We start from the raw sequence: 144,179 nt of genomic DNA, 5'->3' as shown, positions 1-144,179 counted from the left end.
ACGACACCTCCCATAAATATCCCGATCTTCATTGTTAGGTCAGCATTCTTATCCACTAATACTTCAATTTCTTCTTCATAATCTTCACGTGTAGCCTTGAGTTCTTCCTCCAGTTCCTTGATTCTTGTCCTTGCCTTCTTCAGGTCTATCATGTCGGCGCACATCTGGTTCTCCTGTCGTCGAATGTGCTGGTTTAACTCCTGGATAAAAGCTGCAATTGATCTATCCCTTCTAGTGCTGATCATCTCCTAGTGCTCATCTCGGCGCCCACAAATCTGGTAGATAGTATCCTTGAGATCATTGCGGTAGACTTCTCCAATGCGTCCCATGGCGATGTGAGCTGCCATGCTCTTTCCTAGACTCCAAGTTGGTGCATCAAAAGAAAACTCTATGGGCTCAGTGACTGTCATGAACGTCCTTCCTGGAATTTGAACTTGAATCATCCAGCGCTCTTCTTCAGGTAAAGTGGCGTTGTAGGTTCCGGTGAAGCTTGGTACTCCTATGTTCAGGTATCTAGTGACTTCCTTCAAGTGGCGTCCAAAGGGTGTATCTTCATCCGGTTGCGTGAACTTGTTCCTTGCATCTGCCATCCTAAAGAGTAGAAAAGAGGAGAGGTCAGAAGAGAAGAGAGTGAATAGTGTTCTAGGTCTTTAGCTTAGTGGTCGTGTCCTACAGTCAGCGTGTGCTCTGATACCATCTCTGTAGCGACCAGACCTCAAACAGTCTGATCTCTGTGCTTAGGTGTCATCCCTGGATCAGTAATGCTGACACCACACAGTACTTGGAGGATTTATAACAGAGTAGCACTCACACACTTATTACATCGTGTCTCCATAGAGAACTTATTATGATAAATATGGCTTAAGGCCATCTAATAACGATAACAGCGGAAGGCTTAGAAGATAAGTGAGTCCATCAACTCCAACAGCATCACTGAGTATAGAACCACGACCTAAAACTCCTTAATCATCGTCTGAAAAGTCTGCAACATTAACGTTGCAGCCCGAAACGGGTCAGCACATGGAATATGCTGGCAAAGTAACACATAGAGAATAATGGAATGAAACAGATAAACTATATGCATATTTGGCTGATGGAAAGTTCTATGGTTACAATTTTGTGTAAAGCCAATTTTTCCCTACTTCAAAGGAATAAATTTTATTTAACTATCATGGTGGTTGTTAAACATTGAGAATGGTTGACAGCATTCTCAATCCCAATTAAGTATGATCATTAAACAGACCCAACAAAATTAATTTAGAGTAACATGTTGAGATTCACATGATAATCCAAGTACTAGATACTCAAGATGTCCATAACCGGGGACACGGCTAACCTTGATTAGTTTATACACTCTGCAGAGGTTTGCGCACTTTTCCCCACAAGACTCGATCGCCTCCGTTTGGTTTCTCGCACTACATGGTGTTTGAGAAGACGGATGACCGAGACATAGTCTTTCAGAAGCGCTAGCACCTTACAATGGATAGACCGTTACACCTACTTTCCCCTACATCTGCTAGTCTACCCTGTAAGAGTTCACACGACTTAATCAACTATGCTAGAGCCCATAATAGCTTGTGGCTGCACACGGAAGTTTCTAGTATGAAAAATCTCATGATCCCTTTGGGCCTGGGTGGCGGTCCATAAAGAAAAACAGGCAATCCTGGAATACCCAGGTACCTCAATCCACCCAGATGTGTGTTTAAGTTGCCACCTTAGATAAACTGTTAATTAACAAACTCACATCTTTCATGGATATCACTCACCCAATCCACGTCTACTAGCATAGCATGGCATAATAGGCAAACGTAGAAGTAACTCCCAAAGGTTTGATAATATAACAGGTAATAGGTACTACCTCAACTACTTCCCATCCCACAATTTTATTAGATCCTAATCATGCAATGTTTGAGGATTGGTCTAATGCAATAAAACTGGGTAGTAGGAGGTATGATCAAAGTGTTACTTGTCTTGCCGATGATTCGTGAAACCTAGAGATTCGAAGTAACACGCGACGCACTCCGGGTGTTCTATCACAGACAAACAAATAAGCATACAATAAGTATTCATCTAATGCACGGGTAAAACTCAAATAAGAGATCTAACCAGAAGGTTCAACTTAAGAACTCCGGTTTGCAAAAAGAATCAAATCAAACAAAACAACGAAAGTCAAACGGCAAAAGAAACAAGCTTCGTGTACTATTCTGGATCTAGGGCAATTTTTACGGTGGCAAAAACTTGTTTAAGTTGGTTAAACAGATAGAGGGTTTCGAGACGAAACTCCAGGCGCTTGAATCGCTGATTTCGATAACCGAGCGAAAAGTTATACTAAAACGAAAATCGGATCAGGAATCGCGATCAGAAAAATCGCGGATTTAATCCGAGAAAAAGAAAAACGACAAACGTTCGCTAGAACGAACGAACGGACGAACGCTCGCTAAATAAATAAATCGGAAAAACCGATCTATTTAAAAAAACCGAAACAAAAAAAACATAAAACCGCGACTTTTTTTAACCGCGACCTTTTTAAAAAAAACCGGCAGTGAAAACGAGGTTGACCTGGGTCCAGCGGCGGCGGCTCTGATTTCAGGCGCGGTGGGCTGGGGCGGCTCGGGGCGGCGGTATTTAAAGGCTGCCCCCCGGGCGGAGTCCCGCTCGGGTACGGCCCAAAGTCGGTTCGCGTTTTTTAATTATTCCGCGCAGAAAAACAAATAAAAGAAATACTAAACGGACTCCAAAAATCCCGAAATAAATTTTCCCGGGCTTCTAAAATCAAGCTGCACAAGGTGAACATTTATTTGGGGCCTAAATGCAATTTTGGAAAACGCACATTTTGCCTAAATTCAAATAAAATACCGAAAAACTCCGAAATAAAATCTTATTTGATTTTATTATTAAATCCTCAATATTTCTTTATTTTAGGAAACTCATTTTATTCCCTCTCTCATATTTTTGTAATAGAAATAATTGATGATAAAATAATTAAAATCAAATGATCCTATTCGCAAAATTCAAGAAAACTCAAATATGAAAATAATGAAATCCCCAACTCTCTCCGTGGGTCCTTGAGTTGCGTGGAATTTCTAGGATCAAAACCAAAAGCAAATAAATTATGATATGCAATGATGATCTAATGTATAACATTCCAAATTGAAAATTTGGGTTGTTACAGGGTTGTGGCCAGTCGGTCCTTTTCTACCCGACACAAAAAACGGCCTACTATCGCATAAGTTAACATCATGCTTTCAAATGGATGGTTCACTGAGATCTTCTTTCTAATGGTTTGCTTAAATTTTAAGTTGCTTTCATTAGAATTTATTTCATAAAGTTTACTTTCCTTCTATGTTGCTTATTCATAGTCATGTAGGGAACCAGACACCCTCTCATGGTATGCCATGGCCTAATGTTCGTTTGGCATACACCCCATAGGCTGAAGCTGTAGTTTGAGCATATTCAACCCCACTGTTACACACTTTTGACCCGTCTTGGTGGCACCGATCAGAAAACTCGGTGGCACCAATCTGTGTAAAAATATGAACGCTAGGAATCTCGGTGGGACCAATGGGGACAACTCGGTGGGACCGATGTGTTAGGGATTAGGGAAAACCTTATCTCGATGGCGCTGATCGCATCATCTCGGTGGGACCAAAGTGAAGCAATAAGTCAACAGAGAATCAGTTAAGCCATCCCGATGAGACCAATTGCAACATCTCAGTGGGACCGAATTAATTGCACCAAGTCACAGAGAGTTGGCAAGGCTATCTCGGTGGGACCAAAGTGAAGCAATAAGGCAACAGAGAATCAATCAAGCCATCTTGGTGAGACCGATTGCAAGATCTCGGTGGGACCGAATTGATTGTAACAAGTCACAGAGAGCTAGCAAGGCCATCATGGTGGGACCGAGATCCATATCAGTGGAACCGAATTGTTAGGGTTTTGGCAGCGGCTAAGTCCAGATGAACTCGGTGGCTCCGGGTAGGAAATATCGGTGTGGCCGAGCTGGGTATTTTGGGTTTGGACATATTTGGGTAGAGAAAGTGGTTGAGGGTTTTGGAGCAATATCACTAAGCACTTGAGCAAATAGATCATTAAGCAACATCTCATCCCCTTTTAATAGTATTGGCTTTCCTATGAACTCAATGTGATCTTGGAGCACTTAAACAAAAATGTAGAGTCTTGAGATTTTTCCAATCCTTGTCCTTAGTAGAGGGGGTTTCACATCCTCTTGTCCTTGCCACTCCACTGTTGAACTTATCTGAAATATACCAGATAAAACTATTAGTCCAACAAGGGATATGTTGACATTAATTACCAAAATCACCTAGGGAGCACTTGTGCTTTCAATCTCCCCCCTTTTTGGTAATTGATGACAACATGCATCAAAGCTTCAAGTAAATAATGTGAAGATTTGTAAGTAAAGCTTTGGAGGAACATGGAACTTGCATGATCTCCCCCTACATGTATGCAATCAAGTAATGATAGAATTGAAAGACATGTGAATGCACAACATGACAGAGTAAGTAATGAGTTAGATGTACCTTGGCCATATGCATCAGAGCAAAAAAGGTGATGTGAGATGTACCTTCATGTTTATGATTCCATCTTGCAAACAATATGTGCAAAAGCAAGATATCATCATGCACGTGAGTGAGATGCATATACTTACCTTGTGGTTCTTGAAGTGACTCTTGAGGAAGCAAACTTGAGAAAACAAGGTTAAATAACACAAGAGAACTTCAAACAAGAAAGAGATTTCAAGTCCCACAAGAATACCAAGACTGGGATGACATGTAATAGGTGAGTACCACAAAGTGAGTACTTCATGCGAATATAAACATGTCCCCAAAGAATTAAGGATTTGCAATAAATTCCAAGGATAGTTCCCCCCTAAGCATGAACTTCCTCTCCCCCTGAATCTAGTACTGGATAATGGAAGAAGGTAGGGTGAGAAACAATCAAAGCAAGCTGTAGTCAAGCTAGTGCAAAACGAGATTACAACAATGTAGGCTCAGAGGAAAATAATAACTGGCATGTCTCTCCCCTCTTAAATACATGCAAATTCTCTCCTCTTATGAAATTGCATCTCTCTTCCCTTCTTAGAAGAGTTTTGTAAGGATAAGCTTTGATGTTCTCTTTCTCTCTCTCTCCCCCTTTGACATCAATTTACAAGAAGGGTAGTGTTCATGGATCTGAGTCAAGTGAGTGTGGTCCTGGAGAGACACAAATAAGCAGAATGAAGCTTAAGATGCAGGTAGAGGGAAAGAATCACTGAGTGGAGCTGATAGAATAAACACTTTAAGATGACAGAAATGTTTGCTCAATAGTGAAATTGGTGGCACCAATTCATATCGGTTGGTCACTCCAAGATGAGGCAGTCATAGATAGAGCATATTAGAGAGACCAAGTTAGTCCATTTCAGTTAAACTGATGAACTGTGTACAAGTGGAACCTGTCCTTCGGTCTGGCCGATAGGCTTGGATCGGTGGAACCAAGTTTAATGCAGAGGAAAGATTTTGTCAACTTGTCTCACTTGCGATAGAAATTTCACAAAGATTTTCACAGAATTTGATAGAGTTTGCAATGAATTTGCTTAAAGATGCAATACATAAAAGAAATAAAATAAAAGGATCTAAATGAAGTTTTTTTAAGGAAAACACAATAGCAAGAAGAGATACAGAGGAAATGCAACAAATGACAAAAGAACATTAGAGAACTTCATCTAGAGATGGTCGGCGACATAGTCACCTATGTTAGAGTATATTGACTTATGAGTCAAGTGAGATAACTTGATCATAGGTCATACGCATCGTTAAGCTCAAAATGGGGTTGCCATTTTCATTTAAGCGTCTTGATGTATTCTCATCTTGTTGAGTTGCTTTAACTCATGACTTGGAGCAAAGCTTCTCTAAGATGGAAAATACATACCTTGGGTTTGTTGTTGAACTTGATCATGTGATTGAACTTGTGGTGGATGCTCAATGTTGATGTGGTCCATCAAGAGTTGGGAGCATCCTTTTCAATTTTGAAGCTCATCTTCCTACATGGGTTAGTCTTGCAAGGAATAACTCTTATGTATCCAAATTGACAATAGTGAAATTCATTATATAGATGTTGTCAAAGGATATGTTGAGTGTAGACTTGTTCCTTGATCTCAACAACCAAAACATAGATACTTTTTTTGAAAGTTAACACAAATTTATTAATTGGAAATAACGGTTACATCGTCTATAAGAAAAGGTACAATATCGCCCATAGGCTCCTCAAACCACTCATTCTTCATGGAAACTTTAGCTAACCTAGCTAATTCGTGAGCAACCCTATTCGCTTCCCTATTACAGTGTTCAAAACTACTAAGGGGAAAGTCACAAGCCAAAAAATAGCAGTCATAGAAAACTGTCACCGTCGTTCCTGCAAATTGTCCTTCATTCTTCATTGTGTGGTTGCATCCTGCGTTTTGTGCCAGATATAAGACAAACCTTAGAGCAATAGCTTATGCGGTCAAAACATCCACACACCAATAATTCTTCTAGTTTCCACTGACTATGCAATTTCCTTTATCATCTCTAAGGACAACTCCTGCAATACCCCTGTGCTGGTCATGATCGAAAGATGCATCAACATTTAGCTTAGCAAAACCCATAGGAGGTTTACTCCATCCCCCTCATTTAGTAGTCGCATTAGGAGAGTGAGCTTTAATAGAATTAGCTGTGATAGCCCGGACCCCCATGGATGTGTGGTACGCATCTTGAATCTTTCCCTCATGGACCAACATACGTCTATCCCACCATAGATACCATGCGGTTATAGCGATCATCTCATGTACATTCTGAACTCCCAGAATAGATAGGTCTTGGTCTAGCATAAGGAGTAAGAATTCAAGTACCGCCTCACCCGCACAATCAATAGCACAAGCTCTCTTAATCATGTCAGTCATCCCCAACTTCTCCCACACCTCCTTCACTTTTTGACAAAGAAATAGGACGTGCTTTGTATCTTCTAGATCCTTCGAACATGGTGGGTAGACTGGCAATGTTTTCAGGTGTCTATTTGCAAGCGTAACCCGACATGGGAGAGTTCCATGCAACATGCGCCAAATAAAGACCATTACCTTTGTCAGACACGAACGTTTCCAAATCTTAGACCATATAGGGTTAAAATTGGATCTACCCATACCATTTGTATATTGCAATTTTCTTCCATGTTAATGATTCCATTCTGCCAAATAAGCAGATCACCAGTGAACAAACCGTTTTTATATAGCTCCAAGCAATGAAATCTGACATATTATGCATAGAGAGAGGAATAGCGAGAACTCAATGAGCATCAATTGGCCACAAAGTTTGCCTCACCAAATCTTCATCCCAGAAATTCGTGACTGGATCAATAAGGTCAGAAACCTTGGACAGAAGGTGACCTCCTATAGGAGTAATAATTTTCTGATTTGCACGATTTGGGATCCAAGCATCTTTCCAAATATCGATATTCTCTCCATTACCAACTCTCCAGATATAACCGTTTTCATTGAATTTACTCCTGCCATAATGCTTTGCCACATAAAAGAAGAGCCTTTTTTAAAATTGCATTCATCAAATCACCATCAGGGAAGTATTTAGCTTTCAACACACGCGCACATAGAGAATCCGGATTATCGAGGAGATGCCATGCTTGTTTAGCTAGTAATGCTAGGTTGAAACAATGAATATCCGAGAATCCCATGCCTCCTTGATTTTTAGGAACACACATGTTCCACCAAGCCATCCAATGCATGCTCTTCTGATTATCCTCGTCTCCCCACCAAAATTGCGACATCGCGTCAATGATTCCCTTGCATTTTTAAGGAATTTTAAAGATAGACATGGCATAGGTGGGGATAGCTTGGACAAAAGATTTGAGCAGAATTTCCTTCACTCCAACGGATAATAATTTTTCTTTCCATCCACTAATTTTTTGTATAATACGATCAACCAGGAATTGAAAACACTCGCTTTTTTCCATGCCCACATTAGCAGGCAGAACCAAATATTTGTCACCGAGAGCTTCAATCATAATATCAATGAGCGAACAAATTCGTGCCTTGTCTTCCACTTTTGTATTGGGGCTAAAAAAGATGCTATATTTTTGTACACTCACCATCTGGCCTGAAGCAACACAATAAGAGTCCAGGACTAATTTCAAAGCTTTTGCGTTCATAGTGTTGGCTCGCATAAGAATCAAAGAATCATCAGCAAAGAGGAGATTCAAGATTGACGGGGCATCTCTGCAAACCTTTACTCCAGACATGTTTCCATTCTCCTCCGCATCAGCCAAGAGGGCAGTCAGGCCCTCCGTACATAACAAGAATAAATAGGGGGACAGAGGGTTCCCTGCCTCAAACCTCTCGTCGGCTTAAAACTCTCAGTTTCCTCTGTATTGAAACGAACCCGATACTCCACCGTGGATACACATTGCACAATTAAGTTCACCCAATTTTCTTGAAATCCCAGTTTCAACAAAATCTCCTTCAAAAAAGGCCACTCCACTCAGTCGTATGCTTTGTGCATGTCCAGTTTGATAGCACACATGCCTTCCCTCCCCACCCTTTTATTTTATATTTTATGAAAGCACTCATAAGCCGCTAAAATATTATCTGTACTCATTCTTCCTGGCACAAACGCACTCTGAGTAGGGTTGATAATATCTGATAGGATTATCTTCAGGCGAGCAGCAATCATTTTTGAAATAACTTTATACACCACATTGCATAAGCTGATTGGTCTAAATTGAGTTACCTTTTATGGGGAATAAACCTTTGGAATCGTTACAATTACAGTATCATTCCACCCAGGCGATATAGAACAGGTATTCACCGCCTGAAGGACCTCTTTGGTTAAGTCATCCCCTAACATAGTCCAAAATCTCTTGTAAAAAACTGCGTGAAGACCATCTAGACCTGATGCTTTTAAATCACCAAATCAAAAAGGGCCTTTCGAACCTCCTCGGCAGTGTAGGGGTCAAGAAGGGAGTTGTTCATATCATCTGTGACCTTTCTTTGAAAAGGCGAAAGAATATCCGGATTCGGTTGTGCAACTTCTGAGGTAAACAGATTCGAAAAATACCACATTATGTGATCCTTCAACTCCATATCTTGCACCCAAATCCCATGATTTCTCTTCTTTCTAGCCGTTGCCGCATTATGGAAGAAAGAGGTATTACGGTCCCCGTGTAGTAGCCAGTTTGCACAGCCACATTGTAGGCAATGAATCTCCTCTTGTTCGAGAAGATTTTCAATAAGGATAAGGTGTTGGGGAACGTAGTAATTTCAAAAAAATTCCTACGCACACGCAAGATCATGGTGATGCATAGCAATGAGAGGGGAGAGTGTAATCTACGTACCCTCGTAGACCGACAGCGAAAGCGCTATGATAACGCGGTTGATGTAGTCGTATGTCTTCACGGCCCGATTGATCAAGCACCGAAACTACGGCACCTCCGAGTTCTAGCACACGTTCAGCTCGATGACGATCCCCGGACTCCGATCCAGCAAAGTGTTGGGGAAGAGTTCTGTCAGCACGATGGTGTGGTGACGATCTTGATGTTCTACTGTCGCAAGGCTTCGCCTAAGCACCACTACAATATTATCGAGGACTATGGTGGAAGGGGGCACCGCACACGGCTAAGAGAACAATCTTGGAGATCAACTTGTGTCTAGGGGTGCCCCCTGCCCCCGTATATAAAGGAGCAAGGGGGGGGGGGGTGCAGCCGGCCCTAGGAGGAGGTGCGCCGGAGGAGTCCTACTCCTACCGGGAGTAGGACTCCCCCCTTTCCCTAGTTGGATTAGGACTTGGGGGAAAGGAGGAGAGGGAAGAAAGGAAAGGGGGGCGCCGCCCCCCTCCTTGTCCAATTCGGACTTGGGGGGGGGGGCTAGGCCTCCTATCCTCTTCCTCCACTAGGCCCATTAAGCCCATTAGGTTACCGGGGGGTTCCGGTAACCTCCCGGTACTCCGGTAAAATGCCGATTTCACCCGGAACACTTCCGATGTCCAAACATAGGCTTCCAATTTATCAATATTTATGTCTCGAACATTTCAAGACTCCTCGTCATGTCCGTGATCACATCCGGGACTCCGAACAAACTTCGGTACATCAAAATATATAAACTCATAATGAAACTGTCATCGTAATGTTAAGTGTGCGGACCCTACGGGTTCGAGAACAATGTAGACATGACCGAGACATTAGCGGAACCTAGATGCTCATATTGGCTCCCACATATTCTACGAAGATCTTTTATCGGTCAGACTGCATAACAACATACTTTGTTGCCTTTGTCATCGGTATGTTACTTGCCCGAGATTCAATTGTCGGTATCTCAATACCTAGTTCAATCTCGTTACCGGCAAGTCTCTTTACTCGTTTCGTAATACATCATCTCGCAACTAACTCATTAGTTGCAATGCTTGCAAGGCTTATGTGATGTGCATTACCGAGAGGGCCCAGAGATACCTCTCCGACAATCGGAGTGACAAATCCTAATCTCGAAATAGGCCAACCCAACATGTACCTTTGGAGACACCTGTAGAGCACCTTTATAATCACCCAGTTACGTTGTGACGTTTGGTAGCAGACAAAGTGTTCCTCCAGCAAACAGGAGTTGCATAATCTCATAGTCATAGGAACATGTATAAGTCATGAAGAAAGCAATAGCAGCATACTAAACGATCGGGTGCTAAGCTAATGGAATGGGTCATGTCAATCACATCATTCTCCTAATGATGTGATCCCGTTAATCAAATGACAACACATGTCTATGGTTAGGAAACATAACCATCTTTGATTAACGAGCTAGTCAAGTAGAGGCACACTAGTGACGTTTTAGTTTGTCTGTGTATTCACACAAGTATTATGTTTCCGGATAATACAATTCTAGCATGAATAATAAACATTTATCATGATATAAGGAAATAAAATAATAACTTTATTATTGCCTCTAGGGCATATTTCCTTCAGTCTCCCACTTGCACTAGAGTCAATAATCTAGATTACACAGTAATGATTCTAACACCCATGGAGCTTTGGTGCTGATCATGTTTTTCTCGTGGAAGAGGCTTAGTCAATGGGTTTGCAACATTCAGATCCGTATGTATCTTGCAAATCTCTATGTCTCCCACCTGGACAAGATCCCGGATGGAATTGAAGCGTCTCTTGATGTGCTTGGTTCTCTTGTGAAATCTGGATTCCTTTGCCAAGGCAATTGCACCAGTATTGTCACAAAAGATTTTCATTGGTCCCGATGCACTAGGTATGACACCTAGATCGGATATGAACTCCTTCATCCAGACTCCTTCGTTTGCTGCTTCTGAAGCAGCTATGTACTCTGCTTCACATGTAGATCCCGCCACAACGCTTTGTTTAGAACTGCACCAACTGACAGCTCCACCGTTTAATGTAAACATGTATCCGGTTTGCGATTTAGAATCATCCGGATCAGTGTCAAAGCTTGCATCAACATAACCATTTACGATGAGATCTTTGTCACCTCCATATAGGAGAAACATATCCTTAGTCCTTTTCAGGTATTTCAGGATGTTTTTGACCGCTGTCCAGTGATCCACTCCTGGATTACTTTGGTACCTCCCTGCTAGACTTATAGCAAGACACACATCAGGTCTGGTACACAGCATTGTATACATGATAGAGCCTATGGCTGAAGCATAGGGAACATCTTTCATTTTCTCTCTATCTTCTGCATTGGTCGGGCATTGAGTCTTACTCAATTTCACACCTTGTAATACAGGCAAGAATCCTTTATTTGCTTGATCCATTTTGAACTTCAAAATTTTGTCAAGGTATGTGCTTTGTGAAAGTCCAATTAAGCGTCTTGATCTATCCCTATAGATCTTAATGCCCAATATGTAAGCAGCTTCACCGAGGTCTTTCATTGAAAAACTCTTATTCAAGTATCCCTTTATGCTATCCAGAAATTCTATATCATTTCCGATTTTAATATGTCATCTACATATAATATCAGAAATGCTATAGAGCTCCCACTCACTTTCTTGTAAATACAGGCTTCTCCAAAAGTCTGTACAAAACCAAATGCTTTGATCACACTATCAAAGCGTTTATTCCAACTCCGAGAGGCTTGCACCAGTCCATAAATGGATCGCTGGAGCTTGCACACTTTGCTAGCTCCCTTTGGATCAACAAAACCTTCCGGCTGCATCATATACAACTCCTCTTCCAGAAATCCATTTAGGAATGCAGTTTTGACATCCATCTGCCAAATTTCATAATCATAAAATGCGGCAATTGCTAACATGATTCGGACAGACTTAAGCATCGCTACGGGTGAGAAGGTCTCATCGTAGTCAATCCCTTGAACTTGTCGAAAACCTTTTGCGACAAGTCGAGCTTTGTAGACAGTAACATTACCATCAGCGTCAGTCTTTTTCTTGAAGATTCATTTATTTTCAATTGCTTGCCGATCATTGGGCAAGTCAACCAAAGTCCACACTTTGTTCTCATACATGGATCCCATCTCAGATTTCATGGCTTCATGCCATTTTGCAGAATCTGGGCTCACCATCGCTTCTTCATAGTTCATAGGTTCATCATGATCTAGTAGCATGACTTCTAGAATAGGATTACCGTACTACTCTGGTGCGGATCTTACTCTGGTTGATCTACGAGGTTCAGTAGTATCTTGTTCTGAAGTTTCATGATCATCATCATTAGCTTCCTCACTAATTGGTGTAGGTGTCACAGAAACTGGTTTCTGTGATGTACTACTTTCCAATAATTGAGAAGGTACAGTTACCTCATCAAGTTCTACTTTCCTCCCACTCACTTCTTTCGAGAGAAACTCCTTCTCTAGAAAGTTTCCGAATTTAGCAACAAAAGTCTTGCCTTCGGATCTGTGATAGAAGGTGTATCCAATAGTTTCCTTTGGATATCCTATGAAGACACATTTCTCCGATTTGGGTTCGAGCTTATCAGGTTGAAGCTTTTTCACATAAGCATCGCAGCCCCAAACTTTCAGAAACGACAACTTTGGTTTCTTGCCAAACCACAGTTCATAAGGCGTTGTCTCAACGGATTTTGATGGTGCCCTATTTAACGTGAATGCGGCCGTCTCTAAAGCATAACCCCAAAACGATAGCGGTAAATCAGCAAGAGACATCATAGATCGCACCATATCTAGTAAAGTACGATTACGACGTTCGGACACACCATTACACTGTGGTGTTCCGAGTGGCGTGAGTTGCGAAACTCTTCCGCATTGTTTCAAATGTACACCAAACTCGTAACTCAAATACTCTCCTCCATGATCAGATCGTAGGAATTTTATTTTCTTGTTACGATGATTTTCAACTTCACTCTGAAATTCTTTGAACTTTTCAACTGTTTCAGACTTATGTTTCATTAAGTAGATATACCCATATCTGCTTAATTCATCTGTGAAGGTGAGAAAATAACGATATCCGCCACGAGCCTCAACATTCATCGGACCACATACATCTGTATGTATGATTTCCAACAAATCTGTTGCTCTCTCCATAGTACCAGAGAACAGTGTTTTTGTCATCTTGACCATAATGCACGGTTCGCAAGTACCAAGTGATTCATAATCAAGTGGTTCCAAAAGTCCATCAGTATGGAGTTTCTTCATGCGCTTTACATCGATATGACCTAAACGGCAGTGCCACAAATAAGTTGCACTATCATTATTGTCAGGACCCTGATTCCAAGTCACATCGATCTAGCCGGTAACACCTCATATCACTTTGCAGCCTCACGCACGGTATTCCCACGGGTGTCGCCTTACCATGGCCCGGGACCATTTGCGCCTTTTAGCTCATGTATATGATAGTGTCGCTAGCATCCATATGACAGAGAACCCGGGCCGACATGGCTAGTTGTGAACCCAAAGTGGCACCAACCTATGGGGACAGGCATACATGAATCACATCGAGCATGTCGGTCAGCAGCGTGTGAATCCGGGCTGTAGCACTGGGCTAACAGGACTCCGGGAACCCGGGCTGTAGCAGGCTAGGCAGGACTCCGGATGTCACTGCGTGACATTTCCCCGAAGGGACAGACACAGGAACGAAGTGAAACACATGCCGGCCAGTCAAGTGTCCTGAGCAGTAGTGCTGGGCTAGCAGGACTCCGGTGAACCGGGCTGTAGCGGACTACTATGGCTCATGGAAGCACTAGACTACATTTCCCCATAAGAGAGGCTACCAAGGATAAACAACTAGATTGTCGGATCCCACACATACCAAGCATTTCAATCATACACACAATATGCTCGATATGTGTAAATACAACATGGCATCACAACATAACTCTACAACTCAAGTATTTATTCATTAGGCTCCGAGGAGCGAGATATTACAAACATGGGTCTCATGACCCAACAATCATAGCATACAAGTCAAAGCACATGCGGAAGCTTAACATGTCTGAGTACAGACATCTACAAATGAAAAGGCTGAGAAGCCTGACTATCTACCAGATCCTGCCGAGGGCACAAGATCGTAGCTGAGGTATCAAGCTAAACGTCGAAGTCCACGCGGAACTACTAGCGAGACTGAGTCTCTCTGCAAAACATAAATTAAGCAAACGTGAGTACAAATGTACCAGCAAGACTTACATCAGAACTAACTACATATGCATCGGTATCAACAAAGGGGGGTGGTGGAGTTTAACTGCAGCAAGCCAGCTTTGACTCAGTGGCTAACCTGAACTACGACTGCAAGCAACTCTTTTGAGGTGGCGCACACGAGTCCACATATTCACCATTCAATACACCACTATGGATCCGCTCCCGTCTCCCTACGAGAAGGCCATCCATAGCACTCACACTTATCTTGCGAGTTTTAGAGTATCCACTTTCACTTGTCTATGAACTGTTATAGGCAACCCAGAAGTCCATTACCGCGTACACGGCTATTCGAATAGATGATGTTAACCCTGCAGGGGTGTACTTCTTCACACACGCTCTCACCACTTACCGCCGTTTACACGACATGTACTCGCAACCTTCAAGCGGAAGCCCAACGAGGGTGTCGGCCACGGCCTACCTAAACACTCAAGTCTCTAGTCCAGGTTTATCGCCTATCCAGGTTCCATCCGCAGGGAGTCCGGCCGAGGTTTCCACATACGGCCCCGAACGATGTGAACAGGGTTCCCGAGACACCAAACGGGCGCCCGGTACACCGTGCCACGGTGTATCTACCGCATCATAGCCCACCCCTAGGGTCAGCGCTACGCACGGCCGCCAACACATATCCTATAAACACCAGAAACTAGTTGCAACTCCTGGACAGAGGACAAGGGTGATCAAGAAGCCGAGAGGGTCCATTGGTTTTGGGCCCAATGCGTGGTAGTAACTGTTTCATGGATCACAAACACAGAACTCAGATCCTAAGGACGGCTTCAATGAGACAACCCACCATGTACTCCTACATGGCCTCTCACCGCTACCTTTACCAAATCGTGTTCACACACTTAGCTCTCAACAGTAGGACATGTTTACACACCTCCGATTCATCCCCGATGAATCAGACCTGACTCAACTCTGAGCAGTAGCAGGCATGACAAACAAGCATGAATGAGTAGGCACATTAGGGCTCATAGAACTCCTACTCATGCTAGTGGGTTTCATCTATTTACTGTGGCAATGACAGGTCATGCAGAGGATAAAGGGGTTCAATTACCGCAACAAGTAACAGATGAATCGTTGTTGTCCTAATGCATTAAAAGAGATCAGGAGCGAGAGAGTGGGCTTGTATCGGAATGAACATGGGGGTTGTGCTTGCCTGGCATTTCTAAAGATATCATTGGGTCTTCACCAGTGTCAACGATCACAGCGTCGGTACAACGTCTATCGAGAGGGGACAACCACCGGCAACAGAGAATGAACACAATCAATGCGATGCAAAAATATGATGCATGATCATGACATGGCAATATGCCGTTGATTGGGCTAATGCAACTAGCAACAAGTTAAATGGAGTTGGTTTGAATACTAGGTTCAAAATCAAATTCAAACTATGAATTCAAATAGTGCATTATCATGTTTTGTACTAAACAGTGAGGTTAAGTTGTTCAAACATGCATGAAAATCCCATAATCAGATTCCTTGGATTTTTCTGATAATTTTTCATATATAATTTATTGCATTTGGAGTTATAGATTATTTCCTATGATTTTTAGAAGTTTTAGCTATTTTCTGAAATAAATAAATCATTTCTGATTTATTTAAAATCCCAGAAAAGCTTTACTGCGTCAGCATTGCGCAAGGGTGATGTCAGCGGGTCAACTGGTCGGCCAGGTCAAACCTGACCAGTGGGACCCACTGGTCAGTGACCCAGTCAACTAACCAAGTTAGTTAGCCCTAACTAACTGGGTTGGGCCCACTGGTCAGCGACTAACCTAACTAACCTAAATAGGATTAGCCCTAACTAACTTAGTTAGCCGGGCGGGGCCCGCATGTCAGTGGCTCATCTAATTAGCTAATTTAGTTAACACTAACTAAACCTAACACTAATTAAGCAGGCGCCGGGGCCCACACGTCAGGGGAGGTCAAACCCCTGGTCAACCGGGGCTAAACCACCGGCGTTTAGCCGCCTGCGATGACCAGACGCGGCGGAGGGCCGCGGGAATGGGCTCTGGGGCCCCATTCGCAGCGTGGTTGGGCTCGTTCGAGAGCCCAAACCAGCGCGCGTCGGATGGTGGCGCCAGCCAGGCCTGGGGCGGCCGGAGGCGACGGCGGGGAGCTCGGCCGCGGAGGCCGGAGCTCGGGCGTGCTCGGGTTCGGCGCTGGGATACACAACAGGGGCATGGAGAGGGGCTACGGCCTCCTGGGAGTGTGGCAAACGCGGTGACGCGCTCGGTTTCGAGCCCGCGTGGCTGTGGCCATGACGATGGCGTCGCCGGCGGAGCCGAGTGCTTGGGCTCAATGGAAATAGCGGCTAGGGGCGCAACCAAGGCGTAGAGGAGGGGGGGTTAGGGGCAGGGGCTTACGTTGAGTCTTCCGGTGCAGACGGCGGGGCCGGGGAGGTGTCGGAGCAAGCGGGGTGGCGAGGCGAATCTCCGGCGACCCGAGGAGGATGAAGGGGTCGGGGATGGTGCTTCGAGGCGTCCGGCGTCATGTGGCTCGGCGGAAAGGACCGGGGCGTCACGGCGGAGCTCGGGGATGCATCGAAGAGGCTCGGAGGTGGCTCTGGCCGTGGGGGAGCTCGTCGGCGGCGACGGCTGCGTTCAGTCGCGCGCGTGAGAGAGAGAGACAGAGGAGGGGATGAGGGCGAGGGAGAGTGCGAGAGAGGTCGGGGGATGCATGGCGTCGCGAGGGAGGGCTAGAGCGACGAGGAGGCAGGCAGGAAGGCAGGAGGTGGCCGGCGCGCGGCGAGCACGCGCCCCTGCCTTCTGGCATGAGGTAGGGGGTGACTGGCGCTAGCCAGTCGGCTGGGCCGACACAGTGTCGGGCCAACAGTGGCCCAGGTAAGCTCTCTCTCTTCTCTGTTTTCTAAATTGTTTCTGTTTTCTATTTTTCTGCAATTGTTTTGGGTTTAGTTTTAACACCAAACCATTTTATGAAATCCTGAAAATAATTATGTGGCTAGAACTAAAATATCCAAAACCACATAAAATGTTCCAGAATTATTGGACATATATTAATTATATAAAGAATATATATCCAATGCAAATAGTTATTGAATTAATTCAAAGGCCCAAAATAAATGTTTCTGAGATACCAAAAACATTGGTTTGAATTTTACCTCTTGCCAATATTTTCAGAGACTAAGAGGAACATTTTCTTGGACTTCTTTGAAGACATTTTAATGTTGATTATTTTGAACTGGTTTCTGAGGGTTTCAACAAACCTCAATTCAACTTTCAGAAATTTTAGACATGATGCATGAGTGCAGATGCAACAATTTCACTCAGGTACTCTAGGGCTGTGACAACTCACCCCTACTAAACAAGAATCTCGTCCCGAGATTCAAGCGTAGGGTAAGGTGAAGGGGGAAACACAAGCTAACAAAATCTTCACGATCCAGATGTCTTCTCGAGGATGTTGATTTATTGCATCATCTTGATCTCGACGTCTTGCTTTGAGAACTACATCCAACATGACAACGAGTAGAAAGGGAGAATTTAAGAAGAAACGATCTTCTTGAGGTTCGAGCAACATATTAATGATCACAAGATCAACTCATGGAATGAGACATGGAAACATCTCTGGAGCTGAGAGGCAAAACATGCATCAGAGATGATGGAAGAGAAACATATGACAAAGGTTCAAATTGGTAGGCGATAATTCCATGCTGGAGTAGGATGGTGCATGGTTTTCAAGGTAGTGAGGAGATAATTGCCATGATACCATAACGAGACATCTTAAGGAAGGTGACTCGCAGAAATATTCCCTTAAGTGGCAAAAAGAATTACTTTTGATTCAGAGATCATTGAAACTCTTCATACCGGCTTAAGGAAATTTACAATTGATCATTTGAGATAGCTCGAAGAGATGGCATACTTGGACTAGGATGGATGATGTGGACTACCTTGTTGAAGACAACGCAATGGATGATTTTTGCTTATCACCGGAAATGGATGGGACCCATGGTAGACTGACACAATGACGGGTGCAAGCTGGGAACAAAATGCAAATACTGGGAATGATTCTAGTGACTGGGAAAAAACTCCACAGACGAGAGTGATTCCCCTGTTTGAATGGTTATAGCATAACCGAGGAAACTAAGAACGGATCCCAGTTAATGCCGATGATAAATCCTAGTGCTTAAGCATGCTCTAAAGAACTTGAGCATTTCCGTATCAATCAAGGTTTTACCAATATCCGTGTCAAGGATCCTGGCAACACAACATGCTACCATGATGAATTATGGTGGAAGATGCAGATGCAAAGAAAGATAACACGTTCTCAGATTTCACCTTAGCGAGGCGAAGGAATCAAAATCTGGATGATCGACCGAGAGACATTTAGCACTCCGCTTCTAATGTTCCCCTTGATGTACTGGTTACCATGGTCATGCTTTAAAGCATCAACATAGCCATCAAGTAGTGGTTGGACTTCGGAATACAAAGGATCCATAAGGAACAACTTCTGGAGAAAATCCTACGAAATCCTTATAGAGAGGTGGCCAACTTCTTCAATCAAGATACTACAATAATAGATCTTCCGACTAGGTGTGTTGGCCACGACATCCACTTTATCGGTTATCGAGAGACCGATATTATAGTTCTTGGAAAATGCTCCAACCATCATATCTGCCTGAGATTCAGATCTGGTTGGTGTCAGGATATTCCAGACTCATCGAGTCTAGAAAGGAAAATGAAGGTTTGCAACACAATTTGACGAGATGACGTTGCGAGATTCTCGGGGAATGAACTGCGATAGCAGGCTCCAAAACATGAGCTGGTTCTGCTACAAACCTGTGAACACACTACCTGAGACAAGCGTGACCACGTGGTAGTCTTATAATAAAACACTACTGAGTTCAGGTGGGGAACCATCATGAAGGATAACAAAGTCCTTGCATAAGTCATCATTAGCTCTTAAGAAGGAACTTCTTCTCCTTGAACAAATCAATCAGTGGCTTGGTGTGCTAGGAACACATACAGAATGGAGGCGGCCAACCTATCATACCATAGAGTACTTCGCACATAGGCATGACTAACTTGGGATGATTCCAGAGGAAGCAAAAACAAGCTTTCTCGAATTTATAGCGGCAACTTGCACCAAATGCACATAAATCAGAGAAAGTCACTTCTTTCATCCAAACATATGCTTCATGAATGAAACACGAAGAAATGCTTACACAAGTTTCCAACACTAGGTTGAGGTTCAACATGAGTCATGGGGTAAGACAGAATGCTGCTAATGGGCTCAACAGCAACTCATCCGAATTTCCATATCACTGGACTTCCAGCATCATGTGAACACGGTGATAGTATTGGTCAGACCAGAAGATGTAATGATGTATGCTCGAGGGATCAACCACGAGTAAGACAACATTACGAACATCGTTGGTTCTGATTTGACTTGACGATAGCCCATACTCAAGTCAAGGTTTTGACAAGGCAATAGATCCAACAACTGATCACGAGGACCAATCGATGGAGATATCATCTTTCTTCAACACGCACACACACAAAAAGATATCCCTTAACATCAACGAAGTCAGACAAGCTTTATCTTCCAACTCTCCAAGTTGTTGTTTAGCTCAACCAACTAGCTCAGGGATATCCAACACAGATTCTTGGAGAAGGGGTGATTTATAAGAAAACCCATTTAATCACGAACTCAACATACCGGTCAGGTGACAACCAGGTAATACTTCCGAGAAGATCTTCGGAAATCACGAACCACCGATATGTTATTAAGCTCGAGAAAAATATTGCTTGTCAGGGCAAGATGATATGATCAAATAAGCAAGGATAGACATAGTCCCAACTCTTGATCGAAGAGTGCACCAGGGAAATGGACTAGGTAGCACAATCAATCTTAGAATGATGATTTAATATCCAACACGCTAAGAATGAGAATATTGTCCATTTACTACAAAGCAACGAGTTGCTCGGAGTATTGATTTCACACATCACAATTCACTTGTCGGCATTCCGGTTACAACAACACGGAACCGAGGAATGAATAATGATGGCGAGAAGTATCACTGTATCAAAAATTCATAAGATATGGTGCAATTCCTATGATATTCTTGGCACGAATAGGGTAGAACTCCAAGGTAGAACAAAGCAAAAGCTGCATTGGCATTTTGATCTGCGGGATACAACTACTTTGACCCAATCATAGATATGGATGAGGTACTGGAGTTTGTTTCTCCTAGTCATTCTGGAATAGAATGGCTTGACGGACCACAAGAATAATAGGCATCGATGAACACAAATGCACACATACTCTTGGCTATCATCTAATAGAAGATGGTCGGAATACAACTGAAGAGGAACAACTCGAGGAACATATAATTTTCTGAGTTGTGGATGCATAGATTAGTATGTCGAGCAAAGCTCAACATTTCTTCCGGACAACCCATGCAGATAGGTAGGACTGGCAGATTCACAATGCATAATGGAGAACTCATTAAGAGCACTCTGGTTGTGATCTTTTGATACAAAGGACTTCTGCCATAAGTGGTTCATAGTATTTGGAAGAAGGAAATACCACAGACCTCGAGGACTATCGCAAAGGTTACTAATATCCTAAAGGAACTAGCAACACTATCAACATGAGGTAAGTAGGGTGAATCTCAGGTTCAAGAACCCATGAATAGAATACCTACCACTACATGGCATCACGGGATGCTTTTGAGAATAATGGCCAGAATCACACACTTGGGATACAAAACATGGCTAGATCACTAGGTGACTCCCTAAAACACCTAGGGTCATAGTAATAGCTCCAACATATATGTCGAGGCAACAAAGTACCTCGACTCACCGATTAGTGTGATTAATCTGGCCCAAATGGACATCAGAAATGGAAAGAAAGGATTTGCAAATGCATCAGACTACTTAGAAACCCGGGATGACTCGGACAGCATAACGGCTGTAAATGCTCAAAACAATTTGGGACATCCTGCAAAATGGTGGCATAACCACTCAACATTACAATATCAAGGTTCTGAGGCCAGCTATGAGCATACGGAGGTAAAAGGAACTGAACTAAGACTTGAATCCAACAATCCTATAAGTCTACGGATTAGTAACACGTCATCCTGATAGATAGATGAGAAGGCCTAGTTCTTAATTCCCGTAGAAAAGAAGAGGATGACTTAGATCAGAGGGCATGAGGTATAAGGAGCAAAAAGAGCCTTACGTTCCCTTCCACAATCAATTCCCTTACATAACTAAAGCATTTCTAGACTCGACTTCGACCAGTTTGGCTTGGTAATCCTACAGGCAGTCAGGCTCTGATACCAACGCTGTCAGGACCCCGATTCCAAGTCACATCGATCTAGCCGGTAACACCTCATATCACTTTGCAGCCTCACGCACGGTATTCCCACGGGTGTCGCCTTACCATGGCCCGGGACCGTTCGCGCCTTTGATCTCACGTATATGATAGTGTCGCTAGCATCCATATGACAGAGAACCCGGGCCAACATGGCTAGTCGTGAACCCAAAGCGGCACCAACCTATGGGGACAGGCATACATGAATCACATCGAGCATGTCGGTGAGCAGCGTGTGAATCCGGGCTGTAGCACTGGGCTAACAGGACTTCGGGAACCCGGGCCGTAGCAGGCTAGGCAGGACTCCGGATGTCACCGCTTGACATTTCCCCGAAGGGACAGACACAGGAACGAAGTAAAACACATGCCGGCCAGTCAAGTGTCATGAGCAGTAGTACTGGGCTAGCAGGACTCCGGTGAACCGGGCTGTAGCGGACTACTATGGCTCATGGAAGTACAAGACTACATTTCCCCATAAGAGAGGCTACCAGAGATAAACAACTAGATTGTCGGATCCCACACATACCAAGCATTTCAATCATACACACAATATGCTCGATATGTGTAAATACAACATGGCATCACAACATAACTCTACAACTCAAGTATTTATTCATTAGGCTCCGAGGAGCGAGATATTACAAACATGGGTCTCATGACCCAACAATCATAGCATACAAATCAAAGCACATGCGGAAGCTTAACATGTCTGAGTACAGACATCTACAAATGAAAGAGGCTAAGAAGCCTGACTATCTACCAGATCCTGCGAGGGCACAAGATCGTAGCTGAGGTATCAAGCTAACGTCGAAGTCCACGCGGAACTACTAGCGAGACTGAGGTCTCTCTGCAAAACATAAATTAAGCAAATGTGAGTACAAAGGTACTCAGCAAGACTTACATCAGAACTAAACTACATATGCATCGGTATCAACAAGGGGGGTGGTGGAGTTTAACTGCAGCAAGCCAGCTTTGACTCAGTGGCTAACCTGAACTACGACTGCAAGCAACTCTTTTGAGGTGGCGCACACGAGTCCACATATTCACCATTCAATACACCACTATGGATCCGCTCCCGTCTCCCTACGAGAAGGCCATCCATAGCACTCACACTTATCTTGCGAGTTTTAGAGTATCCACTTTCACTTGTCTATGAACTGTTATAGGCAACCCAGAAGTCCATTACCGCGGACACGGCTATTTGAATAGATGATGTTAACCCTGCAGGGGTGTACTTCTTCACACACGCTCTCACCACTTACCGCCGTTTACACGACATGTACTCGGCAACCTTCAAGCGGAAGCCCAACGAGGGTGTCGGCCACGGCCTACCTAAACACTCAAGTCTCTAGTCCAGGTTTATCGCCTATCCAGGTTCCATTCGCAGGGAGTCCGGTCGAGGTTTCCACATACGGCCCCGAACGATGTGAACAGGGTTCCCGAGACACCAAACGGGTGCCCGGTACACCGTGCCACGGTGTATCTACCGCATCATAGCCCACCCCTAGGGTCAGCGCTACGCACGGCCGCCAACACATATCCTATAAACACCAGAAACTAGTTGCAACTCCTGGACATAGGACAAGGGTGATCAAGAAGCCGAGAGGGTCCATTGGTTTCGGGCCCAATGCGTGGTAGTAACTGTTTCATGGATCACAAACACAGAACTCAGATCCTAAGGACGGCTTCAATGAGACAACCCACCATGTACTCCTACATGGCCTCTCACCGCTACCTTTACCAAATCGTGTTCACACACTTAGCTCTCAACAGTAGGACATGTTTACACACCTCCGATTCATCCCCGATGAATCAGACCTGACTCAACTCTAAGCAGTAGTAGGCATGACAAACAAGCATGAATGAGTAGGCACATCAGGGCTCAAACAACTCCTACTCATGCTAGTGGGTTTCATCTATTTACTGTGGCAATGACAGGTCATGCAGAGGATAAAGGGGTTCAACTACCGCAACAAGTAACAGATGAATCGTTGTTGTCCTAATGCAGTAAAAGAGAGCAGGAGCGAGAGAGTGGGCTTGTATCAGAATGAACAAGGGGGTTGTGCTTTCCTGGCATTTCTGAAGATATCATTGGGTCTTCATCAGTGTCAATGATCACAGCGTCGGTATAACGTCTATCGAGAGGGGACAACCACCGGCAACAGAGAATGGACACAATCAATGCGATGCAAGAATATGATGCATGATCATGACATGGCAATATGCCGTTGATTGGGCTAATGCAACTAGCAACAAGTTAAATGGAGTTGGTTTGAATACTAGGTTCGAAATCAAATTCAAACTATGAATTCAAATAGTGCATTATCATGTTTTGGACTAAACAGTGAGGTTAAGTTGTTCAAACATGCATGAAAATGCTATAATCAGATTCCTTGGATTTTTCTGATAATTTTTCATATATAATTTATTGCATTTGGAGTTATAGATTATTTTCTATGATTTTTAGAAGTTTTAGCTATTTTCTGAAATAAATAAATCATTTCTGATTTATTTAAAATCCCAGAAAAGCTTTACTGCATCAGCATTGTGCAAGGGTGATGTCAGCGGGTCAACTGGTCGGCCAGGTCAAACCTGACCAGTGGGACCCACTAGTCAGTGACCCAGTCAACTAACCAAGTTAGTTAGCCCTAACTAACTGGGTTGGGCCCACTGGTCAGTGACTAACCTAACTAACCTAAATAGGATTATCCCTAACTAACTTAGTTAGCCGGGCTGGGCCCGCATGTCAGTGGCTCATCTAATTAGCTAAGTTAGTTAACACTAACTAAACCTAACACTAATTAAGCAGGCGCCTGGGCCCACACGTCAGGGGAGGTCAAACCCCTGGTCAACCGAGGCTAAACCACTGGCGTTTAGCCGCCGGCGATGACCAGACGCAGTGGAGGGCCGCGGGAATGGGCTCTGGGGCCCCGTTCGCAGCATGGTTGGGCTCGTTCGAGAGCCCAAACCAGCGCGCGTCGGATGGTGGCGCCAGCCGGGCCTGGGGCAGCCGGAGGCGATGGCGGCGAGCTCGGCCGCGGCAGCCGGAGCTCGGGCGTGCTCGGGTTTGGCGCTGGGATACCCAACAGGGGCGTGGAGAGGGGCTACAGCCTCCTGGGAGTGTGGCAAATGCGGTGACGCGCTCGGTTTCGAGCCCGCGTGGCTGTGGCCATGACGACGGCGTCGCCGGCGGAGCCGAGTGCTCGGGCTCGATGGAAATGGCGGCTAGGGGGCGCAACCGAGGCGTAGAGGAGAGGGGTTATGGGCAGGGGCTTACGTTGAGTCTTCCGGTGCAGACGGCGGGGACGGGGAGGTGCCGGAGCGAGCGGGGCGGCGAGGCGAATCTCCAGCGACCCGAGGAGGATGAAGGGGTCGGGGATGGTGCTTCGAGGTGTCCGGCGTCATGTGGCTCGGCGGAAAGGACCGGGGCGTCACGGCGGAGCTCGGGGACGCGTCGGAGAGGCTCGGAGGTGGCTCTGGCCGTGGGGGAGCTCGTCAGCGGCGAAGGCTGCGTTCGGTCGCGCGCGTGAGAGAGAGACAGAGGAGGGGATGAGGGCAAGGGAGAGTGCGAGAAAGGTCGGGGGATGCGTGGTGTCGCGAGGGAGGGCCAGAGCGACGAGGAGGCAGGCAGGGAGGCAGGAGGTGGCCGGCGCGCGGCGAGCACGCGCCCCTGCCTTCTGGCGTGAGGTAGGGGGTGACTGGCGCTGGCTAGTCGGCTGGGCTGGCATAGTGTCGGGCCAGCAGTGGCCCAGGTAAGCTCTCTTTCTTCTCTGTTTTCTAAATTGTTTCTGTTTTCTATTTTTCTGCAATTGTTTTGGGTTTAGTTTTAACACCAAACCATTTTATAAAATCCTGAAAATAAATATGTGACTAGAACTAAAATATCCTAAACCACATAAAATGTTCCAGAATTATTGGACATATATTAATTATATAAAGAATATATATCCAATGCAAATAGTTATTGAATTAATTCAAAGGCCCAAAATAAATGTTTCTGAGATACCAAAAACATTGGTTTGAATTTTACTTCTTGCCAATATTTTCGGAGACTAAGAGGAACATTTTCTTGGATTTCTTTGAAGACATTTTAATGTTGATTAATTTTGAACTGGTTTCTGAGGGTTTCAACAAACTTCAACTCAACTTTCAGAAATTTTAGACATGATGCATGAGTGCAGATGCAACTATTTCACTCAGGTACTCTAGGGCTGTGACAACTATCAACTCTGCATCTTTTGGCTTCAACATTATGAATATGTGTGTCACTACTATCGAGATTTAATAAGAATAGACCACTCTTCAAGGGTGCATGACCATAAAAGATATTACTCATATAAATAGAACAACCATTATTCTCTGATTTAAATGAATAACCGTCTCGCATCAAACAAGATCCAGATATAATGTTCATGCTCAACGCTGGCACCAAATAACAATTATTTAGGTCTAATACTAATCCCAAAGGTAGATGTAGAGGTAGCGTGCCGACCGCGATCACATCGACTTTGGAACCATTTGCCACGCGCATCGTCACCTCGTCCTTAGCCAATCTTCGCTTAATCCGTAGTCCCTGTTTCGAGTTGCAAATATTAGCAACAGAACCAGTATCAAATACCCAGGTGCTACTGCGAGCATTAGTAAGGTATACATCAATAACATGTATATTGTATATACCTTTGTTCACCTTGCCATCCTTCTTATCCGCCAAATACTTGGGCAGTTCCGCTTCCAGTGACCAGTCTGCTTGGAGTAGAAGCACTTAGTTTCAGGCTTAGGTCCGGATTTGGGTTTCTTCTCCCGAGTAGCAACTTCTTTGCTATTCTTTTTGAAGTTCGCCTTCTTCTTCCCTTTGCCCTTTTTCTTGAAACTAGTGGTCTTGTTGACCATCAACACTTGATGCTCCTTCTTGATTTCTACCTCCGCAGCTTTCAGCATTGCGAAGAGCTCGGGAATAGTCTTGTTCATCCCTTGCATATTATAGTTCATCACGAAGCTCTTGTAGCTAGGTGGAAGTGATTGGAGAATTCTGTCAATGACGCAATCATCTGGAAGATTAACTCCCAAGTGAATCAAGTGATTATTATACCCAGACATTTTGAGTATATGCTCACTGACAGAACTGTTCTCCTCCATCTTGCAGCTATAGAACTTATTGGAGACTTCATATCTCTCAATCCGGGCATTTGCTTGAAATATCAACTTCAACTCCTGGAACATCTCATATGCTCCATGACATTCAAAACGTCGTTGAAGTCCCGATTCTAAGCCGTAAAGCATGGCACACTAAACTATCGAGTAGTCATCAGCTTTGCTCTGCCACACGTTCATAACATCTGATGTTGCTCAAGCAGCTGGCCTGGCACCCATCAGTGCTTCCAGGACGTAATTCTTCTGTGCAGTAATGAGGATAATCCTCAAGTTACGGACCCAGTCCGTGTAATTGCTACCATCATCTTTCAACTTTGCTTTCTCAAGGAACGCATTAAAATTCAACGGAACAACAACACGGGCCATCTATCTACAATCAAACATAAACAAGCAAGATACTATCAGGTACTAAGTTCATGATAAATTTAAGTTCAATTAATCATATTACTAAAGAACTCCCACTTAGATAGACATCCCTCTAATCCTCTAAGTGATCACGTGATCCAAATCAACTAAACCATGTCCGATCATCATGTGAGATGGAGTAGTTTCATTGGTGAACATCATTATGTTGATCATATCTACTATATGATTCATGCTCGACCTTTCGGTCTCTGTGTTCTGAGGCCATATCTGTATATGCTTGGCTCGTCAAGTATAACCTGAGTATTCCGCGTGTGCAACTTTTTTGCACCCGTTGTATTTGAACGTAGAGCCTATCACACCCGATCATCACGTGGTGTCTCAGCACGAAGAACTTTCGCAACGGTGCATACTCAGGGAGAACACTTCTTGATAATTAGCGAGAGATCATCTTAAAATGCTACCGTCAATCAAAGCAAGATAAGATGCATAAAAGATAAACATCACATGCAATCAATATAAGTGATATGATATGGCCATCATCATCTTGTGCTTGTGATCTCCATCTTCGAAGCACCGTCATGATCACCATTGTCACCGGCGTGACACCTTGATCATCATCATAGCATCGTTGTCGTCTCGCCAATCTTATGCTTCCACGACTATCGCTACCGCTTAGTGATAAAGTAAAGCATTACAGCACAATTGCATTGCATACAATAAAGCGACAACCATATGGCTCCTGCCAGTTGCCGATAACTTGGTTACAAAACATGATCATCTCATACAATAAAATTTAGCATCATGTCTTGACCATATCACATCACAACATACCCTGCAAAAACAAGTTAGACGTCCTCTTCTTTGTTGTTGCAAGTTTTACGTGGCTGCTACGGGCTTAAGCAAGAACCAATCTTACCTACGCATCAAAACCACAACGATAGTTTGTCAAGTTGGTGCTGTTTTGACCTTCGCAAGGACCGGGCGTAGCCATACTCGGTTCAACTAAAGTTGGAGAAACTGACACCCGCCAGCCACCTATGTGCAAAGCACGTCTGTAGAACCAGTCTCGCGTAAGCGTACGCGTAATGTCGGTCCAGGCCGCTTCATCCAACAATACCGCCGAACCAAAGTATGACATGCTGGTAAGCAGTATGACTTATATCGCCCACAACTCGCTTGTGTTCTACTCGTGCATATAACATCAACACATAAAACCTGGCTCGGATGCCACTGTTGGGGAACGTAGTAATTTCAAAAAAATTCCTACGCACACGCAAGATCATGGTGATGAATAGCAACAACAGGGGAGAGTGTAATCTACGTACCCTCGTAGACCGACAGCAGAAGCGTTATGATAACGCGGTTGATGTAGTCGTACGTCTTCACGACCCGATCGATCAAGCACCGAAACTACGGCCCCTCCGAGTTCTAGCACACGTTCAGCTCGATGACGATCCCCGGACTCCGATCTAGCAAAGTGTCGGGGAAGAGTTCTATTAGCACGACGGCGTGGTGACGATCTTGATGTTCTACTGTCGCAAGGCTTCGCCTAAGCACCACTACAATATTATCGAGGACTATGGTGGAAGGGGGCACCGCACACGGCTAAGAGAACGATCTTGGAGGTCAACTTGTGTCTAGGGGTGCCCCTGCCCCCGTATATAAAGGAGCAAGGGGGGTGCGGCCGGACCTAGGAGGAGGCGCGCCGGAGGAGCCCTACTCCTACCGGGAGTAGGACTCCCCCCTTTCCCTAGTTGGATTAGGACTTGGGGGAAAGGAGGAGAGGGAAGAAAGGAAAGGGGGGGGGGGTGCCGCCCCCCTCCTTGTCCAATTCGGACTTGGGGGGGGGGGAGGGGCGCGCGGCAGCCCCTAGGCCTCCTCTCCTCTTCCTCCACTAGGCCCATTAAGGCCCATTAGGTTACCGGGGGGTTCCGGTAACCTCTCGGTACTCCGGTAAAATGCCGATTTCACCCGGAACACTTCCGATGTCCAAACATAGGCTTCCGATATATCAATCTTTATGTCTCGAACATTTCGAGACTCCTCTTCATGTCCGTGATCACATCCGGGACTCCAAACAAACTTCGGTACATCAAAATATATAAACTCATAATGAAACTGTCATCGTAACGTTAAGCGTGCGGACCCTACGGGTTCGAGAACAATGTAGACATGACCGAGACATGTCTCCGGTCAATAACCAATAGCGGAACTTGGATGCTCATATTGGCTCCCACGTATTCTACGAAGATCTTTTATCGGTCAGACCGCATAACAACATACTTTGTTCCCTTTGTCATCGGTATGTTACTTGCCCGAGATTCGATTGTCGGTATCTCAATACCTAGTTCAACCTCGTTACCGACAAGTCTCTTTACTTGTTTCGTAATACATCATCTCGCAACTAACTCATTAGTTGCAATGCTTGCAAGGCTTATGTGATGTGCATTACCGAGAGGGCCCAGAGATACCTCTCCGACAATCGGAGTGACAAATCCTAATCCCGAAATACGCCAACCCAACATGTACCTTTGGAGACACCTGTAGAGCTCCTTTATAATCACCCAGTTACGTTGTGACATTAGGTAGCACACAAAGTGTTCCTCCGGCAAACGGGAGTTGCATAATCTCATAGTCATAGGAACATGTATAAGTCATGAAGAAAGCAATAGCAACATACTAAACGATCGGGTGCTAAGCTAATGGAATGGGTCATATCAATCACATCATTCTCCTAATGATGTGATCCCGTTAATCAAATGACAACACATGTCTATGGCTAGGAAACATAACCATCTTTGATTAACGAGCTAGTCAAGTAGAGGCACACTAGTGACGTTTTAGTTTGTCTATGTATTCACACAAGTATTATGTTTCCGGATAATACAATTCTAGCATGAATAATAAACATTTATCATGATATAAGGAAATAAAATAATAACTTTATTATTGCCTCTAGGGCATATTTCCTTCATAAGGATCTCCTTTTGTCGCATTTGTGACTCCACACTCATAGGTCCCCTTCGAACTTTTTCTAGTTCTTTTTCTAGTTTGTTTATCCTTTTTTCGGTCCCTTCAGAATATCTAGGTCCCAAATATGCAATTCTACACGAATATCCAGTGTACGATCAGCGAGAGATGGGCCAATACCCCTCAGCTTCGCTTTATCCCACGTTGTACGTACAATCTCCACGACTGTCTCTTCTTGTAGCCATCTAGCTTCAAACTGTTTTATTTGGTCCCTTGGGCGATTAAACATATTATCACCAAAATAATCTGTATCCAGGATGAGAGGACGATGGTCAGAGTGTACATGTTCTAGATTGCAAACCGCACGATCAAGTCTCTCCCGTATGTCACCTCTCCTCCAAGTGAATATATCTCCAATATATCCCATATCACCCAGACCGCACTCTCCCAGAAACTTGTGAAATTCTCACATCATTGAATTTGGTCTTGCATCCCCTCCTTTTTTCTCGACAGAATTTCATTAAAATCGCCCATGACAACACATGGATGAGATGCACGCTTGTGTAATTCGCAAAGATCAGCCCAAGATAAATGTTTATCATTTCAGCAAGGATAGCCATAAAACCCCGTAAGGCGCCAATTGATACGTCCATTTTGCATCATGTTTTCTTACTGCCATTTACAATGTTTTTATCCATTTGCTTTTTGGAGTAATTCTAATGCATTTTCTCTCATAATATGCAAGGTATACACAAAGAGGGAGAATTCCGGCAGCTGGAAATCTGGACCTAGAAAAGCTACGTCAGGCCACCTATTCTGCACAACTCCAAACAAGCTGAAATTTCACGGAGATTTTTTATGGATTATTTAAGAATTATTAGAGTAAATAACTACCAGAGAGGCCCCACCAGGTGGGCACGACCCACCTGGGTGCGCTAGGGAGCCCAGGCGCGCCCTGGTGGGTTGTGCCCTCCTCGGCCCACCTCCGGTGCCCATCTTTTGGTATATAAGTCATTTTGACCTAGAAAAAAAAATAAGGGGAGGACTTTCGGGACGAAGCGCCGCCTGATACGTCTCCAACGTATCTACAATTTTTGATTGTTCCATGCTATTATATTATCTGTTTTGGATGTTTAATGGGCTTTACTATGCACTTTTTTATTATTTTTGGGACTGACGTATTGACCGAAGGCCCAGTGCAAATTGCTATTGTTTTTTGCCTATTTTAGTGTTTCATAGAAAAGGAATATCAAACGGAATCGAAAATGGAACGAAACCTTCGCGAGGATCTTTCTTGGAACAAACGTCACCCGGGAGACTTGGAGTACAAGTCTGGAAGTCCGTGAAGCTTCCACGAGGCAGGGGGCGCGCCCCCACCCTCGTGGGCCCCATGGAGCTCCACCGACCTACTTCTTTCGCCTATATATACTCTTATACCCTGAAAACATCCAGGGGAGCCATGAAACCACTTTTCCACCGCCGCAACCTTCTGTACCCATGAGATCCCATCTTGGGGCCTTTTCCGGCGATCTACCGGAGGGGGATTCGATCATGGAGAGCTTCTACATCAACACCATAGCGTCTCCGATGATGTGTGAGTAGTTTACCACAGACCTTCGGGTCCATATTTATTAGCTAGATGGCTTCTTCTCTCTCTTTGGTTCTCAATACAAAGTTCCCCTCGATGTTCTTGGAGATCTATTCGATGTAATACTTTTTGCGATGTGTTTGCCGAGATGCAATGAATTGTGGGTTTATGATCAAGATTATCTATGAACAATATTTGATTCTTCTCTGAATTCTTATATGCATGATTTGATATCTTTGCAAGTCTCTTTGAATTATCAGTTTGGTTTGGCCTACTAGATTGATCTTTCTTGCAATGGGAGAAGTGCTTAGCTTTGGGTTCAATCTTGCGGTGCTCGATCCCAATGACAGAAAGGGAACCGACACGTATTGTATTGTTGCCATCGAGGATAAAAAGATGGGGTTTATATCATATTGCTTGAGTTTATCCCTCTACATCATGTCATCTTGCTTAATGCGTTACTCTGTTCTTATGAACTTAATACTCTAGATGCATGCTGGATAGCAGTCGATGTGTGGATTAATAGTAGTAGATGCAGAATCATTTTGGTCTACTTGACACGAACGTGATGCCTATGTTCATGATCATTCCTAGATATTCTCATAACTATGCGCTTTTCTATCAATTGCTCGGCAGTAATTTGTTCACCCACCGTAATATATGCTTGATAAGTCCATTTTGCATCATGCTTTTATATCGATATTTATTGCATTATGGGCTATTATTACACATTATGTCACAATACTTATGCCTATTCTCTCTTATTTTACAAGGTTTACATGAAGAGGGAGAATGCTGACAGCTGGAATTCTGGGCTGGAAAAGGAGCAAATATTAGAGACCTATTCTGCACAGCTCCAAAAGTCCTGAAACTCCACGGGAGTCATTTTCAGAATATATAAAAAATATTGGGCGAAGGAAGCACCAGAGGGGAGCCACCCAACATCCACAAGGGTGGGGGCGCGCCCTACCCCCCCCCCCCCCCCCGGGTGCGCCTGCTGCCTCATGGGCCCCTTGGCAGGCCTCCGGTGCCCATCTTCTGCTATATGAAGTCTTTCACCCAAGAAAAAAATCATAAGCAAGCTCACGAGACGAAACTCCGCCGCCACGAGGCGGAACCTTGGCGGAACCAATCTAGGGCTCTGGTGGAGCTGTTCTGTCGGAGAAACATCCCTTCGGGAGGGGAAAAATCATCACCATCGATCCTCTCATCGGGAGGGGGTCAATCTCCATCAACATCTTCACCAGCACCATCTCATCTCAAACCCTAGTTCATCTCTTGTATCCAATCTTTGTCCCAAAGCCTCAGATTGGTACTTGCGGGTTGCTAGTAGTGTTGATTACTCCTTGTAGTTGATGCTAGTTGGTTTTATGGGTGGAAGATCATATGTTCATATCCTTTATGCATATTAATACCCCTCTGATTATGAACATGAATATGATTTGTGAGTAGTTACGTTTGTTCCCGAGGACATGGGAGAAGTCTTGCTATAAGTAGTCATGTGAATTTGGTATTCGTTCGATATTTTGATGAGATGTATGTTATCTCTCCTCTAGTGGTGTCATGTGAACGTAGACTACATGACACTTCACCATTGTTTGGGCCTAGGGGGAGGCATTGGGAAGTAATAAGTAGATGATGGGTTGCTAGAGTGACATAAGCTTAAACCCTAGTTTATGAGTTGCTTCATAAGGGGCTGATTTGGATCCATATGTTTCATGCTATGGTTAGTATTACCTTAATACTTATTTGTAGTTGCGGATGCTTGCAAGAGGGGTTAATCATAAGTGGGATGCTTGTCCAAGGAAGGGCAGTACCCAAGCACCAGTCCACCAACATATCAAATTAGCAAAGTACCGAATGCGAATCATATGAGCGTGATGAAAACTAGCTTGACGATAATTCCCATGTGTCCTCAGGAGCGCTTTCCTTTACATAAGAGTTTGTCCAGGCTTGTCCTTTGCTACAAAAAGGGTTGGGCCATCTTTCTTCACCTTATTTACTTTTATTACTTGATACCCGTTACAAATTACCTTATCACAAGACTATATGTTACCGATAATTTCAGTGCTTGCAGAGAATGCCTTACTGAAAACTGCTTATCATTTCCTTCTGCTGCTCATGGGGTTCGACACTCTTACTTATCGAAAGGACTACGATAGATCCCCTACACTTGTGGGTCATCAAGACTCTTTTCTGGCGCCATTGCCGGGGAGTGAAGCGCCTTTGGTAGGTGGAATTTGGTAAGGAAAAATTTATATAGTGTGCTGAAATTTACTGTCACTTGTTACTATGGAACATAATCCTTTGAGGGGCTTGTTTGGGGCATCTTCACCCCGACCAGTAGAGCAAAGAGTTGCTCCTCAGCCTACTAAACCTACTGAAATGTTTACTTTGAAATTCCTTCGGGTATGATAGAGAAACTGCTAGCTAATACTTTCACAGGTGATGGAACATTACATCCCGGTTTGCACCTAATCTATGTGGATGAAGTTTGTGGATTATTTAAGCTTGCAGGTATGCCCGAGGATGTTATCAAGAAGAAGGTATTCCCTTTATATTTGAAGGGAAAGGCATTGACATGGTTTAAGCTATTGATATGGGATCATGGAACTACAACCTATTGAAAGTGGAATTTCATCAGAAGTTTTATCCTATGCATCTTGTTCATCGTGATCGTAATTATATATATAATTTTTGGCCTCTCGAAGGAGAAAGCATTGCTCAAGCTTGGCGGAGGCTTATGTCAATGTTATATTCATTCCCCAATCATGATCTCTCAAGAGAAATTATTATTCAAAAAATTTATGCTCGGCTTTCTCTCAAAAATCGCTCCATGCTCGATAGTTCTTGTACTGGTTCTTCTATGATGAAGACTATTGAATTCAAATGGGATTTATTGGAGAGAATTAAACGCAACTCTGAATATTGGGATCTCAATGAAGGTAAGGAGTCAGGTATAACCCCAAAGTTTGATTGTGTTAAATCTTTTATGGATACCGATGCCTTTCGTGAATTTAGCACTAAATATGGACTTGACTCTGAGATAGTAGCTTCTTTCTATGAATCCTTTGCTACTTATGTTGATCTCCCTAAGGAGAAGTTGTTTAAATATAATCCTCCTATTGAAGTAAAAGTAGTTGCACCTGTTAAAGTTGAATAAAAGACTACCACTTATAATGTTGATCCTATTGTTCCTACTACTTATATTGAAAAACCACCTTTCCCTGTTAGAATAAAGGATCATGCTAAAGCTTCAACTGTGGTTCGTAAGAGTAATACTAGAACACCTACACCCTCTGAGCAAATTAAAGTTGAACCTAGTATTGCTATGGTTAAAGATCTCTTGGCCGATAATATTGATGGGCATGTTATTTACTTATGTGATGAAGCTGCTAGAATTGCTAGACCCGATATTAAAAATAAACATAGACATGTTGTAGGGATGCCTGTTATTTCTGTTAAAATAGGAGATCATTGCTATCATGGCTTATGTTTTTTTGAAAGAACAATCATGGCTTATGTGATATGGGTGCTAGTGCAAGTGCAATACCTCATTCCTTATACAAATAAATTATGCATGATATTGCACCTGCCGAGATAGAGAAAATTGATGTTACAATTAAGCTTGCCAATAGAGACACTACTTCACCAGTTGGGATTGTTAGAGATGTTGAAGTCTTGTGTGGGAAAGTTAAATATCATGCTGATTTTCTTGTTCTTGGTTCCCCACAAGATAACTTTTGTCCCACTATATTTGGTAGACCCTTCTTGAATACTGTTAATGCTAAGATAGACTGCAAAAAGGATGTAGTTACTATTGGTTTGGGGGATATGTCTCATGAGTTTAATTTTGCTAAATTTCGTAGACAACCCCATGATAAAGAATTGCCTAGTAAAGATGAAATTATTGGTCTTGCTTCTATTGCCGTGCCTCCTAATGATCCTTTGAAACAATATTTGCTCGACCATGAAAATGATATGTTTATGAATGAAAGAAGGGAAATAGATGAAGTATTCTTTAAACAGGGACCTATTTTGAAACACAACTTGCCTGTTGAAATTCTAGGGGATCCTCCTCCACCCAAGGGTGATCCCATGTTTGAGCTTAAACCTTTGCGTGATACTCTTAAATATGCTTATCTTAATGAGAAAGAGATATATCCTGTTATTATTAGTGCTAACCTTTCAGAGCATGAAGAAAAGAAATTATTGAAAACTCTGAAGAAGCATCGTGCTGCTATTGGATATACTCTTGATGATCTTAAGGGCATTAGTCCCACTCTATGCCAGCACAAAATAAAATTGGAGAAAGACGCGAAACCGGTTGTTGATCACCAACGACGGTTAAATCCTAAGATGAAAGAAGTGGTAAGAAAAGAAATACTAAAGCTTCTGGAGGCAGGTATAATTTATCCCGTTGCTGATAGTCAGTGGGTAAGTCCTGTCCATTGTGTCCCTAAGAAGGGAGGTATAACTGTTGTTCCTAATGATAAAGATGAATTGATCCCACAAAGAATTGTTACAGGTTATAGAATGGTAATTGATTTCCGCAAATTAAATAAAGCTACTAAAAGGATCATTACCCTTTACCTTTTATTGATCAAATGCTAGAAAGATTATCCAAACATACACATTTTTGCTTTCTAGATGGTTATTCTGGTTTCTCTCAAATACCTGTGTCAAAAGAGGATCAAGAAAAGACAACTTTTACTTGCCCTTTCGGTACCTTTGCTTATAGACGTATGCCTTTTGGTTTATGCAATGCACCTACTACCTTTCAAAGATGTATGACTGCTATATTCTCTGACTTTTGTGAAAAGATTGTTGAGGTTTTCATGGATGATTTCTCCATATATGGAACTTCTTTTGATGATTGCTTAAACAACCTTGATCGAGTTTTGCAGAGATGTGAAGAAACTAATCTTGTCTTGAATTTGAGAAGTTCCACTTTATGGTTAATGAAGGTATTGTCTTGGGGCATAAAATTTCTGAAAGAGGCATTCAAGTTGATAAAGCTAAAGTTGATGCTATTGAAAAGATGCCATGTCCTAAGTACATTAAAGGTATAAGAAGTTTCCTTGGTCATGCCGGTTTTTATAGGAGGTTCATTAAGGACTTCTCTAAAATTTCTAGGCCTGTGACTAATCTCTTACAAAAAGATGTTCCTTTTGTCTTTGATGATGATTGTGTAGAAGCATTTGAAATACTTAAGAAAGCTTTGATTTCTGCACCTATTGTTCAGCCTCCTGATTGGAATTTACCCTTTGAAATTATGTGTGATGCTAGTGATTATGCTGTAGGTGCTGTTCTAGGACAAAGAGTTGATAAGAAATTAAATGTTATCCAATATGCTAGTAAAACTCTAGACAGTGCCCAAAGAAATTATGCTACTACTGAAAAGGAATTTTTAGCAGTTGTATTTGCTTGTGATAAGTTGAGACCTTATATTGTCGATTCTAAAGTAACTGTTCACACTGATCATGCTGCTATTAAATATCTTATGGAAAAGAAAGATGCTAAACCTAGACTTATTAGATGGGTTCTCTTGCTACAAGAATTTTATTTGCATATTATTGATAGAAAGGGAGCTGAGAACCCCGTTGGAGACAACTTGTCTAGGTTAGAGAATGTTCTTGATGACCCACTACGTATTGATGATAGCTTTCCTGATGAACAACTAGCTGTCATAAATGCTTCTCATACTGCTCCATGGTATGCTGATTATGCTAATTACATAGTTGCTAAATTTATACCACCTAGTTTCACATACCGACAAAAGAAAAAGTTCTTCTATGATTTAAGACATTACTTTTGGGATGACCCACACCTTTATAAAGGAGTAGATGGTGTTATTAGACGTTGTGCACCTGAGCATGAACAGGAACGGATCCTACACAAGTGTCAGTCTGAGGCTTATGGAGGACACCATGCTGGAGATAGAACTGCACATAAGGTATTGCAATCCGGTTTTTATTGGCCTACTCTCTTCAAGGATGCCCGTAAGTTTGTCTTGTCTTGTGATGAATGTCAAAGAATTGATAATATTAGTAGACGTCGAGAAATGCCTATGAATTATTCACTTGTTATTGAACCATTTGATGTTTGGGGCTTTGATTATATGGGACTGTTTCCTTCCTCTAATGGGTATACACATATTTTAGTTGCTGTTGATTACATTACTATGTGGGTAGAAGCTATTCCAACTAGTAGTGCTGATCATAACACCTCTATTAAGATTCTTAAAGAAGTTATTTTTCCGAGGTTTGGAGTCCCTAGATATTTAATGACTGATGGTGGTTCACATTTTATTCATGGTGCTTTTCGTAAGATGCTTTCTAAGTATGATGTTAATCATAGAATTGCATCTCCGTATCACCCGCAGTCTAGTGGTCAAGTAGAATTAAGTAATATAGAGCTCAAATTAATTTTGCAAAAGACTATTAATAGATCTAGAAAGAATTGGTCCAAGAAACTTGATGATGCATTATGGGCATATAGGACTGCATACAAAAATCCTATGGGTATGTCTCCGTATAAAATGTTTGATGGAAAAGCATGTCACTTACCTCTTGAACTAGAACATAAGGCATATTGGGCCATTAAAGAGCTCAATTATGATTTCAAACTTTCTGGTGAGAAGAGGCTTTTTGACATTAGCTCACTTGATGAATGGAGAACCCAGGCCTATGAGAATGCCAAACTGTTTAAAGAAAAAGTTAAAAGATGGCATGACAAAAGGATACAAAAACGTGAGTTTAATGTAGGTGATTATATATTGTTATACAACTCTCGTTTAAGTTTTTTTGCAGGCAAACTCCTCTCTAAATGGGAAGTGCCTTACGTTATCGAGAAGGTCTATCGTTCCGGTGCCATAAAAATCAACAACTTCGAAGGCACAAATCCGAGGGTGGTGAACGGTCAAAGAATCAAACATTATATCTCAGGTAATCCCATAAATGTTGAAACTAATGTTATTGAAACCGTAACCCCTGAGGAATACGTAAGGGACACTTTCCAGAACATTTCAGACTCCGAAAAAGAAGAGGTATGTGGTACGGTAAGTAAACCGACTCCAAAGCAGTTCTAGTGGCAATTTTTCTCTGTTTTGGAATATTTAAGAAAATAGGAAAATAAGAAGTAGTCCGGGAAGGACATGAGGCGTCCACGAGGGTGGAGGACGCGCCCTACCCCCCTGGGCGCACCCCTGCCTCGTGGGCACCTCGTGTGCTCTCCGTACTCTGATTTCTTGCACGATACTTCTTTTAGTCGGGTAAAAATCATTATATAATCTCCCGAAGGTTTTGATCACCGTACCCCGCAAATATCTCCTGTTTTTGTTTCGAGCTGTTTTCTGCCAGGGTTGCCAAGGCCAGGCATCATGTCGTCTCCCTCTTCCAACAATGAGGGCAATGATGCTTGGCTAATGAAGATAGAGCTAAAGAGAGAAGAGCCTGGAGAGATCAATAAGGATGATGGGATCAAGAAGGCCATGGGGATCAAGTTCCGGCAGTAGAAGACGAAGACATCCTTCAACCTCATCACAATCTCCTTACCCCAACGGAGATTGAAGCTTTCAAGATGATTGAGTTAGCTCGCATTCAAAACAAGTATCTCACAAGTGAAAATATTTTGTTGAAGGAGCATATCATCGCACTCAAGGGCATTATCCGCAAATTGGAGGATCTCCTACGCTTGATGTGCGACTATCCATCATCACCAACATCTTCTTCACCAACAAAGAAGAACTGGGTATCGGGTATGGGCACTCCCCTTGGCATCTGCCAAGCTTGGGGGAGTGCCTCGGTATCGTATCACCATCACACTTTTATCTTTACCGTTTTTCTTAGTTCGATCCTTTTGGTAATATCTTGATCTAGTAGAATAAAGTTTTAGTATGATCTAGTTTTGAGTTTTGCTTTATGATCCTTCTATGTAATCGAGTCCATGAGCTATATATAATAAAGATGAGTTATGAGTCAAGGGCCTGATTATTTTGCCATGATCTGGAGGGAATAAAAATAAAAGAGAAGAGAAAGAATAAAAAGAAATAAAGAGATCATATGGATCTTATGGAGAGTAATGACTTCACATATAAAGAGTATGATGAATAAAAGTTGTTGAGAGTTGACAAACATAGTTTTGGTCATTGTTGCAATTAATAGGAAGTAATAAAGAAAGAGAGGTTTTCACATATAAATATACTATCTTGGACATCTTTTATGATTGTGAGCACTCATTAAAATATGATATGCTAAAAGGTTGAGGTTGGACAAGGAAGACAATGTAATGGGTTATGCTTTCTTACATCCAAAAAAATTATATTGTCATGGATCATCCAACATGTTGAGCTTGCCTTTCCCTCTCATGCTAGCCAAATTCTTTGCACCAAGTAGAGATACTACTTGTGCTTCCAAATATCCTTAAACCTAGTTTTGCCATGAGAGTCCACCATATCTACCTATGGATTGAGTAAGATCCTTCTAGTAAGTTTTCATTGTTGCAAGCAATAAAAATTGCTCTCTAAATATGTATGATTTATTAGTGTGGAGAAAATAAGCTTTATACGATCTTGTGATGTGGAAGAAATAAAAGAGACGGACTGCATAATAAAGGTTGATATCACAAGTGGCAATATAAAGTGACGTTCTTTTACATCAAGATTTCATGCATCCAACCATAAAAGCACATGACAACCTCTGCTTACCTCTCCGAAGGGCCTATCTTTTATTCTTGTCTTATACTTCATACAAGAGTCATGGTGATCTTCACCTTTCCTTTTTACATTTTATCCTTTGGCAAGCACAGTGTGTTGGAAAGATCCTGATATATATAGCTAATTGGATGTGAGTTTTCATGAACTATTATTGTTGACATTACCCTTGAGGTAAAAGGTTGGGAGGCAAAACTATAAGCCCCTATCTTTCTCTTTGTCCGATTAAAACTTCATACCCATAAATATTGCGTGAGGGTTAGCAATTGTGAAAGACTAAACGATAGTTGAGTATGTGGAATTGCTGAAAAGCTCTTATATTGACTCTTTCCGATGTTATTATAAATTGCAATTGCTTCAATGACCGAGATTATAGCTTGTTAGTTTTCAATGAAGTTTCTGATTCATACTTGAAATTGTGAATGAATTGTTACTTTAGCATAATAAATCATATGACAATATATATACATGTTGTTGTTCTAAGAATGATCATGATGCCCCCATGTCTGTATTTTATTTTATCGACACCTCTATCTCTAAACATGTGGACATATTTTTTGATATCGGCTTCCGCTTGAGGACAAGCGAGGTCTAAGCTTGGGGGAGTTGATACGTCCATTTTGCATCATGCTTTTATATCGATATTTATTGCATTATGGGCTGTTATTACACATTATGTCACAATACTTATGCCTATTCTCTCTTATTTTACAAGGTTTACATGAAGAGGGAGAATGCCGGCAGCTGGAATTCTGGGCTAGAAAAGGAGCAAATATTAGAGACCTATTCTGCACAGCTCCAAAAGTCCTGAAACTCCACATGAGTCATTTTCAGAATATATAAAAAATATTGGGCGAAGGAAGCACCAGAGGGGAGCCACCCACCATCCACGAGGGTGGGGGGCGCACCCTACCCCTTGGGCGCCCCCCTGCCTCGTCGGCCCCTTGGTAGGCCTCCGGTGCCCATCTTCTGCTATATGAAGTCTTTCGTCTGAGAAAAAATCTGTAACGCCCTCGATGCGGCTATATCTCCTATGTGTCGAAGCACGACTTAGAGGCATAACCGCATTGAAAGCAATGTCGCAAGTAAGGTAACCTTCACAACAACCCATGTAGATAGATAATAGGGGGAAAAGGTACATAGTTGGCTTACACTCGCCACGTCACACAAATACATGAATAACATTACAATCATCCAATACACTCATGGTCCGACTACGGTACCAAAATAAAAGATCAACCCCAACATGCGACACGGTCCCGATCGCCCCAACTGGGCACCACTACTGATCATCAGGGAAAGACACATAGTAATGGCGTGAGTCTTCGTCGAACTCCCACTTGAGCTCAAGCGCATCATCTGGAACGGAATCATCGGTCCCTGCATCTGGTTTGGAAGTAAACTGTGAGTCACGGGGACTCAGCAATCTCGCACCCTCGCGATCAAGACTATTTAAGCTTATAGGTAAGGCAAGGTAATATGTGGAGCTGCAGCAAGCGACTAGCATATATGGTGGCTAACCTGTTCGCAAAAGAGAGTGAGAAGAGAAGGCAAAGCACGAACGGAGAACTATAGAACAACCTACGTTAAGCATTACTCCAACACCGTGTTCACTTCCCGGACTCCGCCGAGAAGAGACCATCACGGTTACACACGCCGTTGATTCATTTTAATTAAGTTAAGTTTCATGTTATCTACAACCGGACATTAACAAATTCCCATCTGCCCATAACCGCGGGCACGGCTTTCGAAAGTTCAAATCCCTGTAGGGGAGTCCCAACTTAGCCCATCACAAGCTCTCACGGTCAACGAAGGATAATCCTTCTCCCGAGACATTCCGATCAGACTCGGTATCCCGGTTCTACAAGACATCTTCGACAATGGTAAAACAAGTCCAACAACACTGCCCGAATGTGCCGACAAATCCCGATAGGAGCTGCACATATCTCGTTCTCAGGGCACACTCGGATAAGCAATCCATACAACTAAAATCAGCCCTCGAGTTTCCCCAAGGTGGCGCTGCAAGGGGCTCTAGTTTGGACCAACACTCAGAGGAGCACTGGCCCGGGGGATTTAAATAAGATGACCCTTGGGCTCCGGAAACCCAAGGGAAAAAGAGGCTAGGTGGCAAATGGTAAAAGCAAGGTTGGGCATTGCTGGAGGAGTTTTATTCAAGGCAAACTGTCAAGGGGTTCCCATTATCACCCAACCGCGTAAGGAATGCAAAATCTGGGAACATAACACCGATATGACGGAAACTAGGGCGGCAAGAGTGGAACAAAACACTAGGCAAAAGGCCGAGCCTTCCACCCTTTACCAAGTATATAGATGCATTAAGATAACAAGATAATATGGTGATATCCCAACACTAAACAATGTTCCAACAAGGAACGATCTCCAATCTTCACCTGCAACTAGCAACGCTATAAGAGGGGCTGAGCAAAGCGGTAACATAGCCAATCAATGGTGTGCTAGGACATGGTGGGTTAGAGGTTTTACATGGCAATTTGGGAGGCATGATAAGCAAGTGGTAGTCATCGTAGCATAGGCATAGCAAAAGAGCGAGCATCTAGCAAGCAAAGATAGAAGTGATTTCGAGGGTATGATCATCTTGCCTGCAAAGTTGTCAGAGTTGACCTGATCCTCGAAAGCAAAATCAAGGAGCTCCTTGTTAGCGAACTCGTCTCCCGGCTCTACCCAAACAAGACAAACAAGCAAAAGGAACACAATCAACCACGTGCAATGTTCGAACAACATGATGCAAACATGGTATGCTATGCGGGATGCGATATGTGATGCATATGCAAGATTTGACAAGGAATGATTTAACCTAGCCTCAACTTGGAAATCCAAGAGTGCCACTGGAAAGGTGAGGTGATTTCGGTTGAAATCGATATAAAGATCACCGGAATCGGATGCACGGTTTGGAAATGGCAAGCAAAACAAAATGGCACCGGTCTGCGATAAACACCAAGTAGCCATCTAAATACATCATGATAGATATGCTACATCACTCAAACATGACAACAAAATACATGGCAGGGATCCACTCATGATGCTTTACAAAATATGAACACTGAGCTACGGCTAATTCATCCATTAACAGGTTCAAACAAGCATGGCAAAAGTGCAAACGATAACAGGTTTCAGACTTAGTGAAATTAACACAAGTCTGGAATTTAATATCAGGTAGCACACTTTGGAGCAAGAGAACTATATGCTACATGAACTTAACATGGCAAAGCAAGGCATGGCATGAAGCTACTCAAAGCACTTAACAAAAGTCCCTTAGTGACCTTGAGTCAAAAGGGATCAGAAAATACAATTGCAAGCATGTGAACATGGCAAAAACATAATCAGATTACAGACTTTGTGAAAAACTGGAGCATGCAAATCAGTTAGCGAGTAGGCATGTACACGAGCTCGATGCACTCACTACAGAGCATGGCATGACAAACTAATCATACATCCATCAAGAATACATATCATAGAAGCTAGACATGGCAAGAACAACAACATAGCATTCACAGATCAACAACAACATACTTGGCAAAATCGCTAACAAGTCAACAATCTGCCAGGATTCACGAAATAGCAAAAGTAGAGCTCGATTGACTCAAGCTAGGGTGCTCCATAAATCCAAACAAAGACATGGATTTATAGAGCACCACAATGTCAACAAAACATCCTTACTGATCATCCTCAAAAGAGGCACGGATCACTAGGAAACAACATGAACATATGGCATAATGACAAAATCAGGACAAGGACTTAGAGAATTTCTAAATCCGTGAAATCAGTATTAACGAATGCACTACTTTGCAAGCTTGTGCTAGTCACCACACATATCACAAAAATACATGGTAAGCACCTATGTAAAGATGGCATGGCATATAACAAAACACATGTAGAGCTCAGGAGCATATCATGCACACATTGATCATGGCAAAAATGACAAATAGCTATTTGATGCAGCAGATCTGACAATTTAACCACATAGCCCACTTCCAACAGCATTTCGGGCATCAAGATGATCTCAAATGAAAATGATGCAATGAGATGAAATAATGTACTTTCTGAGGCGAACATTTTGATATGCTACACGCCCAAAACAGAGCTACGGATGCGGAGTTACGATGCGATGAACAAAGCAAAAAAATATGCAGACTTGGGGGGAAAACGAGGTCAACCCCTAGGGTTACTGTAGCTCGGATCTGGATCGGGGCACGCTACTCGAGGATTGCTAGGGCTTCTCGCCGGAGCTATCACGGAGCTTGCCGGACGATGTAGCCGAGGGGAGGAGAGGCCGGGGCGGCACCGGCGTTGAGCGGGAACTCCGGGCGGCGAGGTTAGCATGGCGGGGCGGCGACTAAGGCGGAGGAGCGGGGTGATGCGGTGGAGTCCGGCGATGGCGCGTGGCGGCGCCGGCCGGTGAAGGGTGGTGCGCGGCGTCGGGCGCGAGGGAGAAGGACGACCCGGGCGGCGGCGGGCAGACCGTGCCGCGGGGGCTTCCCGCGGGCCTGGCGGGCCTCGGGCGGCGGTGGCGAAGCGGTCCCGACCCGGGACAGGTGGCGCTTCAGGAGTGGACGGCGTGGTGAGCGTACATGTCCGGCCGGACGGAAAAGTGTCCGACGGCGCGTGGAGAGGGAGGGGACTAGGGTTTCGTCCGGATTTCGGGGAAGGGATCTATATATAGGCATAGAGGGAGCTAGGAAGCTCCAAATGGAGTGCGGTTTTCGGCCACGCGATCGTGATAGAACGACCGAGATGATGGAGGAGGTTTAGGTGGGTTTTGGGCCACTTTGGAGGGGTGTTGGGATGCAGCATAAACGAGGCCTTCTCGGTCCCTCGGTTAACCGTTGGAGTATCAAACGAAGTCCAAATGGTATGAAACTTGACAGGCGGTCTACCGGTAGTAAACCAAGGCCGCATGGCAAGTCTCGGTCCAATCCAGAAATGTTTAACCCCCACACACGGAAAGAGGTAGAAAGGACCACCGGAGGAGATAGGAGCGCCGGAATGGAAAACGGACAACGGCGAAAATGCTCGGATGCATGAGACGAACACGTATGCAAATGCAATGCACATGATGACATGATATGAGATGCATGACAAAGGCAACGACACATGGAGACAAAAATCCGAACCCGAGGAAAATAAAATAACTTAGCACCGGAAACGGCAAGATTTGGAGTACATATAGGGTAAATTACATCCGGGTGTTACAAAATCATAAGCAAGCTCACGGGACGAAACTCCACGCCACGAGGCGGAACCAATCTAGGGCTCCGGCAGAGCTGTTCTGCCGAGGAAACATCCCTCCGGGAGGGGGAAATCATCACCATCGTCATCACCATCGATCCTCTCATTGGGAGGGGGTCAATCTCCATCAACATCTTCACCAGCACCATCTCATCTCAAACCCTAGTTCATCTCTTGTATCCAATCTTTGTCCCAAAGCCTCAGATTGGTACTTGTGGGTTGCTAGTAGTGTTGATTACTCCTTGTAGTTGATGCTAGTTGGTTTATTCGGTGGAAGATCATATGTTCAGATCCTTTATGCATATTAATACCCCTTCGATTATGAACATGAATATGATTTGTGAGTAGTTATGTTTGTTCCCGAGGACATGGGAGAAGTCTTGCTATAAGTAGTCATGTGAATTTGGTATTTGTTCGATATTTTGATGAGATGTATGTTGTCTCTCCTCTAGTGGTGTCATGTGAATGTCTACTACATGACACTTCACCATTGTTTGGTCCTAGTGGAAGGCATTGGGAAGTAATATGTAGATGATGGGTTGCTAGAGTGACAGAAGCTTAAACCCTAGTTTATGAGTTGCTTCGTAAGGGGCTGATTTGGATCCATATGTTTCATGCTATGGTTAGGTTTACCTTAATACTTATTTTGTAGTTGCGGATGCTTGCAAGAGGGGTTAATCATAAGTGGGATGCTTGTCCAAGGAATGGCAGTACCCAAGCACCGGTCCACCCACATATCAAATCATCAAAGTACCGAACGCGAATCATATGAGCGTGATGAAACCTAGCTTGACTATAATTCCCATGTGTCCTTGGGAGCGCTTTCCTTTATATAAGAGTTTGTCCAGGCTTGTCGGTTGCTACAAAAAGGATTGGTCCATCTTGCTGCACCTTATTTACTTTTATTACTTGATACCCGTTACAAATTACCTTATCACAAAACTATCTGTTACCGATAATTTCAGTGCTTGCAAAGAATACCTTACTGAAAACTGCTTAGCATTTCCTTCTGCTCCTCGTTGGGTTCGACGGTCTTACTTATCGAAAGGACGATGATAGATCCCCTACACTTGTGGGTCATCAATGCTATCTTGAGAGAAGCCACTAGTGAAGCCTATGGCCCCCGGGTCTACTTTACATCATATAAGTTTCTGATCTATAATTCTAGTTTACTATTTATTTTGCAATCTTTACTTTTCAATATATACAACAAAAATACCAAAAATATTTATCTTATTATATTTATCAGATCTCACTTTTGCAAGTGGTCGTGAAGGGATTGATAACCCCTTTATCACGTTGGTTGCAAAGTTCTTGATTGTTTGTGCAGGTACTTGGTGACTTGCGTGTAGTCTCCTACTGGATTGATACCTTGGTACTCAATAATTGAGGAAAATACTTACGCTACTTTGCTGCATCACCCTTTCCTCTTCAAGGGAAAACCAACGCATGTTCAAGAGGTAGCACCGCCACCTCGAGGCGGAAATTGGGCAGGAGCACCTTTTCCCTCCAGCGGAGCGATTCCGCCGGGGGAACTTCCCTCCCGGAGGGGGAAATCATCGTCATCATCATCACCAACAACTCTCCCATCTTGGGGAGGGCAATCTCCATCAACAACTTCAACATCACCATCTCCTCTCAAACCCTAGTTCATGTCTTTTGTTCAATCTTGTTACCGGAACTATAGATTGGTACTTGTGGATGACTAGTAGTGTTGATTACATCTTGCAGTTGATTACTATATGGTTTATTTGGTGGAAGATTATATGTTCAGATCCAATATGCTATTTAATACCCTTCTGATCATGAGCATGTTTATCATTTGTGAGTAGTTACCTTTGTTTTTGAGGTCACGGGAGAAATTATGTTGCAAGTAATCATGAGAATTTGATATGTGTTCGATATTTTGATAGTATGCATGTTGTGATTCCCTTAGTGGTGACATGTGAATGTCGACTACATGACACTTCACCATATTTGGGCCTAAGGGAATGAATTGTTGTGATGCCCCGAGACCGACACGCCAGGTGACTTCCAGTATTCACTGTCGTTGCCATGTCATTTGCTTGCATGTCGCATCTTTGCCATGTCATCATGTGCATTGCATCATCATGTTTTCGAAACTTGCATCCGTCTCGGTCTCCCCGTTCCTTCCGTTGTCCGTTCTGAGCCCAGACACACTTGCACGCGCCCGCGCCACCTCCGAAATATTATTTTATAAGTGGCCGTAAAATGTTCTTGGAATGGGAGGAAAGTTGGCATGCAGTGTTGTTATGTTGTCGGTAAACCGCCTGCCAAATTTCATCGCATTCGGAGTCCGTTTGACACCCCAACGGATAACTATAGCGACATTATAGTCGGTCAAAATGTCAGACATTTTCGGTCTCCAAAAACTGTTGTCAGGCTTTCCCTCTCTTTCCTCCCTAGACTATCTACATAGTCCACTACCAACCGCCAGGCCCAAACTAACCCTCCTCACGTCCGGAGCCGTCTGATTGTGATCGGAGGACCCCGAAACCCCCCTTGCCTCTGTGGCCTTTTGTCAGACCCCCTCTCCGCACTGTTCTCAGATCCCCTCGCGCTTCCGAAAACTTCCCCAAACCCGACCGGGCACTCATGACCGTTGAGTCCGGATCAACCCCGAAATACCACAATATTTTTTTCGTTTATTATTTTGACTACCCAATTGACCCGGAGCCATCCGATGACGATCAGACGCCCCCAAAACCCTTTCCGCCTGCTATATATACAGACCAACCCTATTATTTGGAGAGATGTCCCATCCTCCCAGCCAGCCACCGCCGACACTCCACCAAATCTCTCTCGTGATCATTCCCTCCTTGATTTCTTACACCAGCCAACCAAATCCATCCCCTCCGCCGTCCCCGCAGCTCACCTGCCTGCACGAGCACCCGTGCACCCGCAGGGAGAGCCGGGGGCTCGATCCCTTCTCATCCCGAGCACGAGTCGTGCTCTACCTCGACCCAGTTGGTCGCTGCCTCCCTGAGCGCTGCTGTCCTCGCAGTCTCCTGTAGCCTCCCTTCACCGCGACCCTGTTTCCCTCCTCGAGCCGAAGCTCGCCGCCGCCGGCGATAGCAACAATAACATCGTCGTCGACCTCCTCCTCTCCTTCCATGCGTGCGTCCACTCAACCCCGCGCGCCGTGCTCCAGACCTCGTCCTCGCCGGGCCACTCACGTGCCCAATGCTCAAGCTCCTCTGCTCGGGTGTCCCAGGCGCCTCCGCCACCCCGTCGTCCTTTGCCTACAGCCAGACCGCCTTGCCTCGTCACCACGAACCCTCCCCATCTCCTGCATCTCCTCCTGCAGCGCCGCCGTGCCCGCACGCCTATGGCAAAGCTCTGGAGGGGCATCACCCTCGCCGGAGTCCTTCTCCTCACCGCTGCCTTCGCCAAGTCCACTGTTGCTGGCCTTTGCTTCCCCTCTGCAATGAGCAGGAGCTCGCCCTGTTGGGGAACGTAGTAATTTCAAAAAGTTTCCTACGCACACGCAAGATTATGTTGATGCATAACAACGAGAGGGGAGAGTGTTGTCCACGTACCCTCGTAGACCGAAAGCGGAAGCATTAGCACAACGCGGTTGATGTAGTCGTACGTCTTCACGATCCGACCGATCCAAGTACCGAACGCACGGCACCTCCGAGTTCAGCACACGTTCAGCTCGATGACGTCCCGCGAACTCCGATCCAACAGAGCTTCACGGGAGAGTTCCGTCAGCATGACGGCGTGGTGATGGTGATGATGTTGCTACCGACGCAGGGCTTCGCCTAAGGACCGCTACGATATGACCGAGGTGGAATATGGTGGAGGGGGCACCGCACACGGCTGGGAGAGATCAACTGATCAACTTGTGTGTCTAGAGGTGCCCCCCTACCCCTGTATATAAAGGAGAAAGGGGGGAGGCCGGCCGGCCCTCTATGGGTGCGGCAGGAGGGGGAGTCCTCCTCCTAGTAGGAGTAGGACTCCCCTTTCCTACTCCTACCAGGAGGAGGAAAGGAAGGAGGAGAAGAAGAAGGAAGGAGAAGGAGGAAAAATAGGAAAGGGGGGCCGGCCCCCTAGTCCAATTCGGTTTGGGCTAGGGGGGGCGCGCGCCCTGCCTCCTCTCTTCCACCACTTGGCCCATGAGGCCCATTACTTCTCCCTCGTATTCACGTAACTCCCCGGTACCCCCGAAAATACCTGAATCACTCGAAACCTTTCCGATGTCCGAATATAGTCGTCCAATATATCTATCTTTACGTCTTGACCATTTCGAGACTCCTCGTCATGTCCCCGATCTCATCCGGGACTCCGAACTACATTCGATACATCAAATCACATAAGCTCATAATACAATCGTCACCGAAACTTTAAGCGTGCGGACCCTACGGGTTCGAGAACTATGTAGACATGACCGAGACATGTCTACGGTCAATAACCAATAGCGGAATCTGGATGCTCATATTGGCTCCCACATATTCTACGAAGATCTTTATCGGCCAGACCGCATAACAACATACGTTGTTCCCTTTGTCATCGGTATGTTACTTGCCCGTGATTCGATCGTCGGTATCTCAATACGTAGTTCAATCCCGTTACCGGCAAGTCTCTTTACTCGTTCCGTAATACATCATCCTGCAATTAACTTATTAGTTGCAATTCTTGCAAGGCTTAAGTGATGTGCATTACCGAGAGGGCCCAGAGATACCTCTCCGACAATCAGAGTGACAAATCCTAATCTCGAAATACGCCAACCCAACAAGTACCTTCGGAGGCACCTGTAGAGCACCTTTATAATCATCCAGTTACATTGTGACATTTGGTAGCACACAAAGTGTTCCTCCGGTAAACGGGAGTTGCATAATCTCATAGTCATAGGAACATGTATAAGTTATGAAGAAAGCAATAGCAACAAACTAAACGATCAAGTGCTAAGCTAATGGAATGGGTCAAGTCAATCACATCATTCTCCTAATGATGTGATCCCGTTAGTCAAATGACAACTCATGTCTATGGCTAGGAAACATAACCATCTTCGATTAACGAGCTAGTCAAGTAGATGCATACTAGTGACACTATGTTTGTCTATGTATTCACACATGTATTATGTTTCCGGTTAATACAATTCTAGCATGAATAATAAACATTTATCATTATATAAGGAAATAAATAATAACTTTATTATTGCCTCTAGGGCATATTTCCTTCAGTCTCCCACTTGCACTTGAGTCAATAATCTAGATTACACAGTAATGATTCTAACACCCATGGAGCCTTGGTGTTGATCATGTTTTGCTCGTGGAAGAGGCTTAGTCAGCGGGTCTGCAACATTCAGATCCGTATGTATCTTGCAAATTTCTATGTCTCCCACTTGGACTAAATCCTGAATGGAATTGAAGAGTCTCTTGATGTGCTTGGTTCTCTTGTGAAATCTGTATTCCTTCGCCAAGGCAATTGCACCAGTATTGTCACAAAAGATTTTCATTGGACCCGATGCACTAGGTATGCCACCTAGATCGGATATGAACTCCTTCATCTAGACTCCTTCATTTTCTGCTTCCGAAGCAGCTATGTACTCCGCTTCACATGTAGATCCCACCATGAAACTTTGTTTAGAACTGCACCAACTGACAGCTCCACCGTTCAATCTAAACACGTATCCAGTTTGCGATTTAGAATTGTTCGGATCAGTGTCAAAGCTTGCATCAACGTAACCATTTACGATGAGCTCTTTGTCACCTCCATATATGAGAAACATATCCTTAGTCCTTTTCAGGTACTTCAGGATGTTCTTGACCGCTGTCCAGTGATCCACTCCAGGATTACTTTGGTACCTCCTTGCTAGACTTATAGCAAGGCACACATCAGGTCTGTTACACAACATTGCATACATGATAGAGCCTATGGCTGAAGCATAGGGAACATCTTTCATTTTCTCTCTATCTTCTGCGGTGGTCGGACATTGAGTCTCACTCAACTTCACACCTTGTAACACAGGCAAGAACCCTTTCTTTGCCTGATCCATTTTGAACTTCTTCAAAACTTTGTCAAAGTATGTGCTTTGTGAAAGTCCAATTAAGCGTCTTGATCTATCTCTATAGATCTTAATGCCCAATATGTAAGCAGCTTCACCGAGGTCTTTCATTGAAAACTCTTATTCAAATATCCCTTTATGCTATCCAGAAATTCTATATCATTTCCAATCAATAATATGTCATCCACATATAATATCAGAAATGCTACAGAGCTCCCACTCACTTTCTTGTAAATACACGCTTCTCCAAAAGTTTGTACAAAACCGAATGCTTTGATCACACTATCAAAGCGTTTATTCCAACTCCGAGAGGCTTGCACCAGTCCATAAATGGATCGCTGGAGCTTGCACACTTTGTTAGCTCCCTTTGGGTCGACAAAACCTTCTGGCTGCATCATATACAACTCTTCTTCCAGAAATCCATTCAGGAATGTAGTTTTAACATCCATTTGCCACATTTCATAATCATAAAATGCGGCAATTGCTAACATGATTCGGACAGACTTAAGCATCACTACGGGTGAGAAGGTCTCATCGTAGTCAATCTCTTGAACTTGTCGAAAACCTTTTGCAACAAGTCGAGCTTTGTAGACAGTAACATTACTGTCAGCGTCAGTCTTCTTCTTGAAGATCCATTTATTCTCAATTGCTTGCCGATCAACGGGCAAGTCAACCAAAGTCCACACTTTGTTCTCATACATGGATCCCATCTTAGATTTCATGGCTTCTAGCCATTTTGCGGAATCTGGGCTCACCATCGCTTCTTCATAGTTCGTATGTTCATCATGATCTAGTAGCATGACTTCCAGAACAGGATTACCGTACCACTCTGGTGCAGATCTTATTCTGGTTGATCTACAAGGTTTGGTAGTAACTTGATCTGAAGTTTCATGATCATTATCATTAGCTTCCTCACTAATTGGTGTAGGCGTCACAGAAACTGGTTTCTGTGATGTACTACTTTCCAATAAGGGAGCAGGTATAGTTACCTCATCAAGTTCTACTTTCCTCGCACACTTCTTTTGAGAGAAACTCCTTCTCTAGAAAGGATCCATTCTTAGCAACGAAAGTCTTGCCTTCAGATCTGTGATAGAAGGTGTACCCAACAGTTTCCTTTGGGTATCCTATGAAGACACATTTCTCCGATTTGGGTTCGAGCTTATCAGGTTGAAGCTTTTTCACATAAGCATCGCAGCCCCAAACTTTCAGAAACGACAACTTTGGTTTCTTGCCAAACCACAGTTCATAAGGCGTCATCTCAACGGATTTCGATGGTGCCCTATTTAACATGAATGCAGCTGTCTCTAAAGCATAACCCCAAAACAATAGCGGTAAATCTGTAAGAGACATCATAGATTGCACCATATCTAGTAAAGTACGATTACGATGTTTGGACACACCATTACGCTGTGGTGTTCCGGGTGGCGTGAGTTGCGAAACTATTCCGCATTGTTTCAAATGTAGACCAAACTCGTAACTCAAATATTCTCCTCCACGATCAGATCATAGAAACATTATTTTCTTGTTACGATGATTTTCAACTTCACTCTGAAATTGTTTGAACTTTTCAAATGTTTCAGACTTATGTTTCATCAAGTAGATATACCCATATCTGCTTAAATCATCTGTGAAGGTGAGAAAATAACGATATCTGCCATGAGCCTCAATATTCATCGGACCACATACATCTGTATGTATGATTTCCAACAAATCCGTTGCTCTCTCCATAGTACCGGAGAATGGCGCTTTGGTCATCTTGCCCATGAGGCACGGTTCGCAAGTACCAAGTGATTCATAATCAAGTGATTCCAAAAGTCCATCAGTATGGAGTTTCTTCATGCGCTTTACACTGATATGACCTAAACGGCAGTGCCACAAATAAGTTGCACTATCATTATCAACTCTGCATCTTTTGGTTTCAACATTATGAATATGTGTATCACTACTATCGAGATTCATCAAAAATAGACCACTCTTCAAGGGTGCATGACTATAAAAGATATTACTCATATAAATAGAACAACCATTATTCTCTGATTTAAATGAATAACCGTCTCGCATCAAACAAGATCTAGATATAATGTTCATGCTCAACGCTGGCACCAAATAACAATTATTTAGGTCTAAAACTAATCCCGAAGGTAGATATAGAGGTAGCGTGCCGACCGCGATCACATCGACTTTGGAACCATTTCCCTCGCGCATCGTCACCTCGTCCTTTGCCAGTGTTCGCTTAATCCATAGTCCCTGTTTCGAGTTGCAAATGTTAGCAACTGAACCAGTATCAAATAGCCAGGTGCTACTGCGAGCTCTAGTAAGGTACACATCAATAACATGTATATCACATATACCTTTGTTCACATTGCCATCCTTCTTATCCGCCAAATACTTGGGGAAGTTCCGCTTCCAGTGTCTAGTCTGCTTGTAGTAGAAGCACTCAGTTTCAGGCTTAGGTCCAGATTTGGGTTTCTTCTCCTGAGCAGTAACTTGCTTACTGTTCTTCTTGAAGTTCCCCTTCTTCTTCCCTTTGCCCTTTTTCTTGAAACTGGCGGTCTTGTTGACCATCAACACTTGATGGTCCTTCTTGATTTCTACCTCCGCAGCCTTTAGCATTGCGAAGAGCTCGGGAATTGTCTTATCCATCCCTTGCATGTTATAGTTCATCACGAAGCTCTTGTAGCTTGGTGGCAGTGATTGAAGAACTCTGTCAATGACACTATCAACAGGAAGATTAACTCTCAGTTGAGTCAAGTGATTATGATACCCAGACATTTTGAGTATATGTTCACTGACAGAACTATTCTCCTCCATCTTGCAGCTATAGAATTTATTGGAGACTTCATATCTCTCAATCCGGGCATTTGCTTGAAATATTAACTTCAACTCCTGGAACATCTCATATGCTCCATGACGTTCAAAATGTCGTTGAAGTCCCGATTCTAAGACGTAAAGCATGGCACACTGAACTATCGAGTAGTCATCAGCTTTGCTCTGCCAGACGTTCATAACATCTGGTGTTGCTCCAGCAGCAGGCCTGGCACCTAGCGGTGCTTCCAGGACATAATTCTTCTGTGCAGCAATGAGGATAATCCTCAAGTTACGAACCCAGTCCATGTAATTGCTACCATCATCTTTCAACTTTGCTTTCTCAAGGAACGCATTAAAATTCAACGGAACAACAACACTGGCCATCTATCTACAATCAAACATAGACAAGCAAGATACTATCATGTACTAAGTTCATGATAAATTTAAGTTCAATTAATCATATTACTTAAGAACTCCCACTTAGAAAGACATCCCTCTAATCTTCTAAGTGATCACGTGATCCAAATCAACTAAACCATAACCGATCATCATGTGAAATGGAGTAGCTTTCAATGGTGAACATCAATATGTTGATCATATCTACTATACGATTCATGCTCGACCTTCCGGTCTCAGTGTTCCAAGGCCATATCTGCTTATGCTAGGCTCGTCAAGTTTAACCTGAGTATTTTGCGTGTGCAAAACTGGCTTGCACCCGTTGTAGATGGACGTAGAGCTTATCACACCCGATCATCACGTGGTGTCTGGGCACGACGAACTTTGGCAACGGTGCATACTCAGGGAGAACACTTTTATCTTGAAATTTACTGAGAGATCATCTTATAATGCTACCGTCAATCAAAGCAAGATAAGATGCATAAAAGATAAACATCACATACAATCAATATAAGTGATATGATATGGCCATCATCATCTTGTGCTTGTGATCTCCATCTCCGGAACACTGTCATGATCACCGTCGTCACCAGCGCGACACCTTGATCACCATCGTAGCATAGTTGTCGTCTCGCCAATCTTATGCTTCCATGACTATCGCTACCGCTTAGTGATAAAATAAAGCATTACACCGCAATTGCATTGCATACAATAAAGCGATAACCATATGGCTCCTGCCAGTTGCCGATAACTCGGTTACAAAACATGATCATCTCATACAATAAAATTTAGCATCATGTCTTGACCATATCACATCACAACATGCCCTGCAAAAACAAGTTAGACGTCCTCTACTTTGTTGTTGCAAGTTTTACGTGGCTGCTACGGGCTTAGCAAGAACCATTCTTACCTACGCATCAAAACCACAACGATAGTTTGTCAAGTTGGTGCTGTTTTAACCTTCGCAAGGACCGGGCATAGCCACACTTGGTTCAACTAAAGTTGGAGAAACTGACACCCGCCAGCCACCTGTGTGCAAAGCACGTCGGTAGAACCAGTCTCGCGTAAGCGTACGCATAATGTCAGTCCGGGCCGCTTCATCCTACAATACCGCTGAACCAGAGTATGACATGCTGGTAAGCAGTATGACTTATATCGCCCACAACTCACTTGTGTTCAACTCGTGCACAACATCAACGCATAAAACCTAGGCTCGGATGCCACTGTTGGGGAACGTAGTAATTTCAAAAAATTCCTACGCACACGCAAGATTATGGTGATGCATAGCAACGAGAGGGGAGAGTGTTTTTCACGTACCCTCGTAGACCAAAAGCGGAAGCGTTAGCACAACACGGTTGATGTAGTCGTACATCTTCATTATCCGACTGATCCAAGTACCGAACGCACGACACCTCCGAGTTCAGCACACGTTCAGCTCGATGACGTCCAGCAGAGCTTCACGGGAGAGTTCCGTCAGCACGACGGCGTGGTGACGGTGATGATGTTGCTATCGACGCAGGGCTTCGCCTAAGCACCGCTACGATATGACCATGGTGGAATATGGTGGAGGGGGCACCACACACGGCTGGGAGAGATCAACTGATCAACTTGTGTGTCTAGAGGTGCCCCTACCCCTATATATAAAGGAGCAAGGGGGGAGGCCGGCCGGCCCTCTATGGGCGCGGCAGGAGGAGGAGTCCTCCTCCTAGTAGGAGTAGGACTCCCCTTTCCTACTCCTACTAGGAGGAGGAAAGGAAGGAGGAGAAGGAGAAGGAAGGAGAAGGAGGAAAAGGAGGAAAGGGGGGCCGACCCCCTTGTCCAATTCGGTTTGGGCTAGGGGGGCGTGCGCCCTGCCTCCTCTCTTCCACCACTTGGCCCATGAGGCCCATTACTTCTCCCTCGTATTCCCGTAACTCCCCGGTACCCCCGAAAATACCTGAATCACTCGAAACCTTTCCGATGTCCGAATATAGTCGTCCAATATATCTATCTTTACGTCTTGACCATTTCGAGACTCCTCGTCATGTCCCCGATCTCATCCGGGACTCCGAACTACATTCGATACATCAAATCACATAAGCTCATAATACAATCGTCACCGAAACTTTAAGCGTGCGGACCCTACGGGTTCGAGAACTATGTAGACATGACCGAGACATGTCTCCGGTCAATAACCAATAGCGGAACCTGGATGCTGGCTCCCACATATTCTACGAAGATCCTTATCGGTCAAACCGCATAACAACATACGTTGTTCCCTTTGTCATCGGTATGTTACTTGCCCGAGATTCGATCGTCGGTATCTCAATACGTAGTTCAATCTCGTTACCGGCAAGTCTCTTTACTCGTTCCGTAATACATCATCCCGCAATTAACTTATTAGTTGCAATTCTTGCAAGGCTTAAGTGATGTGCATTACCGAGAGGGCCCAGAGATACCTCTCCGACAATCGGAGTGACAAATCCTAATCTCGAAATACGCCAACCCAACAAGTACCTTAGGAGACACCTGTAGAGCACCTTTATAATCACCCAGTTACGTTGTGACGTTTGGTAGCACACAAAGTGTTCCTCCGGTAAACGGGAGTTGCATAATCTCATAGTCATAGGAACATGTATAAGTTATGAAGAAAGCAATAGCAACAAACTAAACGATAAAGTGCTAAGCTAATGGAATAGGTCAAGTCAATCACATCATTCTCATAATGATGTGATCCCGTTAATCAAATGACAACTCATGTCTATGGCTAGGAAACATAACCATCTTCGATTAACGAGCTAGTCAAGTAGAGGCATACTAGTGACACTCTGTTTGTCTATGTATTCACACATGTATTATGCTTCCGGTTAATACAATTCTAGCATGAATAATAAACATTTATCATGATATAAGGAAATAAATAATAACTTTATTATTGCCTCTAGGGCATATTTCCTTCATGCCCGACGTCACCTCGCCTCCCCGGCGCCGTTTTCCGCATCGCCATGAGCCTGCTAGTGCTTCGGTTCTTCGATCTTCAGTATCGAGCAGCAACAACTTGCTCGGTGCAGCCACACATTGACCGTGGCCCCGATTCGAGGCCCCAGCTCTACCGGACCCGCCGTCGTCACCACCCGAGCAGGCCGCCGTCGCCAAGTCCCTCGCCTCACGCGCCAAGTTTGTCGTTGTCGCTCCCTGCATCGCCGCTTCTGTGGCCTCTGCTCGTTCTGCATCGAGCAAGGACGATGCCGTGCCTGCGTGGACCAGGAGGCCTCTATCGCCTCCAGAGCCCAGCCACCTCCTCTGACTAGGCCGAAGCCCATGGTGAGGCCCCCGACGCCTCCTTTGTTTTTTTCTTCTGTTGGCCCAACCTGGCTCTGATACCAACTTGTAATGCCACCATGCGGCTATGCCTCTAAGTCGTGCCTCAAGACGTGGGAGATATAGCCGCATCGTGGGCATTACAATTGTGTACTGGCAATTTATATGATGGGTTGCGAGAGTGACACAAGCTTAAACACCAGTTTATGCGCTATTCCGTAAGGGACCGATTGGATCCAAAAGTTTAATGCTATGGTTAGAATTTATTCTTAATACTTTTCTCGTAGTTGCCAATGCTTGCGGGAGGGTTAATCATAAGTAGGAGGTTTTTTCAAGTAAGAACGACACCTAAGCAGCGGTCCACCCACATATCAAATTATCAAAGTAGCGAACACAAATTAAACCAACATGATGAAAGTGACTAGATGAAATTCCCGTGTACCCTCAAGAATGCTTTGTTTACCATAAGAGACTGTTTGGCCTGTCCTTTGCCTCAAAAGGATTGAGCTACCTTGCTGCACTTTTGTTACTACTATCGTTACTTGCTCGTTACAAATTATCTTGCTATCAAACTACTCTGCTACTCACAATTTCAGCACTTGCAGACATTACCTTACCGAAAACTACTTATCATTTCCTTGTGCTCCTCGTTGGGTTCGACACTCTTACTTATTGAAAAGAGCTACAATTGATCCTCTATACTTGTGGGTCATCAAGGCTATTTTCTGGCGCCGTTGCCGGGGAGTGAAGCGCCTTTGGTAAGGAAACATTTATATAGTGTGCTGAAATTTATTGTCACTTGTTACTATGGAAAACAATACTTTGAGGGGTTTGTTCGGGGTATCTTCACCTCATCCAGAACCACAATTAGCTACCCCTCAACCTACTGCACCTCCTAAAAATATTGAATATGAATTTCCTTTGGGTATGATAGAACAACTGCTAGCTAATCCTTATGCAGGTGATGGATTCAAACATTCTGATGTGCACTTGATATATGTGGAACAAATTTGTAGATTGTTTAAGCTTGCAGGTTTACCCGGAGATAAAGTTACAAAAAAGGTTTTCCCTTATATTTGAAGGGAAAAGCATTGGCATGGTATAGGCTATGTGATGATATTGGATCTTGGATTTGGAATCGGTTGAAATTTGAGTTCCACCAAAAAATTTATCCTATGCATCTGGTTCATCGTGATCGGAATTATATATATAATTTTTGGCCTCATGAAGGAGAAAGTATCGCTCTAGCTTGGGGGAGACTTAAGTAAATGTTATATTCATGCCCCAATGATGAGCTCTCAAGAGAAATTATTATCCAGAATTTTTATGCTCGACTTTCTTGTAATGATCAAACCATGCTTGATACTCTTGTGCTGGTTCTTTTATGAAGAAGAATATTGAATTCCAGTGGGAACTTTTGGAAAGAATTAAATGCAACTCTGAAGATTGGGAACTCGATGAAGGTAAAGAGTCAGGTATTAAACTTAAGTATGATTGTGTTAAATCTTTTATGGATACCGATGCTTTTCAAAAGTTTAGCACTAAATATGGATTTGACTTTGAGATAGTAGCCTCCTTTTGTGAATCATTTGCTACTCATGTTGATATCCCTAAAGAGAAGTGGTTTAAATATCACCCACCTATTAAAGAGGAAACTAAAGAACCGGTGCCAGTTAAAGAAGAAACTATACTTTATAATGTTGATCCAGTTATTCCTTCTGCTTATATAGAGAAACCACCTTTCCCTGTTAGGATAAAGGAACATGCCAAAGTTTCAACTGTGGTTAACAAAAGCTATATTAGAACACCTAAACCTGATGAACAAATTAAAGTAGAACCTAGTATTGCTATGATTAAAGATCTCTTAGAAGAAGATACGGATGGGCATGTTATTTACTTCTCCGAAGAAGCTGCTATAATTGCCAAACCTGATAAAAAATAAACATAGACCTGTTGTTGGCATGCCCGTCATCTTAGTTAAAATAGGAGATCACTATTATCGCGGTTGAAAGGATCGATATAGTTGACTAGAGGGGGGGGGGGTGAATAGGCAACTAACAATTTTTAGCTATTCTTTACCAATTTAAACTTTGCATCAAAGTAGGTTGTCTAGATATGCAACGAGGTGAGCAACCTATATGATGCAACAACAAAAAGTACACAAGCAAGGAAAGGATATAACACAAAAGCTTGCACAAGTAAAGGCACGAGATAACCAAGAGTGGAGCCAGTGAAGACGAGGATGTGTTACCGAAGTTCCTTCCTTTTGAGGGGAAGTACGTCTTCATTGGAGCGGTGTGGAGGCACAATGCTCCCCAAGAAGCCACTAGGGCCACCGTATGCTCGTCACGCCCTCACACGATGCGAGATGCCGTGATTCAACTATTGGTGCCCTTGGAGGCGGCGACCGAACCTTTACAAACAAGGTTGGGGCTCTCTCCACAACCGAATTGGAGGCTCCCAACGAAACCACGGAGCTTCAGCACAATGGAATATGGCCCCGAGGTGACCTCAACCGTCTAGGTTGCTCAAACACTCAAGAGTAACAAGATCCGCAAGGGATGAGTAGGGGGAATCAAATTTCTCTTGGTGGAAGTGTAGATCCAGGCCTTCTCAACCAATCCCTAGAAAATCAACAAGTTTGACGGGGTAGGGAGAGAGATCGGGCGAAAATGAGCTTTGGAGCAATAAATGGAGCTTGGGGAAAAGAGGTAGGTCAACTTGGAGAAGAAGACCTCCTTTTATAAGTGGGGAAGTCAATCCAACCGTTACCCTTGCTTAGCCCCGCACAGGGCGGTACTACCGCAGGGGTGGGTGGTACTACCGCTGTGGCCAGCGGTACTACCGTTCCACCTCGCGGTACTGTCGTGCCGCAAGACGCGGAGCAGGATCTGGACCCAGGGCGGTACTACCGTGGTGGTAGGGGCGGTACTACCGCCTATAAGCGGTACTTCCGCCTCTACTGCCATAGCTAGTGCCGCACAACCCGACACGAGAGGAGAGCCCTCGAATCGAGGCGGTAGGAGCACAGAGCCGCAGCGGTACTACGGCTCCAAGAGGTACTACCGCTGCGGAGCGGTACTGCCGCTTGTACCTCTTGAGCGGTACTAACGCTGTGGTTCGCGGTACTACCATTGGGACCAAACCACAAGGAGAAGGCAACAAAGGAGCCTTCAACGAACCGGAAAAGTTGAGAGGCTGCAAAAGGGATGTGTATGTGTTGATTCCACCCTAGCCTCACCAATGCGGACCCCCTCTTAATAGTACGACTTTCCTATGACTCAAATCCACCGAAAAGAAACATAGACAAACGCCGTCTTCAATAGTCTTCGAGGGGGACAAAAACTGTCTTGTGCCTAGTGATGAAATGTCTGAAAAACTCACGACACACGATTAGTCCGCAAAAGCATTGTCATCAATCACCAAAACACCTTAGGGATAAATATGCCCTTACAATCTCCCCCTTTTTGGTGGATTGATGACAATACGGGATTTGCACAAAGGGGAAAATATAGGACATAAGCAAACCCCACATCTCTAAAATATAGACGGGCTCCCCCTAGATGTGTGCTATCTAGATAAGTGCTTTGGACTGCACGACGCACATACTAGAATCAACACTCCCCTATATTTTATAGACAAAGCATATCTTGCAACAATAAGGCTAACACTAAGCAAGATAGTAAATACGAGCAAAACATAAATAGCACAAGATAACATAAGCTCAATAAGATGCGATAGAGTGCATATGTCTTACACCATATGATACAAAAGTCTCACGAGCACAACCAAACCAAAGCAAGCAAGGTTCAACACTAGAAAAGAGTTTGCGAGAAAGACAGGCAATGCAAACATGCCACACAAACAGGCAAACATGCCACACAAACACACGCTCGCAACTCGACAACGACAAATCCCTAAGCTCTCTCCCCCTTTGGCATCGAGACACCAAAAAGGCAAAGAGCGCTGCTAAGGCTCTAGGTGATAACAGACTGAGGGGCTCAATCATCACATCCCGGTGGGATCGTCTGCACTACCATCCTCAGTCGGAAACTGCTCGGTGTCTGAATCGGTCCACGAACAGTGCTGCTGAATCCACTCCTCCTCATCAGTGATCTTACCCTCAGAGCCACAGGCAACGGTCGCACCCAACTGACACATGAGCTACTTGTGACGACTCCTGGCCTACTTCTCAGCCACATGACTCATGTACTGACCATGAGACTCCATGCAGAAGAGTTTCTTCATCTTGCGCTTGAGCTTCTTTGCCCAAGAGGGCTCTGCTCCAGATGGCTCATAGTCATCATCATCATCATCAGCCTCGGTCTCCATGTCAGCAGCTTCATGCGGAATGCCAGAACTCGGAGCTGTGGTGCCCCAGTTGTCCTTCTTCCTCAGACGCTTGATCTCATGAGAAACTAGATCCCCAGTCTCCAGCACCACCTTAGGATACACACGCTCCCAGGCCTTCTCAATGAGCAACATGATGAACGGTCCATAGATAGGGCACTTGCTCTCTGAGATGGCGGAAACCAACTCAGACCACATGACATGAGAGATATCCAAAGATTCTCTAGTGTTTTCTTCCCTCTCATGTTGACAGAAAAGAAGCATGTCCACAAGAAAAGAGTGTACCATATCCAAGTTGCCAATGCGAGGGAAGAGTGTCTCCCTAAAGATGCGATGGAGAATATCTAGAAATGCTGGTAGCTCATAGGTCTCCTTCTGAGTTACTGGGTTAATCTTCAAGGTACAATATGGCCAGAGAGATTTCTTGTGAGTGGAAGTTGCATTGTGGTGAGGACGAAAGCCAACTAGGTTCGCAAGACCTTGATCCTCAACTTCAAGAAGCTCCATGAAGGCCTTCCACTTGAAAGTAAGCAGCCTGCCATTTGTCATCCAAGTCAGAGTCCCGTCCTCATCTCTTCCAAGATGGACGGTGGTATAAAACCGAGCCACCAAATCTGCATCAAAATCCTTGTTGAACTGCATGATCCTGAGGATGTTCAACTGAGAGAACATCTGAAGAGCCTCCCCAAAGTAGTCAGGATCCTTCTCCATAAAGGCAACATCGAAGGAGCAAACATCAACAGAAAGATTCTTCTTGGCTTTGATCACATCAAAGTAGATGGCATACTAAAAATGGTTCCAGAAAGGGCAGTTGACCAAGGCAGGTTCTTGAGCGACCTCATAGGGATTGCGCCGACGCGTCTCCCGGAATTCCTTGGCAGACATCTCTGTCACAGACTTAGCCCTTGGCTTGGGTTTGTACGCACTCATCTTCTTCATTTGAGGCGGAACACTTGGCGGAACACTTGATGAGGCCGCCGTTGTCTCAGAGGTGTGGTAGCGCTTGGAAGTTGCACGCCCGGGGTTGACACGGCGCGCATGCTGCTCAGAAGGACCATCACCTGGAACCAAACACACGGACACACCGAACAACCAGAAAGAACAAGCATAAGCCACAAAACACAGCAAAAGAGATAAAAAATGGCAGGAACATGGTGGAATTAGGCAAACAGCGGTAGTACCGCAATCTGTAAGCGGCAGTACCGCCCGAGCGGTAGTACCGCTCCACAGGGAGCGGTAGTACCGCTCAAGACGGGGAAACGGCGGTTCCCTAATGTCGTGGTCAAATCCAGCACTATCGGACTGCCAAATTCAAAAATACTCCTACCAATTATCAATCCAACTAGTCTAGTTGCCTTCTCCAACCTACTCAAGCCTAGATTTAGCCAAAAATCGAGAGATGCAACCACTATTGCCCCTAAGACACTAGATCTGAAATCTAGACAAAAGGAGAGGAGGAACGGGGGCAATACCAGCATCCATGGCAAGAGGACGGGGTGGGGATCGACTCCACCGAAGGAAAAGGAGAGGGACGGCCGGAGACGGCGGCCCGCCGGAGACCTCCCATGGCGAGGCGATGCTGGAGAGACGAAGAGGAACGAGGGGGAAGTGCGAATGGGTATGGGGGAGATGAAACCTCCCCCTGCCCCGACATAAGCCCCTGGTCCCGCCCCTCAACGGTAGTACCGCTCGGGTGGGCGGTAGTACTTCTTGTCAACATCAGCGGTAGTACCGTGCACCACCAGCGGCAGTACCGCCCAACAAGACCCAAAAACTAGGCACTAAACGACTAGCTTAAAAAGAAGGGAAAAACAAAAGGCAAGAAGAGGGAAGCAAAACACAACAACGAGAACACTAGAGAGAGGACAAGAAACACACACCTCTTCAAGAGAGGGCGGTGGTCGAGGCCACCTATGTATGAGTCAAGAGGTATGGCACCGCGAAGATTTTAACCTTGGGCCCATGACCACAACTCGTCCTTGAAGCACAAGTACCATCAAAAATGGCTAATGTGACAGACTTGATCAATTTATGCATAATGGGGGGAGGGAGAGTTCATGGAGAGAACAACACTCCCCCTATGTCCATGCCTACACCTAAGCAAGACAACAAGTTGAGTATGGTGGGGTGTGCAAGGGTTCAAGTCACATTGCTCGAATCAATGATATTTAGCTCATGCCTTAACTCGCGAAATCTTGCTTCATCCAAAGGCTTCGTGAAAATATCTGCAAGGTTATCATGAGTGTTGACATAGTTGAGCTCGATCTCCCCTCGCCTAATGTGATCCGGATGAAGTGATACCGAATCTCAATATGCTTCATCTTGAAATGTTGAACCGGGTTGAGAGAGATCCTGATGGCACTTTCATTATCACACCAAAGAGGCACTTTGTCACAAATGACACCGTAATCCTTTAAAGTTTGCCTCATCCAAAGACGTTGTGCACAACAACTACTGGCGGCCACGTACTCCGCCTTGGTGGATGAGAGAGACACACACCTTTTCTTCTTGGAAGACCAACTCACCAAAGAGCAACCAAGAAATTGGCACCCTCCGGAAGTGGACTTCCTATCCACTTTGTCTCCCTCCCAATCGGAGCCCGAATAACCTACGAGCTTGAGGTTTGCTCCTCTTGGGTACCATAAGCCAAAGTTTGGGGTATGAGCCAAATATCGAAAGATTCGCTTAACCGCCACAAAGTGGCTTTCCTTAGGTGTGGCTTGAAACCGTGCACAAATTCCCACACTCAACATGATATCCAGTCTAGATGCACAAAGGTAAAGCGAGGAGCCAATCATGGAGCGATATAAGTTTTGATCCACCGCTTTACCATTGGGATCTAAGTCAACTTGGCATTTGATGGGCATTGGAGTGGAAGCCGGCTTGACATCATTGAGCTTGAATCTCTTGAGCATGTCTTGAGTGTATTTGGATTCGTTGATGAAGGTTCCTTCTCTCCGTTGCTTGACTTCGAACCCGAGAAATAACTTCAATTCTCCCATCATGGACATCTTAAACTTGGAGGTCATGAGTGCGGCAAATTCCTCATTGAAAGCTTTGTTAGGGGAACCAAAGATAATACCATCAACATATAGTTGGCACACAAACAAATCCCCTTTGACCTCTTGGTAAAAAGAGTGGGGTCAATTTTCCCAATTTCAAAACTGCGATCTTGCAACAACTCGGTAAGGTGGTCATACCACGCTCGTGGGGCTTGCTTAAGGCCATAGAGTGCCTTATAGAATTGGTACACATGATCGGGAAAATAGGGATCCTCAAACCCGGGGGGTTGCTTGACATACACCAACTCATTAATGGGACCATTAAGAAATGCACTCTTCACATCCATTTGTTGCAACTTAAAGTTATGATGAGAAGCATAAGCAATCAACATGCGAATGGATTCAAGGTGAGCAACGGGAGCAAAGGTTTCAGCATAGTCGATACCCTCGACTTGGGAGTAGCCTTGTGCTACCAACCGGGCCTTGTTGCGAATGATAATTCCATGAGCGTATTACTTCTTCTTGAATATCCACTTGGTTCCAATGACATTGTGGTTCCCCGTTGGCCTTGGCACCAATCTCCACACCTTGTTGTACTCGAAGTTGTTGAGTTCTTCTGCATGGCATTGAGCCAAGCCGGATCTTTGAGCGCCTCATATACCTTTTGGGGTTCAACACAAGAGACAAACGCGTGATGTTCACAATAGTCTGCCAATTGTCTACGAGTGCTTACCCCCTTTCGGATGCTTCCAAGCACATTTGTCATGAGATGGCCCTTGGTTGTGGGCTTGGAACCGATCTTGGCGGCACGACGCTCCAATTCCTCCTCAGGGGTGAGTTGAGGAGCGGTGACTTGATCATCTTGAGCACCGTCTTGAGCTTGCTCGGAGGAGAGAACTTGACCTTGGGCATCACTTGGTGATTCAACACGGTCTTGAGATTGATCTTGCCCTTGGTCTTGTTCATGATGTTGAGGGCCTTCACTTTGTTCTTCGGAAGCGTGTGGGCCTTGGGTTGGTGATGGCTCCACTTGAGTGGAGCATTGTCCTTCTCCTTCGGCCACAAGGGGTTCCTCAATAGGTAGGATAAAGCCAACTCCCATTCTTCTTATGGCCCGGGGAGGAATTTCATCACCTACATCACAAGTGCCACTTTGCTCCACCTGGGAGCCGTTATTCTCATCAAACTCCATGTTACACGTCTCCTCAATGAGTCCCGTGGACTTATTGAGGACACGGTAAGCATGAGAGTTGGTAGCATAACCAACAAATATGCCCTCATAAGCTCTAGCCTCAAATTTAGACAAACGAACACCTTTCTTGAGAATGAAACACTTACACCCAAACTCCCGGAAGTACTTGAGGTTGGGCTTGTTACCGGTGAGTATCTCATAAGGAGTCTTGTTCAAGCCCTTGCGGAGGTAGAGCCGATTGGATGCATGACAAGCGGTGTTGATGGCTTCGGCCCAAAAGTTGTATGGAGACTTTAAATCCGCCATCATGGTCCTTGCCGCATCCATCAACGTCCGGTTCTTCCTCTCTGCTACACCATTTGGTTGAGGGGTGTATGGTGCGGAATATTGATGCTTGATCCCCTCATCACTAAGGAACTCATCCAAGGTGTAGTTCTTGAACTCGCTGCCATTGTCGCTTCTTATTGTCAAGTTCTTTGCATTGTGTTGTCATTGGGCTTCATTTGCAAAGTCAATGACGGTTTGTTGGGTCTCGCTCTTCCTCTTGAAGAAGTATACCCAAGTGTATCTTTAATAGTCATCCACAATCACCAAGCAATACTTTCTACCCCCAAGACTATCAAAGGATAGAGGCCCAAAGAGATCCAAGTGAAGGAGCTCCAAAGGCCTCTTCGAGTAGATGATAGTCGTGGGAGGGTGAGCCTTTTCATGAAGCTTTCCTTCGATACAAGCACTGCAAGCACGATCTTTAGCAAAACTAACATTTGTTAGTCCACGGACATGGTCCCCCTTGAGAAGACTTTGCAAAGATCTCATATTGACATGGGCTAAACAGCGATGCCAAAGCCATCCCACGTCAACTTTAGCCATTAGGCATGTCGCGGTCTTAGTGGGTCGCTCCGACAAATTAATCACATAGAGACCATTCTTGACATGCCCAACAAAGGCTACTTTAAGAGTCTTGCTCCACAAGAGGGCTGTCAGTGTCAAAACCGGCGGATCTCGGGTAGGGGGTCCCGAACTGTGCGTCTAGGCCGGATGGTAACATGAGGCAAGGGACACGAAGTTTTACCCAGGTTCGGGCCCTCTTGATGGAGGTAAAACCCTACATCCTTCTTGATTAATATTGATGATATGGGTAGTACAAGAGTAGATCTACCACGAGATCGGAGAGGCTAAACCCTAGAAGCTAGCCTATGGTATGATTGTTGTTCTGTATGTTGTCCTACGGACTAAAACCCTCCGGTTTATATAGACACCGGAGAGGGTTAGGGTTACATAGAGTCGGTTACAATGGTAGGAGATCTACATATCTGTATCGCCAAGCTTGCCATCCACACCAAGGAAAGTCCCTTCCGGACACGGGACGATGTCTTCAATCTTGTATCTTCGTAGTCCAGGAGTCCGGCTGAAGGTATAGTCCGGCCATCCGGACACCCCCTAATCCAGGACTCCCTCAGTAGCCCCCGAACCAGGCTTCAATGACGATGAGTCCGGCGCGCAGATTGTCTTCGGCATTGCAAGGCGAGTTCTCCTCCAAATTCAGTGTACCTGTTGAATAAAGTCCGGTTTCTTGTGAATGTTGCGCTCCTTGGCTTCTACGCCCAATAATGGTCGTCTCCCACATGTCGAATGAATATGAAAAGTCTGAGTGTTTTTACATCCACACCCCTAGCTGCGTAAATGAGCCGCCCATTTAAGGGGACGAGGATTTAGATCCAAACCACACCTTCTCCCCTTCGCGAGTGTTCATCAGAGCGCATCCGACAAAGGTCCATTCCACCATGGCCAGCCATCGCAACTCCTCCTTTCGCCCTTCTAGCCCTCAGCCTGGATATTGGGAGAGATGCTCTATCCCACATAGCGAGCTAGTGACGCTCCAGACCAAGGGATTTCTCCCCCCGGCCTATATGGTCCCGGTTCGAGCCGGTCTTGCCATCTATAATGGCGGAGAGCAAGCGGAGAGTGCCCCTAATCCCTCCAAAGGAGAGCAGGTATGCCTTGTCCCTTATTTAATAAGAGGGCTCGGATTTCCAATCCATCCGTTTCTCCGGGGGCTCCTGGAGTTCTATGGCCTCCAGCTACACAATCTTACGCCTGCCTCCGTATTACATATCGCGGGCTTCGTAGCCCTCTGCGAGCTATTCTTGGGTGTTGAGGCTCATTTCGGGCTATGGAAAGAGTTATTCTGCCTTGTGCCCCGTTCTCAGAAGGGGTCAATATATCAAGTGGGCAGAGCCGAAGTGTGGTGCATCGCCGGGACCGGATATCTATCCGGAACCCCGAAGAAGGCGTCCGAGGACTGGCCTTCGGAATGGTTTTACATAGAGGACGTCCCGCTACCGGATCCTGTCCGGATCGGCCTCCCTGAGTTCGACAGTGATCCACTAAAAAAGCGCCTAAGTTGGCGTCCACGGAGCCCTCAGAGGGAAAGTGACAAGGACGTTCGTTACCTGATGGGCCGGATAAGATTGTTAGCTCATTCCGGACTGACCATGATCGGGGTCATGGATGCATGCATCATGCGAGGGGTGCAGCCGCTACAGTATAGAGGCCACCCTATGTGGGACATCATCGGGGAGGACGACGCCACCTGCTATGGCCGTAAGGGGCCAGATTCGGCTGTGGCTCTAACAAAGACCTTGTCCGCTTTGTACAAGGGAGAAGAGGAGGAATTTCTCCGCGTCGACCCACAGGGTGGATTTTCTATGTACAATCCCCCAAGCTGGGTAAGTGGTCACATTTACTTGCCCATCCGTTTATATTCCCATTGTTAAATATTCAGTCTAACGACTTCAACGCAGGAACTGCGCTAGGCTGTTAAAGAAATAAATAGCCCTCCTCCGCAACCCGAGGACCCAGGACGGTCCCTCGACCCGGCCTCTGAAGAGGATCCAGACTTATCTGTGGAGCTGATTGATGGAGTGTTCCATCAATTGAGCAAGGACAACGCCTTGGTGGCCATTACGGCCGATTACCCAGGGCTAATCCCGGCCTCCCAGGTAACTGATATCGAAGTCCCAGTACCCCGAATAGGGGTCCGCCCTCTCGTGTTTTCAGTTTCCTGATTACAACCGAGCTTTGTAGGGGAGGTTTTTGAGACGGGAGGCCGAACCTGCGGCAACAAGCCAACGAAGGGCCGCAGGGCCCCATGGGCAGAAAAGAGGTGCAGTCCGGACCGAGGCGTCAGTGCGAAGGTATGGCGCCCCCCCTTATCCAAGGTGTTATACCTGCAAGGCATATTTAACACTCGTGCTCTCTTCAGGACAAAGAGACCTCACCGGACTATATCCGGAGAGGCTGCCAATCGCGCCTCCACCAGCCAGGCTCCAAAGTCTGGTCCAGAGGCGGAGGCGAACACAAGGCGCGCACCGGACGCCCCTCCGACGGAGGATGTGGACAGGTTGTCTGCCACCCATTCTAAGGTGGAGAGTGCCATGAACCACAGGCATCGCCAGACAATTCTTCACGACGCTTGTTTCTCCCAAGAGGCATTAGATGCCTTCAATTCGGGAGATGCGTACCTCCGTCCGCTCAAAATGGTCTAGCCAGAGCCACGGAGCAATATGTAAAAGACATACGGGTAAGAAAATTTTGGTAATTATATATATATATATATATATATATATATACCAGTAGCCCCCGAGACTTGAAAGTTAGAATAACTGATTTAAGGATCATTTGTTATGCAAGTTCTTACAGAAAAGAATTCCCTACTGTCCAAGGAGCTGGAAGAGTGCAAAGCCCAACTTGAGGCCGCACTAGACGCGGCAGGGGAGCCCAAGGAGACCCCCTCTGGTAATATACACTTCGAAAGGTAAGTATTTTGCGAAGCACGACATGGATGCGAATCTGACAAATGAAATTGCAGATGGCGCCGGATTGAATCTCGAAAGGCAACACCTCCTACGGCAGCTGAAGGCTGGTGAGAAGGTGCTGACAAAGGTGAGGCGGGGGAGAAGAATGATCTCCAAGATGCCAACACCAAGCTGGGCGTTGACTTGAAAGATGTTCGTGCCCAGCTATCAGACTCCGTTAAGGAGAATCAGCGGCTTCGGCGTGGCATATTTAGTAAGTGCTTGAACGAACCTTTGAAAAAAAGTTCGGCGGGGAAGTCGACTAACAGAGTAATGTCTGTAGGTGTGCTAACAGGTCGTCCTGCAGAGGAGATGCTCGGTTCTATGGGTGACCTTCTTCTCGAGCTCTCGCAACTGCTTGAGCGAGTTCGGCAGGCGATGCAAGGCGTCGCCCAGGCCTTGTGGCCATCCATCTCCATGCCCGAAGGTCTTGGAGATCTTGCGGAGAAGCTAAAGGGAGCACTGCGGTGCTTCCGATTGTGGAAGATATCGGCCTGCCGTCAAGGCGCTAGGGAGGCCTGGGCCATGGTGAAGACGCGGTACACAAAGGCTAACCCTAACCATATGGCCGAGATTGGTCCTGTGGGGCCTGATGGGAAGGAGATCCATGTAAGCTTAGTATACGGCCAAGTAGAATTGGCCGCAAAGTATTCCCAGCAGGACTGTAAATTAGACAGCCTATTAGATGGTATTGAAGAGGAATACAATCAGTCAGAATGACTATGTAATTTAATTGACATTTATAATGCCTTCTAGCCGGATTGTAGATCGTTTGTCATGGACGACCTTTTCGCTTCAGCCTCGGGACCTGACGGTCAGGAGTGTGTCCGAATTCCCATGCGGTTATATAAGAACCGGGGAATGCATGGAGACCAGGCTTAGGGGTCATTAGTGCGTGAACAGACAAGTGCCCGACTAGTTATGTTATATTACATGGTTAGTAAGAAACATCTTCCAAGGAGAATAGTTCCGTTAGGGGTTCCTTTCCCTGGGAGGCATGCCCTAAAGTGCATGCCCATTCTGTGAAAAAGACGCGGGAAAAAGCATCTGGGGGCGTATAAATAAATAAGTGAAAAGATCATCTTTTAGGTCACCAACCGAATATTCCCTTAAGAACGCTAGCTTTCGGCTTCACCCAGTCTGAGGTACACATCCGTCTGATCCGGCAGTAACAATCGCAGAGGTGCTCCCTTTACCGCCTAGCCGAATAATCGGGAACGTAGGGGTAAGCACAGGAGCCAGGCAACCCAGCTTGGCCAAAACTTAAGTCATATCGATGCATATAATGGTGAAATAAAAGGTACATGCGGAAGTGTAACACATGTGTTGGGCATGAAGCCCGTATAAATGAGCTTCTGGTAAAAGAAGCCCCTAGGTTTAATGAGTGCGAATAGCACGTCATTGGATGAGCCTTTAAAGGCTATAAGAGAAAGGAAGGGGAGAAGGAGAGAAATGTAAGATAGACATTATATAAAAAATGGACAGAGGAAGGAGACGAACACAGAGTCCAGTACTAGGTGTAGAATCTTCGGAGACGGGCTGCGTTCCATGGGTTCGGCTCGAGTCGGTTATCCGATGCATCTCGCAGGCGGTATGCTGCACCAGTCAGGACTTGGTCAATTATGAAGGGACCTTCCCACTTGGGCTTGAGTTTGTCCTTTTCCTTGTCCGGTAGGCGTAGAACTAATTCGCCAACGTTGTAATTTTTGGCTCGTACTTCTCTTCTTTGGTATCTTCGAGCCTGCTGTTGATAGAATGTGGAACGGGCTTTTGCCATGTCACGCTCCTCCTCCAATGCGTCCAAACTATCCTGCCGATCGAGCTTGGCTTCTCTTTCTTTGTACATGCGCACTCGAGGTGATTCATGAATTATGTCGCAAGGCAAAACTGTCTCTGCGCCGTACACCATAAAGAATGGTGTGTATCCGGTGGTGCGATTCGGCGTGGTCCGCAGCCCCCAGAGTACAGAGTCGAGCTCCTCTACCCAGTGCATGTTAGATTCCTTGAGGGAACGCACTAATCTGGGTTTGATGCCGCTCATGACAAGACCATTTTCACGTTCAACCTGGTCGTTAGTTTGTGAGTGATACACGGAAGCATAATCGAGCTTGATGCCCATGTTTTTGCACCAGAGTTTTACCTCATCGGCCGTAAAGTTCGTGCCGTTATCAGTGATGATGCTGTGGGGGACGCCGTAATGGTGTACAACCCCGGATATAAAGTCTATCACCGGTCCGGATTCGGCCGTCTTAACAGGCTTGGCTTCTATCCATTTGGTGAACAAATCCACCATGACCAGCAAGTATTTTTGCTTGTGGGTTCCGCCTTTAAGGTGTCCAACCATGTCAAGCCCCCAGACCGCGAAGGGCCAAGTGATGGGGATAGTTTGGAGGGCGGTGGGTGGCATATGGCTTTGGTTTGCAAAGAGCTGGCAACCGGCGCATCGTTGGACTAAGTCCTGGGCGTCTGCCCGGGCCGTCGGCCAATAAAAGCCTGTACGGAAGGCCTTGCTTACAAGGGACCGAGCTGCAGCGTGATGACCGCCGAGTCCGGCATGAATTTCAGCCAGGAGGTTCCACCCTTCCTCTTCGGAGATGCACCTTTGAAGGACTTCGGTAGTGCTTTTCTTATAAAGCTCTCCCTCGTGGACTTTGTAGGCTTTGGATCGCCGCACTATGCAGTGTGCCTCATTTTGGTCCTCGGGGAGTTCCTGCCTAGTAGGGTAGGCGAGGAATGGTTCTGTCCACGGGGCGATGACGGCCATTATTACGTGGGCTGAAGGTGTTATTTCATTGGCAGAGCCTCCGATTGTGTCAGAATGTTCGGTGTCGGGCAGTGCGGTTGGGTCCGGGCTGTTATTGTTCGGCTCCCCTTCCCATACTACGGATGGCTTGAATAGCCTTTCCAAGAAGATGTTGGGGGGGACTACATCGCGTTTTGCGCCGATGCGTGCCAGGACATCTGCCGCCTGATTATTTTCCCGGGCTATATGGTGAAATTCAAGCCCTTCGAACCGAGCTAACATTTTTAGGACGGCGTTGTGGTAAGCTGCCATTTTTGGATCCTTGGCATTGAAGTCTCCATTGTTTTGCCGATCTGGTTTGCCAGACAAGTCTGAATCATGCGCTGATATGTTGCGCCGACGTTTTTGAGCCCGAAGGGCATTGTGTTGAAGCAGAATGGGCCGTATGGTGTGATAAATGCCGTTGCGGCTTGGTCTGATTCTGCCATCTTGATTTGATGGTAGCCGGAATATGCGTCGAGGAAACACAACGAATAGTGTCCTGCGGTAGCATCGATAATTTGATTGATGCGGGGGAGGGGGAAGGGATCCTTTGGGCAAGCCTTGTTAAGGTCTTTAAAATCAACGCATAGGCGCCAGGATTTGTCCTTCTTTGGTACCATCACCAGGTTTGCTAGCCAGTCCGGATGTTTTATATCTCTGATGAATCCAGCCTCCAATAGCTTTGCTAGCTGCTCTCCCATGGCATGTCTCTTAGGTTCGAAAAAACACCGAAGAGCTTGTTTGACAGGTTTGAATCCTTTTAGGATATTTAAGCTGTGCTTGGCCAGCCTGCGTGGGATTCCTGGCATGTTTGAAGGGTTCCAAGCAAAAATGTCCCAGTTCTCTCGTAGGAACTCTCGCAGTGCGGCGTCTACATCAGGGTTTAACTGTGCCCCGATGGAAGATGTTTTATTGGGGTCAGTTGGATGGACCTGGAATTTGACTATTTCGTCCACCGGTTTAAAGGAGGTGGACTTGGATCTTTTGTCGAGTACCACATCGTCCCTATTCACCATGGAGTGCAGCGCAGTTAGTTCCTCAGCCACTAGGGCTTCGGATAGTGCCTCGAGGGCCAGTGCGGCTGTCTTGTTTTCGGCACGGAGTGTTATGTCCGGATCACTAGCGAGAGTGATGATCCCGTTAGGCCCGGGCATCTTGAGCTTCATGTACCCGTAATGGGGTATTACTTGGGAGATTGTAAACGCTTCCCGCCCTAGCAGAGCGTGATAACCGCTGCTGAACGGAGCCACATGGAACGTGACCTCTTCGGACCTGTAATTATTCGGCGTGCCGAACACCACATCTAGTGTGATCTTTCCTATACAACGCGCTTCCCAACTGGGGATTATTCCTCTAAAGGTTGTGCTGCTTCACTCAATGCGGTTCCAGTCTATTTCCATTTTTTGAAGGGTTTCCTCATAAATGAGGTTCAATCCGCTGCCGCCGTCCATGAGTACCTTGGTAAGACGAAAGCCGTCCACTATTGGACTGAGGACCAATGCGGCTGGTGCTCGGGCTGTTCGGAAACAGACTGAGGACCAATGTTGCTACTCGGTAGACTTCGGCAAGGCTGCAGAGTGTCCTTTTTCGCATATTATTTGATGCTAAAGTCTCGAAGACTGTTAATACAATATTGGTGTCTCTGGGGTGGCTTTCTGTGGCCTCCGAAATTAGGAGATCTTCGCCAATTTTGGCCACCTGCCAGAGTATCCAACATGCTCTAAGGCTGTGAGTTGGTGTGGCGTCCTCTGTACTGTGAATTTTACAGGGTTCATTAAGCCATCCTTCCAGTACGGTTCCATGCCCTGTAGAGGGTTTTTGCTTTTTGGTTGACCCGGGTGTCTGGCGATGATGCACCCTTTTATTTTGGACTGGGTTTGTATTTAGGGACGGATCGTCCCAAAATTTTATTTCGGTTTTCCAGGTGCTTTCCATCGCACAGTACATTCGTACAATGGACGCCAAGTCAGCGAAGCGTGTAATATCACGGCGATTTATGGCGTTGAGGATTCCCTTGTCCGTGCAATTATTGCAGAAGATTGAGATTGCGTCTTCCTCGCGGCAGTCCCTTATCATGTTCCTAACCAGGAGGAATCTGGCCCAGTAATGATGTACTGTTTCTGCGGGCTCTTGCCTGATTTGGGATAGATCGCTTATGTTCGGGTGGGTGGGTGGAATTAAATCCGAAGCCTCACCCAATCTGAGGCTCAGAGGCCGAGGAATTTTCGAAGTTGAAAATTTGGATTCCTGGATGTTGTCCAATGAATCCAGCCCGTCGCCTGACTCTAAGTTCAGGTCTTGAGTGATATCCACCCCTCCGCGGGTATCCGACTTGGAGGGATCGGGAATCCGGACGTAGCTAGTCCTTAAGATAGATGAAGAGTCGCCGCACTATCCCTCTACCACGGCAACGTGATGGGTGACTTGGGGAGAGTTAATCTCTCTCAGATCGGGTTTAGGCCCAATCTGGTCGTAATCTGTAGTGACTCCCAGGGCGGCGATGCGATCCAAGAGCTCGTTTATGGAGGAGAGCTCCATTGGATCTAACTGCTCGGCGAGTTCCAAGCTAACATGAAGATTGTTTTCGATGGATCGAGAGGTCATCATCGGCACAGAAGCCGAACAGGCGGTCATAAGAAAACCACCTAGCCAGAGGGTTTGGCCGACAGCCAAAGCTCCCTTAGCAACGGTGCCGTCTTTAAAGACGGGGTGAGGCATCCTTCCTGATGGCGACGACACAGAGGAACTCTCAATGAAAGCACCAATGTCGGTGTCAAAACCGGCGGATCTCGGGTAGGGGGTCCCGAACTGTGCGTCTAGGCTGGATGGTAACAGGAAGCAAGGGACACGAAGTTTTACCCAGGTTCGGGCCCTCTTGATGGTGGTAAAACCCTACGTCCTGCTTGATTAATATTGATGATGTGGGTAGTACAAGAGTAGATCTACCACGAGATCGGAGAGGCTAAACCCTAGAAGCTAGCCTATGGTATGATTGTTGTTCTGTATATGTTGTCCTACGGACTAAAACCCTCCAGTTTATATAGACACCGGAGAGGGTTAGGGTTACATAGAGTCGGTTACAATGGTAGGAGATCTACATATACGTATCACCAAGCTTGCCTTCCATGCCAAGGAAAGTCCCTTCCGGACACGGGACGAAGTCTTCAATCTTGTATCTTCATAGTCCAGGAGTCCGGCTGAAGGTATAGTCCGGCCATCTGGACACCCCCTAATCCAGGACTCCCTCAAGGGCCACGGTATCAACATCAAAGAAAGTGGCAAAGCCAATGAGTGAAAGTTGACGAACGGAAAGTAAAATCTATGCAAGGGACTCAGCAAGAATGACCTTCTCGATCATGAGATCATGAGAAATGAAAACCTTACCAAGCCCCAATATCTTGGAGGACGAGGCATCACTCCACTCGACATTGGTGGGCGTAGATGGAATCTTGTGAACATCCACCACCAAGTCCTTGCTTCCGGTCATATGATTAGTGGCTCCACTATCGAGCAACCATGATCCCCCACCGGAAGCAAACACCTACAGGAGATCAATGCTTGGTTTTAGGTACCCATTTAGTAATGGGTCCTTTGATGTTAGTAACAAGGGTCTTAGGAAACCATAGACCATTCAATGTACTCATAAGGAGAGCCAACAAATTTGGCATAAACATGTCCATCACTAGCACGACACAACACATAAGAAGGGTTAAAGTCACCGGCCAGGTCGGGAATGGAAGTGTTGCCCTTCTTGGCATCACCACCCTTCACGGTGTTCTCTTCTTCTCCTTAGTAGCACCCTCTCCCTCCTTCACAAAGGTTTGCTTGAGAGGGGGAGGTCGTTTGGCCTTGTCATTCTTCTTCTTGTTCTTGGACTCGGGTGTGTACCCAATCCCTTCCTTGGCCATAACTTCCTTTTGATTGCTCAAAAGGTCGTTGAGGTTTTTCTCGCCTTGTATGTGCTACCTCTTGAGCACTGCGTTGCTTTTCCCTTGAAGAGGAAAGGGTGATGCAGCAAAGTAGTGTAAGTATTTCCCTTAGTTTTTGAGAACCAAGGTATCAATCCAGTAGGAGGCCACACACGAGTCCCTCGCACCTACACACACAAATAAAATCCCTGCAAACCAACGCAATAAAGGGGTTGTCAATCCCTTCACGGTCACTTACGAAAGTGAGATCTGATAAATATGATCAGATAATTTTTTTGGTATTTTTGTGATAAAGATGCAAACTAACTAAAGAGAAATAAAAACGGCACCAGAAATAGCTTGTCAACGGCAGATTAATATGATGGAAAATAGACCCGAGAGCCATAGGTTTCACTAGTGGCTTCTCTCAAGAGCATAAGTATTACGGTGGGTAAACAAATTAATGTTGAGCAATTGGAATTGAGCATAGTTATGAGAATATCTAGGTATGATCATGTATATAGGCATCACGTCCGAGACAAGTAGACCAACTCCTGCCTACATCTACTACTATTACTCCACACATCGACCGCTATCCAGCATGCATCTAGAGTATTAAGTTCAAAGGAACAGAGTAACGCTTTAAGTAAGATGACATGATGTAGAGGGATAAACTCATGCAATATGATATAAACCCCATCTTGTTATCCCTGATGGCAACAATACAATACGTGCCATGCTTCCCCTACTGTCATTGGGAAAGGACACCGCAAGATTGAACCCAAAGCTAAGCACTTCTCCCATTGCAAGAAAGATCAATCTAGTAGGCCAAACCAAACTGATAATTCGAAGAGACTTGCAAAGATAACAAATCATACATAAAAGAATTCAGAGAAGATTCAAATATTGTTCATAGATAAACTTGATCATAAACCCACAATTCATCGGTCTCAAAAAACACACCGCAAAAGAAGATTACATCGAATAGATCTCCACGAGAATCGCCGAGAACTTTGTAATGAGATCCAAAGAGAGAGAAGAAGCCATCTAGCTAATAACTATGGACCCGAAGGTCTGAGGTAAACTACAAAAACATCATCGGAGAGGCTATGGTGTTGGTGTAGAAGCCCTCCGTGGTCGATGCCCCCTCCGGCGGAGCTCCGGTAAAGGCCCCAAGATGGGATCTCACGGGTACAGAAGGTTGCGGTGGTGGAATTAGGTTTTTGTTTCTGTATCTGGTAGTTTGGGGGTACATAGGTATATATAGGAGGAAGAAGTACGTCGGTGGAGCAACATGGGCCCCACGAGGGTGGAGGGCGCGCCTGGGGTGGTAGGCGCACCCCCTACCTCGTTCCTTCCTGGTTGATGTCTTGACGTTGGGTCCAAGTCCTCTGGATCACGTTCATTCCGAAAATCACGTTCTCAAAGGTTTCATTCCGTTTGGACTCCGTTTGATATTCTTTTTCTGCAAAACTCTGAAATAGGCAAAAACATCAATTCTGGGTTGGGCCTCCGGTTAATAGGTTAGTCCCAAAAATAATATAAAAGTGTATAACAAAGACCATTAATCATCCAAAACAGAATATAATATAGCATGAAGCAATCAAAAATTATAGATACGTTGGAGACGTATCAAGCATCCCCAAGCTTAATTCCTGCTCGTCCTCGAGTAGGTAAATGATAAAAATAGAATTTTTTATGCGAAATGCTACTTGGTATAATTTTTTAATGTAACCCTCTTAATTGTGGTATGAATATTCAGATCCGAAAGATTCAAGATAAAAGTTTAATATTGACAAAAAGCAATAATACTTCAAGCATACTAATTAAGCAATTATGTCTTCTCAAAATAACATGGCCAAAGAAAGTTCATCCCTACAAAATCATATAGTTTAGTCATGCTCCATTTTCGTCACACAAGAATGCTCTCATCATGCACAACCCCGATGACAAGCCAAGCAATTGTTTCATACTTTAGTAATCTCAAACTTTTTCAACCTTCATGCAATACATGAGCGCGAGCCATGGATATAGCACTATGGGTGGAATAGAATATAATGATGGGGCTTATGTGGAGAAGACAAAAAAGGAGAAAGTCTCACATTGACGCGGCTAATCAACGGGCTATGGAGATACCCATCGATTGATGTTAATGCAAGGAGTAGGGATTGCCATGCAACGGATGCACTAGAGCTATAAATGCATGAAAGCTCAACAAAAGAAACTAAGTGGGTGTGCATCCAACTTGCTTGCTCATGAAGACCTAGGGCATTTGAGGAAGCCCATTGTTGGAATATACAAGCCAAGTTCTATAATGAAAAATTCCACTAGTATATGAAAGTGACAAAATAAGAGACTCTCTATCAGGAAAATCATGGTGCTACTTTGAAGCACAAGTGTGGAAAAAAAGGATAGTAGTATTGTCCCTTTTTTTGGGCCTTCCTTTTTTTATTTGGCCTTTCTCTTTTTTTGGGACAATACTCTATGAATGATGATCATCACACTTCTATTTTTTACAACTCAATGATTACAACTCGATACTAGAACAAAGTATGACTCTATATGAATGCCTCCGGCGGTATACCGGGATAGCAATGAATCAAGCGTGACATGTATGAAAAATTATGAATGGTTGCTTTGCCACAAATACGATGTCAACTACATGATTATGCAAAGCAATATGACAATGATGAACGTGTCATGATAAACGGAACGGTGGAAAGTGGCATGGCAATATATCTCGGAATGGCTATGGAAATGCCATAATAGGTAGATATGGTGGCTGTTTTGAGGAAGATATAAGGAGGTTTATGTGTGAAAGACCGTATCATATCACGGGGTTTGGATGCATCGGCGAAGTTTGCACCAACTCTCAATGTGAGAAAGGGTAATGCACCGTACCGAAGAGGCTAGCAATGATGGAAGGGTAAGAGTGCATATAATCCATGGACTCAACATTAGTCATTAAAGAACTCATATACTTATTGCAAAAATCCACAAGTCATCAAAAACCAAGCACTACACGCATGGTCCTAGGGGGATAGATTGGTAGGAAAAGACCATCGCTCGTCCCCGACCACCACTCATAAGGAAGACAATCAAAGAACACCTCATGTTTCAAATTTGTGACATAACGTTTACTATACGTGCATGTCCAGGACTTGCAAACTTCAACACAAGTATTTCTCAATTTCACAACTACTCAACTAGCACAACTTTAATATGACCATCTCCATATCTCGAAACAATCATCAATCATCAAACTTCTCTTATTATTTAGCACACTCATAAGAAAGTTTTTTACTAGTCTCGAATACTTAGCATATTAGGGTTAATTTCCCAATTTAAGCAAATTACCATGCTGTTTAAGACTCTCAAAGTAATATAAGTGAAGCATGAGAGAATAATAGTTTCTATAAAACAAATCCACCACCGTGCTATAAAAGATATAAGTGAAGCACTAGAGCAAAAACTATATAGCTCAAAAGATATAAGTGAAGCGCATAGAGTATTCTAATAAATTCCGAATCATGTGTGTTTCTCTCAAAAGGTGTGTACAGAAAATATTATTGTGGTAAACTAACAAATAAAGACTCAAATAATACAAGAATCTCCAAGAAAAACACATATCATGTGGTGAATAAAAATATAGCTCCAAGTAAAGTTACCAATGGAAGTAGACGAAAGAGGGAATGCCTTCCGGGGCATCCCCAAGCTTTGGCTTTTAGGTGTCCTTAGATTATCTTGGGGTGCCATGGCCATCCCCAAGCTTAGGCTCTTGCCACTCCTTGTTCCATGATCCATCAAATCTTTTACCCAAAACTTGAAAACTTCATAACACAAAACTTAACAGAAAATCTTGTGAGCTCCGTTAGCGAAAGAAAACAAAACACCACTTCAAGGTACTGTAATGAACTCATTATTTATTTATATTGGTGTTAAACCTACTGTATTCCAACTTCTCTATGGTTTATAAACTCTTTCACTAGCCATAGATTCATCAAAATAAGCAAACAACACATGAAAAACAGAATCTGTCAAAAACAGAACAGTCTGTAGTAATCTATAGCTAACGCAAACTTCTGAACCTGAAAAATTCTAAAATAAATTTCTGGACGTGAGGAATTTATCTATTAATCATATTCAAAAATAATTAACTAAATAGAACTTTCGAAATAAAAATGGTAGCAGTTCTCGTGAGCACTAAAGTTTCTGTTTTTTACAGCAAGATTAAAAAGACTTTCCCCAAGTCTTCCCAACGGTTCTACTTGGCACAAACACTAATTAAACACAAAAAACACAACCAAAACATAGGCTAGATAAATTATTTATTACTAAACAGGAGCAAAAATCAAGGAATAAAAATAAAATTGGGATGCCTCCCAACAAGCGCTATCGTGATTTGGCTTTTGAGATCGGAGACCATCTTTACCTCCGCGTCTCTCCAATGAAAGGTACTCGTCGCTTCGGTATCAAAGGGAAGCTTGCCCCTAGATACGTGGGTCCTTTCAAGATCGTCAGCAAGAGAGGCGATCTCGCCTATCAACTCGATCTTCCTTCAAACTTTGCAAATGTGCATGACGTGTTCCATGTCTCTCAGCTCCGCAAGTGCTTCAAGACTCCTGACCGCACCGTCAACTTTGAAGACATTGATCTCCAAGAAGACCTCTCTTATCGTGAGCACCCAGTTGCTATTCTTGAAGAGACTGAACGCAAGATTCGCAATAAGTCAATCAAATTCCTCAAAGTCAAGTGGTCACACCATTCCGACCGTGAAGCCACCTGGGAACGCGAGGATCACCTCCGTTCTGAGTACCCGGCATTTTTCCAGTCCTAGATTTCGGGATGAGATCCTTTCGTAGTGGTGGAGTGTTGTAACACCTCGGATGTAATTTACCTTATATGTATCTCCAACTCTTGTCGTTTCCGGCACTAAGTTATTTTATTTCCTCGGGTTCGGGTTTTTGTCTCCATGTGTTGTTGACATTGTCATGCATCTCATATTATGTCATCATGTGCATTGCATTTGCATACGTGTTCGTCTCATGCATCCGAGCATTTTCCCCGTTGTCCGTTTTGCATTCCGGCGCTCCTATCTCCTCCGGTGGTCCTTTCTACCTCTTTTCGTGTGTGGGGGCTAAACATTTCCGGATTGGACTGAGACATGCCAAGCGGCCTTGGTTTACTACTAGTAGACCGCCTGTCAAGTTTCGTACCATTTGGACTTCGTTTGATACTCCAACGGTTAACCGAGCGACCGAGAAGGCCTTGTGTGTGTTGCAGCCCAACACCCTTCCAATTTGGCCCAAAACACACCTAAACCCTCTCCATCTCTAGAGCGTTCGATCACGATCGCGTGGCCACAAACCGCACCTCATTTGGACTCTCCTAGCTCCCTCTATGCCTATATAAAGGCCTCTCCCCGAAAATCCGGACGAAACCCTAGTTATTTTGCGTTTTTCATCATGCCGTAACTTTGCATCCGTAGCTCCAATTTGAGCGTGTAGCATATCAAAATGTTCGTATGTGAGAGTACATCATTTCATCGCATTGCATCATTTTCATTTCAGCTTATCTTGATGCCCGAAATGCTGTTGGAAGAGAGCTATTTGAGATAATTGTCAGATCTGCTGCATCAAATAGCTATTTGTCATTTTTGCCATGATCAATGTGTGCATGATATGCTCCTGAGCTCTACATGTGTTTTGTTATATGCCATGCCATCTTTACATAGGTGCTTACCATGTATTTTTGTGATATGTGTGGTGACTAGCACAAGCTTGCAAAGTAGTGCATTCGTTAATACTGATTTCAGGGATTTAGAAATTCTCTAAGTCCTTGTCCTGATTTTGTCATTATGCCATATGTTCATGTTGTTTCCTAGTGATCCGTGCCTCTTTTGAGGATGATCAGTAAGGATGTTTTGTTGACATTGTGGTGCTCTATAAATCCATGTCTTTGTTTGGATTTATGAGGCACCCTAGCTTGAGTCAATCGAGCTCTACTTTTGCTATTTCGTGAATCCTGGCAGATTGTTGACTTGTTAGCGAATTTGCCAAGTATGTTGTTGTTGATCTGTGAATGCTATGTTGTTGTTCTTGCCATGTCTAGCTTCTATGATATATATTCTTGATGGATGTATGCTTAGTTTGTCATGCCATGCTCTGTAGTGAGTGCATCGAGCTCGTGTACATGCCTACTCGCTAACTGATTTGCATGCTCCAGTTTTTCACAAAGTCTGTAATCTGATTATGTTTTTGCCATGTTCACATGCTTGCAATTGTATTTTCTGATCTCTTTTGACTCAAGGTCACTAAGGGACTTTTGTTAAGTGCTTTGAGTAGCTTCATGCCATGCCTTGCTTTGCCATGTTAAGTTCATGTAGCATATAGTTCTCTTGCTCCAAAGTGTGCTACCTGATATTAAATTCTAGACTTGTGTTAATTTCACTAAGTCTGAAACCTGTTATCGTTTGCACTTTTGCCATGCTTGTTTGAACCTGTTAATGGATGAATTAGCCGTAGCTCAGTGCTCATCTTTTGTAAATCATCATGAGTGGATCCCTGCCATGTATTTTGTTGTCATGTTTGAGTGATGTAGCATATCTATCATGATGCATTTAGATGGCTACTTGGTGTTTATCGCAGACCGGTGCCATTTTGTTTTGCTTGCCATTTCCAAACCGTGCATCCGATTCCGGTGATCTTTATATCGATTTTAACCGAAATCACCTCACCTTTCGAGTGGCACTCTTGGATTTCCAAGTTGAGGCCAGGTTAAATCATTCCTTGTCAAATCTTGCATATGCATCACATATCGCATCCCGCATAGCATACCATGTTTGCATCATGTTGTTCGAACATTGCACGTGGTTGATTGTGTTCCTTTTGCTTGTTTGTCTTGTTTGGGTAGAGCCGGGAGACAAGTTCGCTAACAAGGAGCCCGTTGATTTTTCTTTCAAGGATCAGGTCAACTCTGACAACTTTGCAGGCAAGATGATCATACCCTCGAAATCACTTCTATCTTTGCTTGCTAGATGCTCGCTCTTTTGCTATGCCTATGCTATGATGCCTACCACTTGCTTATCATGCCTCCCAAATTGCCATGTAAAACCTCTAACCCACCATGTCCTAGCAAACTGTTGATTGGCTATGTTACCGCTTTGCTCAGCCCCTCTTATAGCGTTGCTAGTTGCAGGTGAAGATTGGAGATCGTTCCTTGTTGGAACATTGTTTATTGTTGGGATATCACTATATTATCTTGTTATCTTAATGCATCTATATACTTGGTAAAGGGTGGAAGGCTCGGCCTTTTGCCTGGTGTTTTGTTCCACTCTTGCCTCCCTAGTTTCCGTCATATCGGTGTTATGTTTCCAGATTTTGCGTTCCTTACGCGGTTGGGTGGTAATGGGAACCCCTTGATAGTTCTCCTTGAATAAAACTCCTCCAGCAATGCCCAACCTTGGTTTTACCATTTTCCACCTAGCCTCTTTTTCCCTTGGGTTTCCGGAGCCCGAGGGTCATCTTATTTAAACCCCTCCGGGCCAGTGCTCCTCTGAGTGTTGGTCCAAACTAGAGCCCTGTGCAGCGCCCCCTCGGGGAAACTCGAGGTTTGGTTTTAGTTGTATGGAGCGCTCATCTGAGTGTGCCCTGAGAACGATATATGTGCAGCTCCTATCGGGATTTATCGGCACATTCGGGCGGTGTTGCTGGACTTGTTTTACCATTGTCGAAGTTGTCTTGTAGAACCGAGATACCGAGTCTGATCGGAATGTCTCGGGAGAAGGAATATCCTTCGTTAACCGTGAGAGCTTGTGATGGGCTAAGTTGGGACTCCCCTGCAGGGATTTGAACTTTTGAAAGCCGTGCCCGCGGTTATGGGCAGATGGGAATTTGTAAATGTCTGATTGTAGATAACATGAACCTTAACTTAATTAAAATGAATCAACTGCGTGTGTAACCGTGATGGTCTCTTCTCGGTGGAGTCCGAGAAGTAAACACGATGTTGGAGTAATGTTTGCCGTAGGTTGTTCTATAGTTTCTTGTTCGGCTTCGCCTTCTCTTCTCGCTCTCTTTTGCGAATAGGTTAGCCACCATATATGCTAGTCGCTTGCTGCAGCTCCACATATTACCTTGCCTTACCCATAAGCTTAAATAGTCTTGATCACGAGGGTGTGAGATTGCTGAGTCCCCGTGACTCACAGATACTTCCAAAACTAGTTTGCAGGTGCCGATGAGTCCGTGCAGGTGATGCAACCAAGCTCAGGAGGAGCTCGATGAAGATCTTGTCCTTTGTGTTGTTTCGTTCTAGTTGATCAGTAGTGGAGCCCAGTTGGGGTCGATCGGGGATCTGTGTAGCATTTGGGGTAGTCTTCTTTCATTTTGCCTCCGTAGTCGGGCCCTGATTGTATCTGGATGATGTAATGCTTTATTCATGTAATTGTGTGAAGTGGCGATTGTAAGACAGCTATGTATCTCTTTCCCTTATGTATTACATGGGTTGTGTGAAGATTATCTCACTTGCGACATTGCTTTCAATGCGGTTATGCCTCTAAATCGTGCTTCGACACGTGGGAGATATAGCCGCATCGAGGGTGTTACACCTCCCAACAAGTGCTATCGTTTAACGGCCCTAGCTAGGCATAATAATAAGGATAGATCTAGGTAATATCATCTTGGATCTTTAATTTTTTAGCGGAGTTATGCTCGAATCCGGGAGGTTCTTTACGTTTCCCTTCATATTCGGAAATTTTGAGATCTAAAGAGTCCAACCGTTTATTGCAAAGGGTAATCAACATATTCATGTGGTGGAGATTCCTGCTAACACTCTTAAGAGGTTCAAGAGATTTTTGTAAAATCTTGGTTACTTCGCAAATTTTCTCAAAAACTTGCGTTTCTTCTTGGGTATGATGAGGCCCCTTTTGTTGAGGTAGTGTTCCCACTATACCCTCTATAATTTCATGTGCAATACTGGGATCAATTTCAATAAAATTGCCTATGGCAACGCAATCCAAGAGTTGTCTATGAGACATATTCAATCCAACATAAAAGTTGCGGAGCAGAATTCTAAAATTCACCTCTAGGGTGCAATTACGATAAAATTCCATCATTCTAAACCAAGCATCTTTTAAGTTTTCTCCTTGTCTTTGTTTGAAGTGAAGAACCTCAAACTCAGGAGACAAAGGGGTAGAAAGAGGACTAGCCATAACGACAAGCAAGCGATCTAACACGCGAGCAAACAAGAAGCACGCGAAAAAGGGGCGAATGGAAAAGAGAGAGGACGAATAAAACGGCAAGGGTGAAGTGGGGGAGAGGAAAACGAGAGGCAAATGGCAAATAATGTAATGCGGGAGATAAGGGTTTGTGATGGTACTTGGTATGTTGACTTTTGCATAGACTCCCCGGCAACGGCGCCAGAAATCCTTCTTGCTACCTCTTGAGCACTACGTTGGTTTTCCCTTGAAGAGGAAAGGGTGATGCAGCAAAGTAGCGTAAGTATTTCCCTCAGTTTTTGAGAACCAAGGTATGAATCCAGTAGGAGGCCACACATGAGTCCCTCGCACCTACACAAACAAATAAAACCCTCACAACCAACGCAATAAAGGGGTTGTCAATCCCTTCACGGTCACTTATGAAAGTGAGATCTGATAAATATGATAAGATAATATTTTTGGTATTTTTATGATAAAGATGCAAAGTAAATAAAGCAAAATAAAAACGGCACCAGAAATAGCTTGTTAATGGGAGATTAAATGATGGAAAATAGACCCGGGGGCCATAGGTTTCACTAGTGGCTTCTCTCATGAGCATAAGTATTACAGTGGGTAAACAAATTACTGTTGAGCAATTGACAGAATTGAGCATAGTTATGAGAATATCTAGGTATGATCATGTATATAGGCATCACGTCCGAGACAAGTAGACCAACTCATGCCTGCATCTACTACTATTACTCCACACATCGACCGCTATCCAACATGCATCTAGAGTATTAAGCTCAAAGGAACAGAGTAACGCTTTAAGTAAGATGACATGATGTAGAGGGATAAACTCATGCAATATGATATAAACCCCATCTTGTTATCCTCAATGGCAACAATACAATACGTGCCTTGCTGCCCCTACTATCACTGGGAAAGGACACCACAAGATTGAACCCAAAGCTAAGCACTTCTCCCATTGCAAGAAAGATCAATCTAGTAGGACAAACCAAACTGATAATTCGAGAGACTTGCAAAGATAACCAATCATACATAAAAGAATTCAGAGAAGATTCAAATATAGTTCATAGATAAACTTGACCAGAAACCCACAATTCATCGATCTCAACAAACACATCGCAAAAGAAGATTACATCGAATAGATCTCCACGAGAATCATGGAGAACTTTGTATTGAGATCCAAAGAGAGAGAAGAAGCCATCTAGCTAATAACTATGGACCCGAAGGTCTGAGGTAAACTACTCACACATCATCGGAGAGGCTATGGTGTTGATGTAGAAGCCCTCCGTGATCGATGCCCCCTCCGGCGGAGCTCCGGAAAGGGCCCCAAGATGGGATCTCACGGGCACAGAAGGTTGCAGCGGTGCAATTAGGTTTTTGGCTCCGTATCTGGTAGTTTGGGGGTACGTAGGTATATATAGGAGGAAGAAGTATGTCGGTGGAGCAACATGGGCCCCATGAGGGTGGAGGGCGTGCCTGGGGGGGGGGGGGGTAGGCGTGCCCCCTACCTCGTGCCTTCCTGGTTGATGTCTTGACGTAGGGTCCAAGTTTTCTGGATCACGTTCGTTCCAAAAATCACGTTCCCGAAGGTTTCATTCCGTTTGGACTCCGTTTGATATTCTTTTTCCGCGAAACTCTGAAATAGACAAAAAACAACAATTCTGGGCTGGGCCTCTGGTTAATAGGTTAGTCCCAAAAATAATATAGAAGTGTATAACAAAGCCCATTAATCATCCAAAAGAGAATATAATATAGCATGAAGCAATAAAAAATTATAGATACGTTGGAGACGTATCAGTATGCAAGAAACAAGGCCTTTCTCAAGTCGCTCCTTCAACTTAGCATTCTCCTCAACAAGATGCACATGCTCACAACATGGGTTAGTAGCATTTGCGTTATCAATTAACACAATATGAGTTAATGTGGCTTTCTCCTTGGTTAGCTTTACTTGAAGTTGATCATGAGACTCTTTGAGGCTAGCATGAGTACCCTTCAAGACCTTGTGAGCCTTGTCAAGTAGGTAAAACTCCTCTTTGAGTCTAGCAAGATCAACCCCAAGCTTGGCCTTCTCGGAGTTTAGCACACGAGAAACAACAATAGCATGATCAAGATCTTTCTTTAACTTAGCGTGATCATCGTTGTGTGAATCCTCAAGAGCCAAACGAAGACCACGCTCTTTCTCCAGAGCATTGGAAAGATCCGAAATGTCATCGGCATAGTCACGACTATGCCCCTCCATATTATAGATGGTATCTTCGTGAGCCTCGATCATGTCATTGGCTTCACCAAGTTGTTCCAAGAGAGCAACGAAGTGCTTCTTGGATTTACCCTTGAGTTTGCCCATAAAGGACTCAAACTCATTCTCCTCCACATTAGGTCCATCTTGTTTATAAATGCAATCCGTCAAATAAGGATTATTAATGATGGTAGTTTTGATGTTGGGGGTTACCTTGTTGGTGGCTTTAGCCATGAGGCACTTGGCGGTGATGCTCTCATTGGGTGAGTCGAAGAGTGACACTCGTGGAGTTGTCGCAATGGCAACGGAGGCCATGGCAACCAACTCATCCTCCTCCTCCTCCTCCTCCTCCTCCTCATCATCATCATCATCATCCTCATTGTACTCTTATTGTACCACTAACGCTTTGGGAGGAGTCTTCTTGGTGAAGTTGCTCTTGTTTGGGAAAGACTTGGCTTTGTCCTTTTGGATGAGCTTCCCACCATTATCTTCCCTCTTCTCATACGGGCACTCCGCAACAAAATGGCTCACCTTGCCACAATTATAGCAAGTCCTCACACATTGCTTGCCCTTCATGCCACTTGAGTTGTTCTTGTTGAAGTTGGGCCTTGAGTTTTTCTTGCTCCAAAATTGCCTTGAAGCAAGAGCCATGTGTTCATAATAGGCATACTTTATATCTTCGGGGTTGCTCTCCTCTTCTTCTTCTTCGTCCTCTTCTTCCACACAAACCTTGGCCTTTAATGCAAGGTTGGGCTTCTTTGCTCTTTGATAACGGAGCACCGCATTGTCGGCGGTCTTGTCCAAGATGCCCATGGCCACAAACTCATCCAACACTTCACTTGAGGACAAGGTGTGGAAGTCCGGCCTTTGACGAATGACGGAGGACATGGCCTTGTGGTAGGGCATCATTGCCTTGAGGAATTTGCGCTTGATCCAGTTGTCATCCGTGTCCTTGCTCCCATGATGTCGAAGGACATGTTCCCCCATTGGTCGTAGATGAGATTGGATTCACACCGGAGTGCTCCGCTGCACCGTCTACGGTGTCAACCATACTCTTTGGACGGCACAGTCCTTAGTAAAGAGATGAGGCTCTGATACCAATTGAAAGGATCAATATAGTTGACTAGAGGGGGGGATGAATAGGTAACTAACAATTTTAGCTATTCTTTACCAATTTAAACTTTGCATCAAAGTAGGTTGTCTAGATATGCAATGAGGTGAGCAACCTATATGATGCAACAACAAAAAGTACACAAGCAAGCAAAGGATACAACACAAAAGCTTGCACAAGTAAAGGCACGAGATAACCAAGAGTGGAGCCGGTGAAGACGAGGATGTGTTACTGAAGTTCCTTCCTTTTGAGGGGAAGTACTTCTCCGTTGGAGTGGTGTGGAGGCACAATGCTCCCCAAGAAGCCACTAGGGCCACTGTATGCTCGTCATGCCCTCACACGATGCGAGATGCCGTGATTCCAGACTGCTACCTGTGCTGCCTCCGAGGCCGCTATGTACTCCGCTTCACATGTAGATCCCGCCATGATGCTTTGCTTGCAACTCCACCAGCTGACTGTCCCACCATTCAAAATGTACACGTATCCAGTTTGTGACTTGGAGTCATCTAGATCTGTGTTGAAGCTAGCATCGACGTAACCCTTTACGACGATCTCTTCGTCACCTCCATAAACGTGAAACATATCCTTAGTCATTTTCAGGTACTTTAGGATATTCTTAACCGCTGTCCAGTGTTCCATGCCGGGATTACTTTGGTACCTCCCTACCAAACTTACGGCAAGGTTCACATCAGGTCTGGTACACAACATGGCATACATAATAGACCCTATGGCTGAGGCATAGGGGATGACACTCATCTTTTCTCTATCTTCTGCCGAGGTCGGGCATTGAGTCATGCTCAATTTCACACCTTGCAATACAGGCAAGAACCCCTTCTTGGACCGATCCATATTGAAATTCTTTAATATCTTGTCAAGGTATGTGCTTTGTGAAAGATCAATGAGGTGTCTCGATCTATCTCTATAGATCTTGATGCCTAATATGCATGCAGCTTCTCCACGGTCCTTCATTGAAAAACACTTATTCAAGTAGGTCTTTATGCTTTCCAAAAATTCTATATCATTTCTCATCAATAGTATGTCATCCACATATAATATGAGAAATGCTACAGAGCTCCCACTCACTTTCTTGTAAACATAGGCTTCTCCATAAGTCTGCGTAAACCCAAACGCTTTGATCATCTCATCAAAGCGAATGTTCCAACTCCGAGATGCTTGCACCAGCCCATAGATTGAGCGCTGGAGCTTGCATACCTTGTCAGCATTCTTAGGATCGACAAAAGCTTCCGGATGCATCATATACAATTCTTCCTTAAGGAAACCATTAAGAAATGCCGTTTTGACGTCCATTTGCCATATCTCATAATCATAGAATGCGGAAATTGCTAACATGATACGGATGGACTTCAGCTTCACTACGGGTGAGAAAGTCCCATCGTAGTCAACCCCTTGAACTTGTCGATAACCCTTAGCGACAAGCTGAGCCTTATAGATGGTCACATTACCATCCGCGTCAGTCTTCTTCTTCAAGAACCATTTATTTTCTATGGCTTGCCGATCATCGGGTAAGTCTGTCAAAGTACATACTTCGTTTTCATACATGGATCCTATCTCGGATTTCATGGCTTCAAGCAATTTGTTGGAATCCAGGCCCGCCATCGCTTCTTCATAGTTCGAAGGTCCACCATTGTCTAACAACATGATTTCCAGGACAGGGTTGCCGTACCACTCTGGTGCGGAACATGTCCTTGTGGACCTACGAAGTTCAGTTGCAACTTGATCCAAAGTTTCATGATCATCATCATTAACTTCCTCTCTAGTCGGTCCAGGCACCATAGAAACATCTTCCTAAGCTGCGCTACATTCCGGTTCAAGAGGCAGTACCCCATCAAGTTCTACTTTCCTCCCACTTCCTTCTTTCGAGAGAAACTCTTTCTCTAGAAAGGATCCATTCTTGGCAACAAAGATCTTGCCTTCGGATCTGAGGTAGAAGGTATACCCGATAGTTTCCTTAGAGTATCCTATGAAGTGCATTTTTCTGACTTGGGTTCGAGCTTTTCAGGTTGAAGTTTCTTGACATAAGCATCGCATCCCCAAACTTTCAAAAATGATAGCTTAGGTTTGTTTCCAAACCATAATTCATATGGTGTCATCTCAACGGATTTCGACGGAGCCCTATTTAAAGTGAATGCGGCAGTCTCTAAAGCATAACCCCAAAATGATAGCGGTAGATCGGTAAGAGACATCATAGATCGCACCATATCCAATAGAGTGCGATTACGATGTTCGAACACACCATTTCCTTGAGGTGTTCCAGGCGGCGTGAGTTGTGAAACAATTCCACATTTCCTTAAGTGCGTGCCAAACTCGTGACTCAAGTATTCTCCTCCACGATTTGATCGTAAGAACTTTATTTTTCCTGTCATGTTGATTCTCTACCTCACTTTGAAATTCCTTGAACTTTTCAAAGGTCTTAGACTTGTGTTTCATTAAGTAGACATACCCATATCTACTTAAGTCATCAGTGAGGGTGTGAACATAATGATAGCCACCGCGAGCCTCAACGCTCATTGGACCGCACACATCAGTATGTATGATTTCCAATAAGTTGGTTGCTTGCTCCATTGTTCCGGAGAACGGAGTCTTGGTCATTTTGCCCATGAGGCATGGTTCGCACGTGTCAAATGATTCATAATCAAGGGACTCCAAAAGTCCATCTGCATGGAGTTTCTTCATGCGTTTGACACTAATGTGACCAAGGCGACAATGCCACAAGTATGTAGGACTATCATTATCAACCTTACATCTCTTGGCATTCACACTAAGAATATGTGTAACATCACGTTCGAGATTAAACAAAAGTAAACCATTGACCAGCGGGGCATGACCATAAAACATATCTCTCATATAAATGGAACAACCATTATTCTCGGATTTAAATGAGTAGCCATCTCACATTAAACGAGATCCAGATACAATGTTCATGCTCAAAGCTGGTACTTACTAAGAATTATTGAGGTTTAAAACTAATCCCGTAGGTAGATGTAGAGGTAGCGTGCCGATGGCGATCACATCGACCTTGGAACCATTCCCGACGCGCATCGTTACCTCGTCCTTCGCCAGTCTCCGCTTATTCCGCAGCTCCTATTTTGAGTTACAAATATGAGCAACCGCAACGGTATCAAATACCCAGGAGCTACTACGAGCGTTGGTAAGGTACACATCAATAACATGTATATCACATATAACTTTGGCGTTGCCGGCCTTCTTGTCCGCTAAGTACTTGGGGCAGTTCCGCTTCTAGTGACCATTTCCCTTACAATAAAAGCATTGAGTCTCGGGCTTGGGTCCATTCTTTGGCTTCTTCCCGCCAACTGATTTACCGGGCGCGGCAAACCCCCTTGCTGTCCTTCTTGAAGTTATCCTTACCCTTGCCTTTCTTGAAACTAGTAGTTTTATTCACCATCAACACTTGATGTTCCTTTTTGATTTCCACCTTCGCTGATTTCAGCATTGAATATAACTCAGGAATAGACTTCTCCATCCCTTGCATATTGTAGTTCATCACAAAGCTCTTGTAGCTAGGTGGAAGCGACTGGAGGATCCTGCCAATGACCGAGTCATCTGGAAGATTAACTCCCAGCGGAGACAAGCAGTTGTGCAACCCAGACATTTTGAGTATATGCTCGCCGACAGAACTATTTTCCTCCATCTTACAACTGTAGAACTTCTCGGAGACTTCATATCTCTCTACCTGGGCATGAGGTTGGAAAACCATTTTCAGCTCTTGGAACATCTCATATGCTCAGTGCTTCTCAAAAAGGTTTTGGAGCCCCGGTTCTAAGCTGTAAAGCATGCCGCACTGAACCAGGGAGTAATCATCACTACGCAACTGTCAGGCGTTCATAACGTCTTGAGTTGCTGGGAAAATGGGTGCGTCACCTAGTGGTGCTTCAAGGACATATGCTTTCTTGGCAGCTATGAGGATGATCCTCAAGTTACAGACCCAATCCGTATTGCTGCTACCATCGTCTTTCAGCTTGGTCTTCTCTAGGAACGCGTTGAAGTTGAGGGCAACATTAGCGTGGGCCATTTGATCTACAAGACATATTGTAAATATATTTTAGACTAAGTTCATGATAATTAAGTTCATCTAATCAAATTATTTAATGAACTCCCACTCAGACACACATCCCTCTAATCATCTAAGTGATACATGATCCGAATCGACTAGGTCGTGTCCGATCATCACGTGAGATGGACTAGTCATCAACAGTGAACATCACCATGTTGATCATATCTACTATACGACTCCTGTTCGACCATTCGGTATCCCATGTTCCGAGGCCATGTCTGTACATGCTAGGCTCGTCAAGTCAACCTAAGTGTTTTGCATGTGTAAATCTGGCTTACACCCATTGTATGCAAACATTAGAATCTATCATACTCGATCATCACGTGGTGCTTCGAAACAACGAACCTTCGCAATGGTGCACAGTTAGGGGGAACACTTTTCTTGAAATTTTAGTGAGGGATCATCTTATTTATGCTACCGTCGTTCTAAGCAAATAAGATGTAAACATGCCAACATGACATGCAAATCATAAAGTGACATGATATGGCCAATATCATCTTGCACCTTTGATCTCCATCTTCGAGACGCGGCATGAACACCATGGTCACCGGCATGACACCATGATCTCCATCATCATGTATTCATGAAGTTGTCTCGCCAACTATTACTTCTACTACTATGGCTAACGGTTAGCAATAAAGTAAAGTAATTACATGGCGTTTTCATTGGCACGCAGGTCATAAATAAATTAAGACACCTCCTATGGCTCCTACCGGTTGTCATACTCATCGACATGCAAGTCATGATTCCTATTACAAGAACATGATCAATCTCATACATCACATCCTTTTGGCCATATCACATCACATAGCATACCCTGCAAAAACAAGTTAGACGTCCTCTAATTGTTGTTGCATGTTTTACATGGTTGCTATGGGTTTCTAGCAAGAACGTTCCTTACCTACGTAAAACCACAATGGTGATATGCCAATTGCTATTTACCCTTTATAAGGACCCTTTTCATCGAATCCGATCCAACTAGAGTGGGAGAGACAAACACCCGCCAGCCACCTTATGCATCAATTGCATGTCAGTCGGTGGAACCAGTCTCACGTAAGCGTACATGTAAGGTTGGTCCGGGCCGCTTCATCCCACAATGCCACTGAATCAAGATAAGACTAGTAACGGTAAGCAAATTGAACAAATCATCGCCCACAACTGCTTTGTGTTCTACTCGCGCATAGAATCTACGCATAGAGCTGACTTTGATACCACTGTTGGGTAACGTAGCAATAATTCAAAAAAATCCTATGCGTCACCAAGATCAATCTAGGAGATGCTAGCAACGAGAGAGAGGGAGTGCATCTTCATACCCATGAAGATCGCTAAGCGGAAGCACTTGCAAGAACGCGGTTGGTGGAGTCATACACGCAGCGATTCAGATCGCGGTCGATTCTGATCTAAGCGTCGAACAACGGCGCCTCTGTGTTCAACACACGTACATCCCGGGGACGTATCCTCCTTCTTGATTCAGCAGTGGGAGAGGATAATTTGAGGGAGAACTCCGACAACATGACGGCATGGTGGTGATGGAGCTCGTGGTTCTCCGGCAGAGCTTCGCCAAGCGTGACGGAGGAGGAGGAGGTGTTGGAGAGGGGGAGGGCTGCGCCAGGGGAAGGGTGTGGCAGACCTCGGCCCTCCCACCCCCCCCCCCCACTATTTATAGGGGAAGGGGAGAGGGGGCCGCCCCCAGATCCCATCTACAAGGGAGGGGTGGCGGCCAAGGGGGGAAACTTGGCCCCCAAGTCAGGTGGAGGCGCCCCCACCACCTAGGGTTTCTAACCCTAGGCACCTTGGGCCCCTTGGGGGGTGCACAGCTCACCAGGGGCTGGTTCCCTCCCTTGTTCATCCCACTAGGCCCACCGGGGCAGGTGGCCCCACCCGGTGGACCCCCGGACACCTTCCGGTGGTCCCGGTATAATACCGATAACCCCCGAAACCATTCCGGCGATTGAAACTGGACTTCCCATATATAAATCTTCACCTCCGGACCATTCCGGAACTCCTCATGACGTCCAGGATCTCATCTGGGACTTCGAACAACCTTCGGTAACCACATACTATTTCCCATAACAACTATAGCATCACCGAACCTTAAGTGTGTAGACCCTACAGGTTCGGGAACCATGCAGACATGACTGAGACATCTCTCCGGCCAATAACCAATAGCAGGAGCTGGATACCCATGTTGGCTCCCAAATTTTCCACGATGATCTCATTGGATGAACCACGATGTCGGGGACTCAATCAATCCCGTATACAATTCCCTTTGTCCATCGGTATGTTACTTGCCCGAGATTCGATCGTCGGTATCTCTATACCTCGTTCAATCTCGTTATCGGCAAGTCTGTTTACTCGTTCCGTAACACATGAACCCGTGGCTATCTCCTTAGTCACATTGAGCTCGTTATGATATTGCATTACCGAGTGGGCCCAGAGATACCTCTCCGTCATACGGAGTGACAAATCCCAGTCTCGATTCATGCCAACCCAACAGATACTTTCGGAGATACCTGTAGTGCACCTTTATAGCCACCCAGTTACATTGTGATGTTTGGTACACCCAAAGCATTCCTACGGTATCCGGGAGTTGCACAATCTCATGGTCTAAGGAAATGATACTTGACATTAGAAACTCTTTAGCAAACGAACTACACGATCTTGTGCTACGCTTAGGATTGGGTCTTGTCCATCACATCATTATCCTAATGATTCGATCCCGTTATCAATGGCATCCAATGTCCATGGTCAGGAAACCATGACCATCTATTGATCAACGAGCTAGTCAACTAGAGGCTTACTAGGGACATATTACGATCTATGTATTCACACATGTATTACGGATTCCGGTTAATACAATTATATCATGAACAATAGACAATTATCATGAACACGGAAATATACTAATAACCACTTTATTATTGCCTCTAGGGAATATTTCCAATAGTTGAAGTCTTGTGTGGGAAAATAAAATACCCTACTGCTTTTCTTGTTCTTGGTTCCCCACAAGATGACTTTTGTCCCATTATCTTTGGTAGACCTTTCTTGAACACCGTTAATGCTAGAATAGATTGTGAGAAACAAATTGTCGTTGTTAGTTTTGGTGATAAGTCTCATGAGTTTAATTTTTCCAAGTTTAGTAGAAATCTTCATGAAAAAGAATTGCCTAGTAAAGATGAATTAATTGGTCTTGCTTCTATTGCTGTACTACCTACTGATCCTTTAGAACAATATTTTCTAGACCATGAAAATGATTTTCATATGCATGAAAGAAATGAAATAGATAAAATTTTCTTTGAACACTGTCCTCTGCTTAAACACAATTTGCCTATTGAAACTCTAGGAGGTCCTCCTCCACCTAAAGGTGATCCTGTGTTTGAATTAAAACAATTGCCAGACACTTTGAAATATGCTTATCTTGATGAAAATAAGATATATCCTGTTATTATTAGTGCTAACCTTTTAGAACATGAAGAAGTAAGATTATTGAAAGTTCTAAGGAAGCACCGAGCTGCTATTAGATATACTCTTGATGATTTAAAGGGCATTAGTCCCACTCTGTCAGCACAAAATTAATATGGAACCTGATGTTAAATCCGTTGTTGATTACCAACGTCGGTTAAATCCGAAGATGAAAGAAGTGGTAAGAACGGAAATATTGAAACTTCTGGAAGCAGGCATAATCTGTCCTATAGATGATAGTAGATGGGTAAGTCATGTTCATTGTGTTCCTAAGAAAGGAGGTATAACTATTGTTCCTAATGATAAGAATGAACTTATTCCACAAAGAATTGTTACAGGCTATAGAATGATAATAGATTTTATAAAATTAAACAAAGCAACTAGAAAATATCATTACCCTTTGCCGTTTATTGATCAAATGCTTGAAATATTGTCTAAGCACACACACTTTTGCTTCCTTGATGGATATTCTGGTTTTTCACAAATACCTGTTTCTCAACCTGATCAAGAAAAGAGCACTTTTACTTGTCCCTTTGGAACCTATGCTTATAGACGTATGCCTTTTGGTTTATGTATTGCACCTGCTACCTTCCAAAGATGTATGACTTCTATATTCTCTGACTTTTGTGAAAAGCTTTTTGAGATTTTCGTGGATGACTTTTCTGTTTATGGGAAGTCTTTTGATGATTGTTTAAGCAATCTTGATCGAGTTTTGCAGAGATGTGAACACACAAATCTTGTCTTGAATTGGGAGAAGTGTCACTTTATGGTTAATGAAGGCATTGTCTTGGGTCATAAAATTTCTGAAAGAGGTATTGAAGTGGACAAAGCTAAGGTTGATGCAATTGAGAAAATGCCATGTCCTAAATATATAAAAGGTATTTGTAGTTTCTTATGCCATGCCAGTTTCTATAGGAGATTTATCAAAGACTTTTCGAAAATTTCTAGGCCTCTTACTAGTCTCTTGCAAAAGGATATTCCTTTTGATTTTGATGATGATTGTTTAGAAGAATTTGAAACATTTAAGAAAGCTTTAATTTCTGCACCTATTATTCAACCACCGGATTGGAACTTGCCTCCTAAAATTATGCTGTTGGTGCTGTTTTAGGACAAAGAGTTGATAAAAAAACTTATGTTATTCATTATGCTAGTAAAACTCTAGACAGTGCTCAAAGAAATTATGCTACTACTGAAAAAGAATTCTTAGCAGTTGTGTTTTCTTGTGATAAATTTAGACCTTATATTGTTGATTCGAAAGTAACGGTTCACACAGACCATGCTACTATTAAATATCTTATGGAAAAGAAAGATGCTAAACCTAGACTTATTCGATGGGTTCTCTTGTTACAAGAATTTGATTTACATACCATTGATAGAAAAGGAGCTGAGAACCCAGTAGCTGATAATTTATCTAGGCTTGAGAATGTGCTTGATGACCCACTACCTATTGATGGCAGTTTTCCTGATGAGCAGTTAGCTGCAATAAATGTTTCTCATAGTACTCCTTGGTATGCTAACTATGCTAATTACAATGTTGCTAAATATTTACCACCTAGCTTTACATACCAACAAAAGAAAAAAATTCTTCTATGATTTAAGACGTTACTTTTGGGATGACCCACATCTTTATAAAGAAGGAGTAGATGGTATTATTAGACATTTTGTACCTAAGCATGAACAAGGACAAATCCTATGGAAATGTCACTCCGAAGCTTATGGAGGGCATCATGCTGGAGATAGAACTGCTCACAAGGTATTGCAATCTGGATTTTATTGGCCTACTCTCTTCAAGGATGCCCGTAAGTTCGTCTTATCTTGTGATGAATGTCAAAGAATAGGTAATATCGGTAAGCGTCAAGAAATGCCTATGAATTATTCACTTGTTGTTGAACCATTTGATGTTTGGGAATTTGATTACATGGGACCTTTTCCTTCCTCTAATGGGTATACACATATTTTGGTTGCTGTTGATTATGTTACTAAATGGGTAGAAGATATTCCAACCAGTAGTGCTGATCACAACACCTCTAGATATGGAAGTTATTTTCCCAAGGTTTGGAGTCCCTAGATATGTAGTGACTGATGGTGGTTCACACTTTATTCGTGGTGCTTTTCGTAAAATGCTTGCCAAGTATGATGTTAACCATAGAACTGCATCACCATATCACCCTTAGTCTAGTGGTCAAGTTGAACTTAGCAATAGAGAAATAAAATTAATCTTGCAAAAGACTGTCAATAGATCCAGGAAGAATTGGTCTAAGAAATTAGATGATGCACTTTGGGCTTATAGAACAGCTTATAAAAATCATGTGGGTATGTCTCCTTATAAAATGGTTTATGGAAAAGCTTGGCATTTGCCTCTTGAGTTAGATCATAAAGCATTTTGGGCAATCAAAGAACTCAATTATGACTTCAAACTTGCTGGTGAAAAGAGGTTATTTGATATTAGCCCCCTAGATGAATGGAGAACCCAAGCTTATGAAAACGCAAAATTATTCAAAGAAAAAGTTAAAAGATGGCATGACAAAAGAATCCAACAGCGTGAGTTTAAAGTCGTAGAATATGTTCTTTTGTACAACTCTCGTTTCAGATTCTTTGCAGGAAACTCCTCTCAAAATGGGACGGCCCATATGTCATCGAGGAGGTTTATCGGTCTGGAGCCATCAAAATAAATAATTCTGAAGGTACTAACCCGAAGGTTGTCAATGGGCAACGAATAAAGCATTATATCTTAGGTACTCCTATTAATGTTGAAAGTAATATTATCCAAACTTTGACACTAGAAGAACACATAAAAGAGTCCTTCCGTAACACTCCAGTATCGTAAAAATAAGGAGGTATGTGATACGGTAAGTAAACGGACTCCGAAAAATCCGCAAAAATATTTTTTATCAGTTTTGGAATATTTAAATTTTTGGAAATAAAGAAACTTCCAGGAAGCGTCCCCTGGTGCGCCCAAGTGGGTTGTGCCCACTTGGGACACCTTCCGGACTCCGTTTTTCTACCATATACTTGTCCTCCAAGATAAAAAATCTATATATGCTTCCCGAAACTGTTCATCACCGTATGACGGAGAAATCCTCTGTTCTCTTTTTCCTTGCTATTTTCTGTCAGATCCCATCTACCATGCCCTCTTCAAGCTCCTCCAAGGACAAGTTCTTCAAGAACGTCATCAACCCATATCCGTGGGAAGTGATGCAGCACCCTCAGGTCATCCAGATGCATGAGAGGCTGCTTCACCTCCGTGATGTGCCATGTCCCAAGGGGACGGGATCCGTGGAGACCAGGCTTGAAGCTATGGAGCAAGACATCTTCCGGTGCAAGGGGTGGTGGAGCATGGGCTCAATTCGAATCACCGCATGATCACGGATCTTTCCCGTGATCTCAAGGTGGATGGCAAGCCCATGAAGGACATCATCTTCACCCTCGACGAGCAAATCAACTTTCTTCAAAGCCAGATCTATGATCTTCAAAATCAAGTCTTTTAATATGAGGTGAGGTTTAAAGGCATGAGTTTGGCTGCTAGTTGCAGGACTCATGAGACTCACTCCTCCTCTTATGATGGTGGACCACTGCCATGGAAATCCGAGGACAAGATCTCTTCTTCTTCACCAACATCACGTTCTTCACTACCAAAGGAGAACTGAGTATCAGGTATGGGCACTCCCCTTGGCTTCTGCCAAGCTTGGGGGAGGTGCCCCGGTATCGTATCATCGCACAATCTTTTTGCTTTTACTTATTTTAGTTTGATCTTTTTGCTTTAGATGAATAAAAGTTTAGTTCGGTCCTTTCTTCTTTGAGAGATTGCTTAGTGATCTATCCTTCTAATCGTGTGCAAGTTTTATAATAAAGTTTAGTGTGAGTTTTTGCTTTCTTTACTCTCATGTTGCAAATAAAGAAAAGAAATAAATAAAGAAAAAGAGAAAGTAAATAAATCAATAAGAAAATATTATATACTAATCCTATGGTAGGTGACGGCACCACATAAGGAAAGGTATAAGTAGAAAATTTTATTAGAGATTGACAAACATAGCATTAGTCAATGATGCAACTCACGAAAGAATTAATAAGGGAAGAGAAGATTCACATATAAACATACTATCCTAGAAATCTTTTGTGATTGTGAGCCCTCATCAAAATATATATGCCAGAATTGTTGATGTTGGATAAGGAAGACAACTTAATGATTTATGCTTGTTCATATTCAAATAGAAGTTATATTGTCATGGATCCTTTAACACGTGGTGCTTGCCCCCTATCTTTGCTAGCCAAAAATTCTGCACTAAGTAGAGATACTACTTGTGCATCCAAAAACCGTTAAACCCAAATCTTATTTTCAAGTGTCCACCATACCTACCTAGGGATTGAGCAAGATCCCTCAAGTAAGTTGTCATCGGTGCAAAAAGGCAATAAAATTGCTTCTAAAAGTGCGAGATCATTTAGTGTAAGCAAAAATTGAGCATTGCACGAGCTTGTGATGGTGAAGAATAAAAGCGACACACTACATAATAAAGGTCGCTATCACAAGGGGCAATGTAGCGTGACGTTCTTTTGCACTAAGGTATTGAGCATACAAACAAATAAGCGCATGGCAACCTCTGCTTCCCTCTGCGAAGGGCCTATCTTTTACTTCTATGTATTTACTTTTATGCAAGAGTCAAAGTTTTTCTCTCGATTCCTTTTATTTTCCTCCCTTGCCAAGCATCATGTGGTGAGGAAAGATCTAGGCACATATGTCTAGTTTAATATGGGTGGCATGACTTATTATTGTTAACATCACACTTGAGGTGAGTATGTTGGGAGGCGAAACCATAAGCCCCTATCTTTCTATGTGTCCGGTTGAAACGTTTTGCTCATGTGTACGCGGTGAGTGTTAGCAATCATAGAAGACTATATGATGGTCGAGTATGTGGACTTGCCTAAAGGCTCCGACACAGTTTGTTGGTTTCTAATAGAGTTATTGCTTTATGCTTTGATTGTGTGATGAACTATTACTTATTCATGAGAAGTATATGATAAAAGTCCTATGTTTAATTTTGTTTTTGTTATAATAATCAACATGATGCTTCTATGTCCGTATTTTGTTTTTATCGACACCTCTCTCTCAATGCACGTGGACATGTTTTTTGATTTCGGTTTTCGCTTGAGGACAAGCGAGGACTAAGCTTGGGGGAGTTGATACGTCCATTTTGCATGATGTTTTCTTACTATCATTTACAATGTTTTTATCCATAATAATGCTTTTTGGAGTAATTCTAATGCCTTTTGTCTCATAATATGCAAGGTATACACAAAGAGGGAGAATTCCGGCAGCTGGAAATCTGGACCTGGAAAAGCTATGTTAGGCCACCTATTCTGCACAACTCCAAACAAGCTGAAACTTCACGGAGATTTTTTATAGATTGTTTAAGAATTATTGGAGCACATAACTACCAGAGGGGGCCCACCAGGTGGGCACAACACACCTGGGAGCACCCTAGTGGGTTGTGCCCTCCTCGGCGCACCTCCGGTGCCCATCTTTTGGTATATAAGTCATTTTGACATAGAAAAAAATAAGGGGAGGACTTTCGGGATGAAGCACCGCCGCCTTGAGGCGGAACTTGGGCAGGAGCACTTTTGTCCTCCAGCGGACCGATTCCACCGGGGGAACTTCCCTTCCGGAGGGGGAAATCATCGTCATCATCATCACCAACAACTCTCCCATGGTGAGGGCAATCTCCATCAATATCTTCAACAACACAATCTGCTCTCAAACCCTAGTTCATCTCTTGTGTTCAATCTTGTTACCGGAACTATAGATTGGTACTTGTGGGTGACTAGTAGTGTTGATTCCATCTTGTAGTTGATTACTATATGGTTTATTTGGTGGAAGAGTATATGTTCAGATCCAATATGCTATTTAATACCCTTCTGATCATGAGCTTGTTTATCATTTGTGAGTAGTTACCTTTGTTCTTGAGGTCACAGGAGAAATCATGTTGCAAGTAATCATGTGAATTTGATATGTGTTCGATATTTTGATAGTATGTATGTTGTGATTCCATTAGTGGTGTCATGTGAACGTCTACTACATGACACTTCACCATATTTGGGCCTAAGGGAATGCATTGTGGAGTAGCAATTAGATGATGGGTTGCGAGAGTGACAGAAGCTTAAACCCCAGTTTATGCGCTATTCCATAAGGGACCGATTGGATCCAAAAGTTTAATGCTACGGCTAGAATTTATTCTTATTACTTTTCTCGTAGTTGCGGATGCTTGTGGGATGGTTAATAATAAGTAGGAGGTTTGCTCAAGTAAGAACATCACCTAAGTACCGGTCCACCCACATACCAAATTATCAATATGGCAAACACAAATTAAACCAACATGATGAAAGTGACTAGATGAAATTCCCGTGTACCCTCAAGAATGCTTTGCTTATCATAAGAGACCGTTTTGGCCTGTCCTTTGCCTCAAAAGGATTGGGCTACCTTGCTGCACTTTTGTCACTACTATCCTTATTTGCTCGTTGCAAATTATCTTGCTATCAAACTACTATGCTACTTACAATTTCAGCACTTGCAGACATTACCTTACTGAAAACTACTTTTCATTTCCTTCTGCTCCTCGTTCGGTTCGACACTCTTACTTATCGAAAAGAGCTACAATTTATCCCCTATACTTGTGGGTCATCACCAGTCCACAATATCCTCTTTCATAAACATAACATCAATAAAGTGCAAGGACAAATAATTAAACTCAATTTTATTCTCTTTTCGATAAAATAAAACAAGCCCACCGGCCTTACCATCACTCTCAACAAGAAACATAGAATCAAAACCTAGTTTACAACATAGCTCATCAGCTTTTATTTTATTGAGATGCGACTCCGAAAGGAAAATAAGTTCAACTCTAACTCGCCCCTGTAACTGCAAGAGCTCACGAACAGCCGTGGGTGAAAGCATCCCATGACAGTTCCACACAATGGTTTTCATGGCTCGCGGCGGTCCTCCGCCTCGGAGGCCGCCAATGCAAGGTTTTCTTACTTCCCATCTCCAATAGATTATCTCCTCTTGACTAGGTAGTCCTCCTCTCTGCCTTCTAGCTAGTTGGCAACATGTTTAAGAGACCCATCATACCCCCTGATAGTATCTACGCGACCCACACATGCATGCTTACATGAGATGTTTAGATCATTGTACAACGTAAACTCTACATGATCATTGCTCGTAGTCTCAAAAGAAAAAACTAGGTCGCTACCCATGGCCTGCATCTCATAGAGCCATTTTCTTTTACTTGCCCCCTTTGCACTGCTATCCCCTTGCAATAAGTTACATGTGCCATGTACTCTCTCTTTGTTCACACGCAACCACCTTTTCTTATCATGTTAAACTTGATTCCCCTTCATACTCTTCCCCTCACCAACTCCAAAAGTAAATTTGAAATGAGTTGCAAAAGCAGATGACGAAGAGAAAATTTTAGCTAGTTGGTTACCAGTCAGAATCATAGCCATATTCCCCTCTGTCTCTCCCAACACCTCATCCATCCTCCTTCCTAGATAATCATACCTTGGTGACAAAACAGCCCCGACCATGTTTGCCGAGGTCGCCTCATTGTCCAGCCAGCCTCCCCCGCCCTCCTGTCTAGGGACAAGGGCCTGCTAAGCTTCAGCAGGGAGTAGGAGGGGTTCTAAGGCAGCAAGAAGAAACTGCCCCCAGGACCCATAGTTGGAGAGCGCCTTGGAGTAGCACCCGCCGTAGCCCGCAGCAGTGCTCGTGGGCCCTCCTGACCGAAGTTGAAAGGAGAGATCACCCGTCCCGCCTGGCCGAGTAACCCCGCAGTTGCAGAAGCCAGCAGTTCCTGGCCCTCCTGGCCAGAACTCAAGATGTTGTGGGCGGGATCGCCCCGCCCCATGGCCTAGCCCTCCTGGCCAAGCGACATGGCCCCTTGGGTGGCCGCTAGTACCACAATAGTGGTAGTAGCAGACTCATGAGCAGTTGTACCTCTATCAACCGCCTTCTGCGCTACTGCTCCCTTCCCCGAGACCACCAGCTTGCGTACCGCCCATGCCACGTCGCCAACCACACCCTCCATAGCCTTAGGAGGGTCCTTCCTGCTTGACCCTCCAAAGTGAAGGGATCACTGGACTGCACCTTGCTCTTTCCAGTAAGCATCAACATGTAGATCACAGGGATACTTGCTCTTTCTACTTTCTTTTGGATACGACACAATCTCTCCACATTGTGACCTACTAACCCACAACACTCACGGTACAGGGAAGTTTCTCATATCTAGCCTCAAAAGCTAATTCCTTGGAATTGCCTAAGGGAGTGAAAACTACAACACTTTTAAGAGGTTCATGCAGCATAATCTTCACCCACACTCGTAAGGATTTGTCAACGATAATCTTATCACGGTGAGATACGACAGTGACCTCCCCTAGCTGCTCCCCTAAGGTCCACCCCATAGCCTCTGTTTTAAGCTCAAACGGTAACCCACGCACATGTGCCAAAATGGGCATGATCCGGAGATCGATGTCCACCGAGTTCCCCTTTCCGTCGAAGGAGGCAAAGATGATGCCGTCAATCTTGTAGTGCCACGGTTGTGCCCTAAGCACGAATCAATTGTCGCTGTCGGTGGTGAAGTTGAGGATGAAGCTCCCGTCGACACTGTCTACCTTTTGGATGGTCACCGTGCCTTGGAGATGCCAAGCCGTTGTTTGGAGGAGTTCATCCACTAGGGTCCTCGGCTTCACTTGGAACGGCGACAGAAGCCACCCCACCACTAGGCAGCCACTCACAGCTTTGTGCACGACATACATGTCGATGACGAGGGGATGAAATTCCCCCCAGTGATGCCGAGCAGGGGCCCTCCCTTTCCCCAGCATGGGTGGCGGAGCAAGGATCATAGCAGCACCCGCCCCTACCATAGACGCCGGTAACCGCAGACCCACCGACTACGAGGGGCTTCCTCCCTCCACTGTTCCCTTCTCGTTCCCCCCTGCACACTTTTCCCCAGAGTGATCATTTGGGACTTGGGTGGGCTAGCCATGATGAAGCCAACAGAGGAACAGGGAGCTCTCTGGTTCGTGTGAGAACGAATGAGGTAGGAATAAATCGCCCGACAGAAGAAATAGCCAGCCCTCCCCGCAGATTCCTCCACCAAAAATTCTAATTCCAACCGAGGAATTAATTCTCCATCAATAGAAATAAAACCCAGATCAAGTCGGTTCCCCTCTTGCGGGCCTGAAATCTCGCCTGATCCCCTTTCCATAATGGCAAGAACATGCCCCCGAGATCCCTCTTTCTTTTGCCAATTAGCCAAATCCCTCTCACTAGACAGAAACTCCCCTGAAATACTGCCTGCATCACTGCACTTCAGCCCCAAAAAATTGCCATAAAATCTCCTGCTCTCTTCTTCATCTGCTTCAAACATCTCACCCGATCCCGTGATGAACGCCAGATCCCCAGCGCCCTCTCTCTCAAAACTTTCCTCTCTTGGCCTCCGAAGAGGTTCACTTCCTTCCTCCCCTCTAGCACGGGCCAGAGCTCCGCCATGGACGGCACAATTGTCGCCATCTCACTTGCACTCGTCGGCCGCCAGGTCGCCTGGCTGTCGTGAGAGCTCTCGATTTTTTTCCTCCCGAAGAGGCACCGGCAGAAATGTGTGCGTACCAAAACATAGATACTTGATGTTGTAGAAATTGCTCAAGATGTGAGTGATTCACAATCTCGTGGATTGAGGCTCATCCAAGTACCTACAAGGGTTAGAAAACATAAAAGGGAGCAAATGTTTGAAGACAAATGATCATCATCATAAGAGAAATCAAGGATTAGTCATATAGCATCATGCCTTGCATGTATCCACACTACAAAAAAAGACACATCCGTGACATTTTGGGCCGAACGAATTTTTTTTCTGTCATACCTATGACACTTCTATGACGATAATTGTGACAAAACCCGGTATCATCATAGATGTGGTGGGGTCCTACTTCTACGACAAAAAATCATGACAGAAAATGGGCTTTTTGTCCTGGGCGGGCGGGAGACGTAGTTGCATGACATTCTTTGGGCCGTCCATGACGGAAAAACCCGTGGTAGAAGCCGGGGCACGGAAAATATTGGGGAGTCCCCGGTTATGGTGGGTGGTCGGGGGCCGAGCGATGCGCGTTTCTCTCGTACGTATGTGTGTGTGTGCGAGGCGTTGGGCTCTAACTGAACCCAAGCGAGGCGTTGGGCCCTAACTGAACCCGAGCGATTGCACTGCAGGCTACGCGTTACTGAACCCGAGTGATCGATCAATGGCTGTTAACTGAACCCGATCAAGCGATTCCTTCGCTACTGCTATTAACTGAAGCTGATCGATGCTGCCTCTGGATGAACAGTGAGCGTTGCGGGGGGGGGGATGAACAGTTTCCAGTGGGGGTGGATGAACATGACCCCGTGGTGTTGCCTCTGGATGAACAGTACCCTGATCGATCGAGCCGGTTGGGGCTGGATGAACATGACCCCGTGGAGGGCAGGATGAACAGGACCACCCCGTGGAGGGCAGGATGAACAGGACCACCTCGTGGAGGGCAGGATGAACAGTAGATGGTGGAGGGCAGGATGAACAATAGCTCGTGGAGGGGTGGTTGAACAGGAGCCCGTGGAGAGGGGTAGTTGAACAGTAGCCGATGGAGTAGCGCGTGGTGGAGGCTGGATGAACAGGAGCCCGTGGATGAACAGTCGCGGGTGGATGCTGGAGGAGGTCGGCGGTGGATGAACAGTAGCCCGTGGAGGCTGGAGGGGGTCGACGGTGGAGATGAATAGTATTACGTGGAGTCCCGTTTTGCGGTACGCCACACCCCTCCCGATGAACAGGACCCCCATTTCGACCGTAGCGCTCCAACACAAGTCTGTTTCCTCCGTTTTGTGGTACGCCACACCCCTCCCGATCAACAGGACCCCTGTTTCGACCATAGGAGGTCCGTTTCCTCCGTACGCCAGACCCCTCCCAATGAAGAGGATCCCGTTTCGAACGTGGCCGATCGAACACAAGGTCGTTTCCTCCGTTCTGCATTACGCCAGGCCTCGTTTCCATCAGCTGTTCCGTCCAAGCCCTCCCGATGAACACGATGACGCATTCCGTTCCGACCCAGCCGGTTAGCTCCCCATGAACATGACGACGACGATGTTTCTCCGTTCCGACCCAGCCATGTACACGAGCCCTGGCCGTACGTATGCGCGAGTTGGCATTCGAGACCCTGCCCGTATGTACGTACGTGGCCGTATTTTCTTTCTTGCACACTGGCCGTTGTACGTACATGTACATGCTACGTGTGCGCCTCTACTATGACACGTGCACGCCTCTACATCGACCAGTATGTACATACACGTTCGCGACCAGAATGACAACGCTACGTACGCTTCGACCAGGTGGGTCCCGACTGTCAGGCACTTCCTTACGTGCGAAGATGTAGCTGTTGGGTCCCAGCAGTCAGGGGGGCGAATCGTTTTTTTTTTGCCCGGACGCACTTCCTTGCGTGTGAAGATGTAGCTGGTGGGTCCCAGTAGTCAGGGGGAAACGTTTTTTTTCGTGAAATGCGGTGGCCCGTCTGGTGGGTCCATGTTGTCAGGTGGAGGAATAATTATTTTGCGCGTAATAAGGAGGCATTTCCTTATTGCGGCCGTGGACTCAGCTGTCAGCCTCTCCACGTACAGTCCACGTATGATGGAAGCTGTTCCTTGACCATGTTGACCACACCGTGCCAAGAGCACCAGGGCGGTGGATGATGGCGAGGCCTAGGATGAGGACGATGCGGAACCGGGGAAGATGCGATAGTGGAAGCCCGCGCGTAGAGGAGCACGAGGGTTCACTGGTTCGGCTGTGATGTGAGGCTGCCGTCGCCGCAGGGCCTGGCCAGCGGTGGGAATAGTAGGGGCGGTGAGGCCTCCGCGGCAGCACAACTGGCCACGGAAGGCAGGAGCATGCGGCATGACCGGCGCTGCTTTGGGTGGCTGGAGCAAAAAGACCAGAGGTTGAAGAAACACAATGGCCATTGGATGGACATCGTACGGTCACTGGAGCTAGAATTGTTCATATTGACTAAGTTGACAAAGCACTCCTCCCCGTCAACTTAGTAGGGCCCACAAGTCAGCCACCCACCAAGGTGGGTCCCAACTAGCAGGGGAAGTATTCATTTTTTTGTGCATAATAAGGCGACACTTCCGGTGGGTCCGAGCTGACAGCGGGGGGGGGACTTTTTTTTGCAAAATATGGTGGCCTGTCTGGTGGGTCCCAGCAGTCAAGGGGAAAAGTTTTTTCACCAAATACGATGGTCCGTCTGGTGGGTCCCTGCTGTCAGGTGGAGGAATTATTATTTCCGCGTAATAAGGAGGCACTTCCTTGCGGTTGCCGTGGACCCAGCTGTCAGCTTCTCCACATATAGTACTCTTTCGATGGAAGTCGTTCCTTGACCACGTTGACCACACCGCGTCGAGAGCACCAGGGCGGTGGACGACGGCGAGGCCTAGGAAGGGGACGACACGGAGCCGGGGAAGATGCGGTAGTGGATGCTCACGCATAGAGGAGTATGAGGGTTCACTGGTTCGCTGCGGTGTGAGGCTCCGTCGCCGCAGAATAACAGGGGGTGTGGGTGAGTAGAGGGATGGCCTGGCCAGCGGTGGGAGTAGTAGGGGGCGATAAGGCCTCCGTCGCATTGCAACCGGCCACGGGAGGCAGGAGCACGAGGCACCACCGGCGCTGGTTTGGGTGGCTGGAGCAAGAAGACCAGAGGTTGAAGAAGCACTACGCCCGTTGGATGGACATCATACAGTCACTGGAGCTAGAATCATGCATATTGACTAAGTTGACAAAGCCCTCCGTCCCCGTCAACTAAGTAGGCCCACAAGTCAGCCTGCCACTATACTGGGTCCCAGCTAGGAGGGGGAGTATTAATTTTTTTGTGCGTAAAAAGGACGCACTTCCTTGCGTGCGAAGATATAGCTGGTGGGTCTGAGCTGTCAGCGGCGGTAACTTTTTTCGTGAAATACAAAGGCCCTTTTGGTGGGTCCCAGATGTCAGGTGGAGGAATCATTATTTTGCGCGTAATAAGGAGACATTTCCTTGCGTGCGGCCGTGGACCCAGCTGTCAGCCTCTCCACGTACAGTCCACTTCAGATGCATGTCGGTCGTTGACCACGTTGACCAGGCCGTGCTGAGAGTACCAGGGCGGTGGACGACAGCGAGGCCTAGGAAGGGAAGGACACGGAGGCAGGGAAGACTCGGTAGTTGTTTCCCACGCGAAGGGGAGTACGACTGTACGAGGGTTTACTGGTTCGTCTGCTGTCGCCAGACAATAACAACAGGTGTGGGTGAGTAGAGGGATGGCTAGGCCAGTGATGGGAGTACGGCGGGGCGGTGAGGCCTGCGCGGTAGCACAGCCGGCCGCGGGGAGGAGGGAGCAGGCAGTCTCGCTGGTGCTTGTTTGAGCTGCTGGAGCAGGAAGAGGAGAGATTGAAGAAGCACGACGGTCGTTGGATGGACATCTAACTGTCACTGCTTGTGCGTCATCCTTTTTTTAGGAATGCCTCAAATCTGTGGAAAACAACATACATCCCATCTGCCATTATTTCTAATAATTTACAGCCCATTTGCTAATTCTTAAGGTTTTTTTGGAGCCCATATTATTTTTGTTAGCATTACAACCCATATTGTGGCCACGGTTAAAAAATTATACTAAATGTTGCATATTTCGGTGCGGTCCGAACTTTTTTTAATCCCGAAATTTCGAGTCGCATTCAAACTGATTTTAAAAATAAATGTATATCAATATAAAATCCAACAAATTGTCCACGCTTAAAAATTAATGCAATTTAAAATCTTGAAATGAAAAAAAGAAATTTGAAAGTAATTGCCGGTTTGATGTGTTTTAAAAATGTACATCCCATTTCTCATTACTGATAGGCCATTTTCTCGTCCAACCGAATGAAGCTCTCCTCGTCTTGAAAGTTTTGCAGCCCAACAGGCCTGACAAAGTGACTTACTTGGCAAATCACAAAAAAACTGGGCTAGCCATTTTCAGAAAGAAAAAAACTACTGGGCTGGTCTGTGGTAAACATAAAAGAGAAGGTTGTCTAGACAGGCCAGAGTGCCCCGCACAGCCCAGTTGACACCCTGCTTCCGTCTCAAAAACAAATTAGATAAATGCCACAACAAATATGGCGATTCATAAAAATGCCACTGCAATTTCCAAACATAGAAAAATGCCACTATAATTTTTGCAAACTTTGGAAAACGCCACTCCAATTTGCAAACTTTGAAAAACGCCACTCCAGACTTCAAAAAATACCACTAGAAATGGCATGAAATGGCATTTTTCAAAGTTTGGAAATTGCAGTGGCCTTTCTCAGAAACAGCAGATTTGGAGTGGCATTTATCAAATTAACCCAAAACAAAAATAACTGGGCGAGCTGCTGGGTCCCTGGTGTCAGCCGCTCGTTGTGCAACTCTCTCGTTTATTGACTATGTTGACAATGGCATGGGACCCAGATGTCAGAAATCCATTAGGAGGAGCCATTTTTTTATTGGATTGAAATAAGGAGGCACTTGCTTGCGTACTACCATGACCTTGGCGGGTCCCTGTTATCATCCTCGCCACGTAAAATCATCTCCTGGTTGTGTACGCATCAACTTGGTAGGCCCACAAGTCAGCCTCTAAACCCGTGGAGGACAAATACAACCCATTTAAAAAATAACAGCCCATTCCATACATTCAAACGGAAAGTTCAACATTCAGAGCAAAGTAACTGGTCTGATCCACATATAGAGTACTAAACTTCCACGTTGACAACCATCATAGCCAAGTTAACTATCTACTCCCACTAATACTCTAGTAGCGTACAAGTACTAACTTACTCTTAGCTAACTAGACGATGCCGGCCGCCATCTGCGGTACACGCTAAATGCCGGCACCAGCGTCCTTCGCCTCGCCTCGGACTTGCTAGAGGTGCGACAGGGCGCGTTGTTCGCGCGCGTTGGCCCTTTCCATGCTGACGTGGTCCACCGAAGCTTCGACTTCTAAGCGGGAAACCCACTTGACGAGCTGGTAGTAAAAATCGGCGTCATGAACACGTGCGTGCCCGACAGCCTCCAGGGCTATTTGGCGGGCGCCAGCCTCCATGTAGTCGGCCCAGGTGCGGGCGCTCTGCTCGTGACTCAGAGCGTCGTTGTGCTGCTGCTCCATGTCCCACTGGCGGTGCAAATCGGCGATACGCTGCTCCTCTGCCAAGCGGTCGCGCTCCAACAACTCCTGCTCCTCCGCCGGGTGGTCGCGCTCCAACAAGTCCTCGATCTCCGCATTGCCATCTAAAGACCAACAGAATGCCTCATCCCTCCATTTTCCTTCCGGTGAAAAACCGAACACTAGTTCCGGCGGTGACCGCCTCCGGCCTCGCCTATCACGGACGGGCGGGGGCATGGCGGATGTGGCGAGAGCAAGGATAAGTGGCAAGCAACGTCGCGCTGGTGGGGGCTTATGAGGATAGGGCGAGTTGGGTCACGGTGCCACCATAGAAGGCCGAGAAACAGTACTTATAGGCGGAAGGTAGCGCGACGGTCATCGGACTTCAATACATAATTAAGCAGGCATGGCTTAGCACGCCAGCTTGCCGTGGAAAACTAGAGAAACTGGAATTCTGACCGTGTCATCCCGTCCTGTCTGTGCTGGGTCGCACGCCGGCATGATGGTCAAACGAGTGCACTCAAATCATCTCCCTCCTTGTCAATAATGATTCCACGGATTTAAAAGGGCCGCAACAATTAAAGCGCATCATTTTTCACATCAGTTAGCTGCCTTAATTACGACCGGCTGCATGCAGGCACTCAAAATCGCTCGCAACCAGTACGCGGAGCAGCATGCAACCAGTCGCAGCCGAGGGCATTAGTTGATGAACTTTAGCTAGGAGATGAGGCATTTGCGAACGTTTTCACTGGAAGTTTCTTCAGATTCGCATGGCATTTTCTTCAGAGCAGCTTGTTAGTTTCTTCAGAGGTAGGCATTTTTATTCAAAAAGCTGCCACTTCGGATCTTGCGTCGCAACTAAAACAGCCAGGAGCGCATTAGTAGGCTAGCTAGTGATCTATCAGTAACTTGTAAACACTGAGCGAACAAATATAAGGAACTATTAATGCATCTCAAAGATTCACATATCATATACAAATATGTAGCTCCAAAAGCAAAGATCAGCCACAACTAAAACCAACTAGTACGATTCCCATACATAAGATCAACATGTTAATGCATCTCAATGATTCATAGATCATATACAAATATGTAACTCCAAAAGCAAAGATCTAGAAAAAACATATGTTCTTCCTACTAATATGGATGCTTCTCTTGGCCAACATTCGGTACAGACTGAAAGACAAATTTGTTTGTGAAGTCTACAATTCCTCTTGCAAACGTAAGTGGTTTCACCAACATCTGGAACCATGAGAACGAACCACACATGATGGAGGAACATCCACTGCAATATGATTTGGTCTTCTCTTGATCACACGGCGAGACTATTTTCGGAATACAAACTTTTACTTAGGCAAAATGATGCCCACTGTATAATCATACCAAAGCAATGAAGCACCTTGTGTTGGCAAATAAATAGTATAGTACTACTTTTCTGCAGTCCATGAAGTGACTGTCTAATCTTTCTGTGTCTATTTTCAAATGGCGTTGCATGTAGTGACTATACTATTCTCTTGTGCAGTTCAACCAAAATTGCGGTCACTTTGTGTGTTTGCCAAATAGCAACAGGCAGACATCTCTGTCTGCACAAATATCAAGCAGCTAGTAAACATATACCCCACCTTGTATTTTCGGTTTAAACATGTCTCTTCCGCTTAACATCTGTCATGTTTTGCACTCGGCAATTTGATACAGTCATGTTTTGCCCCAGACAATTTCATACTGAATTGATTTGCTTGTTCAGAGCAGAAATATAGCGCCTATTCTTCATCAGACCAAGGATATCCATGTTCGTAGTGATGGAAGACGTGAAATCGATACAACCAAAATTGAGCATCCAATCATTGAATCCTGTCCTGCACCTCCAATGTAGGTCCACCCTGCCAATAAATTCACATGCAAACCACTAGTATTACTATCTAATGATAGTACAAAAAGAGTAGCAAGATAGTAGCAAACCATGTACCTTCTTAATGAACAGCTCATAGTGCCACCAATTGGATATAAAGGTTTGGAAGAAAACATGCTCCTAATGTTGAACCAGTTGGACTTTTTGTGCAGTTCCACTAAAATCGAGCATCCCTATTTGCATAGGAAAGTGTGATTACTATAAAAGTGTCACTAGTTGAAGCATAGACTCACAAATATAAGCATTCCAATTTCTTAATGGGAAAAGGTAGCAAGGCCGTTTCGAACCACCTGTTTGAAGGAATAAATAAGGTAACAGCGGATGATGTCAGAAAGGCATATATAGTTCTTTCTGAAAGAATGATCGATTCCTGACCTTCCCTCTTCTTTTAACCATATTTTGTGCAGTTGAACTAAAATAAAATGCCATCACCGCCTTGACATTTCAGTGACACTGTGCAAAAGGAAATGACTTAACATTACATCATGATGTCAGGTATGCACTCGACATGCATTAGAGACAAACTTACATACCTCCTCCGATAACATAATGAACATTAATTTTAACAAAGGTGTGACTAGCTTTACCGGGATAATTTGAGTTAACTCTACACCCTCTGTTCCTTAATATAAGATGTTTTCGCGGTTCAGTTTAAAGTACCCAAACGTCTAGTATTTAGAAAAACATGTAGTAGTTTTCTTGAGCACATATCTGGGAAAGCTTGCCACACTTTATATATCTCCATACACTAATGCAACACCATTCGAAATTTCAAATACTACAAATATACACTAATCAAGTGGCTAGTGCAACAGTAGAGTAGTTATTTTATTACAGGGTACAGTACAATGGTTTTACTGAACAGATTTCAATAAACTCTGACACTGGAAGATTTCTATAAGAATTAACAATACAAAATGTAAGGGTAACACGTTTCAGCATTGGTATACTAGCTGTGCATGAGCATTAAACCAAATACAAAAGTCTGAAGGTAACTAGCATTATTAACTAATGACAGTATAAAAAAATTGCAAACCATGTACCTCCAAGGTAAATATCATTTCGAACTCGGGGGGACCTTTAAAATTGCTATCCCAATCTTGAAAATCAAACAAACATAAAAACTTGATCGAACGAATCAAGAGAACAGCCGGAGGAGGAGGTGCCCACTCTGGACCTTTCCTCTTGTCTTCACAATTTTTTGTGTAGTTTAACCAAAATAAAATGACATCAGCGCCTTGGCATTTTGGTGACACCGAACAAAAAAATTAACTTATCTCATGAAAGTGAGGTATGTAATCTATAAGCATTAACAGTGCAAAAATCTAAAGGTAGTAACAAGTTTCATCGTTGGTATACTGGCTGTGCAACAGCATTTGAATGCCTTAGCTGAAAAATCTTTAATACATCCACAATCAACAGCTAACCTTGAAATAATCCAGTGACATTAAATGGCATTGCTTAAATTTATCGGTGGCATTAGACAGAGTTCGACATTAGTTAAATGTGGCATCACTTTAGCAGTAGCATTGCTTGACTTGACTGCTGGCGTTATACTAACAGCAAAAAAGTGACAATAAGAGCATGGGAGGCCCATTCGGACAGTGAGCGCACTAGTATGATGTACCTCCACGGACGCATAGAGTGGTGAGGGAGGTATGGTTTCCCGGAGCAACAAATATCCAGGCAGCATATGTGGATTACGTCCCATTTTTGTTATGTTTAGCCACCTTTTTCCTCTGCGAGGACAAAAAAACGATCGACCTGGTCATTCTCTATTGCGTTGTCATGCCTTTCTACCCTTCTTCAACCAAGAGACACGAGACTCGTTCCTTAGCTACTGATTTTTCCCTTTTCAACCTAGATGCGGGTTTGATGCCTACTCTGTTGGACAGTACAATCTCCCTTCCTTTCCTTATTCAACCCAGACATGGATTAGTCTGCATGAAGTACGATTTCCTTTAATAGTGCAAATTAAGGTTTTCGTCTGCGTGACCAGCAGAGCAGAGGATAGAAAATTGGGAAGATGGTGGAGTGGAAAAAGATCCACATGCAGCAACATGGCAGATGGGGCAATAGAATAAGGGTATGGTTCGAAAAGAGGTAGCATACCTGAGGGTCAGCGGGAAGTGGCTTCGCTCATGGTCGTCGTCCTCCGCACGGACTACGATAGCGAGCTTGGGGACAGAGGCCATCCCGCGCGGGCGCTAGGTCTGAGAGGACGACCTTGACGTCAGTGCGTGACCTTGCTCGCCGACGACGAGTGCGTCAATGCTGCACGTCCTTTTCTTCCACAGAGGATCTGTGACCACCGGTGAGGAGGGAGAGAGAGGCTGTCTTTTTTAGATCTAGAGAGAGGGTGATAGTGTGAGAAGCAAGTGGGCAGCCCTTATCAAGAAAACTCTAAAGCTCCGGCCTATATATCTTTTTATACTACTAGTACTAGAGGTGGAGTATTGGTAGAGTAGTTTATATTTTCTCTACAAACAGTACCAGTTAGTCATGCTTAAAAACTGAACGACACGCCATTAAAAAAATAAAGTCGGGAAATAATACGGCACTTCGGGCCAACGCGGCTGATAGGTCTCCAACATATCTATAATTTTTGATTTTTCCATGATACTATATTATCAACCTTGGATGTTTTATATGCATTTATATGCTATTTTATATGATTTTTGGGACTAACCTATTAACCTAGAGCCCAGTGCTAGTTCCTGTTTTTTCCTTGTTTTAGAGTATCGCAGAAAAGGAAAATCAAACGGAGTCCAATTGACCCGAAACTTCACGTAACTTATTTTTGGACCAGAAGAAGCCCACGGAGTATCGGAGTTGGACCAGGAGAGTCCGGGGCTACCCACGAGGGTGGGGGGCGCCCACCCCCTGGGCGCGCCCCCCAGCCTCGTGGACAGCCCAGAGGTCCACCGACATACTTCTTCCTCCCATGTATACCCATATACCCTAAAAATTTCGAGGAGCAGAATAGATCGGGAGTTCCGCTGCCAGAAGCCTCCGTAGCCACCGAAAACCAATCTAGACCCATTCCGGCACCCTGTCGGAGGGGGAATCCCTCTCCGGTGGCTATCTTCATCATCTCGGTGCTCTCCATGACGAGGAGGGAGTAGTTCTCCCTCGGAGCTGAGGGTATGTACCAGTAGCTATGTGTTTGATTTCTCTCTCTCGTGTTCTTGAGGTGGTACGATCTTGTTGTATCGCGAGCTTTGCTATTATATTTGGATCTTATGATGTTTCTCCCCCTCTACTCTCCTGTAATGTATTGAGTTTTCCCTTTGAAGTTATATTATCGAATTGAGTCTTGAAGGATTTGAGAACACTTGATGTATGTCTTGCGTGGGATACTCATGGTGACAATGGGGTATTATATTGATCCACTTGATGTATGTTTTGGTGATCAACTTGCGGGTTTCGCCCATGAACCTATGCATAGGGGTTGGCACACGTTTTCGTCTTGACTCTTCGGTAGAAACTTTGGGGCACTCTTTGAAGTTCCTTGTGTTGGTTTGAATAGATGAATCTGAGATTGTGTGATGCATATCGTAGAATCATACCTGAGGGAGTCCTGGATTAGGGGGTCTCCAGATAGCCGGACTATTGGACTAAGAAGATACAAGATTGAAGACTTCGTCCCGTGTCCGGATGGGACTCTACTTGGCGTAGAAGGCAAGCTAGGCAATACGGATATGTATATCTCCTCCTTTGTAACCGACCTTGTGTAACCCTAGCCCCCTCCGGTGTCTATATAAACCGGAGGGTTTAGTCCGTAGGACAACATACAATCATACCATAGGCTAGCTTCTAGGGTTTAGCCTCTCTGATCTCGTGGTAGATCAACTCTTGTACTACTCATATTATCAAAAACAATCAAGCAGGACGTAGGGTACTACCTCCATCAAGAGGGCCCAAACCTGGGTAAACATCGTGTCCCCTACCTCCTGTTACCATCCGCCTTAGACGCATAGTTCGGGACCCCCTACCCGAGATTCGCCGGATTTGACACCGACATTGGTGCTTTCATTGAGAGTTCCACTGTGTCGTCACCATAAGGCTTGATGGCTCCTCCGATCATTGCTAGTGATGCGGTCCAAGGTGAGGTTTTCCTCCCCGGACAGATCTTCGTATTTGGCAGCTTTGCACTGCGGGCCAATTCGGTTGGCCATCTGGAGCAGATTGAGAGCTACGCCCCTGGCCATTAGGTCAGATTTGGAAACTTGAACTGCACGGCCGAAATCCGCGGAGATTTGATCTTCGACGGATTCGAACCCATGCCGGACGCGTCGCACAGTCGCGATGAGCATGACATAACTCTACTGTCGGACAGTGTTCAGGAGATCGCATCCGTAGCCACTCCAGCCTTTAATCCAGAGCAAGTCGCGCCATCCGAGAGCGGAGGGATGGACCCCGCCATGGAGGCCGCGCTCTCAGTGGCGATAGAGCCGGATATTGACTTCACCCCTTACGAGAGCCATGTCGCCAAACCACTGGATTCATCTCCGGCCACGGACTCCGAGCCGCTCATACCCGTGCCCGTCGAATCCAACTGGGCACCGATCATGGAGTTCACCTCCTCGGACATCTTGCAGCACTCGCCCTTTGGGGATTTGCTAAATTCATTATGGTCTCTCTCCCTGTCAGAAGAACCTTAGCCGAACTATGTTCAGCTAGAATGGGATGCGGACGGTGATGAAATTCGCTGCCCACCCACCACCCATTTAGTAGCCACTGTCGACGACTTAACCGACATGCTCGACTTCGGCTCCGAAGACTTCGATGGTATGGACGACGAAGCCGGAGACGAACAGGATCCACCGCCCTCGGGGCACTGGACCGCCACCTCCTCATATGATATATACATGGTGGACACCCCCAAAGAAGCCAATGGCGACGAGAAAGCAGAGGATGACCCCTCCAAGAAGCAACCCAAGCGCCGACGTCAGCGGCGCCGCTCTAAGTCCCGCCACAGCAGGAGCAGTGATACCGGCATAGGAGATAATAACACTCTGGATAGTGCCGAAGACAACAACAATCCCCTCCAGCACGATGTAGAGCCGGAGGACGAACAAGCTAGCCCTCCAGAGCGGGCAGCATATGGAGAACCGGAGGAGGACAATTACATGCCTCTCTCTGAAGATGAGGCGAGCCTCGGCGACGACGAGTTTATCATGCCTGGGGACCCCATCGAGCAAGAGCGCTTCAAGCGCCAGCTTATGGCCACGACAAATAGCCTGAAGAAAAAGCAGCAACAGCTTCAAGCTGATCAAGACTTGCTAGCAGACAGGTGGACCAAAGTCCTTACGGCCGAGGAGCATGAACTCGAGCGCCCGTCCAAGAGTTACCCAAAGCGTAGGTTGCTGCCTCACCTCGAGGAGGAAGCATTAAAACCTCATTCACCAGTGTACAATGCGGCTGACCGACCACTACATGGCCGAGTCAGTAAGGCGTTTCAGCCTAAAGTTCAGCCCGCACCCCGTCGCTGCTCAGTCAAAAATACGAAGGCCGGGGGCAACACAGAGGACCTGCGAGACATCTTGGATAGTAAGGAAAAGATCACAAGGTCAATATACGAGACACGGGCACGTGCACCCACACGAGATGATGATTGTCGCATCGGATACACCACGAGTAAATCCAGTCGGGCCAAATACAGCAGACAAGACTCATACGAGCTACGTCGGGATATAGCCCGGCACAGAGGTGCCGCACACCCCCTATGCTTCACTGATGAAGTTATGAATCATGAATTCTCGGAGGGTTTCAAACCCGTAAATATCGAATCATACGACAGCACAACAGATCCCGCTGTATGGATTGAGGATTTCCTCCTTCACATACACATGGCTCGCGGTGATGATCTACATGCCATCAAGTACCTCCCACTAAAACTCAAACGACTAGCTCGACATTGGCTGAATAGCTTGCCAGCAGATTCCATCGGCAGTTGGGAAGATCTGGAAGACGCATTTCTTGACAACTTCCAGGGCACTTATGTGCGGCCACCGGATGCTGATGACTTGAGACACATAACCCAGCAGTCAGGGGAATCGGCCAGACAATTCTGGACTCGGTTCCTGACAAAGAAAAACCAAATTTTAGACTGTCCGGATGTAGAGGCCCTAGCGGCATTCAAGCATAACATCCGCGACGAGTGGCTCCGCCATCACCTCGGCCAGGAGAAGCCGAAATCTATGGCAGCCCTCACAACACTCATGACCCGCTTTTGCATGGGCGAGGATAGCTGGCTGGCTCGCAGCAACAACACATCAAGGAATCCAGATACCTCGGATACCAAAGATGTTAATGGTAGGCAACATCGTAACAGACCAAAGCGCCGCAATAACGGTGATAACACCGAAGACACGGCAGTCAATGCCAGATTCAGAGGCTCTAGATCTGGTCAGCGGAAAAAGCCATTTAAAAGAAATACTCCGGCTCCGTCCAGTCTGGATCGCATACTGGATCACTTGTGTCAAATCCACGGCACCCCTGACAAGCCAGCCAATCACACCAACAGAGAATGCTGGGTGTTCAAGCAGGCCGACAAGTTAAATGCCGAAAACAAGGACAAGGGGCTGCATAGCGATGACGAGGAAGAGCCCCGGCCGCCGAACCCAGGAGGACAGAAGGGGTTTCCCCCACAAGTAAAGACAGTAAACATGATATACGCAACCCACATTCCCAAGAGGGAGTGGAAGCATGCACCAAGGGATGTCTACGCGATGGAGCCGGTCGCCCAGAAGTTCAACCCATGGTCCGCTTGTCCGATTACCTTTGATTGCAGGGACCACCCCACTAGCATCCGTCATGGCGGATCCGCCGCACTGGTCCTAGACCCCATCATTGATGGATTTCACCTCACTCGAGTCCTAATGGACGGCGGTAGCAGCCTGAACCTGCTTTATTAGGATACAATGCGAAAAATGGGTATCGATCCTTCGAGGATCAAACCCAGCAAAACCACCTTTAAAGGCATAATCCTAGGTGTAGAGGCCCATTGCACAGGCTCAATCACACTGGAAGTGGTCTTCGGATCACCGGATAACTTCTGAAGCGTAGAGTTAATCTTTGACATCGTCCCATTCCGAAGTGGTTATCATGCACTGCTCGGATGGACAGCATTTGCAAAATTCAACACAGTGCCGCATTACGCATACCTCAAGATCAAGATGCCAGGACCCCGCGGGGTCATAAAAGTTAATGGAAACACAGAACGCTCGCTTCGTACAAAAGAGCACACTGCAGCCCTTGTAGTAGAGGCACAAAGCAGCCTGTTCAGGCAGACAACTCATTCGGTGTTACAGCCCTCGGACACCTTCAAGCGAGTCTGGAACAATCTGCAACAGGACCGCCTGGCGCGATCAACGCTCGCCTAGCAATCCGGCCCCCGTCCCAGTCCCAGTGCGTTGACGAAATTCGTGTCGCGCGTACTGTTGGGGATATTACTACTGGGCGTAAACCGGCCTATCTGGGTCGGGTTAACTTTGTCAGTAGTTAAGTATGTTAAAGCCCAAGAAGACAGAGGAGGGCTCAAGGCCCATGGTCGGTTCAAGGCCTGTAGCCGTAAACCGGCGTTAGTAGTTAACCTGTACTGTAAGTTAGGAATAAGTAGAGACCAAACTGGACACATCTATGAGCCGGTATTGGGACTCCGTAAGCCGACGGGAGTCACCCGTGTATATAAGGGGACGGCCCGACGGTGGTTCAAGGACAACGGACAACAACTCGAGACATAGGCGAAGCTTGTTTGCTCCCTAGTCATCGAAGCCCCATCAATTCCATAACAACTAGACGTAGGCTTTTACCTTCATCGAAGGGGCCGAACTAGTATAAACTCTCTTGCATCCTTGTGTCCGCTTTAACCCCTTCAAGCTAACCAGTCGCGATGGCTCCACGACTAAGTCCTTTCTCTAGGACATCTACCGTGACAAAACCACGACAGTTGGCGCCCACCGTGGGGCTGTCGCACGATGGTTTCCGGTTCTTGGAGGGCCGCTTTGAAGGACTCGAGGGCTACGCTGTAGGCCGGATGACTAAGAGTCGTCGCGGTAAGCTCTACATCGACGACGCGGGCTGGGGCCCCGAGGCCGTCTCAATTGAGTACGGGTACCGGGTCCCCTTGGGTAGCATTCATGTTTTCATTGGCAAGATCAGTGAACCGGGCCCTGAGCTGGACATCTGCACCGACCTCGTCGAGACGGCTCAGCGTGCGCGATCCGCTCGGGTTAAACTGGCCATGAAGCGTGCCTTCGTGGGAGTCATTCATGGAGGAAGTTATGAGGACGGATCAGAATTTTGCGGCGCGACCGTCATTTGTTCCGGTGTCGAATCTTCGACCGGAGAAACCGAATCTCTTTATCAGCTACAAGATGGCCGGATTGGGAATTGTTCCGATGGCGATAGTGGACCCCTCTGATCTGCCCGACCAGGTTGGAATATTCATGGCCGAAACACAAGCAATGCTTCATTCTTTGACAGCTGTGGCAACGGTCTCCGATTCAGCAGCGGCGACGGCTGCCGGGGCAGGAGGCCCTATGCGCCCGCCGGCTCAGGTTCTATCAGAACTATTTGATGTGTTGGCTGTGCTTATGGCGGAAGTTAATCCGCCGTATCAGGACGTGCACAACGCGGAGATTGCAAAGGTAAAGGAACAGATCACCCAGGCCAAGGCGGATCTGGCGGCTGAGGACACCAGGATGGCCGCAGAGCGGGCCGCTTTAGATGCACAGGCCTACAAGCTTATGTTGGACCAGAGCGCGTCGCATGAAGTCATGAGGAGGAAGCACCGATCCCGCTTACCTCCGGTTTTCGAGGCCAGAGACCTTTTCAACACTCCAGGACCAAGAGCCGGCAATCCGCTGGAGGGAAACCAAGAAGAAGCCCCTGGGATCGGTGCACCGGTTCAGCCTCGTCAGATGGACCCGCCTCGGCAAAACACCGTTGTATCTCAGGCTGCTTTAACACCTCCGGGTCACTACTCCAACCCAATGGACAATCTTGTTGCCGCTGCTGCATGGCTGGAGGCCATTCCAATTGAAGGTGACTCGCCACAGGCAGTAGAGACGCGACGGGTCAAGGAACTTCTGAGGACAGCTTTGGCCCAATAGGAAGCATACTCGTACAACCGCGACCGGATCCACTCGACCCCCCGTCCAAGTCGGAGCTATAGGAGACACATGGATGAACCAGCAGTGTCGAGTAATGATGGACGTGGGGCACCCCGTGACAACAACCCAGCGGGCGGTGCTGATGATGCTCAGGGAGTGGTGGACTGGGCCCGCGTGCACAGGGAGGCCGAGTTAGCCACACAGCATCAGGCTCGGCAGCTCACGCCGGTTCGTCCAACCACCTTGACTGAACCTGGTGTTACTTCTAGTTCTTTGGGGGTGCCTTGCCTTATCCCCGCTTTACGCAACGTGCGCCTGCCCAAGGATTTCAAAGGCCCACGCAAGGTACCAAATTACATGGCGGATCAACCTCTAGAGACATGGGTGGAGAGCTATGAGATGGCCATGGAGATGCTTGATGTGGATGATGCGGCGTGTGCGAAATACTTCACCATGATGCTCGAAGGAACGGCCCGTACTTGGTTAAAAAGCTTGCCGGCTAATTCTATCAGTTCATGGGCCCAATTACGAGCCCGGTTTATCAGCAATTTCAAAGATACCTGTAAACAGCCTATGTCGATAGTGGACTTAGCTGCATGCGTCCAGGAGGAAGGAGAATCAACGACTCATTGGGTGCGCCGGGTTTCACAAGTGTTGCACTCCTCATACCGCATCAACGCTGACACCGCAGTATTAACCCTAGAAGGCAACTGTCGGTTTGGACCCCTGAAGCTGAAGTCGGGACGGATGAAGCGTCATTGCACCGATATGGGGACCCTCATGGCCGCTTTGGTGAAATATGTTGATTCTGATAGCACCAAGGATCCCGAATCTGATGATGACAAGGCAGGGAAAGGGAAGAAGAACAGCAGCTCCAAAGGGCAGCAGCATCACTGGGCAGGCAATGGTGGAGGAGGCAAGCGTAAAGCGGATGGTAACATGGACTTTGTGGCTAATACCAACGCACAGGACAATGGCCAGCGACGCAAGGGTAGGCCGAAAAATCGTAATGGAGCGCCCAACCCTAACCCAAACCTCCTAAACTATCTGCTAAGCCAGCCATGTCCAAGACATGGGACGAAGGAGGCGCCGGCAAACCACCTTTGGAAAGATTGCTTTATTATGCAGGAGTTCAAGAATTCTAATAATTTCCGGTATGATCACGAATCCGGCGGTGGCTCGGGATCCAGGCCGGGTTACGGAGGAGGAAGTTCCGGTTCAGAATTCAATGGTAATCCAGGCAGACGTAATGGTCAAAATAGTCAGAACAACCAGGGTGGTTACAACCAACAGCAGCAACAGTCAGGTTACCAGAGCAACCCAAAGCAGTTGAGTAATGGGCAGTACCATGTCTTCAGCACTAGCTTGGACAAGTGAGACCGGAAAGTTCAGAGGCGGGCGGTCAACTCTGTTGAACCGTCCATACCCCGTTATCTACGTTGGTCTGAACAGCCAATCATATGGAGTAGAGAAGATCACCCTCCCGAGGACGATAATTCGGGTCAGTTGGCTTTGGTGGTGGCGCCTCAGGTGGGAGGTTACAAGTTCACCAAGATGCTCATGGATGGAGGGAGCAGCATTAACATCCTGTACTATGAGACCTTCCGTCGTATGGGACTAATAGATAAGAATATCAAATCGTCTAATACAGTATTCCACGGTGTAGTGCCTGGCAGATTAGCATATCCCGTTGGTAAGATAGCTCTGGAAGTGGCCTTTGGGGATGATCATGATTCTAGGTCGGAGATATTGACGTTTGAAGTGGTGAAAATCCAAAGTCCATATCATGCCCTGTTTGGGCGACCGGCCTACGCCAAGTTTATGGCTCGACCGTGTTATGTGTATTTGCAGCTCAAGATGCCGGGTCACAAGGGGACAATAACGGTTCATGGAAGCCGCAAAATCGCTTTGGAATGCGAGGAAGGAGATGCGGCTTATGCAGAGTCGGTTTGTGCCACCGAAGAGTTGAAGTACTATAAAGACAATGTTGATCCAGCGGGCATGACTCCGTTGAATAAGCCAACTACGGAGCATGATCCGGCCCTAAAGTTCAAATCGGCAGCAGAAACTAAGCTTGTTGACTTCGTACCTGGTGATTCATCCAAGCAGTTCAGCATCAGTGCCAACTTGGATCCGAAATAGGAAAGCGCGCTCATCGAGTTCATCCGTGAGAATCGGGACATTTTTGCATGGAAGCCCTCTGACATGCCAGGTGTACCGAGGCAACTCGCTGAGCACACACTTAATGTGGATCCTAAATATAAACTGGTGAAACAGTTCCTCCACCGGTTTAACAAAGAAAGACGCAAGGCAATTGGAGAAGAGGTAGCCAGGCTCTTAGCAGCTGGCTTTATTGTAGAAGTTTTTCACCCTGAGTGGCTTGCCAATCCGGTGCTGGTCCTCAAGAAAAACGGCACCTGGCACATGTGTGTGGATTACACAAATCTTAATAAGGCTTGTCCAACAGATCCTTTTGCTCTCCCCCGTATTGATCAAATTATTGATGCTACGGCGGGCTGTGAGCGTTTAAGTTTTTTGGATGCATATTCTGGCTATCATCAGATCAAAATGGCAGTTAAGGACCAGGAGAAGACGACATTTATAACTCCCTTTGGAGCCTTCTGCTATGTGTCTATGCCCTTCGGGCTCAAGAGTGCCCAAGCGACTTACCAACGGTGTGTACAAAATTGTCTTCACAAGCAAATTGGTCGTAATGTACATGCTTACGTGGATGATATCGTGGTTAAGTCCAGGGAGAAGGAGACTCTGATTGATGATTTGAAGGAAACCTTTGATAACCTGAGGACATACAAGATGATGCTTAATCCGGACAAGTGTGTCTTTGGTGTACCGGCGGGCAAGTTATTAGGCTTCTTGGTTTCCAATAAGGGAATTGAGGCTAATCCGGAGAAGATCACAGCCATCACCTCCCTCCCTAAACCGAAGTGTGCCAATGATGTTCAGCGCCTGGCAGGCCGGATTGCTGCGTTAAGCCGGTTTATCAGTCGCCTCGGTGAGAAGGCAATCCCTTTGTATCAGATGTTGAAAAAGACGAATCAGTTTGTCTGGACTTCTGCTGCTGATGAAGCATTTGAGGACTTAAAACGACAATTGGCCAATCCGCCTGTGCTCGCTGCTCCCATTGACAAGGAGCCGTTGCTGTTATATGTTGCTGCTAATGCTCGAGCGGTCAGCGTGGCTATTGTGGTAGAGCGAAAGGAGGCAGTAAGGAGCATCCGGTTCAACGCCCGGTCTATTATATCAGAGAGGTGCTCATTGAGTCCAAGCAAAGGTATCCGCATTGGCAGAAGCTGATGTATGGAGTTTTTATGGCAAGCCAGAAGCTTAAACAATATTTCCAAGGGCATCCAATTACAGTGGTCAGTTCTGCTCCTTTGGGAGTTTTTATGGCAAGCCGGAAGCCGGAAGCAACTGGGCGGATTGCAAAGTGGGCTATAGAGCTGGGGCCGTACGGTTTGAAGTATGTGCCTCGGACAGCTATTAAGTCTCAAGCACTTGTTGATTTAATCAATGATTGGACGGAAATGCAAGCACCTGAAGAAAAGCCGGATCATACATATTGGACCATCCATTTTGACAGATCCAGGCAATTGGAAGGCTCGGGGGCTGGAATCGTATTAACCTCCCCACGAGGTAATAAGTTTTGTTATGTTCTCCGCTTAATGTTCCCTTGTACTAACAATGCAGCTGAGTATGAAGCCTTGCTCCATGGTCTTCGGATTTCTAAGGAGATGAATCTAAGTCGAGTTAAGTGCTTCGGTGATTCGGACCTTGTGGCTCAGCAGGTGTCTGGCACTTGGGACTCCAAGGACCCACTCATGGCAGCATATCATCGTGTGGTGGATATTGTTGCAGGTTATTTCAGAGGCTATCAGGTGGACCACGTGGACCGGCGGAAAAATGAAGCGGCGGACGCTTTAAGCCGGCTGGGCTCTCAGCGCAAACCGGTCCCACCCAATGTTTTTCTGGATGTGCTGCACAACCCGTTGGTGAAGATCCCTGGTGAAGAGGATTTGGCTATTCCTGATCCGGAGGCTCAATTGGTGGCAGCTCTTCATGTTATTCCAGATTGGACGCTTCCTTACCTGGCGTACAAGAACCGGGGCGAGTTGACAGAGGATGAGATTCTGGCCCGGCAGATAATCCGGCGATCCAAGTCCATGGCTATCATCAACGGCGAGTTGCATCATTACAGTGTATCAGGAGCTTTTCAACGTTGCGTGTCCCCTGAAGAAGGCCGTGAAATTTTGCGTGAGATCCACGAAGGAGATTGTGGTCACCACGCCGATTCAAAGTCTCTGGTGGCTAAAGCATTTCGCCATGGCTTCTATTGGTTAACTGCTCATGTTGATGCGGAGGATCTGGTCAGACGATGTGATGGTTGCCAAAGGTTTTCAAGACGTGCTCATGTACCAGCTCAAGAATTGAGAATAATTCCAATTACTTGGCCGTTTGCGACTTGGGGGCTGGATATGGTTGGGCCTTTCAAAAGGTCCAAAGATAAGAAGACCCACCTCCTGGTGGCGGTCGACAAGTTTACAAAGTGGGTGGAGGCAGAACCTGTTAGCAAGTGTGATGCGGCCATGGCGGTTCAGTTCATCAAAAAGGTGATTTTCCAGTTTGGCTTTCCACACAGTATTATCACAGATAATGGTACCAATTTGTCCAAAGGTGCTATGAAGGAGTTCTGCGAGCGGGAGCACATCCGGCTCGACGTTTCATCAGTGGCACATCCACAGTCCAATGGTCAAGCAGAAAGAGCTAATCAAGAGATCCTGAGAGGCATCAAGCCCCGGCTCATGGTTCCTTTGCAGAGAACGCCGGGTTGTTGGGTAGAAGAATTACCATCTGTGCTATGGAGCATCAATACAACACCCAACAGATCAACAGGATACACACCGTTCTTCATGGTTTATGGAGCGGAGGCGGTTCTCCCCAGTGATATCCGTCATGATTCACCTCGTGTAACAGCTTATATTGAAGCGGACAACGAGACAGCACGACAAGATGCTTTGGACCGGTTGGATGAAGAGCGTGACATCACAGCCGCCCGATCGGCGATTTACCAGTAGGATCTTCATCGTTATCATAGTCGCCGGGTCAGAACCAGAACCTTTTAGGAGGGAGATTTGGTGCTTCGGCTCATCCAAGATCAGACTGGTATGCATAAGTTATCCCCACCTTGGGAGGGGCCTTTCGTGGTCAGCAAGAATCTGCACAACGGGTCATACTATCTGATCGATATTTGAGAACATAAGGACTCACGTACATCAGAGGAGGATACCAACAGGCCGTGGAACATAGCTCATCTTCGGCCTTATTATACCTGAGCCATTGGTTCTACTTATGTACATATTACAGCGATGTATATATTAACTATAATAAACCGGAACCTCAGCTAAAGCGGGGTATCTGTTCTTTTACATCATGTGTGGTTACACGGAGTTGTTTTAAAGCGGCTTCCGGTTTACCCCTTGAGTTCGCTTTGCTAAAGGCATCATGTTATATCACTTGGAGGATTGGTCGTGTCCGAACCAATACCATGCCTCTTGATAGGCGAGAGCCACCAGATCACTTGGGGACTTGGTCATGTCTAAACCAGTCATGCCTCTTGATGGGCCTAAGGCCACAGAATCACTTGGGGGCTTGGTCGAACCCGAACCATGACCATGCCATTTGGTCGGCATAAATGCCACGGTTTCATTTGGGGACCTGGCTGACTAGAACCATAGTTACACCTAACGGGAGCTTGGTCGTGTTTGGCGATGGTAACGCCATTTGATCAGCTTAAATAAACCTTTTTTGGCAAACGGTTTTGTCATTGCTTTTGCTTCACACTTTTCTTTGAAGGGTTTGTTTTTGCTTTTTATTGCGTTCTTTAAACCGACAAAGTTTTTTAACCAATCAATTGACGGAACACAGTTCACGTCAATCCGGAGACTATTTGCCCGGTTTGATCCTTGTTGTTAACATCCTCTTATGGAGTAACACGGGGTTTATTATAACCCGACACGGTTTACAGGGTAAACCAGCGTCATATATATACAGGAGTTGTTATCTCCTCCAACAGTGTGGGTTTGCAAAACTCCGCTTCAAGATTGTCCAAGCCAACTTCACACTCAACGATGGCAGGTATTATGTATCTCAAAAATTTGATCATATACTTAAAATTTTGTTTTGGATGTTTTGATTTCATATATACATACATCATATTCCGCCTGACGGTACAACCGCGGTGGCACTTGATGAATTTCTCATTTCAGAAAGTGTTTTGGAAAGTTCATTGCCACAGGAAGAACAAATTATGCACGAAGGCATATCAACATCAATGGTATCAGCTAGCCTATACAAGGAAACATGGTGCCCATAATCATATAATAGTTTTTCACAAAGGAGAGGCAGTTTTAAAACCGGCTTCTGGTTCAAGCTTGGTCACCAGCCTGGCCTGATGGTTGTGGGTCATCCTGCGCCGCTTCAGCCTCCGTTTCTCTACCCAGCGGCTGGAAATCCATAGTTGTCCAGTCGATTCCCATTAATGCTTGAAAAACAGCTTCATCATGGATCAGCAATGACGGGTCAATATCAGGAGCGTAAGTATGCTTACAGATTAGAGGGATCAGATTTTCCGATTCATGGATTGGTGCAGCTATTCGCTTGTTCTGACTGTCATATTGCGCTTGATAATGAGACAAGTCTGCTTCCTCAGCCAACTGACAAGCTAGCGGACGTACCTCCCGGTTTATTGCTCACAGATCCGCTTCACCAAATTCTGACCCGTCTTCCTTCAAGCTGGGATAGCCCTGAGCCGCTTCAATAGGATCAAAATCCGGCACCCAGGCTTTTGCCCAGATTAAGGCATTGATTGCACCGGTTCAAGCAGCAGATTTCTTCAGCTCTTCAACCTGGGCAGGAAGCACTAACAGTTTCATCAGAGTATCTTGAATCAAAGTGGGCGCCGGTTTGTTATGAGATGCGGTACAGATGATCCGTTGGGCACCAGTATACAATTGTTCAACCAATGTATAGGCGGCTTTCAATTTCTTCCGCACATCTGACCCCAAGTGACCAATGCGTGTCCCTGAAATACCGTAAAAGGTTAAGAAACCGGCGACTCTGTAAGAAGGCAGAGACAAATTCAGAAGGCAAGCTGGCTTACCAAAGATAGCAGTGGTCATGGCATGCACGTGCCGCTTTATGCTGGTCAGTTCATCTGTCACTGGTTTTAGTGCAGCCTCAGCATCCTCTGCTCGTTTGATCAAAGCGGACTTTTCAGTGGCCCAATCCGCCCGTTTCTTCTTGAAGTTCTCCTTAAGTTGTTCCATGGAGCTTAAAGCGCTGGCCAATTCCTCTTTTGCTTTGGAAGTTTCAGGTCACGCCCCGCATTATGGCTTAACCACGCCAGGGGTTGTATACCTTTTGCATTCCTTTTCTCTTTCAGGGCCCAACTCTTCAGAAGCCCTTTCCGGCAGTTCGATTGCTGGACACACTCCGGAAGCAACAACCAAGGCGGCAAGAAGCTAAGATGAACACGGGAACTGCCAGGTGGTTTCTAATAATAATTGACATACCCGCTTATCACTATTTATGTGTAGCTTGCCTTGGGATAGGACATTTCGAATTGTCCTACTTTATGCTTATTGCACTACTCGTACCAGTACGCTTCGACGTATTATCCAATGCATATTATTAATCTGTCATTGCATTATTTAAGTTTTTCTTTCTTTTATATGTCCATTTACGACATTCCACACCTGCACGCTCGGGTGCGGTCAGTACGCCAGGGGCTCTTGTTTACCCCATAATACGGCGCAAGAAGTTCGAACACTTTCGACAGTGTGGCACCCCTAACTTATAGCATTATATGCATCAGCTCCGAATCATGTCTTGGGCCAAATGTTGGGTTGCCCGGCTCCCATGCTTTGGTACCTTACGTTCCGCTATATCGGCTAAGGTAGCGGTGGGAGAACCACTGCGATTGTGTCCCAGTTCTTCCGGACGAGCACCTCAGTAGAGAAAGCCAAAAACTGACTGTCATGATAAGGCGAGAGACTGGTCGCTATTCGAGTGGTCTCAAGTCCTTAAAGACATTTTCCGCTTTGGGCGAGGAGTCGGCCTTGTCCGGCTTAGGCATGTATAGCGCCCCAAATTCGGCCCTCCGAATACCAGGGGCTTCGCCAAAATTTAAAATCATAGACTTCTATGGCTAAGTGAGAGTGATAAAGCATTATAGTCCGATTGCCTGGTTCGTTGTGCTGAACACCTCCCTTGAAGGACCCAAAATTGGGGTAAAGAGTGTTCAGGTTTATCCCGAACACCCCGGTACTAGCTACATGGGGGCAGAAGCCGACGACTAGCCAACTCTCAGATTTTATAAACGGCCCCACAGAAGGTAATATTTTAAATTAAGAAAGCGTCGCATGGCGCAAATGAACTCGTTTCATATTATAGGATCACATGAGCATGTTCATTCAAAAATTACATCCCTGGCACACTCATTTGCCACTAGGCGGGAACCCTCCAGGAGACCCTCATAATAATTTTTGGGGCGGCGATGCTCCTTGCCCTTCGGCGGCCCCTCCTTCACAACCTTCACGGCGTCCAGCTTCGCCCAGTGCACCTTCGCCCAGGCAAAAGCCCTGCGTGCACCTTCGACACAGACGGACCGCTTGATAACCTCAAGCCGTGGGCAGGCTTCCACCAACCGCCTCACCAGACCGAAGTAGCTGCCGGACAAGGGCTCGCCAGGCCACATCCGGACTATAAGGCCCCTCATGGCCTATTCGGACGCATTGTGAAGTTCGACCAACTGCTTCAGCTGGTCGCTCAGGGCCACGGGGTGTTCGGTCCCAGTATACTGAGACCAGAACAACTTCTCCGTCGAGCTCCCCTCCTCAGCCCGGTAAAATTCCGCGGCATCCAGCACACTGCAGGGAAGATCTGCAAATGCTCCTGGAGAGCTCCGAACTCGGGTAAGAAAAAGGAAATTCTCCTTCACATGCTTGCTTTGCATATTGAATGCCTTACCCGCTGCTATCTTCTTCGCCGCATCAATCTCCTGGAGGGCCTTGTGGGCTTCAGCCTTGGCGCTCCAGACGCTTTCAAGCGCCTGCGCGAGCTCGGACTCTCGCATCTTGGAGTCAAGCTCCAAGGACTCGTGCTTTTTGACGAGAGCCTTGAGCTCTTGCTGCACCTCGCCCACTCGGGCTTCTTGTTTCTCCCGTTCAATGCATTCTTTGGCCGCTTTGTCTTCGGCCGCGGACAACGCCTTCCTCAAGGTCGCCACCTCGGTCATGGCCCCTGACAAATCCATGATGATCCTATTACTTTATACCCGAATTCCTCTTCTAACTATACAGAAAGGGGTATTTCTTACCTTTGCTCTCTTCGAGCTGCCTCTTGGTTAGGCTGAGCTCATCCTCGGACCGCTTCAAATCCTGCTTCAGCGTAGAGATCTCCGCAGTATGTATGGCAGCGGCCAGCAGGGAAGCCTGCACATACACATAGACATACTCTAATTAGACTCATGGGTTATCATTTGATCCTCTATTCGGCTTTTCTTCCCGAACGCCGAATAGAGCATCAGGGGCTACTATCTATGCTGTAATATTTTCTTATATTTTGATTGCTTACCTCAAAGCCTGTTAGTAGGCTGGCGCAAGCTTAGGTCAGTCCGTTTTTGGCAGACTGAACCTTCTCGACCACCGCACTCATAATAGTGCGGTGCTCTTTTTCAATGGAAGCGCTGCGAAAGCACTTCCAGCAGGTTGTCCGGTGCCTCTGGTTGGACAGAGGAGACCGGCACGGAGTGCTCTTTTTCAATGTAAGTGTTGCGAAGCGCTTCCAGAAGGTTGTCCGGTGCCTCTGGTTGGACGGAGGACACCGGCACGGATGGTTGGCCCTCCCTTGATGGGGGACCGCCTGCCGGAGTCCAGAACCGTTGAGGGTTCCGGCGCAGTGTCCGGCTGGGGCCCGAACTCGAAGCCCGTAGGAGCCTCGCTCCCTTGGTACCCAAGGTCCGGGAAGTCGCCGCAAGGTGCCCCCAGGACCACCTCCCCTTGGCTCGGTTCCTGTTTGGACAACACCTCGGCGTTGTCCGTAGGGCGAGGAGTGGAAGCAGTCGGAAGAGAACCACTATTCATATCCGACGAGTCCAACGAGCCGCTCGACGAAGGTACGCCAAGATGAGCTCGGGACAGACTGCATAATCATGTTTGGCATGAGGAAAGGCAGTACAATAAAACATATCCTGAAGTACTATGGTGTCCGGACACTTACGACTTCGCCAGGGGCTTGTCCCTGGGCAGTCACTCATCGCCGCTGTCGGCGGCCGTGGTGGCACGGTCCGGAAGGAGGGTCCTCCCCTTCTTGGACCCTTCGGCCTCCCGGGCCTTCCTTTTCTTGTCTCCCCCGGCTGGGGGGAGAGAACTTTTCTCCTCCTCCTCGTTTCCATGGGAGGAGTGTGCGTCGGAGTAATCGTCCGATGACTCCGATATGACTGTACGTCGGAGACCCTTTCGGGTCCCCGCGGTCTTCTTCTTGGTCTTCTGTGCCGGCACCTCGTAAGGTGCCGGAGTCAGCATCTTCGTTAGAAGAGCGTCTGCATGATCTCCGGGCAGCGGGGCTCGGCTGTCGAGCTGCTCCGTCATATTTATCCCGTCCTGTCAATGACATGGGAGCTTAGATCCTACACATAACTAAACCTGGGCAAACAAGTACCCCGAGAAATATAAGTGCTTACCGGATGGGCATAGCGCTTTGTGCTGAGTCCTTGGTCTTCGGTGAGAGGGGGAGGGATCTCGGCGTTCTTGAACAGCACCCTCCAGATGTCCTTGTGCATCGTGTCGTAGAGCTATCGCAACGTCTGATGCTGGGCCGAGTAGAACTCCCACAGATTGAATGCCTGTCATTGGCACGGAAGGATCCGGCGGATGAGCATAACCTGGACCACATTGACAAGTTTAATTTTCTTGTTCATCATGTTTTGGATACAGGTCTGGAGTCCGGTTAGCTCTGTCGAAGAACCCCAGGACAGGCCCTTCTCTTTCCAGGAGGTGAGTCATGTGGGGATTCTGGATCGAAATTTGGGGGCCGCCACCTAGTTGGTGTCGCACGGCTCGGTGATGTAGAACCACCCCTATTGCCACCCCTTTATGGTCTCCAGGTAGGAGCCTTCGAGCCAGGTGACATTTGGCATCTTGCCCACCATGGCTCCTCCGCACTCCGCCTGCTGGCCGAACACCATCTTCGGTTTGACATTGAAGGTTTTCAGCCATAGGCCGAAGTGGGGCCTGATGCAGAGGAAGGCCTCACACACGACGATAAACACCAAGATGTTGAGGATGAAGTTGGGGGCCAGATCATGAAAGTCTAGCCCGTAGTAGAACATGAGCCCGCAGACAAATGGGTGGAGAGGAAATCCCGGTTCGCGGACGAAATGGGTAAGAAAAGCTACCCTCTCATGGGGTTTGGGCGTGGGGATGATCTGCCCCGCATTCGGAAGCCGGTGCGCGATATTCGCAGCTAGGTATCCGGCTTCCCGTAACTTTTTGATGTTTTCCTTCGTGAGGAGGAAACCATCCACTTGCCTCCTGCTCTAGACATGCTTGGAGTGGTTTGAGAAGAAGAACGCGAGCTTGGGCGCTAGAGCTCGAGTGTGCGGGAATGGATAAGCGAGAAGGAAGAAGGCGTGGGTGTAAAAGTAAATCTTTGTCCCTTTATAAGGGCAGAGGAGGTGATGAGTCTCCCCACTTGCCTGGCAAAACCGCTTATTCCCCAGGCGCCGCAATTGATGGCGCGGTTGGGTTACCCACGTCCGTATTGATGAGAATCCCGTGATAAAGGGAACATGATCTCTGCTTTGACAAGACGTATCAAGAAAACTGCCTCGTGATATGTGCGGAGCTAGTTACGAAAAGCGGTTCGAATAATAACCGGACCATGAAGTGATGTCATACTATCAAAACGTGTCAGCAGATTAGATTTGCGGGAATATTATTCTCTCTACGGTGGTACGTGGAATTTATTTTGCAGGGCCGGACAATATCCTTGTATTCAAAACTCTTCCATGGTGTATTCGGAGGAGGAACCCGCCTTGCAATGTCGAAGACAATACTGCGCGCCGGACTCATCGTCATTGAAGCCTGGTTCAGGGGCTACTGAGGGAGTCCTGGATTAGGGGGTCTCCGGACAGCCGGACTATATCCTTTGGCCGGACTGTTGGACTAAGAAGATACAATATTGAAGACTTCGTCCCGTGTCCGGATGGGACTCTACTTGGCATAGAAGGCAAGCTAGGCAATACGGATATGTATATCTCCTCCTTTTTAACCGACCTTGTTGGGGAACGTAGTAATTTCAAAAAAAATCCTACGCACACGCAAGATCATGGTGATGCACACCAACGAGAGGGGAGAGTGTTGTCCACGTACCCTCGTAGACCGAAAGTGGAAGCATTAGCACAACGCGGTTGATGTAGTCATATGTCTTCACGATCCGACCGATCAAGTACCGAACGCACAGCACCTCCGAGTTCTGCACTCGTTCAACTCGATGACGTCCCTCAAACTCCGATCCAGCCGAGTGTTGGGGGAGAGTTTCTTTAGCACGACGGCGTGGTGACGATGATGATGTTCTACCGACGCAAGGCTTCGCCTAAGCACCGCTATGATATGATTGAGGTGGATTATGGTGGAGGGGGGCACCACACATGGCTAAGAGATCAAGAGATCAATTGTTGTGTCTTTGGGGTGCCCCCCGCCCCGTATATAAAGGAGTAGAGGAGGGGGAGGGCCGGCCCTCTCTATGGCGCGCCCTAGGGAAGTCCTACTCCCACCGGGAGTAGGATTCCCCCTTTCCTAGTAGAACTAGGAGCCCTTCCAAGTAGTAGGAGTAGGAGGGAAGGAAAGGGAAGGGAAAAGGAGAAGAAAGGAAGGGGGCGCCCCCCTCCCTAGTCCAATTCGGACCAGCCCATGGGGAGGGGTGCGGCCACCCTTTGAGGCCTCTCTCTCCTTTCCCGTTTGGCCCATTAAGGCCCAATACGAATTCCCGTAACTCCCCGGTACTCCCGGAAATACCCGAATCACTCGGAACCTTTCCGATGTACGAATATAGTCATCCAATATATCGATCTTTACGTCTTGACCATTTCGAGACTCCTCGTCATGTCCCCGGTCTCTGCGAACTCCTTCGGTACATCAAAACACATAAACTCATAACATAACCGTCATCGAACTTTAAGCGTGCGGACCCTACGGGTTCGAGAACTATGTAGACATGACCGAGACACGTCTCCGGTTAATAACCAATAGCGGAACCTGGATGCTCATATTGGCTCCTACATATTCTACGAAGATCTTTATCGGTCAAACCGCATAACAACATACGTTGTTCCCTTTGTCATCGGTATGTTACTTGCCCGAGATTCGATCGTCAGTATCTCAATACCTAGTTCAATCTCGTTACCGGCAAGTCTCTTTACTCATTCCGTAATACATCATCTCGCAACTAACTCATTAGTTGCAATGCTTGCAAGGCTTATAGTGATGTGCATTACCGAGTGGGCCCAGAGGTACCTCTCCGACAATCGGAGTGACAAATCCTAATCTCGAAATACGCCAACCCAACAAGTACCTTCGGAGACACCTGTAGAGCACCTTTATAATCACCCAGTTACGTTGTGATGTGTGGTGGCACACAAAGTGTTCCGCCGGTAAACGGGAGTTGCATAATCTCATAGTCATAGGAACATGTATAAGTCATGAAGAAAGCAATAGGAACAAACTAAACGATCAAGTGCTAAGCTAACTGAATGGGTCAAGTCAATCACATCATTCTCCTAATGATGTGATCTCGTTAATCAAATGACAACTCATGTCTATGGTTAGGAAACATAACCATCTTTGATCAACGAGCTAGTCAAGTAGAGGCATACTACTGACACTCTGTTTGTCTATGTATTCACACATGTATTATGTTTTTGGTTAATACAATTCTAGCATGAATAATAAACATTTATCATGATATAAGGAAATAAATAATAACTTTATTATTGCCTCTAGGGCATATTTCCTTCAGTCTCCCACTTGCACTAGAGTTAGTAATCTAGTTCACATCGCCATGTGATTTAATACCAATAGTTCACTTCACCATGTGATTAACACCCATAGTTCACATCGACATGTGACCAACACCCAAAGGGTTTACTAGAGTCAATAATCTAGTTCACATCGTTGTGTGATTAACACCCAAAGAGTACTAAGGTGTGATCATGTTTTGCTTGTGAGAGCAGTTTAGTCAACGGGTCTGCCACATTCAGATCCGTATGTATTTTGCAAATTTCTATGTCAACAATGCTCTGCATGGAGCTACTCTAGCTAATTACTCCCACTTTCAATATGTATCCAGATTGAGACTTTGAGTCATCTGGATCAGTGTCAAAACTTGCATCGACTTAACCCTTTACGACGAACCTTTTGTCACCTCCATAATTGAGAAACATATCCTTATTCCACTAAGGATAATTTTGACCAATGTCCAGTGATCTACTCCTAGATCACTATTGTACTCCCTTACCAAACTCTGGTACATAGCATGGCATACTTTATAGAACCTATGGCTGAGGCATAGGAATGACTTTCATTCTCTCTCTATCTTCTGCCGTGGTCGGGTTTTGAGTCTTACTCAACTTCACACCTTGTAACACAGGCAAGAACTCCTTCTTTGACTATTCCACTTTGAACTACTTCAAAATCTTGTCAAGGTATGTACTCATTGAAAAACTTATCAAGCGTCTTGATCTATCTCTATAGATCTTGATGCTCAATATGTAAGTAGCTTCACCGAGGTCTTTCTTTAAAAAAAAACTCCTTTCAAACATTCCTTTATGCTTTGCAGAATAATTCTACATTATCTCCGATCAACAATATGTCATTCACATATACTTATCAGAAATGATGTAGTGCTCCCACTCACTTTTCTTGTAAATACAGGCTTCACCGCAAGTCTGTATAAAACTATATGCTTTGATCAACTTATCGAAGCGTATATTCCAACTCCGAGATGCTTGCACCAGTCCATAGATGGATCGCTGGAGCTTGCATATTTTGTTAGAACTTTTAGGATTGACAAAACCTTCTGGTTGCATCATATACAACTCTTGTTTAATAAATCCATTAAGGAATGCAGTTTTGCTTATCCATTTGCCAGACTTCATAAAATGCGGCAATTGCTAACATGATTCGGACAGACTTAAGCATAGATACGAGTGAGAAACTCTCATCATAGTCAACACCTTGAACTTGTCGACAACCTTTTTACGACAATTCTAGCTTTGTAGATAGTAACACTACTATCAGCGTCCATCCTCCTCTTGAAGATCCATTTAATCTCAATGGCTCGCCGATCATTGGGCAAGTCAATCAAAGTCCATACTTTGTTCTCATACATGGATCTCATCTCAGATTTCCTGGCCTCAAGCCATTTCGCGGAATCTGGGCTCATCATCGCTTCCTCATAGTTCGTAGGCTCATCATGGTCAAGTAACATGACCTCCAGAACAGGATTACCGTACCACTCTGGTGTGAATCTCACTCTGGTTTACCTACGAGGTTTCAGTAGTAACTTGATCTGAAGTTATATGATCATCATCATTAGCTTCCTTACTAATTGGTGTAGTAGTCACAGGAACAAATTTCTATGATGAACTACTTTCCAATAAGGGAGCAGGTAAAGTTACCTCATCAAGTTCTACTGTCCTCCCACTCACTTCTTTCGAGAGAAACTCCTTCTATAGAAAGGATCCATTCTCAGCAATGAATATCTTTCCTTCGGATCTGTGATAGAATGTGTACCCAACATTTTCTTTTGGGTATCCTATGAAGACGCACTTCTCCGATTTGGGTTTGAGCTTATCAGGTTGAATCTTTTTCACATAAGCATTGCAACCTCAAACTTTAAGAAATGACAGCTTAGGTTTCTAGCCAAACCATAGTTCATACGGTGTCGTCTCAAAGAATTTAGATAGTGCCCTATTTAACGTGAATGTAGTTGTCTCTAATGCATAACCCCAAAATGATAGCGGTAAATCAGTAAGAGACGTCATAGATAGCACCATATCTAATAAAGTACGATTACGACGTTCAGACACACCATTACACTGTGGTGTTCCAGGTGGCGTGAGTAGTGAAATAGTTCACATTGTTTTAACTGAAGGCCAAACTTGTAACTCAAATATTTTACTTCTGCGATCATATCGTAGAAACTTTTATTTTTGTTACGATAATTCTCTACTTCACTCTGAAATTCTTTAAACTTTTCAAATGTTTCAGACTTGTGTTTCATCAAGTAGATATACTCATATCTGCTCAAATCATCTGTGAAGATCAGAAAATAATGATACCTGCCACGAGCCTCAATATTCATCGGACCACATACATCAGTATGTATGATTTCCAACAAATCTTTTGCTCGCTCCATTGTTCCGGAGAACGGAGTCTTAGTCATCTTGCCCATGAGTCATGGTTCGCAAGCATCAACTGATTCATAATCAAGTGATTCCAAAAGCCCATTGGCATGGATTTTCTTCATGCGCTTTACACCAATATGACCTAAACGACATTGCCACAAATAAGTTGCACTATCATTATTAACTTTGCATCTTTTGGCTTCAATATTATGAAAATGTGTATCACCACGATCGAGATCCAACAAACCATTTTCATTGGGTGTATGACCATAGAAGGTTTTATTCATGTAAGCATAACAACAATTATTCTCTAACTTACATGAATAACCATATTGCAATAAACATGATCCAATCATATTCATGCTCAACGCAAACACTAAATAACATTTATTTTAGGTTTAACACTAATCCCGAAAGTGTAGGGAGTGTGCGATGATGATCATATCAATCTTGGAACCATTTCCAATACACATCGTCACTTCACCCTTAACTAGTCTCTGTTCGTTCTGCAACTCCCGTTCGAGTTACTATTCTTAGCAACTGAACTAGTATCAAATACTGAGGGGTTGCTATAAACACTAGTAAAGTACACATCAATAACATGTATATCAAATATACCTATGTTCACTTTGCGATCCTTCTTATCCGCCAATTACCTGGGGTAGTTCCGCTTCCAGTGACCAGTCGCTTTCTAGTAGAAGCACTCAGTTCCAGGCTTAGGTCCAGACTTGGGTTTTTCACTTGAGCAGCAACTTGCTTGCCGTTCTTCTTGAAGTTTCCCTTTCTCCCCTTTGTCCCTTTACTTGAAACTAGTGGTTTTGTTTACCATCAACACTTGATGCTTTTCTTGATTTCTACCTTCGTCGATTTCAGCATCATGAAGAGCTTGGGAATCGTTTCCGTTATCCCTTGCATATTATAGTTCATCACGAAGTTCTACTAACTTGGTGATGGTGACTAGAGAATTATGTCAATCACTATTTTATCTGGAAGATTAACTCCCACTTGATTCAAGCAATTGTAGTACCCAGACAATCTGAGCACATGCTCACTGCTTGAGCTATTCTCCTCCATCTTTTAGCTATAGAACTTGTTGGAGACTTCATATCTCTCAACTTGGGTATTTGCTTGAAATATAAACTTCAACTCCTGGAACATCTCCTATGTTCCATGACGTTCAAAACGTCTTTGAAGTCCCGATTCTAAGCCATTAAGCATGGTGCACTAAACTATCAAGTAGTCATCATACTGAGCTAGCCAAACGTTCAGAACGTCTGCATCTGCTCCTGCAATAGGTCTGTCACCTAGCAGTGCATCAAGGACATAATTCTTCTGTGCAGCAATGAGTATAATCCTCAGATCACGGATCCAATCCGCATCACTGCCACTAACATTTTTCAACTTAGTTTTCTCTAGGAACATATCAAAAATAAAACAGGCGAGCTAAATGCAAGCTATTGATCTACAACATAGATATGCTAATACTACCAAGACTAAGTTCATGATAAATTTAAGTTCAATTAATCATATTACTTAAGAACTCTCACTTAGAAAGACATCCCTCTAATCTTCTAAGTGATCACGTGATCCAAATCAACTAAACCACAACCGATCATCACGTGAAATGGAGTAGTTTTCAATGGTGAACATCACTATGTTCATCATATCAACTATATGATTCACGCTTGACCTTTCGGTCTTAGTGTTCCGAGGCCATATCTGCATATGCTTGGCTCGTCAAGTTTAACCTGAGTATTATGCATGTGCAAAACTGGCTTGCACCCGTTGTAGATGGACATGGTGTCTGGGCACAACGAACTTTGGCAACGGTGCATACTCAGGGAGAACACTTTTTATCTTGAAATTTAGTGAGAGATCATCTTATAATGCTACCGCCAATCAAAGCAAGATAAGATGCATAAAAGATAAACATCACATGCAATCAAAATGTGTGACATGATATGGCCATCATCATCTTGTGCCTTTGATCTCCATCTCCAAAGCATCGTCATGATTTCCATCGTCAATGGCATGACACCATGATCTCCATCATTTTGATCTATATCAATGTGTTATCGCATGGTCGTCTCGCCAACTATTGCTCTTGCAACTATTGCTATCGCATAGCGATAAAGTAAAGCAATTATGTGGCGCTTGCATCTTATGCAATAAAGAGACAACCATAAGGCTTCTGCCAGTTGCCGATAACTTCAACAAAACATGATCATCTCATACAACAAATTATATCTCATCACATCTTGACCATATCACATCACAACATGCCCTGCAAAAACAAGCTAGATGTCCTCTACTTTGTTGTTGCAAGTTTTACGTGGCTGCTACGGGCTGAGCAAGAACCGTTCTTACCTACGCATCAAAACCACAATGATAGTTTGTCAAGTTAGTGTTGTTTTAACCTTCTCAAGGACCGGGCATAGCCACACTTGGTTCAACTAAAGTTGGAGAAACTGACACCCGCCAGCCACCTGTGTGCAAAGCACGTCGATAGAACCAGTCTCGCGTAAGCGTACGCGTAATGTCGGTCCGGGCCGCTTCATCCAACAATACCGCCGAACCAAAGTGTGACATGCTGGTAAGCAGTATGACTTATATCGCCCACAAATCACTTGTGTTCTACTCGTGCATATTACATCAACGCATAAAACCTGGCTCGGATGCCACTGTTGGGGAACATAGTAATTTCAAAAAAATTCCTACGTACACGCAAGATCATGGTGATGCACAGCAACGAGAGGGGAGAGTGTTGTCCACGTACCCTCGTAGACCGAAAGCGGAAGCGTTAGCACAACGCGGTGGATGTAGTCGTATGTCTTCACGATCTGACCGATCAAGTACCAAACGCACGGCACCTCCGAGTTCTGCACACGTTCAACTCGATGACATCCCTCGAACTTCGATCCAGCCGAGTGTTGAGGGAGAGTTTCGTCAGCACGACGGCGTGGTGACGATGATGATGTTCTACCGACGCAGGGATTCGCCTAAGCACTGCTATGATATGATCGAGGTGGCTTATGGTGGAGGGGGCACCTCACACGGCTAAGAGATCAAGAGATCAATTGTTGTGTCTCTGGGGTGCCCCCTGTCCCTGTATATCAAGGAGTGGAGGAGGGGGAGGGCCGGCCCTCTCTATGGCGCACCCTAGGGGAGTCCTACTCCCACCGGGAGTAGGATTCCCCCTTTCCTAGTAGAACTAGGAGCCCTTCCAAGTAGTAGGAGTAGGAGGGAAGGTGAGGGAGTCCTGGATTAGGGGGTGTCCGGATAGCCGGACTATACCTTCGCCCGGACTCCTGGACTATGAAGATACAAGATTGAAGACTTCATCCCGTGTCCGGAAAGGACTTTCCTTGGCGTGGAAGGCAAGCTTGGCGATACAGATATGTAGATCTCCTACCATTGTAACTGACTCTTTGTAACCCTAGCCCTCTCCGGTGTCTATATAAACCGGAGGGTTTTAGTCCGTAGGACGAACAACAATCATACCATAGGCTAGCTTCTAGGGTTTAGCCTCCTTGATCTCGTGGTAGATCTACTCTTGTACTACCCATATCATCAATATTAATCAAGCAGGACGTAGGGTTTTACCTCCATCAAGAGGGCCCGAACCTGGGTAAAACATCGTGTCCCTTGTCTCCTGTTACCATCCGCCTAGACGCACAGTTC

This window comes from Triticum aestivum, chromosome 7A (assembly GCF_018294505.1).
Source record: "Triticum aestivum cultivar Chinese Spring chromosome 7A, IWGSC CS RefSeq v2.1, whole genome shotgun sequence".
In the NCBI taxonomy this organism is placed as follows: domain Eukaryota; kingdom Viridiplantae; phylum Streptophyta; class Magnoliopsida; order Poales; family Poaceae; genus Triticum; species Triticum aestivum.
This window is presented reverse-complemented; position numbering follows the sequence as displayed.